Genomic DNA, 144179 nt, shown 5'->3' with positions numbered 1-144179 from the left:
TTTCAAAGGGCTCACAGTGAATTACACCTGCATTTACCCCACAGAAAGCATTGCTTATTCTCATTTTACAAGTATTCACTCTAATTCAGAGACTAATGCCAATTTTTTCTATGACTTGTCTGGATGAAGGGGACAATTTGTGCATGATTCAGAGTCACTGGGCTCTTTGGGAGTCTCTTATTGTGATTTCTCCTATTGTAAAAGCCACAGTCCTGGCTATGACAATATCCCAAACTATACATACTTCAGAGCAAAGAGGCCATCTGGATTTCCTGCTAGTCTGTGATACTGACACTGCTGTTGCATTTATGTCACCTGTGTGTTGATGCTGCAGTTGAGGACACTAATGAAAAGACATATACCTTGTGTTAGCTACATAACATCAATGCATGTATGTCTGAATAGGGACTGGGCTGCTTTGCTTTTCAAGCAAGTATTCTTCTCATCTGCTTTCCCGTATTTATTCTCTGTAAGTAACCAAGTTGCATCCAACAGCACTGCCTGAGCACATCACATGGGTATCATATGATGGGTAGCACATACTGTCCAGAGTTGCCCTAGCAGGTGATTTTCTGCAAATTAATGCTAGAGGTTTTATGGAACTACTGAAATGGAGACTTCCTGCAGCATGTTTTTTGTGTATCCTTGCAACACCTAACTAACCAGTGAAAGGAGGAGAGAGAAACAGATACTAAATGGAGAAGAAACTTTCCTACAATCACAAAGGATGTGGCAAAGCAGGACTGGTGTCCAAAAAGCTGACCTCCTGTTTCTAAACTATTCTTAAGGTTGTGAACTCTTCAATAGTGGGATGTGGTAATGCACTGAAATATAAAACACTGTCTGATACGGACATGTCTTTTCTCACCCCAACACTAGTGACATGCCTTCTACACTCTGGTGATTCTTCCAGGATAACTTGGAAAAGCCATTTGGGTGCAAATGCCACATAGGTTTGCACAGCAGTTTAGGAGCAGGGCTGGGATTTACCTGAAACCCAGTGACATGAGCATCTGTCTGTTCTCCCCTTTCAAATAGAAGTTTCACCCCCACATACTGGCCCCAACAGGTTTCTATATTTATCTATCCTTATTTTAGCAGGCCTGCAGAAGAAACGTATAGATTACAGATGTGGTGCTCCTTGTTTTAGCTAAGGTTTCCAATAGGGATAGTTGTTTTGGGACAGAATCCCAGCCGAGAGTCATTTGCTGTTAGCCTGCCAAAGGGGACTGCAAGTGTTGCCAATGCTCTGCTTGACTTAGATTGAACAGTTCACAGCCTCTGAGGAAGGGGAGGAAAATTCCATCATGAAATAGTTGATTTAAAGTGCTGTATCCCACAGTGACAGTAAAGAGTGTTTGCTAATAGTAATGCAGCTTTCAGAAAGAATTTTAAGTTCAACTTTCAAAACGTGTTTCTGCTTGGGAGAGGGCCCAAATTAAACCTCTCCCTCAGTTCAAAACTTCAGACAGTTTTGGACAGAAAACCAATTCTGATTTCATAGCTGATGCCAGTTTTGCAAATGTGACTGGTTACAGAGAGGAGGAGAAGGAGGAAGAGATTCTAGTGACATATCCACCTCCTCTGCTCTAAGCATGGAGCAAGACATAGCTACAGGCATACAGCCTTTTCCTCAGTCCACATACTTTTACTAGCACTGGACTAGCTGTTCCTTCTCCATTAAAAGCAATGGAAATTTTACTCCTGACTTCAGTTAGGGAAGAACTAAAGCTGTGTGACTTGGTATAATTACACAGATAGTGTTTCAAAAGGAAACAAGGATCAGATGGCTACATGAGTTACATCTGGCTTTGAAAGTGCAACCCTGCATGAAGTGGAGAAAGATTGAGTATTTCAGGGATTTTGATACAGAAATCTGAAGTATATGCCTAATTTAGCATTCTACCTTTCCTTTCATTAAGTTAGATTCCTATCAATGAAGATAAATCAATTTTTCCTAGTGATAAGCTAATAGATACAAGGAATATGATGTCCAACATAAATGGTGTGGAACGGCCACAAAAGATACATTAAATATTGATACTTTTTTTTTCCTAATGAGATGTGGCCCGTCAGCTATCACATTAGTCATATTACCTCTAGATTGCATCCCTCTACAGTATGACTTAAGTAAGTAGATTAAAATCTCCCAGTACCCCTGACATGCAGGAAAACCAGATGATAAATTAGACCCAAGTGGCCCATCAATATATACTGGAACACTTGGCTGCACCAAAACCAGACAATCACGGTAGCAAGAGTCATCAGCAACCTGTCACAGCTGAATTTTGTAGAAGAGGAGATCTGTGATCAAAGGCTGCAAAAAACATCCCCCTCAACCCTGCCTCCTTCCAGGGATCTGGCACCACTGGGTCAGACCTCAGCCCTCCAGGAAATTGGGGGATCAGGAACTGGGAAAAGGAGGAAAGTCTGTCCGTATTGAGTAGGAAATCCCAAAAAAGTGTGGCCTACACAATGCTGTATTTGATAAACAGGCTAATTCACAGTTTCCAGTCTCTCATTCATAACTAGCACAGATGGTTAATCTGGAAGGAAGGAAGAAAACGCTGTCTTCCATTGACTGCGAGTAACACAAATGGACACATCTAATTGGCATGTTATCGCTCTACAGTGCTTTCTAGGTCTGGCATAAGAGCTTTCACATCTTATGACAGTTTTGGGCTTACGCTTTGTGTTCTTGTAAAATGTCACGTTACATTAGATCAGTAATCTCATGTAATACAGTATAAGACACTGCCACTGAATTAACATGTTGTAGAAATATTTTTAGTTGTTCTTTTTCCTTGGAAACACCTCCTGGCTCTTATCTTTCTGAAAAATAATCTGTGTTGACATATTGTAGGGTAGAAAGCAGAGTAAGAACAACAATTATGCAAAAAGGTTAAGAAACTTGAAGGACTAATGAAAAAGTATCTTTAGGGATTTGCAGCCCACCCAGGATTTTTTTCATGTTGAATTACCACACTATGCAAAGTATGTATTTTAATCGCTGGGTGAAGTGCATACGTGTAAGCCAAACTGTTGAGAGAGCAGCTGCAGTAGTGTTACCACAATGATATGCAAGCCACAAATCCTGTTGCTGAAACAGGTTATTCATGAACTGCTTCTGTGACATCCTCTGTCTGTGAAGTTAGTTGGGCTTTGGGGAAAAGAAAGAACATCTGATGTTCTGTTTTACCTCTTCAGCATTAACTCATTGACATTAAACTGAGACATTTATTACGCTTGTGGTTTTAACATTTGAAATGTGCATATATTTCCTATACATTCATAGCCATTGTGTAGGGATGATGTTGTAAAAAGCCAGCACTTCACTGATATTGTCATGAGCCAAGTGTGCAATCACCTTTAAGGGGAGCCTCAGTGAATCACAGAGGATTTGACCCTGTTTCACAGAATAACTCAGGTTGGAAGGGGCCTCAGCCTAACCTCCTGCTCAATGCAGGAACAACTCTGAGGCCAGAACAGGCTGCTCAGAGCTTCACCCAGCTGGGTCTTGAAAGCTCCGAGCATGGAGGCTAGCTACACAGCCTCTCGTCCAGACTCTTTCATTGCTTGACTTGCCTCTTGGTGGGATTTTTATATCCAGCATGATCATCTCTTGCTCCAACTTGCATCCTTTGTCTCTCATCTTCCTAACAAACACCACTGTGAACAGCCTGGCTCCATCTTCTTGATAACTTCCTTGTGGGTTGCGGAAGGCCCTCACTTCCCCCTGAAGCCATCTATTCTCCAGACTGAACAAGTCCATTCCCCTCAGGCACTCCTCACCAGATAAGTGCTTTAGTCTCAGACTATCCTGGTGGCCCTTCATTGAACTAACTTCCTTTTATTTATGCCTTTCTTTTATTGGGAGGGACAGGTAAAACAGTATTATAAGTGCAGTCCAACAAATGCTGGGTAAAAGAGGATGGTAACTTCCCTCAACCTACTGACTGTGATCCTGTTATCACAGTCAAGGATGCCATTAGCCATCATCACTGCCAGGGCACAGGACTGGTTCATGCTCATTGCCAAGACCCCCTGAGCAGAGCTGCTCCCCCAACCTGTATCACTGCAGGGGGATTCTTCCCTCCAAAGTACAGGACTTTGCATTTATTGCTGTTGAATTTTGTAGGGTTCCTATTGGCCCATTTCTCCAGCCTGTCTAGATCCCTCTGAATGGCAGCCCTGCCCTCAGGTGCATCAGTTGCTCCCTCCAATTTGGCATAATCTACAAACTTCATAAAGAAGCACTTCATCACTTCCTCCAGGTCACTACTGAACAAGATAGGTCCCCATAGACACCCTTATGGTGCTCCCCTTGTCACTGACCTCCTATTGCAGTATGACCTATTAGTCACTACCATCTGAGCCTGATCATCCAACCATTTTTTTATGCATTTCTTTGTCAACCCATGCAGACCATAAAGTCCTAAACTTGGGTTAAGCAACGTTATGGAGGATAGTGTTAAGGCAGAATCAGGTATGATTTACATGCTTAGTACTGTATCTTCTCTGTTGCTCAAAATGAAAGGCAGTTCAGCATGCTTATTATCAAGAACTTCAGACCTGCTCACAAAGCCGTACTTTCACCACCACAGAATTTAAAATATGCAATGATTTATATGTAAAATACACCTCAGAGCTCCAGAGACGGCCACCAGCAGTGAAGCAATAACTAATACCTAAAAGACCGTGGCCTCAGCATGCTTAAGAACCAAGGAGCTGTGGAAATCAGTAGCTACATACAGACTAATAAGTTCAGTGCCTGAGTTGTTCATATGTCCTGAGGCAGGACTGACCGCACCATTAGCCCATTCACTGGCACTGTTTGGCCTGGGCCAACTCAAAGTCTTCCAAATAATTCCTGGCCACAGTTTGACAGCTGAAAACTCCCAAGGACTGCTCCCAGCAGGCAATTTGCATGCAAATAACTTGGTTTAGAGACCAGGAGTTTATGAACATAAGTGTGGGCTGTTCCAGACCAAGAGGCGCAAAAGACACCCAACTCCCATTAAGGATCTGTGACAATTAGCCATCCATTCTCATGCAGTGGCTTGCAAGATCTAGAAGTCTGCATCACTGCCAAGATAAAACTCCAAGTGGATGTATCTAATTCAGGGCTTAGCAGATGCCCACCTCTAGGTGCATTCATGTTTACATACTCACTCGTTCCTGCATCTGACCAGGACACAGCCATACACCGACAGCCCAAGTTATCTTCAGCAGATGAGTGCTCCTTCCCAGGAGGTAGAAGAGTGGGAAACAGCCTGGAGCTGAAACCTACCTTTAGAAATAACCGAAGGATAACATCCAAGCTGGTGAGAGAAAGCCCCAGTGAGATCAGTTTTTTGATTGCATTAGCTTTGTTGACAGCTAAACAGTCCCACAGATGTGCTGAACCATGAAACACATAAACACTCAAGTAAACGTAGCACAAATATAAAAACATCAGTAATGGGATATGGCTTAAATGAAAACATGATCAGTTTTCTGTGGACAGAACAAACAGTTTGCTGTAATACCAGACTTCTGTATTAAATAAGTAGCTTTTAATTACACCAATGAAACTTCTCTTTTTACAGGACTGGTGAAATGTCTTCTGTATCAAGAGATGAGGAAGAGGATTACTAGCTTTCAGTCATTCCTTGGTGTGCCACCAGGAGCTGTGCAGTGAAATTGTGGGGTGCAGAGATCCTCATGATGCCCCTGCCCAGGAAAGGACCTTCATGGGAAGAAGCAGAACCTAGCTGTGCCCAGAGAGACATTGCAACCTGCAGGAATGGGACAGTTTGTTGTGCTTGGTTTTCTTGTCATTATTCACTTTCTGTGCTGGCTCACCCTACCAAAGCAATCAGGATCACAATAAAAAAAGTCATAGCACTTCACTCCAGTGTAGATGTGCTGTAGGCTTACAAATTGGACTAGGCTGTTATCAGTCAAACACAGATCTCTTAAGTACGTAACACTTGTGTCTGCATTCAAGAACTTCTCCAAGACTATCTGCCTGTCTCATTAGCTTACAATGACGACCCACTGATTATGTTGAGGGCTCCATCAGTTCATGAACAACTAGGAAACAGAAACTGACTACAAAGGCATTTTCCATCATTTGTTTGTTGACTGAGCTGTGTAACGGATCAGTCAGGTTTGCATTATGGTGTCTGCTTCCACAACAGAAAGCTCAGACTGGGAAGTGTCTGCCTTCCAGGTTTTCAATCAGTCCCCTCCTGATCCCAGGTGTGCCAGGACAGCTGTTTTTGCGACGCTGTCTTGAGGAAGGACTGGGACTTGAGTTTAGCTTTGCCAGAAAAGCTTTTGAGGCTGGACAAGATACTGATTTTATACTAAGATAAATGGTTTGGTACAAAAATAGCAGCAATTGCATCTCTTCTCAGGAGCTGAGCACTCTCTGGGGTTCCGCAACTCCCAAGTTGCAGCTCTTCTTCAGAGGGAGACTGAAGGAGGAAGCACAAGGGGAAAGCTCATAAAACGGACACAGGACAAAAAAGAATCTCTCTGAGTTAATGATGGTATACCTTTCATTCCAGTAGTGCAAAAGCCCAAAAGAGAAGCAGGACGCTGAACACCTTATTAACGTGGCCAAAATGAAGCTTCAGCTCAGTTATCTGTAAATGTTCCCACAACCTTATATAACATCTATTTGTAAACAGAAGATCCAGTCATACATACCCAAGAAAGATGTCACCTACCCTGAGTTTCATTTTTATCTATATCTGTTGTACATATTTTTGCTGGAGTTCCAATAGATTTGTATTTTTGACTGCTCAAAGCACACTGAATTGACTTTGCATTGGCAAAACACAGGAAAAAATTACACCTAGGAAAGAGTATCTAATTCTATTCCTAAAATTTTGCCAGTATACCTTATATATTTTATATACCTTTATTTATTATATACCTTATACATTAAAATAACCTTTTTGAGTTTTTAGATTTGTATATATGTATATACATTTACTTATTTGCAAATGCATATAGTAAAATATGATGCAGAAGTGTCTTTGCCCTTCCATTAACTACAAAGGGATTTTAGATGGTGAGATCATCTGTCAACATCTATCCCATAAATGTTTAAATATGAACAGATGAGAGTGTTATTGATTATCTGGTTCCTTTATTCTGCAAATTGGAGGCTAGATGAATAGCAGTTTACCAGGAGAAGTATGAACTCAGACACTAAGCTGTCAGTTGCATCCAGTCAATGGAGAGGTAGAAAAATGTCTTTATGCTTAGTCAGCAAGTAGCAGGGGAGTTAGGGGTTGGTTCTGCTGGATGCACTACCCTTCTCTTTCTATCCTGAACTGTTGTATTGCACTGTCACCTTTGGATGGACTGTACAAATAGTTTGTGTGCTTTAAGTTCTCTGAATTTTTAAAACTCTTGTATAAATGACAATTAATAAAAAAAGAGTGTGCTTTAAAGCTCACAGAAGCCAGTATGCAGGTGTCATAGGCTTCAGATGGCTCTGAATCAGGCCTTGTGTTTTTAGTTCTTTTTGAATTGAGAACATAAATCTGAAATGTTTTACAAAAAGAACTTCCTATTCCAATGTAACAAAACTTGTAACGTTGGCCTGCTCAGTAAGTTCAGCTCTCTGTGGGACCAAATTAACAACTTCTGTGCCTGAATGAGAGCAGAATCTCCTTGTGGAAGGCTTTTCAACTACTTATTAGAAGCATGCAAAGGTGATATAAAATTATTCTGCTCCAATTCACTGTTTCTCTAGATTACCATGCTTTTTTGTTGTGCCAATGCATTTTCTAGGACTGGCGTTTTCCTTGATTTTTTCTAATGATGGCATCTTTTGGAGATCTGTTTCCTTCGTGCTACACAGCTGCCCTCAGGAACATCACATCTTCCAAATTGCCATTTTAAACTACATTGATAAATGACACCAGCCTTCAGGGAGTTTTGTCCTGGGTTCAGCAGTAGCAGTCATTTTTCTCCTTCGTAGTAGCTGGTGCAGCGCTGTGTTTTTGACTTTCGGCCTGGGAACAGTGCTGATAACACTGATGTTTTTAGTTACTGCTCAAATGTTTACCCTGACCAAGGACTTTGTGAGTCTCATGCTCTGCCAGGGAGGAGGGGAAGCCGGGAGGAAGCAGAGACAGGACACCTGACCCAAACTAGCCAAAGAGGTATTCCATACCACAGCACGTCATGCCCGGGGTGTAACAGGGAGTTACCCAGAAGGGCTGGATCCCTGCTCGGTCGGCCTGTTTTTCGACAGCTGGTATCATATTCTCTTCCCCTGTTATTTCCCTTATCATTATTATTATTGGTGGCAGCAGTAGTGGTTTGTGTTATACCTTAGTTACTGGACTGTTTTTATCTCAACCCGTGGGAGTTACATTCTTTCCATTCTCCTCCCCGTCCCTCCGGGAGCGGGGGGAGGGGGAGAAGAAAGGGGGCGGGGAGTGGACTGCGTGGCTAACTTGACGACAGGGTTTAAACCACAACAAGTTTAAAGTCTTTGAAGACATCAAGAGCAATGTGCTGGACAATTCTATGAAGCAAAATAAAGCTAGATGCCAGCTTCATATTATACTCATATCAAGTCAGTAATTGCTGGCTTCAGGTGATCTCTCAGTAATAGAGATATGAATTGACAGTATATCTGTGATGTCTCAGAGTTTTATGGTGCCATCATCCACATATAAGACCAAGACTTGCAAGTAAGAGTATTTTGACTGTGTCTATGAAGGCAACAACTTAAACCTTCTTACTCGTTCTCTGTTTGCCTATCTGAAATAAAATGTCTGAGGACAAAGAAATTGGAAATTTCATCTGTACAGACATTTTAAGGACAGAACCTCTAGCTATAAAACAGTCCAGTTTTCTCTTTATAAAAATATGCTTTCACATATCCTCCACTCTCTTGAACTCCACCTACATAATTTTTGCCATATCAGAAATGATTTTTTGACACTGGTTAAAAAAACCCTCTTTCAACTAATACAGTTTTTCTCGCCACCACAGAAAGAGCAATTTTTCTATTAGCACTTGCCCTGCATTCCCCCCCCCCCCAACCTCTACCCCCAAAACCCACAGTGGTATCACTGTATGTTTAAATGTGGTGTAGCCTATAGACACAGAACAAGTAAGGACAAAGAAAAAAGGGAGCAAGGAACAGTTTGAAGAGAAGGAGATCATAAAATCATTGGACCTGAAGCTTAAAGATGTAGCAACAGGTTTTGCTGTAGCAACCCAAAGATCCAGGAAGACCTGTAATACTTGAAGGTATGTGTGGACTAACAGTGATTACTAGTGATTTTTGTGTTCCTGAAAAAGATACAGCACAGGAGCTATGCATTACTACAAAGCTGATGTTGTTGAAGAAGCTGTCTTGGTATAAATATGCTAAATAAAATCTATAAGTATTTGGTTTATTATATTGATCATATTTTATTATTAAGCATTTCAGTATTTCCAGTCCTAAGCATTTACAAAAATCACGGGCTTTTCTAGAAGTAAAAATTAGATTGGTAACTTTGAGAATTGTGGCAGGGTTTTTTTAAACAGATTGTTTTGAAGTATTCTTTGCTGTCTTTTTTAAGAAGTTAGATTTCATATACCAAATTTTCCTCTATCGTCACGTATGGTTAAGTGGTGAAAGCTGCAATTCTGCTTTCAGAGTAAGGTTTCTTTCACAGCAGATGCAGAAAACCATTAAGTTTAAGACCATCAGGACCAAAACCACTATTTTTGTCTTCTTTTTTCAAGTGTTCATTGTAAGGATTTCATTCTTCCTTGTATTTTATTTTAGCCAGCCATGATGCTCCCCAAATGCATGTCATATATTCTATATTCTTAACCAGACAACTAATCTCATTTTTATTGGGTTTTACCAAGTAGAGGGAATTCCCTCTGACTACCAGTCCCTCTAGTCTAGAAGACTGCACTAGGTAGCTTCTAAATAAAGGGGATAGTTGACTTGTAGAGAGTTATGTGGGAATTGTATCATTACATACAAGTAACATGAGGGGAAGAAAGCACACAAACCTGCTTCTCTGCAGCCATAATTTTGTTGAAAGTCAACCAAGGGAACAGTTCTAAATTGCCATCTATCTTTGTCACTGCCTTTGCATCAGAAGTAGATCAAGTACTGCCTGCTGGGGAGAATACACAGCAAAAGGTTTAATCCTACTGCTACTACTACTAATAATAAGATAATTCATGCTACTGTAATGCAAAATAAAAGAGGCTAAAACCAGATCAGCACATGGCAATCACGCTACTTGAAGTTTGGCTTGTTCATGCAGTCACAAGGGCTGAAAACCAGAGGAGAAGGATGAGCTATCATATGCCAATGGATTGCCCCAGCCACCAAATCTACTGCAGAACTTCTACATTTGCTGCTGCTTTTAGCCATTAACACCTTCTCAGCAGGGTGCAATAGGTGAGACAGTTTTACCTGCTCAGAATAAACAATCTCTCAGTGTGCATGAAGTTACACATTCATTGGTAGAAGCTTGCAATAAATCTTGGGTACTGATCTAAATGATAATTGCTTTGTATAAAGGATTTTTAAAAATAAAATCCACATTTACAAAAGTAAATGTAATAGTGGGTGCTTAAAGTTAAGCACCCTTTAAGAAGGAAATAATCATGGCTTCAGTTTTCCTGCCCATAACATGGGGATAATGTTACATAGCCATTTTCTAAATTACTACAGGATGTTTAGATAGGAATTTCTACATCAGGGCATGACAGTGCTATTTTCAATCTCTCTCTACACAGTATTAAGTGCAATGCTTCCAAAAACATGCCCTGCTTACAGTGCCACATAGTCAAGTCTGATTGAAAAAAAAATAAAGGAGATTGAATGATCAAGCACACATTACAGCTGTGCCACTGGGTCAGTAAGTGAGAAGTTAAAATAAGAAGTTCATTCAGTAAAATATTGATTCTGGAAGCAGATTACAGGAAATCATACTGTACCACTAACTTAATTTATGAATGTTTATATTGCAGGAATTATACCAATATATCAAACACAATGCCTTCAACCTTAGTTCAAAAGAGAATTTTATCTCTAAGCTTTAACAAGAGGGTTGAAAATAATTCAGATTATATGGGCAGTATTTTAGCAGCCCATTTTCATCTTCTTTAAAAGCAACACTCTAATGCAGGATGGTTAAGGATCAAGTTGGGATTATGTGGAGAATGTTAAACATACACCAAATAATACATCTGTTTTGAATAAAAGATGCTGCATGGAGTTCCAGTTCATTTTTTTCAACTCTGTTGTACGTGTTGTAGCTGCTAAGTGAAACCACACATCAGATAAATACATCACTTCAGCAACAGATTGCTAATCAATTGTCTGACATGTTCTGAAATATGTGGGTTAAAAATACTTGGGGGCAAAGGCTTTTCTAGCTTGGAAAAGAAAAAAAAACAACCCTGGTTTATGTTCTGTTGTGGTTCATTCTTCCATCTCTGAACATCTAGGAGTGCTACCATTGCCTCTAAGCTGGTGCTAGATCATTTCTTCCACGGTAGGAAAGTAGCAGACCTTATACCATGTTCTCAACCCACTTACAAAAGCTATTGTGTCTGCAGTCATATTTGCTGACCTGCCAGTCTCTAGCCAACAAATAGATTACACTTAGTAAGGGAACCACTAATATACTCCGGTTTATCACTGTGTCTTATGACTTGAATACTGTTTTGAAGCAATCAGTTTTTTGTAAAATTAATTTGGAAATTCTGGTAGAATCATAGAATCACAGAATCAACTCGGTTGAAAAAGATCTTTAAGATCAAGTCCAGCCATCATCCCAACATTGCCAAGTCCACCACTAAACCATGTCACTGAGGGCCTCATGTACACAGTTTGTGAACACTTCCAGGAACAGTGACTCCACCACTGCCCTGGGCAGCCTGTTCCAACGCCTGAGCACCCTTTCAGTGAAGAAATGTTTCCTAATATTCAATCTAAACCTCTCCTGGTGCAGCTTGAGGCCATTACCCCTTGTCCTATTGCTTGTTACATGGGAGAAGAGGCCGACCCCCACCTCACTCAATCCTCCTTTCAGGCAGTTGTAGAGAGTGATAAGGTCCCCCCTGAGCCTTCTGTTCTCCAGACTAAACAACCAGAGTTCCTTCAGCTGTTCCTCATCAGATTTGTGCTCCAGACCCTTCACGAGCTTTGTTGCCATTCTCTGGACCCGCTCCAGCACCTGAATGTCTCTCTTGTAGTGAACCAGTGCAACCTCCCCAGTGCTCAGTACAGGGGAATGATCACTGCCCTAGCCCTGCTGGCCACACTACTGCTGATACAGGCCAGGATGCCATTGGCCTTCTTGGCTGCCTGGGCACAAGCTGGCTCGTGTTCAGCTCTGTCAGTCAGCACCCCCAGCTCCTTTTCTGCCCAGCAGCTTTCCAGCCACTCTTCCCCCAGTCTGTAATGTTGCATGGAGTTGTTGTGGCCTAAATGCAGGACTGGGCACTTTGCCTTGTTGAACGTCATACCATTGGCCACAGCTCGTTGATCCGGCCTGTCCAGACCCCTCTGGATAGCCTTCCTTATCCTTTTGCTAATCAACACTCCTACCCAACTTGGTGTTGTCTGCAAACTTACTGAGGGTAAATTTACTGGAATTAACTGATCCTGAGGTAAATTTACTGACACTTGGATTATTATTTTTATTTAAATCTTCAGTTATACTAGGAAACTGAAAACTTTCCATAGCATATAGTTTGTCAAAATTACTGTGGTTTCAATTTTTATTATTTTCATTATTTAAAAGGAAAATATTTTTATTTTAGTAATGTCAAAACATTACACGATAATATATTGATGTAAAATATCTACATTATCAAATATGTGCCATAACAATATCAATAACTAGCATGACTAGTTCCTAATATTAAAACAAACATACTTTTAAACTTCAATGCTTTCATTGAAACAACCACATAGCACTTTTCATGGTCCCGAACAGGGGCAACCAAAGAAGCCACCATGTAGCACCAAAGGGCTGCTTACCATGGGATATCACTTTCTTCACTGTTCCTTTTCCCCTGTCAGCTGACCTTTGTGTCCAGACCCACTACCCAGCTCCGTAGGCGCGTCCTATACAAGGAAGTACAGACCTTCATCTCAGGGCAGATGCGACAAATACAAATCACAGCCCAGCACAGACCCTGAAGAACTCCTTTGCCTTATGAGCACTACTGTAAACTCCCATGACGCCTGCCCAGTGAACCTCCACACTGCGCCCCAAAGACTGTTGCGCAAGCTCATACTCGTCTCACTCACGCCCTTTCTCAGCCACTAGACCACAAAGTGGCTGCTCATGAAGGTGCATTTCCCAGCACCCTCCTCTGGGCCACTCTACAATCTCAGGAATTCCCATTAGGCCTTGGACTCTGTGTAATGAATTGGCCAGTTAAGCATCCCTTGACCATATAAGGAACTCTTGCATGCCCTGAATGCCCTCCCAGCTTCCAACCGGCTCCCTTGGGGACTAGAGATATTTTCTATGTATTGAGTAATTTAAACTCTCTTTAATGCCTTCTACTTCTCATACTGGAGAAAATGGTGAACAATCACTTCTTCACTCCTATTGTATCATCATTTAGCAACCTGTTTTCCATGGTGAAGTGCTTTAAACAATTGATTTTGATCAAAGAGCATCACAACCATGTTCCTCTGTCTACCATTGCTGCAATCCATCCAAGCCTTCTCACATTCACCTTAGGAGGAAAGAGTAACTAAAAAAGTCTACCTACACCAAAGGGTTCTGGAGCTTCTGCCTCCCAGGAACTTGACCATTCCTCTATCTATCTATTCCTATATCAGAGACAGAAAGCTTAGTGAAAAAACATTAATCACCTGCCATCCAAACTGATCCTGGGCTGACCTTTTGTCGTGGTTTAAGCCCAGGCTGTAAATCAGAACCACGAAGTCCACTTCCCCCCCCCCACCTTTCTTCCCTCCGCTCCTGGAGGGACGGGGAGGAGAATCAAAAGAATGCAGCTCCCACAGGTTGAGATAAGAACAGTTTAATAACTAAGGTATAACACAAATCACTACTGCTACCACTAATAGTAATAATGATAAAGGAAATAACAAGGAAGAGAATACAACCGCTCACCAACCAGTACCTCACCCCCACCCTGCCATGATCCAGCCCTTCCGGGGACTCTCCATTCTACCTCCTGGCCATGACGTGCTATGGTATGGAATACCTCTTTGGTTAGTTTGGGTCAGGTGTCCTGTCCCCGCTTCCTCCCGGCTTCTCCTCCTCCCTGGCAGAGCATGAGACTCACAAAGTCCTTGGTCAGTCTAAACATTCTGACCCGCAACTGAAAACATCGGCTTTATCAGTATTATTCCCAGGCCAAAAGTCAAAACACAGCACTGCACCAGTAGAAAAAATGACTGCTACTGCTAAACCAGGACACCTTTGAATATTTCCTCACTGGTGTAATTCTTCGTGTTCTTCTGATAACCTAAGGCAGATGCATGCGATGACAGAAGAAATATATTGAACCTGATATGCTGCTAGGTTGTGGGTTTGTGCTTGTCTTTTGCTCTGACTGTGAAGCAGGCAGAGAGAATTCTTATTCACTATAGTATCTGCTAAGCACCAGAGCCATTTACATCCCACTGGGATATGGCTGAAGACCCAGCTCCTTTCTATTACACAGAGCAATCCCCCTAAAACACTCTTTAGCATAAAAAAGCTGCCAGTGCAAGGGCATAAATACTTGGTGTTCCTAAGGCAAAGAAAACCTAGTCACATCAGCAGATGTTCCTGCAGCCAGTGGAAACTGGCACACACAAGAAATGTAACTTCCAGGGAAGTAAAAAAAATTGATTTATGGAGTGGGAAGTTTTCAAATGGGCTCACGCAATCCAAACGAACACTTACTACCAGCTCTGCCAATGAGTCTTACTGTATTCACAGCATCCGTTCTCAGTATCTTTATCTCCTCTTTAGTCCCACACAAAGTACATCTAAACTACTGGCCTAAATAAGCTTCAGCCTAGGATGTCTCCAGTTACAGACACTGTGAGTGTTACATAAGCGCAGCCATAACAGTGGTACAAGGTTTGCCAACTGGAGGAGCTTTTGTGCCATTGTAGTTATGATAAGCTCCGAATCCAACATGTTTACCTGGCAGCAGCTTTCTCCTGGCAGCACAGCTGTGTCCACACCAGGAACTTTGCTGACTGAGCTTCACTGTGCAGGTGGGATTTATTCATTTTTATAAACTGTGTGAGCAAAACTTCCTAATGTAGGCCTGGTGCTAAAGGGAACATCTCCAACGTCTCTGATCTAAAAAGCTCCATTACCTCTGCATGTATCAATAAACTGTCTTGTCCCTCAACTCCAACTGTAAAACAAATCACCATCCTCCAAAAAAAGGAGGTGAGAAGACTGGTGATGCTGATGGATCACAGGAACGTCATAACTGCTTTACTAGTTTTTCTGTGGTAGCAACACTTGATTCCTGCATTAACAAGGCAATCAGTGAAGCTTCTTATTACTGCTTGTACGTGAGAGACATGGGATCGTGATGCACGTTACAGTCGAGTTGGCTTCAGCTTTGGAAAGCGGAGTGAAAACACCCATTTTTTTAGAACTTGCAGGACCACTGCCATGCAAAGGCTCTTTTAAAAAAGGGGCTTAGTTAGTTTGTTTAATTACTTGGCTTACAGATGTCCCACTTTCAATTCTAGTACAGTGATGGGAAAGATACATGAAATAAATATGCATTTAGAAATGGATCAACACATGAACATTAATGCCAGATTATCTGTTTACTTGTTGATATTTAGTATCTTTTTACTATAGGACCTCTTTAGCCTTGCCAGGAAAGAAAAAATACCCTCTTTGGAAAGTAAAAACCCTTCCTTGTATGAAGCTCCTTAGAAAAATAATAGAAACTGGAAATCTTACACAGTTTGATAAACAGCATTGAGTAGGAAGCAAAGTGATATGAAATGGCTTTTCTTCATGTGCCTTGTGTTGGAAATGACAGTTTGTTCTTCCTTATAGTTACGTGTGGGTCACTTCAGTATTTCATTTTGAAAAACCACAGTATATCCAGCATACCTCACTCCAGAGAGTCAAATAAAAAGATTACTCAACAAAATAGACAAAAAGAAAAAGCAAATAATGTGTCATCCCTATATACATATCCAGCTCCTACCACTTTATCCATCTCTTTTAAACTGCTGTCACCAAGTGAATCCTCCACTATCCATAAGCACCTTGTAGCCTTTTACAGATATTTTTTTCTGATTCACTTGATTTAAACATGAAGAAACCTTCACTGAGAGAAATCCTGTGACTTGTGTGGCAGCCACCTTGAACCAAGACCAGTCAGACATCTTCAGTCATGTGCAAAATAAATGAAGAATAATATTGCCGATGCAATATTAACACTGGTCATTTTATAAAGCAGAAAAATGGAAAATATCTGGAAATATAAAATGAGGCTCTTTCTATTCAGGCAGTATATTACATGGCTTTGATTACTAAATATGTGCATTAACCTGATGATTGTCATTTTAAGTGAAAAATCATTAAATGTACAGGATACGTAGAGCATAGCTAAAGTCCCACCCCTGTAAAAAGGCTATCTTCTGGATTCCCTGACTTTAAAAGCACATGAAAACTTGATACCTTCATAAAGTCTGCAATATGGTACTTTAATAATAACTCAGTGTTATGTAAAGTTAAAATCCACTGCCAAACATTAAAGTTGCCAAGTTAACACTGACTTGCAGATAACCATTACCACAGTGGAGAGTTTTTCCTGGGTAATAACTTATTTCCTGAAAATGCAGTTTTCACAAATCAAAGCAATCCTTAACTCATGTCAAACCTGGCAAATACATCTGAACATTTTTTTTTTTCTCTATTAATTCAGTAGATTAAGAGCATTCAAGAGCGTGACCCTACAGGGCACAGGTTTGCCTCTGAGCTGGGATATCTATTTTGCTTTTTTTTTTTTTTCCCCAAATTTACTGAAAAGGAGATCTGACCATTTTGTCTTATAGTTCTTCAGGCAACAACTCACTGGGCTGCTAGTGAAAGGAGAGAGGAAAGGAGCAATAATGAAAATTACCACTTACTCCTATTTATCCAGATAGATCACTCTCTCTACTTTCAGCAAAAAATGGCCAAGAATACTTTATATAAGACACTTATTTTAATATGTCATTTTTAAAATGTTCAAGTTTGGGTCTACCTGAACCAGTGTTTAAAACCTCAGCATGGCTGCTGAAAACAAAACATCATTTATTCGCCTGGGTTTTTAAAAATCAATACCTCTAGTAATGCATTTTCATTTGTTAGTAAAACTGTCTTGCAGAGCCCTGCCACATGCAGAGAAACAGAAAGGGATCAAACACAGCCAGGATGCAAAAATCTCATTGCTGGGCATACGCAGAGATGGGAAGCAGAAACAATATAAACAATTAGTAACTAAGAGAATTAATACAGACCCTAGCTTTTACCACAAAGCACAGGTTGCAGGCATTGTATCCAACATATTTATCACATAGAAAAGCAGATTTTTATCAGTTCAAATGCCTCACTTCCATATGTCATACTGAAAAAAAGAAATCCAGTCAGCACCTGAACTGCCTGGACCAGGTACATGGTGATTGATCAAACTCTGACCATACGCCTTCGCTGAGATCAGCCTCCCTGAGGCTGCATTTAGAATTAATCCCAGATGATCCAGATTAGAGAGAGTTGAAACCCAGATTAGTTACCACTCCCATTTAAAACACAAACCCAAGAAAATTATATTAGTATATTTTAGAGGTTTCTAAAACAGTCCAAGTCCATTTAACTGACCAAAGAAGGTTAAATAGATTGCAAAGAAGGGACCTGGCTGGGAACCTGGTTTTCCAGGGTTTGTGGACACCTTATTTTTCTTTCTTCTACAAGTTTCCTCTTTTAAACCTTTTAAAAGAAAAGCTGTCTTTAGGATGTAAAAAAAAAAAAAAAAAAAAGGACAAAAAAATATTCTCAAGAATCATCAAATATTCTCTAGGGGTTGTTTTAGGCAATTCTAATTTTACAGTTTCCTCTTCACATTGGATAAGGATCTTGGATAGTGTCAGAGATTTGGCATGTGCACAAGATCTTGGCCTTGGAACATTAAGTTGTCATAGCTACTTTGGATGGTTTCTAAACATGACCAAATCCTCCACGGAATCCTTCCCAAGTTTAAAGGGTTTTTCTGAAGAAGCTGGTTCCGAGTGTTTCAAAGCAAGTCTCACTGTTTCACCTATATGTATCGGCACACCTAAATCAAAGAAAAGCAGTCATAAATCAATAACAAAGTGAATTTAAAAACAAATAACTAAAAAACTTTTTATAATATAAAATATAATGTATAAATACAAGGAGTCCAGGTCTGCTTAAGAGTGGCATTCCTCACACTTAAACAGCACATTTTCATTGTCTGCAGGTGAGTTCTCTTTAAAAAAAAAGAAGTTTGCAAGACTCTGTGTGTAACAGAGTTTTTCAGGAAGAAAGCTCTTTTGAAAATAAACTTTTTTTCAATTATAAATTAGGAAAAGGATGAGAGAGACTACAGGCTAACTAGGAGAAGGCACATCTGAAAATAGAAGAAAATGGTCCAATTCTTTTATGCAGACTCTACAATAAGTTCTGGTTTGGTTGTAGCAATGTAAAGCTGGAATAAAGTCATCAGCACCAGAGAAGCTGAGCTGGAATTATACCAGAACAGCTGAGAGCAAAGCTAGGCCTTTAGCTGTCTAGAGAGGGCTCTAGAGAGGCCCATAATTAGTTAATTAATTAGCTTCAAAACTATAATCTTGATTTGAAGGTACAGTTATACTTTAGAATATGGTATTATAAACCCTTCGACACAGCAGAAAGAACATTTTCCAAACTGTATTTTACTCTAGATCTTCAGGTTAGTCTCTGTTCTTTTCTGTTGTCAATGCAAGAGGCAAGAGCAGAATAAATCCTGAACTTCAACTGTTAAAAAAAAGTACAGGGATTGTTGGTTCCAAAGGTAACTACAGGTAACTACAGACCAGTCTTCTCTTGTAGCAGAGAAGACAAACAAACAAAACCAACAAAAAGAAAGTGAGCTTAGTAGGTTAGGTCTGCTTTGAATAGGAAGTTGGACCAGATGACCTCCAAAGTCCCTTTCAACCTAAATCATTCCATGATTCTAAACAAACTGGACTTTTTCTTGTAAATATATTTGTTCAAGAGATTAAAAGAGATTTAAAAATTGATATTGATTGGATAGGTAGTTACCACTGTAGCAAAACTTACAAATAGTCACTTACAAATAGCAAATATATTACTTCCTCAGGAATACAAGAAATAATGACCTTATGGTTTCATCATTCAAGTACAGTCTGTTCTGTTATATAATGTATAACTCTTAGTATTTCCCCTAAGCTTTCCCACTGATGAAACACATCATTCTGGTCATGCATATCACTTCTCTCTCTGTTGCAGTTCTCTTGTGTTCCAAGGGAACAGTGCTGCTGAATAAAAAAGTTTATGAGTGTTATACGGTAAAGACCTGTTGGAAAATGTTTCAGTGTATAACTTATAGGAAATCTAGCCTTAATGTGGGATATGCATCACTCATGAACAGGGCACTTAATTTTTATTGCCTTGTTGGTTAATTATGTTATAACTGCTAGCAATTTTTCATCAAAACAGGAGGTGGTTTTACCATATTTTTTACCTTCTGCTCCACTGAAGTGTACTGGAAAGTATCACATATGTAGACAGAGGAGCATTGTTAAATGGTGGTATTTGCACTTGTAAGTTCAATCTAAAATAAAGCTGCCATAAACCAACAATAGAATTGAATATAAGGCTCACATTAAGGTAAGGGAGTGGAGTTTGCCACAATGAAGTAATGAAGAGTAGAATACTGGCAGCTTTAACTTCAGATGTATATTAAGTGTATAACAAGTAATATGTAAAGTTTCTTATCCTGATCCTCCTATTGCACTTATGTTACTTGACAGTGCTTAGGTTCCAGCTGTGGATATGAACTTGTTTAGGTGAGGCACTAAACAAAAGCCACAAGAGGGTCATGGAGACTGTGCTGATGCTAGTGCAGGTGTACAGGCACAGTCTTGCATTGCTTCCTTATTACTTCCATCCCACTCAAACTAATATGCACAGTGAGAATCCCTTTTTCTGTCAAGAAAAATATTACAGTCAAAATGGACTATTTTGACTGTCCCACAAATTTGAACAATAAATATATTTCTTTCTAGTGTAGTTAGAATATGCCCAAAGAGCTGTTGGCAAAAATCAGGCCATTTTTGTGCTTACAGTTATGTGCAGATCTATAATCCTATGAGCTATTTTGGTATTCATCATATCTATCTCAGTGTTTTGATGTGAAGCTCAGTTTTTATATCTTCATGCAAGTCTGAATCAGCAGTTCAGGTCCAGAAGGTATGGAAGGCACAACTGACTGTCATCACTAGCTGTTAAGGTTTAAGCTTACTCCTCTCCCAAAGACAGACTGAACCACTTTCAGTGATTACAGGTAGATAACAGTAAACACTTTCAGGGCACAACTATCAAGCAATTCCACTCCTCTGACTGGAGGAAGAAAGCTACTGTTAACTTAAAGGGGTTTGAGCTTCTGCTGATAGCTATCCTCTAACTCTTGAGACCATTTTTGACCAACAGCATATGGTCTATACGGTACCATTATGGTCCTAAAAGAGGCATGGTTCAGATGTTCTTCAAGAACAGGCACAAAGGAAAGGTTATTCAACTGCAATGAAATACACAGGTACCATTATAGAAGTATTTTCTGTTCTCTCTGCTTTCATCATGGCTTTGTTGGTAGTATTCCTTTTTTCTCTGAAGAGGCCAAGATTTAAACCCTCTCACAGAAAGATGTGTTTCCTTCATATGGTTTTATAGCTTGGCATTTTTTACTTTGATTTCCCTCGCAGTACAACCCTAAACATTTTTAGGCCATACACTTCTTACAAGGAGCAGCAGGTATTTCCGGAGACAATGAAAGTGCAGACAGCACAGAATCCTCCTTTCTCACCAAGATGTATACAGCCCCCTCTCATTTCTTTTCTGTTGCTTTGTTTTGATTTGTTTGTTTGTCTCCTTTCTTTTTCTCTTTGTTAATCATCATCTACTTGGAAATATGGATTTAAAAGATGAGTCTTTCTTCAGATGAGGGCAGCTTTTTGCCAACATTTGCAAACCTAAGCCACTACACAAGATGCTGTAAAGACACCAACTGTAAAGACAGCTCTCCTGAAGAGGTAACACTTAAGTGTCTGGCAAAAACCCACAGCTGAACACAATACACACACAAAAAAAAGAAAGGAAAGACATATTTGTAGTGGTATTTGGCAAAAGTTCAGGTAAATTGTCACTTGGATTGTATTCCCCTATTAGAAGATCACTGATAAGACCTGAATGACTACATGACCTCTGTTCAGCTGTGCTTACCCAGCCAAGCTAACTGCAGAGGAAAGCGAACAAAAATTAATTCATGGAAATCAGTTTTCCCTCAGTGTGTCCCTAGGTTAGAAAAAAGGGTGCTGAGCAGGACACCACAGCCACTCAGGAGCACAGAGAGAATCAGTCTTGAACCCTGGAGTCCCTGTACATCTGGAGAACGAAACCTCCCTGACCTTCCCAGTGAACAATTTTTTGAGGGCTTTTTCAGCTACTGTTCTCTCACTTAAACCTGTTTAAAGCCACCACCAAGGAGGGAAGAATATTCAAAGATGAGAACTGAGAGTTCTCTGAGATCTCACAGGAAGAAGACTTGGCACAGCTGGAGAAGAAAATGTTTCCTCATTCCCTGTCCATCCTCCCTCTTCCTACCCCTGCCTTACTATACAGTGACTCTGTACTCTTGGAATATTTTGATTTGAGCTTAACTGTAACCAAACTCTACACTACACTCCAGCAAGGCTAAGCTAAGAGGCCTGATGAGGAAATGCTGCTGGGAAACATCTGTGCTTTGTTTTATGCAAACGAAGAGTTAAAATTATTTGCATAAATACCATAATGTATAAAAGCTGTGAACACCCAACTATAATGTCAAACTTCCAAATTGTATAAATGTATTTGTCTCTCATATTAGTAAATGTTATTTGAACAGAAATAGCACATTGTAACAGCCTAACAAGAAGCAGTCTTTCTGATGACGTTTGAGACTTCTTTGCTCCACTGTATGGAAATATTTAAGACTTAAAAGGTTTATATTACAACATAGCCTTCAAAATGGCTCTGTCCTGTTTCCAGAAAAAGTCAAAGAGAGTTTTTACCATCAGCTTCAATGAAAATGGCATAAGGGCCAATATAATTTTAATTTTTTTTTTTTTTTTTCTTTCTTACTTTGTTCTAAGAGTCAAATGTTTCTCCAAAGGTCCCTCTACCCACCAAAAAAAAATAAAATCAAGCAAGTTCTCATCACCAGTCACTGTCATGGCCAGACATTAACCATTAAGACCTCTGTGCAGGTAACAGTAAGTGGTCTCTGTGTTCCACCACACATAGCACATTGGGCACAGAGGCACGCATTGTATTTCCAGGTTTCTTATTGGAAAGTTTCTATTGCCTTTCAGGATCCTTTCTCACAATATCCAACACACAGTCTAATTTGCTCTGAGACAAACATTCTCACTTTACACATACTCACTTCCAAGATAAAACTCAACATGAACTAGTAAGTGATAAAATCTAATCCTTGAATGGGATTTGAGTTTGAGTAAACTCAGTTGCCTTTGATCCATTTTCTTTTTTCATGATTGACAAAAGCCAAATTAAATAAGACAAATGAAGAAACAGTCACATAATTTTTTTAAATCCATGTTTTAAGTTAAATAATGTGAGGACAAACACCATTTCTATTCAATTGAGTTTTTCCACCAGCCTCCAGTATTAAAATGTTTTTCTTTGTTGTTTTGTTATCTTTTGTGCTTTTTTTTTTTTGTTAAGTAATTTTTTAGATCATGCACTTTGCATTTCGGTTGAGCCTTAAATGATATGTGAATAGCAAAAGCGTATTTGTTTCTTGATGAAAGTTTACAGGAAACATGGAGATTATATGTCCTAATATTTAGTTTATTCTTCCTTCTTCTGTTTTTCTTGGTTGGCCTTTTTTTTTTTTTTTTTCTTTTCCCTTTCCTGTATTTCAGATATTTGTCTGCTATGGTGCCCTAAATATTAATGTAATAGCAGAAGTTTTTCTCTAAAGTATCCTCCACTGCATTTCTTAGCACTCAAGTTTCCAAAATGTTTGTTTAACATCCGTTAAAATATCAGCTGCATCAGGACACCAGCCCTCAAAAAGTGAGCAATTATAACCCAGGCCAGCTGCATATTTGCCCATCTTTTTAACTGCATCCACAGGATTTATCTCACCCCAGACATTCATCTTGAACTGCTGGTTTTCAACTGGCACACCTAAAAGCCGAAGTGAAGGGAAAAAAAAAAAAAAAAAAGAGAGAGAGAGAAAAAAAAAGAAAAATAATGACATTTCTCAGTTAGCTCTGGGGAATCATACATTTAAAGAAAACTGAAGGAAAATGAAAGTTGCAATGAAGCCACTGAGCTGGGATAAAGGTGATTGTTTTTTTAGTTGCTGGTTTGGTCAAAAAACTTTGTTGAAACTTAAGTATTGGCTAGTATGAAATTCACTTTCCCCAAGATCTGAAATGGGAACAACAATAATGATAAAATTATTATTAATAATAATTATAATTTATTTCTCTTCCTTTTTGTTCTGACCATTTAGTTAGAATTATAAGCTCCATTGGAAGACACTTACTGTGCATATGTCGAGAGCCCACATCAGTAAGTTCTTGATCTAGTTTGGTGTTGCTAAATGTAGCAGAAATACATTGGTCAAGAAGAAAACATGTTTATGTGGCTCCTAAAAGTTATGCTAAAAAAAAATAGTCTGATCATTTTTTAATGTGGTAGTAGGCATCTTATTAGAACATGAGTCACCCAATATCAACATTCAGGCCTGCATCTTCTTTTTAATATGTAAGCAGCAAGTAGTTTCTGAAACACTTTCATTGTAGTTTTCAGCTGAGCACATCTGGGCAAGTAAGGGGAAGGTGTATAGTATAAGCTGCTAAATTGCTTCCTAAATAGTTAAGTGGGAATGAATATTTGAGGAGTCAAATGCTCATCTGAATATGGAGTAAAATGTTTGGAAAAAGACTGCTATAATAAGTAATAATAAAGATTTTCTCATCTGCTCTTTGTTATAATTTCTGTTCAGTACTTTTATAGATATAGGTATACATAAACGCAGACATACCATGCATGAATAAAACTAGTTACACTGAAAAAAACCCTTCCAGATTATCTTCCTCATTTTTTTTCAGTGAATAACCAGCCTACATTGCCATGCAAACTGTGCCTCACTGTGTGAGCAACAATATTTACATATGCAGATAAACACAAGAAGTGTTCTTGCTGAAGTTTAGCGTTTATAATCCCGTATTATTGGTAAAGTCTTCTATAATTTCCTGAAGCATTTGCTGTTTGGGCTGAGGTTCCTGATTCCTTTACTGCTCTTCAAACTGTGGCAAACGCCTCTAGCATGATACAAAACCACCAGTTTAAAAGCAGGCAGGTACTCAGTGCCAGGCACAATGCAACCTTGTATGCATGCAGTTGTGCATATGCCAGCCTGTCTGTCTGAAAAGTAAGGATGTAACAACAGCATCAGACGGTCATTAGGACACAGAAACCCATCAGGCACAAGTAGAATACTCTTGTAACATGTCCCTGCTACAGTTCCAGTGGGAAAGCTAATTTTGAATTTCCGTTGGTCTCAGTGTAAAAAAAACTTTGACCGCGTAGCATAAATACTTCAGGCACAAAGCTGAATACTACAGGTGTTAAAGTGAAATAATTTTGAGTGTTTTACTTGCTTCTTTTCCTCTGGTGTTTGGCTTCAGTGTTGTTCTGTTTGAAGAGCCCTAAGTGACCCTTTAAGCTTAAACACAGCCAGACAAACTTTTATCCCAGACAATTACGAGGGAAAACGCGATAATGTCACGCAAACGTGATCCAGTGACTTAATTAGAACCAAGTTAGCAGAGACAGAGAGAAGCTGTAAATCTCCTGAGACTCCTCAGGGGGCTGTTGCGGGAGGGTGAAGCCCTTTGCAGAGTTGGAAAGGGCAATACAAAGGAGGCAAAAACACCTTCCACAAACCCAAACCAAAAAAGAGCACCTCACGTTTTACAAAACAAAAGTGTTAAAATAAGGCTGTATATTTTTAAAGGAAAGGGTTTAGTAAGCCTTTAGGGAGAGGCCCCGAAGAGTTAATTTCCAGCAGCCGTGGAAAGCAGGCAGCGGCCTGGGAAGGCTCCCGGCGCCCTCTGGTGCGAGGCAGCAGCAGGAGTGGAAATTTCCTTTGGAAATCAGCTTTGTTTCAAAGTTCAGACAAATTAAAATGACACTGAAACGTGCCGACGGGACGAGGGATGATTTCTCCGACCGATGAGGCAGGACAAGGGGAATCTTGTTTGGGGGAGCAGCTTAGTTTTGGGGGTGATGGGGGGGAAGGGGGAAGGTTGCTTTATTTTATTATTATTACTATTATTTTGTTTTTTCTTTTTCCCCCTCTCTCCTCTCCCCCTCTCCCTTTATTTCACACACGCATCCCCCCCCCATTTCTGCGTCGGAGTGTCAAGTTGAGCCGGCTGCGATGTGTAGAAAGGAGCCTTGAAAATCGGGCTGTGAATGAAAACATCGCAGGCTCTTCGGAATAATGGTTGCAGCGTGACAAACATCTTTCAGAAAAAAAACCAAACACAACCAACAAAAACCCATGCACGCCTGTTTCCCTCCGGTCTGGAGTTTCCAAGGGAGGGCCAGCCTAAACGAGCACGGAGGAGAAAGGTCTTCTTCCTACATGACTTTAATACTAAAAGGGAAGAACGTCAAATAGAGAAAAAGCCATTCTTGATTTCAAGCACATCTCCCTTAAAACTGAAGGATGCTGCCTAACTCAAATAGACACCCTTCTTTGAATTGCAGGAGAGTGAGAACAGCTCTCTGCTCCCAGGCTGCGAATTAAGACTTTTTTTACATCTTTACAATAAATAACAGCAAGCCATTTACAGCTACTTTGGGGAAACAAAACGAACAAGTACACACAAAAGCCTACCTCTAAACGAAAAGGGGCCGGCACATCAAGACGGGAGACCAGGGTTATTCCTTTAGGTACCTGCTGGGGAAATACAATCTGGGCTTAACCCCTAAAAACAAGGGAGGAAAGTGATGAGGGAGTTGAGGTGGAGATGCCCCTCTGGGGTGGGCGATGATCCTCATCGGTACCTGGTTAAAGGGATGATATTAAGAGGGTTTTTTAGCTCGCCCCTGCTCGCCTATCTTCCTTTCGACATCCTTTCCACCGGGGCAACAAGCTCTGGGTTTCCCTTCAGCTTAAGATAAAATCACCTTAAAAAAAAAAAAAAAAAAAGAAAAAGAAAAAAGAAAAAAAAAGTATTTTTTGGTTTTTTGTCTGGGTTTTGTTTGTTTGGTTTTGTTCTTCTTCTCCTTAGGAGGCTCAAAAAAATAAAAATAGGATGGGGTTGGATTTTTTTTTTTTTTTGAGGTTTTTTTAAATAAATGCTTTTATTTTTTTTATTTTTTTTTTTTTATTAGGGGCTTTTTAAATAAGTGCTTTCATCTCCCGCTCTAACAACACTTGAGAAAATTTGGGGAAAAAAGCGGCAAGTTCCCGGCGGCCGCTCTGCTTTTTGGATGCCAACCAGAACACGTTTCATTGGGGAAAAAATAAAATAAAGTACAAAAATGAACAGAATCGGTTTAATAAAAGCCAGCAGAATTCTGTAGGCAAGGAGCGGATGAGGCTCCCCAGCTAACCTGGTTTGTAGACATATACACATGCGACTCTTACACCTCAAGCTCACCATACAACTGTTTTAAAAGGGGAAAAAAGATATATACATGTATATTAAATGACCTATTTTTTAGCCAGTAATAAGGCAAAGCAAACTGTCGACGAATATTTGTAGGAAGGGTCATGTGCAGGCGAATTTGTCTTATTTCTAGGACATAGGAAGTGCCGGGAGAGCAAACGCCTGCCTGACGACAACGTTGTGTGTTATTTGAGGTAACAGAGTGAGGACAGACCCTGGAAATCAGTGCTTGTGGACGCTCAAAAGCGTCGTTATTTCTCGCTAAATAACATTTTAGAAGAAGCTCCCCCATTTTTTCAGTAGGGCGGATGCGAGATTGTTTGGAAGCAGTAATAAAATGGGGGGGGGGGGGTAGAGAAATTAATACAGACGGCAGCTACCTGTTGGGAAGTTAATCTTTATAGATTATAAAGGTTCCACTACCAAGGGCTGCTTTGCCGCAATTAGTTTTAAAACATAGACATGTAGATACAGGAACTTATTAGGAAACCACATCGGAGTTTATCTGGAAATGATTGGAAAGCAAAAGACTATTCCCAAAAACTGCAGGTACTTTCCAGGGAAGTCTGTTGGTGCTGAAGAATTGATAGTAGGTGGCAAAAAAAGTAGGGCCGGGGGGACACAGCAACGTCCCCCTGCTTAGAAGGCAACAGACGATACGTTTCTAAAAATCCCGATCACTAACTGTTATTTCTGTACCGGCCAAAACCGAAGACGTTAAAGATCTGTTAGTGACAGGCTATTACGGACATTACGGAACATTTAAAATATGACCTTAACAATTTAAGAGGTAAGCATTTTAGGAAAAAAGAATACAATAGCTATCAATTTTCCCTAGTTAGAAAGCATTAATTTTAATTAAGTCTTTTTACAACTGAGGCTTCATAAAAAAAGAGTTTAGTAATTTTGCTCGTAGGTTGTTATCTTTTATTATTATTATTTTGGGCTTTTACTGTTATGGGTTTGGGTTTAGGTTTTGTTTGGTTTGGTTTGGTGTTTTGTTTTTTCATTCCATTTTGTGCCCGTGTTTATTACTATTAATAAGAATTTACAGAAGAAAAAGAAAGTACATGGAGGCGATGAGGAGGGCCTGCCTGTACTTCTTTAATGAAGTGAAAGACAAAACTTCTATTGCCTTTCGTGGGGACAGAACAAGGCCCTACGAGAATTACTGAGGGGGTTCCCATGTGCCGGCGCCTGATTTCTTTTCCTGTCTCCCTCCAGCCTTGCGAGCGGAGCTGGACACCCAGCACACGTTATCCGATTCTCCTGCGAGCGCGGCAGGGCTTGTAAGCCGTCTGTTCCTTCCCAGGGAAAGGCTCCTCATTCCTCTGGGAGCGCCAGAAAGTCACTGGGTCTCTCCCCAACTTCCCCGTCTATATCCCTGCGGGCCGCGGCCACAGGGGGGGAAGGGGACACGCGTGGCAGCTGTCAGCTTTGTCGCCTCGGTGTGCAGGGAGCCGTAGCAGGACCTGCGGACAGACAGCAAGACCGACTGACAGACGGGATAGCGGGTTCCCTGGTCTCTCAGGAAGCGAGCGTTCCCACGCAGCAGAAACGAGACAGGGGCTTTGCAAATACTCCTTCCACGGGGAAATGAAGAGGGCTTAAAGTGAATTAACAAAAACCCTGCAATATTCTGCTTTCATTCACCTTTCAAATGAATTATTTTATTAACGACCCATTAACTGTTTTAATGACCCGTTTCATTTAATCACCAGCCGTCACAAAACTTATTTATTTGAAACTTCACTGCAATTTCCACTCTTCACTTACAGTGGGTATAATATGCAATACTAGATGAAAGCGAGGAGGCTCTCAAACAGGAAAACGCAGAGTTAGTCCCACATGCTGCAAGACGAACACTACACTTAAGTCTCCCAGTTCCGTTTTTAATACAAATAAAAGTATTTTCCCACTTGCTAAGCACCCACTGCTCCTGTTGATCTCCCTGGAAGGTGTTTGAAACTGAAGCCTTTGGAGAAAACAGGCCACCTTTTCCATATGGGCCTAACTATGGATTTAAATAGCCTAACTTTAAGCACCGACATTAACAAACTGAAAGCCCTGCGGCTTCATTTCTATCCTCAATTCACTGTACCACGCTCCGAAGATGACAAACAGATGTGAGCACTGCAGAAATGCTGTGCGAAAGTGAAAGCCAAAGGAAAAAAAAAAAAAAAAGAAAAAAAAAAAAAAGCTATCATGAACGAAAAATTATTTTAAGGAATGTTAACACCGTGACAGCCGCACTGTCGCACTGTCGAGCAGAACCTGCAAACTCGTTCACTCCCTCTGGAAAGAGAGCCAGTCCATGCTAATAGGAATCATGGAATTATAGGATGGTTTGGGTTGCAAGGGACCGTAAAGCTCATCTAGTGCCAACCTTCCTGCCATGAGCAGGGGTACCTTCCATTAGACCAGGTTGCTCCAAGCCCCATCCAACCTCGCTTTGAACACTGCCAGGGATGGGGCAGCCACAGCTTCTCTGGGCAACCTATTCCAATATACATCGGAATATCGGCAGCGTGACACTGTAAATACCCGTTGCACCGGCCGGCCCCGGCCCGCCGCGGGATGTGTGTGGAGTAAGGGCCACTGACTAGAAACTCTGCAGCAAAACTGCCAGGGAAGGAGAACAGAGATGCTCCCCAACAGACACAACTTCTTTTTGTCCGGGTCTGCCCTTTGCAAATCCATGAGACTTTTGCTCCGAGGCGGGGGCATACCCTCCCCCCTAAAAAAAAACCCTCAGTCCCCTAAAATCTAACTGCTTCGGCGGTGTTGCCGAAACCTAACCCGTTGCAGGCTCCTGGTGAGCGGAACAGGTTAAGCTTACGCGGGAAGGGAGGAAACCACGGCACGATCCGGGGGATAAGGGCGGCAGCTGGGGCCAGGCAAGGCCCGTTCCCTTCCTTCCCTGATCCTGACACTGGCAACAGAAATAGTTAAAAGAATCGCCGCAGGCCTGAACTCTAAAGAATGAGAGATCTCACGAAAGCAAAGAAAAATAAATACACCCCACCCCCCTCCCCTCCAAAAAAAAGTCCCCAAATACGCAGGAGACGGGCGGTCAGCAACACAGCACTACGTGTTCCTAAGGACCGAGCTGTTGCTCGGATTTTCCTCCATGACACTTCCACCACGGAGGGAATGAACCTTCCTCCCCTTCCCCTGCAATGTCTCTTCTCTTTTCTGCACGAGGCAGCAGTTTAATCTCTGCACTAGGCCTTGTATAACGTCCTGAAATAGCGCAGCCCTAAATAAAGGGGATATCCCAAACCTGAGATATTCCGATAGACATTTATGTTACTAAAAAAAACCCCAAAACCTGCATCTTTAAATGTACTGGGAACAAATTAGACCCGAGGTACTGCAAAGTCTGTAACAGAGGCAGCTTTTCTAGTCAGGCATTGTCTTTATGTCTAGTTTATACAGTGCTTAGTAAAAGGGATTAAACAGAACGATCCCTCGGCGAATCTAAGCAGTGTGATAAACCACGGTGATAAAATATGGCCGTACCATTCTCTACCTAATACCTCCGGATTATTTTGTAATGGTACATTCCCCGGTTATTACCTCTGCTCATGACTAACGATCGCGGGGTTGGCTGCCAGAATTAAAACACACAGTCTACCCGGGGAAAGTTTTAAACCCCGGCACCGACCTTCCTCTTCACAAACAGTAAAAAATGCAGAGTTCAGGAGGTGTAACGATAAACTCTCGTTAAAAAATAAAATAAGACAAAGTGACACGGGAGCAATGCATAGACTTTAAAACAGTCGGTGTGATTATTTTTAAAGAACTAGTACTATTTCAGCAACCCTGTCTTTAAAGTACACTTCGGCGAACCTGAACGTTATGTGTTCGACTACTTGGGAAGCAAAGGGCAGACCGGGGCACTATGGTGCTCCCATTTTGGTAATATTTTCTTTCTTTATATTATTATTTATGTTTAGAAATAAGGCAGTACAAAGCGAAAGGAGACCACAAGCAGGAGGGTCGCTCCACACAAGCAGCACAAGCAGCAAGCAGGCATTTTCGCTCTTTTAAAAAGTCACCACGAAGGACCCGGTTCCTGCGCATTAAAAAGGCCAGTGGAGGATAGGAGTACATCAAATAGTAATAACAGTATTAGTCTGAGGACTGGGAGGGAGTAACCAATCGCTCGGGGTGTGTGTGTGATCTCCCCGAACATCCCAGCTGCGGGGTTACCGCAGACGCTTGGTCACGGGAGAGATGGGAGAGAAGAGAGGTCTCACCACCCTTCGGATGGCCACAGCGCCGCTGGGTTCTCACACGACAGACAGAAAGTCAAAGCCCCGCCGCGCCCGTTCAGCGAGAGCGCTGCAATTTCAGAGACCCGAAAAGTTAAAAGAATACTGAAGGAGAATCGCAACCCCTCTTCTGTATTTTCACGAAGGGCCCTCCATGAAAATAAACCTGTCACCCGGCAGTCGGAAGGGGAAGGACCAAAAATAAAGATGTCTGTGTGCTACGACAGGAGAGGGCAGCGGGGCGGGGATCCCCCTCCTCGCAAGCCCGCGGTCCCGCTGCCCGGCACCTGGCGGGGCCCCATCGCTCTCCCGCGACAGCCCTGGGCCGCGAGAGCCCGCCCGCCCGCCCGCTCCCCTCGCTGGCCCGGAGGAAAGAGGCGGGCTCAGGGCGGCTGGGTCCTGTCAGGACGTGCCTGCGGCCGGGAACAGGGGGGAACGGGGGACGCGGACATTTGCCTCCGGGCGGCTGCGCTCTCCTGCACGCACGGCGCGGGGGCGGGGGGGGGGTGCTGCGGAGAAAAACTGAGCGAAGAGAGAAAATGGAGGAGGGCGGGTTACGGCCCCGGCTGCAGAACCCAAGCGACTGCGCCAGCGCTCCGCAGCTGCATGGCGGCAGGCGGGGCGAGCAGCCGGGCGAGAGGAGGGGTGCTGCGTTTCTTAGCCGCCTCCAAAGGCGGACCAGGGGCCGGGCTGGCATCGGAGCGATCCGAGCTCCGTGCCAAGGGGATAGCGAGCGAGCTGCAACCCCGCCCGCGTTCGCCTAACCGGGGAACTGCAGCTCCGCGCTGCTTTGTACCGCACCGCCGGCCCGAGCCTCCCGGGGCCCGCGTCTGCCCCGCCGTGTTTGAGGGGCTGGGGCGGGTTGCAGTAACAGATGGACCTGCGTGGGTCACCCAGCGCTCAACCAGAACCTGCTTGGAACAGGGCGATATGCCCAGGCCTTGCAAGGCGACAGGGTGCCCCGGGGACACCGGGCTCGGACCCTCACGAAGGGTAAAGGGCCGCCGAGCGGAAGCCGTACACAGCCCCTTCTAGAACATTCTGCGCGCTGAGTGACAGGCCGGCGCAGCCTGCGGCGAGCGGAGGGCGCCCTCTGCTGTCCCGCCCGCGCCGCATCGCATCCCCGCCTCCTCCGGCGGTGGCGAGGAGGCGGTTAGTTAAAAACGAGAAAAAAATCCATTATTTTGTGGGAAAAAAAAAAATAATCCGACAATGCTTATTTGGCGCCCTACAATACATAGTCCTCCTCCCACACCTGCTGCTTGTGTAAGTTTTGTCAGGATTTTGTTAAAGTGTTATTTACAGACTGAGTGCTCTAAGGGAGAAGTGCTGAGTTGCGAAGTAGAAGTTGAGTTAAACTCAGCTGATGGGCGCAATATTGGGTTTTTTCAATTATTTTTTAAAAAGTACTGTTTTGTCACCACTTTATGGTGGTTTATAGTTCCATTAAACGGCTCCTGGTATCAGATGGCAAATGCCAAAAACTGTAAATCCAGCTTGTCTAATCCAGAGTTTAAAATATTCTTGTGATGTCACAAAATGATGGTTTATAAAATATTTTCATTTAATTAGGAAGCACTAAGAGGATTTCTGCAAGGAGGGAAAAAAAAAGGCGAGCAGCTCAGTTTGAATTACTTATGCACTGTGAACTATCATGATTGCTGCTGAAGCTCTTCAAGTACAAAAATGTGGGCTTTGCTGGCTTTTCACTTTTAGGCTTTAATTCTTTAATTATTCAGGCATGCAAATTCCTGTGAACTGGGATTAATTATGAAGGTAATCAAGGTTTTATTCAAAGTTTAGTTTTAAAAAGCAAAGATTAGCTGATAGTACAGTGAGTGCTGCCGTCGCTGTGCTCATGCACTGAAATACTATTTGCAGGTACTATAACGGCTTGGGATTTCATGGAAGCAAAAAGGGGGATGGATGGATGGATTCATGCATTGTGCAAACCAAGGAATGCCAGCCATGGCAGCCCGGTGGTGGTTGGCTGGCACAACTCACTGTCCAGCAAGAGTGAAGGATGTCCTCCACAGGGATTGAGTGCTCATTGTCCTTTTGCAGGTATGCATGCACGAACGTGTACCTCAGTGTGCATGGTGAAGAAGTGGGGAGGTCAAAGGCTGTTTCATGGAATCATAGAATGGTTTGGATTGGAAGGGACCTTAAAGATCATCCAGTTCCAACCCCCCTGCCATGGGCAGGGACACCTTCCACTAGACTGGGCTGCTCAAAGCCCTGGCCTTGAACACTGCTAGAGATGGGCAGCCACAGCTTCTCTGGACAGCCTGTGCCAGTGTCTCACCAGGCTCACGGTAAAGAATTTTTTTCATAATATCTAATCTAAATCTTCCCACTGTAAATTTAAAGCAGATTGGGAGAGTGAGCTTGGAGTGAGAGGCAGGAGGAAGACCCTTAATTCCACCATTTTGTAAAGCTGAGCTGGCCTCTGTTGGGGGTGCCACCCATACCTTCAGGGATCTGTCTCCAGGAAGGTGCTGCATTCACCACATGATGTTGGGGTGCTGTATTTAGCTGCCCTGCTCTCACTTACTTTGCTGGTGCTCCGACACTGAAATGGCATTGAGCCATGGCAGACTGTAACATAGAGAAGCTCAACTTCTGTACATAAACATTGCACTGTACCTACCATTTATTAAATGATGCTGTCAAAAGTACCACAAAGTAACACCAACAGTGAGCACCGTTTACATTTGCGTTAAAAGTTTTTTGCAGCTCTAATCACAGATATTTCAATTCACAATCTTTTACTTAAAGCTGATGGTTATACTTGTATAGTTTCCAGATACACAAGTGTCATTGTGTCTTCAGTATGACTTACTCCAGTAGAACTACGATTTGTTACGAAAGACCTTCTCCTGACCCCTCAAACTAACATATTTTAATGTGGAGCTGAGCTTAAGTCCCTGAAAACAGCGAAGCTCAGGGCAGCGAGTGCTGGAGCCTGGCCAGGATGCTGCCATCCACCTTGCTTACAGGTGTCGGTCACTTTGGCACTTCTGGCTTTAAGATGCGGAGAGTTAGAAAGTCCAGATTTGTTGGTTCTGGGTGTTCTGGGTGCTGCTTAATCACAGGTGCCTTTGATTAGTTAAAGACCTAAAGCCGTAACCTACAAAACATTTTTTTGGAGTTGGAGAAAGTGTGTTGTTGTATGCCTTTGTCAGGGGAGCTGGATCTGAAGAGTTAAGGAGTAATGTTACTTTATTCATAGTCCAAGGAAAAGAAAATTATGTTTATTTTAAATGCCAGAGTATTATTTTTAAATGCTAGGGTAAGAGTTAGAGGTCTGTAGAATGGGCAGCCTGAGTCCTTTGGAGGCCTCGTGACTCTCATCTTCCTCCCGCCACCAGGAATTCCCATTCCACTCCAACTGTTCAAGTCACCCTCTGGGCAGCAGGGAGGGGTCCACACCATTAAAAGAGCTATTTTATTTCAGACTGACAAAAATGCAGGGCAGCATCTGCCTCCTGCACACAGAGCAACTAATAAAAGCTTTTAGCTTCTCCCTACCAAGGTAGCTTCCTCAAGCCTCCCTCAACAGCCACTCCTTAAAGTAGAAGAAGGAAAACCCAAACCCTAAACCACTATTCCCCCACCAACTAATCTGCTGGCAGACATCCAGAAGGAGAAATGAAACTCTTACTTTCCTCAAAGTTTTATTTTCTTAACTCACTGACAAGAGTGGTGGTTAAGTAGCATTTACAATGTGGCAGTTCTGGCAGTGCTAGAAGGAAAAGACAGTGTGGGGGACACCAGTACAGCAGAGAAAAAGTCTACACATTTTATAACCAGTCACATTCAGTTAGGTGAAGATCATAATGCAATTTTTTATACAGAAAATTATATGAAAAATATAGTATATATAAATTGACTATTTAGAAACAGTAAGTAGCCTTCTCAAAGAATAGAAATAGGAATGCTCATACTAATCAATATTAGCATTAGTATTAGCATAGTGTTTTTCAGCTAGCTTGAGGGAAGACATCCTGTTATGAACAGAACATGCAAGTTCAAGCTCATTCTTTGTTCTGAAGATATCTTCTGCAATCTAAGAAAAAATGCTTAGAAAAGGAACATGATTAAAAGAAATAATGACTAGAGAATATGTATGCTTGCATCTTCTGGTAACGTTTACTTGAGATAGGAAAGGAAGAGACAAAATGAGAAATAAAGCTTACAAAAAAATCTGATTCACCCCCTTATTTTGTCAAAACGTGATGAAATGTGAAGAAGGGGGAAAAAAAAACATCATAAAAATACACACAAAGGAGAAAACCATCAGCACTTAGTCATGGAATTATGGCATTCTATTTACTTCACTGTAACAGTAAGGTATGATATATTGTCCTGATTTTGGGGCAGTTTACAGATGGACTTTCAAGTCAGAGTTGCATGTTGTGCTGTACAACATGGCCATCACGGTGCAAATCCCTTTGTAGATACTGTAGTATTGGTGTGACTTCTGAAGAAACTTCCTGCCTACGGACAAAAGGGGGTGGAGGGATCAGACATCTCCTCTTCTCCCTTATGTCGCATTCAGTTTCTCAAAGCATTGTTTCTCCTGCCCCGGGGATGGAAGCCACTTCCAGCTTTGGGTGGCTGGAAGAAGAAGGGCCAAGGAGCTGATCTTCAATTGTATGGAATGAACAGCAACAGATGGAGAAGTAGGAGACAAATTAATTGTTCTTTCCCTTTCTGTATCTCTCTCTGGATTTAATTATCCAGGGATTTTGTAGCTGTCAACTGATGGATGTGCAATCTACCAGTGCCTGCTGGCTAATCCACTTTGGGGCTGTATTAGATTGGTTGAAAAATGATTGAATTAGAATAATATTCTGCTGTAAATAAAACAATAGTGGGAGAATAAGGAAGTCTATGGAAAAAGTGTTACTGGTATCAACAGAAGAAACCGAGTTTCAATTTCTAAGGGGTAAATCTGTATATCAGTTGCATTAGTGCAGCACCACAGAAAGAGCTGGGCTTGTTCTTATGAAACTGAGAACTACGTAAAAGAAAAAATGAGAGACAGAAAAAATTAGCAAAAAAAAAAAAAAAAAAAAAAAAAAGATATATGGTCTTGCGGTTTGGTAGGAATCCAAATAGAGGATATTAAATTTGGTTTGTGTGGCCAGTAGCATCTTGTAAACCCATATGCAGAACATAGACAGTGGTAAAGCAAAAGCAATTGCAGGAAGAGAAATGGGAAGTTGTAGACCTATCAAAAGAAATAGAAGTGAGTGCCTTTAAAAAATGAGTACTTGAGGTTTTGCGTAACTGGAGATCTTTCTTATGCCATGAGAATATTTTCTCTGTGTGAAGTTTCTATTCAATGAATCGTACTCAAATGTGTATCCCTGTGTATCCATTCTCATGCTCTTATCTCTGAATAATGGTTTACTCTTAGAACAGTGATTTGGAATTGAGCCCAGAGTAAAACGAGGGTTTCTCCATTTATCTTAAGGTCCAAGAAATCTTGTTTAATGTTTGGGGTTCTTTTTAAGTATCTTGTGCTTTCTGCAACAAATACACTGGGTCTTTTAGCAGAAGTGTGAAAATTGTTTCTGCATCAACGGTATGCCTTTATCATCTTGAATTGTTTCCTCTTAGATATATCTACATACCAGTTTTCCAATTATCTTGGCTGAACTGAGTCTGACTCAATCTACTCTTCCATTTTCTCTAAGTAACTGGAAAAAGAAAGTATTTTTTCATACAAACTGCATACTGAGAAACAGAATGGAACAGAACAAAACATAATAGTATTATTTGAGTCAGAAGTGACCTCCAATGATCATCTAGTTGAACTACCTGACCACTTCAGAGCTGACAAAGAGTTAAAGCATGTCCAAATTGCCCAAATTTGGACAATTGGGGATTGTCCAAATGCCTCTTGAACACTGACAGGCTTGGGGCATTGACCATCTCTCTAGGAAGCCAGTTCCAGGTCTCTCAAAACTTCAGTGCTCTTAGGAAAGATAGGTAAATCATTATTTTAGTATCCAGTATTTATGAAGAGAGTAGAAATGGCCACTGAAAGCAGAAGCAGTGTACTTTCACAAAATTTCCTGAACACGCTGAGTGATTCAGGAAGTATCAGTACATCTCACAAGATACATATGGTATATTCAGTAAGATAAGCCTGATCTCCTTAGTTGTTTCTGACCTAGTTTTTCATCCATATCAGTAATCTAACAAAATAAAGAAAGGAAGGCCTCTTAGGTGAGAATACCAGCAGCAATATTGCCTACAAAAAGCAACAACTGATAGGCTCACTATCTATGGATTACTTCTGAAGGAGTGCCTTCATTACAAATTGTGCAAGATTGGCCAATACCCTGTCCTTTATGTAGTAAAGTGTTAACAGTCTTGTCAGTAATAACATCAAAACATCCCTGTTGCTCTTTGCAAGCCGTGAATACAAAGGTCTAGCTCAGAGTTTTGGCATTTCCCATTCAGCAAAACTGGCTCAAACATCCAAAGACAGTGGTATATTTATATCTTTTGGTTTTGTTACTGCCTCTTTTGTATCAGCCAAATCTACTGCTATCTACTATGAGTAGATAGCAAAGCACATAGCGAAGGAATTAGCATGAATATCCCCATCTTCTTGCTGAGGCAGGAAGCCCAGTGATGGAAATGACTCTCATGAAGTCACTCAGTAGGCAGGTGATTCAGTGAAGACTAGCACTAGGCGTGCCAAATTCAGTGTACTAAGATTTCCTTAATGTCATGACAAACTCCATGAACAATGAATTGCTGAAGTAACCTGTGACAAAGAATTAAAAGACAGAAGACGCCCACTTGCCAATTGATTGATTTCCATGGGTAAAGGTTGTATTTTGCTACATTCTCAGCAGGATGCCTTGACAGACAAACTATGTAATACACATAAAACAGTTACAACTGAGTTGGTCTGTCAGCATCTACAAGGAAGACCATCAGAAAAGCCACACCAGTCTGAAGGAGAGGTAACAGATTTTAATTTCAAAAAGGGAGCTATAGCCACGAAATTATTGGCAGATACAGGGTCTTGTGGATTCCAAAAATACTGCATTTGCTGCGGGATTACACTCTTGAACCCAGCTTTCATTTTTATTCTCACAATATAGTTGTTGAGTGACAAATTCTTAGAAATATCAAAGAAATACTGTATTTCCCATATATTTTTAATACAATGGTTCTTTTTACTGAACTCCTTCTCTTTTGTTTGTTTCCAAAATATTTTCTTTCCTTCACTCCTGTTCCAATGAATAAATCTCTCATCTTTTCATTATGTGCTGATGTTCTTATGCACACCATTTTTCTTTCATCACTGTTCTTTGTGAATTTCTCTGGGAATTACTACCTTACGTTTTCTGTCCTCTTACAGTCTTCTTTTGTCGATGTGTAAATGGGTACACTAGCCACCCTTAAAGCTCTTTGAATACTACTGTCCTATATTGAATTGTTCCACAGCTACAGAAAACAGATTGCTCTGTATTATGACACCCAAAAGTAAGATTTATTGGTAGGGCAATCTAACAAGAGCTTACACAATGCCATTCTAGCAAATGACAGACAATTAAGATTTGGTTTCCACATTACAGAAGAAAAGTATCCATGCAATGCAGGGAAGTTGAAAAGAAACTTTCTAGAAAATGGCACATCCTATTTTTGGTTGTTTTTTTTTTGTTTGTTTGTTTTTTAATTTCCAAAAGTAAATGGACACCTACAGCTGTCAGCCAAAAGAGGGTTTTCCCCTTTCTACCTTTATGCTCCATTGATTGTGAGAGACGTCTGTGGATAAAGTGGGACATTGCCTTTAGAATCAAACCAAGCTGTGACTTTCTAAAAGAAGAAAAAGTAGGCAGTGAAAAAAATATAATAAGGAGACATTTAGCCAAGAGACTGTATTTGGTAAAAGCAATAAATACGTTCTCAGTTTACAGCTCATGAAGGCTCAGTAGACAATAGCATAATAATCAACTGTAGTTTCAAAGATCCCTGTTGTACCAATCAAAGAGCAAATGGCAAAAGTCTGTATTAGCTGTGGCATGCACACAAACAAGCCCATAATGATTCTGTGAAAAAAGCTATTTATCAATTTAGAAGGAGTAATTTATTCAACATAAAACTCCCCTGCATCCAGAAGCCCTGAAGACACAATAGGAAGTGGTGAGGAATATCCCTCCCACAAGATTTCAGGGCTCTACTCTGGATTTGGGAAGATGTTGGGGACTAATCATTTAAGCTTGGTAACCAGCAATTCTGTGTTGTGATTCCAGCTTGGGAAGGACAAAGAGGATGTCTCTTGTCTAAACAAGAGATAATCTAGCAGTCAAGATTCCCAGATTGTTGACCATGTTTATTCTCTACCTAGACCAGACCATAGCCAGTAAAAAAGGAAGAATTATCATTGGCTTACGTGCATTGTCATGTGTATAGAGAACATGTCAAAATATTTCCTGCTGAGAACTATGTTACATTTATATTGAAGCATTTTCTTCATTCAGGATCCCATGAGTGAACATAGGTACTTCATAGCTACTCTTTACATAAAAAATCTCCATTGATAGATTATGTTGTCCCACTGTTTCCTACTAGCACAAGTAGCATTCATTATTAACTTTAGCCTCCAATTTGCTAACCCTTGTAGGAAAATGTAGAAAAAAGTCACTGTATGCACCCAAAGAGGACTGAAAGACTTTAATGTATAGCCTGGTGTGAAACCTGTCCATCCTACAGGAACTGTTTATACTTTCTCCAAAGATGCTCCAGTTCTTCACTTTTTTGGAGGCACAGGTGTGGGTGTGCACGTACAAGCACAATGGCACCTATCCTTGTTTCCCACCTTCTTTTAAAAAGGCAGAAAGATAAACTGATTCTAGAAGCTTCAGAGAACTGAAGATTTTGTACTAAGGCAGGGTCATGGAGACTTCATTTGCCAAAGTCATTAAATAACTGATCTCTGCTCTTTGATTTACACGTTTTGCCATCATGGATGGTAGGTATCACAGAAGCACAGTACCTGCCATCCCAGTGTCTTACAGGATTTGTTTTGTATGCTTTCTTGGGTAACCTGTCCTTATGCTTTTCAACTTCCAGGAAGCACACTGTACGGAGGGGAGAGACAAAGCCTATGGTGGCCATGTGATGATTTCAGCATAGTCACAGGATCTTAGAATGGTTTAGATTGGAAGGAACCTTTAAAGGTCATCACTCCAGTACAGGTGTCATGTCAGAAAGGCACACTGGGGAAGCTCCTGCCCTTTTGGGCCCTTGCTCAGTAAGCCTGTGTTTGGTTTGGGAAGAATTTTTTTAACATCTTTTATAATGCATGTAAGGTTTGGTAGGGCTGCACCTCGAAAAAATGCTGAGAACCTTCAGGTCCAATGAAGGTGATGAAAGAGCAGAGGTAGTCAATACCACTTAAGATTTAGACCCTGGTCTCTACAGAACTCTTGCACTGAGATTAATCAGATGCTGGGTTCAGGCAAAGAGTTAAATCTGAAAAGTAAAGTATTCACTTTTAAACATCTCATAAATTGCTTATAACTGCACAAAATACCGCAGGGTGCATGTGAGCACCCCCACATGAAGCTGAATTGCAGCCAGATAAAATATCCTGCAGCTTTCGCTGATAATCCTGATGAAAGAGAGGCTTATTGTAATAGAAAGAAAATGTAGGAAAGATTTGTAGATAAGTGCCCATTATAATTCAGTGACCTGGGGGAGGACATGACACAAACAACATAATTTGATGAATCGTTGAAAACTGTAAAGGAAAGAGGGGCAAACCTTTCTGGATTATTTCCAAAGTCTGGCCATTTCTGTGTAACTAAGCTAATATATCCAATGCAATTATATCATATAACTGCCGTGCAGCAACATAGCTAGGTTAGTCAAAACCTGATACACAGAGTCAAAGATTACAATATCACTGTAAAAGAGACAAATGTTTTGTACAACAGATGAAGTGTGAACGAAGGTTAAACTTAGCTGGACACAGCCTTATAAAACTAGTCACTAGGCATCATCTTCACCTGAGAACCTCTGTAATGGAGCAGGTTTTTTTAGATTTAGGACACTAGAAATAGATAAAACTCTTAAGAAGTAGGTTAATGAATGGACGTGTATCTCAGTACTGTTGTTACTGTACCTTTAAATGAAATGCTGTCCCTCCTAGGTAAGAGCAGTAGATGGTACTTGATGATGGCTGGGTGGAAGAGACAGGAAGCTAAACAAACCAATGTCCTCATGTTTGGCTTGGCAACATTAGTATCATCAATCCTATGCTTTCAAAACCAATGCCTAAGCTCTCCCTCCTCCCACTCCCATTATTAGATTTACTTAAAAAATCAGGATAATTTAAAAAATAGCAATTCTAGATGTGTTTTCTTTTCTTAGAAGGACATAGTTTCTGTGAGGAGGGGAAAAAAAATCACATTTAGGAGTTTTTCTTGGCATCTCACACATATGGAAAAAAAAATCCAGAGGTTCTCATCTCATTTGTTATTTAAAAACATCAGGCATTGGAAGGCATGCCATTAGTTTCTGAAATCTGGCAAAGATGTACGGTCAAGTGTATATAAATATGAATCATCAGAGTAATTTTTAAAAATGACATACAAAAAATTGACAGATTATACTTTGATTCCAAACAAGAGGGCACATATTCATGCAGATTTATGTCAAAATGGTAAGCAGTATACAATAAAACAAATTAATAACTTCAGTGCAAACAAGACCTATAAAGTCCTGTATTTTTATGCAGAGATGGTTGTCAAGTCTTTTAATGAGTTATTCTGAGGAAAAAAATGAATGTTTAAAAGCTCAATTACAATATACATAATATGACCCAAACATATTGCTGCTGTTACAGTTTCTTACTGGTTGCTGAAATCTGTTGAATATTTTCTTGATATGTAAGGGAAAAAAGACGCTATTATATGGTTTTCTGCACTTACTCTTCATCTTTCAGGATGTTTCCCTAACAGGAGACAGCACCAGATAGCTAGAGCTGTTATAGCACGAGATGGATGTGCACTTTGACTCAAAACCTGAGATTTCTGGGAAATGTAGTTCAGAAAGCAGAAAGGAAAAAAAAACCATGGTTGTGGTCTGTGGTTTTTCAATGTCTTCTAGAAAAAGAGAATAGAGGAGATTAAAGAGATTCCTTTTTAAATAGCACAAACCCAAAAGTAGAAGATGGTGCTGATTACAGATTAAATTTCTAGACTAAATTTATTTTATCTTAATTCCAGTATGAACCTTGCTGAACTCAATATTTAGTTTGCATTCATTTGGATTACCTTATGCAAGCAGCAGACTTGGGTTCAATGAGGTTGTCTCACTGTGTTACCCAAAGGATGGAATGAAAGCTGTTCACTGGGTTCAGTCTCTGAATTGCTGAACTTCAGAAATGTGCTAAGACTCCTTTTCTTAGACATTTGCTTTGTGAGGACCAGTGAGGGCACTTGTTACTGCAAGATGAAATGGGTCACTTCATGAAATCCTATCTAAAAGGAACCTTCATGCTTGTAGCCTGCAGTAGGATCCTGTACTACTAAATTTCTATAGATGTTTATTTAACCTGATCTTAAATCTGAGTAAGATTTTGCTAATTCTTAAACTAATTTTGTCTAAATGCTGCTCAAATTCATTTATCCTGTGTCTGTGTACATCAGTTCCTTACCTTGCTATCTTTGCGATGTGTTTTTGCACATTTGAAGACTGTTATCCTCTCTCTGCTCAGTCTATGTTTCTGTAAAAGGAACAACTGATTCAATTTTTCTTCATGGATCATGTTTCTACTCAGCTTCCTCTTGTTCATCTCTGGGTTGCCTCCAGTTGATCTGTATCCTTCTTGAAGCATACTGCCCAGAAGACACAGTTAATCCATCATTCTAGATTTCCTACTGCTGCAGAGTAAAAGGATTAGTTCGCATACAACATGTACATTCAACGTGCCAATTTATTTGGAGTATTTAACCTTTTTTGCCACTATATTTCTGAGTCATGTTCCATTTTAACTGCTGAACCTTCTTCTGCAGAAAATCTTTCAGACTAACATAGTCAGTTGAGTAAGAAGCCAGTTCATGAAGAATAAAACTATAATAAGTCCAGTGCAACAAAGCTAGTAAAGATCTATTTAGGAAAGGGGGTATTAGTGGGAAAGTCTGTTAATTCCATCTCATGCTGTTACTGCAGACTTGTATAATATATACAATTATACATTTCTGTGGCTGGAACAATGCCTCTCAGCTTTGATGAAACAACGAGTAAACAAAAATTTTCAAACCAGGATTAACCTGAAAAATGTGAAACATGTGAAGCAACTGAGCCTGGACACCTATGTTACTTATTAAACTAATTTGGTTTTAAACTGATGAAATCTTAGCAGGCTTAGGAATTGCAGGAAGACAGATACCCTGAGAAGTAGAAAATATTCCAGGGAATGAGATGTAAAAGAGAGGGGGAAAAAGAGGGAGAGAAACAGGGAGGGAATGAAAAATGGGAAAGGAACTGAAATGAAAGCCAGTAGTAATCAAAGGTGTAGACAAATGCTGTTGTGCGTAATACTGAGCAATGGAAAGTTCAGTTGCTAAATAAGACCAGTTTCAAACCTTGACATTGCGAAGTTTTTATTGCCACTGATTAGTGCTGTGCTGGACACCTTGCCAGATACGTATCTCAAGAACATAATCACCTATGAGATGAGTTTCATGCCCTTCTGCAGAATCACAGCTCAAAGACCAGATGGTTGAGAACAGGGTCTGGGATCAGCTCCCTGAAGGACATCATGAGTCTTAAAAAAAGCTCTAGAGGCAGAGGGTGGGTTTGATAGTCTCTCAGAAAGGATGGACATCTTAGGCCTAGGAAGCAGCTGGGTAAATGAGAGGAAGTAATTTAAGAAAAGACTTCATGTGCAAAGGCCTGGTGACATACATACAAAATATTAAAGACTAGTAATAGTAAGTGTATATACTTAACATAGACATTTGTTAAGAACACATGTAAATTGTGTATAAGATCCTGGTCAGCTATGAGATACCTCTCTTTGTATGCTTCTTATAGTAATTTTTCTTCCTTTAATTCTTTCCTTTCTTTCTCAGCCACTATGCTCTCCATATTTTCCCTGAAGAACATTTTCACGCTTCGTGTTAGATGAAGCCTTCATCTACAATTGCGTGGAGCAACAGTGCCAGACAGTGGCTGGCTGCAATAAATGCAGCTGGATTTTCCCTATAGTTAAGATTTCTGGGACCTGTAACAAGCCTACTAGTTACCTGTGATTGACCTGAGCATTACAAAAAGAAGAGAAAGGATTGTAAAGTAGCCTGTGGCAGAGGAATTATCCCTGTTGTCTGCAATCCTCAGAAATTTCACAGGATTTGTTCTGATTTTTAACACTACACTTTGAAATAAGCTCTAGGGAAGATGATGTGAGCTGTGACCAACAGTTTAAAACTCCTCTCTCCTTCAGCACTGCTCATACTTCCATTTACAGAGCTTTACAGTGGGCTGCAAAGCTCTTCTCATACTGTGGGGATTGCTTTTCCTGCTGGGACAGAGTCCCTGCTCTGTAAGGCCTTACAGGCTGTAGTAGCTCAGGTTGGACTAACAGCACTGTGTCCCTTGCAGCACAGTATGACATGCAGTCTGGAATAAAACAATACCCATGCCTTGGCCAGAGAATCTCGTTCCTGGCATCTGCTTTTTTCAAGGAACTGACACCAAAGTTACCCTTGAGTTACTGCACCCAGTTGACTAAGCTGTCAGAAAAATTCACAGTACACTGGTGACTTCTCAAGGTCTTCTCCTCCCTTGGGGCAAGTAAAACCTCTCCACTTGGAGTGGGAATAAATGCATTTGTGGTGGATTGGGGAAGATCAAGTCCAGCAGGCCTTTGAAATAATATCTTGCCACAGGAGCCATTTTACCAAAAGGCTGTGGGGACCAGGCAGCAGTGTGGTTTAGATGAGCTTTCCTTTGTCAGGTTTAGAGAAGCGAATGTTAAGCTTTGTCAGCAGAAGGTCAATGAGTGCAAAAATTAATTACTTGAATTTTCAATTGAGTATATAATCTGCCATGACAATTATTTTTGATGAGTAATAAATAATGGTTGTGTACTACAAGAGCATTCAGCAGATGGTTTCAACTCACAATGCTTTTGTATTTATGAATATTAATTACCTTACTTGCAGGAAGTTTGTAGCATTTCTAAGGTAGTATTTGTTTAGAGTAGTTCAACAAGCTTTACATATTTTGCCTATAAAGTGTCTATATGGATTCCTGAATGCTAATGTGAGAATTACCTACTTTAATATTCTACAGGGGTTTTTTTCTTAAACCACAGAATTATTAAGCTTCATGAAATCTTTTTGTCCTCAGCCTAAGCTTTCAGCAATAGTTAAACCAATATTTGAAGGAAAGAAATTCTCTCATTTTTCCCCAATCTAGCATGTCCAAATCAATTAGCTGCAGATAACAGTGGAGTAGGGGTCAAAACCACAAAAATATTATTTCCTGTAAACGATGCTATCTCCAAGCTAGTTTAGATGCAAAATAGCTTAGTTTCTGTTGTCAAAACTTCTTGGGTTTGCATGGTGGCAGGAGGAATAGTCACTAGTTAGAAGAGGCAAGTAGGACACACTAGCATGATGGTTAGCATGCAGTCACTGAGGAGGTGGAGGCAATCTGCAGTCCTACTTCCACGGGTTTTGTGAGAAAAAAAGCAAACAAACAAACACATATAAATGATCTTTGGAGAAGAATTCTCACAACTAATAGGTGTGTTGCCGAGCCCCTCACTCTTAATCCCCGTGGCCAGCCAGTGTCCAGTGCCTATGCAGAAACTGGCACAGCTTCACAGGGAGGGGAAGCGTGCCCCTCCACGCCGATTTCCACACCGGAAACCGGGTCCAGGCTGGGGCTCGGGAGCTGCGGCTCCATCACAGCCCGGCGGGAAGGAGGACTCCGTCATCGTTTCCCCCCAAACCTCCACCCGGCGCCGTTCCTCCCCACGAGTCCTCGCTGCTGCCCCTCGCCCCGGTCGCCGCCGCCGGCCGCCCCTGGGTGGCGGTGTTACCCCGCGGGACGCGGCCGCGCCCGGCGCCGGAGCAGCCCCGGCCCCGTTCTCCGCTGCCGTTTGCGGGGCCTGCGGCAGAGCCTCCTGCGACCGAGGCCGTCTCAGCCCTGCCGCCGCCCGCCCGCGCCGGAGGGAAGCCGTGACTGGCCCGAGTCCGCTATGGCCGCGGGCAGCGCCCGCTCCTGGGCTTCTGGGGCTCTCAGGATTTACAGGGATCTTCGCCTTCAAAAGGCTTAAAAAAAGCGGGGAAAAACAAAAGGAGTGAGCGCTGCATCTTGAGTGCACTTCTGGGTGTTGGTCAAAGAGTTTGGATGGCAGCTCGGGGTGAAGTTATGAGGCTCTTGAAAAAATGGTTTTGCAAAAGGGAAACACGGCCTCATCTCACATGAAAATCCTTCAAATATGGTGGGGTGGAGTGAGGAGGCATTGGAATTGGGTCAGTGGGAGCGAAAGGGAGGGAAAAGGCCGTTTGGATACAAGAGTGTGAAGGGAAGCCCCAGCATTTTGAAAGGACAGATTGTTCGTAGGTAAGTATTAGGGAAAATGTAGCAGAAGCGGTCTGGATGGGGGCTGGTTGCCTGCTGCAAGAGCCAGAGCGTTGAGTATTAAGAAATAAGCCGTGAGGAATGCAGGGAGAAGGCAGAGTGAACCCCATCAGCAGGGATGGGGTGTGAAGAGGGCGGTGGGAGGACGGCAGGCTCGGCCCTCTCCCTCCGGCCCGAGGGACTCGACATGTACACTGCAGCGGGGCCTTTCTCTGTCCTTCTGCTCCCCCTTTCCAGGGACAGGCTTGGTGCCCCGAGGAGCCCCTGTGTTCAGGAGCTGGGTGGGTAATGGCAAGGTGCGGGCAGCGTTGGCTGTGGGAGTCGTCTGAAAATGACCTGCGATTTCACACTGCGTCTCTTCAACCACGGCATCCTGGCCGGGCTTTCAAAAATCCTTTGTTTTCTCCGTCAGGATAGATACTTTACGATGAAGTTCTGTGCTCAGCTTCTTTTGCTTGCTTGTCACTGCCTGCTTTCCTTTCAGCCTTTACTGGTGTGTGTTTAGCCGATTCTCTTTGAGAGATGCCTAGAGCTATCTATGCTTACTGTTACTACATGCATATAAATATGTGTATGAGAGGGCATAGGTGCACGGGTCTATCCATTTCTATGTAACTTACCACAGCCCACAAACCTGTATTTGAGTGCTATTTAAGCGTGCATATGCATGCAGGCATATACCTCCAGACAGGCACACATTATGTAGTAGAATGAAATAGATAACTCCACAGAATACGGGAATAAACTGAGCAGCTCAGAAATCAGTGAGAAAGAAAGAAAAGACAGAGAGAAAGAAGCAAAAGGTAGAGAGTGAGAAAGGAAAAGCAGAAAGGAAGCCTTGCTTGACTTAGTGTCTGAACACAAAGTGAGGTTTTGTCTTGCCGATTAATCTCTCTAGAAGCAGCAAACTGAATATCTTAAACTCGTGTTAAAACCCGAGCATATCTGTATCTGAAAGGGGAAAGAATGTTTTCTTGCTGTGGAAAATGAAATTGAATTTAGTGACAGGCATTTGTGTACAGCAGCAGGGTCAGACGGCCAAAGAGCCTGGACACACACCCCTGCCTGTTAGGCTATGGCGCTGTAAGCAAACGGGTTAATGCTGCCTCTTTTTGATTAGAAAGGAAAAAAGAGAAAGAGAAAGAAAAGGAAAAAAAAAAAAAAAAAAGAAGAAGAAGAAAGGAAAATAGAAGGTTTTAACAATCTCTTTTTCGAAGTCCATACATTGCAAATCCAGCCGCGTTACCATGCTAGAGGAAATGAAAAAATGCTTCGGTTTGAGAGGACGAGTCCTTTATTTCCCTTACTGGGTACGTTTCATGTGTTTCCCCCAACACTCCGGCTTAAGGACATGCCTTCTGAAACCCAAACACACGCATAGCTCGCACCCGCACATGCACACGGACAGATAAGATATGTATTAGATCCTGACACATACGGGGTGGGGGGAAGAGCAGGGGAGAGAGAGAAAGAGGGAGGGAGAGAGATCCTCCTACCTGGAGCCATAGATTGCAAGATACGTAGTGTTACCTGGGGAAGTCAGAACAAGTAAAAACACATTGAACTTCAGGGCTCTATGAGGCAGTTGATCAAGATCAGTGCTTGCTCATTTTCTCTCTCAGACTGTCTTGGGTTTTTGTTTTACCGTTTTTAGCAGCTCTTTCTATTTTTGCCTCCCTCTGGAGCCTTCATATCGGAGCCGGTTTCACTCACCATGGCTCTGGGAAGAGCTGCTTATCTGCACGGTGTTGATTTTTTACAGCTCGGCCGGCTCTGCTCCCGGGTAGCTTCAGCAATGCTCCTGACTGGGATTTAATCGACAAGATCAGTTCGGCTTTTCTTGCAATTTTTATGGCTCAGCCCATTCTCTAGATCATGCACAGAAACTTTCGCAAGTGGATTTTCTACGTGTTTCTATGCTTTGGAGTCATCTATGTCAAATTAGGGTAAGTCCTTCGGCACGACAGATCTCCTTGGCTTTTGGGTCACGTTATTACAGAGTTGTGGACAAAATATTGCAAAGAAAAGGAAAAACAAAAGAAAGAAAGGAAAGAGAGAAGGTGACTGTTCCTCTCTGTCTGTCTGTCTGTCTCCCCCCTTTCTCGAGTGCCCAGGCGGTGGCAGCCCCCAGAGCTCGGCCGTGCCCCCCACCCCGGCCCCGGGGCAGCGCGATGCCCGGCGGCAGGGCTCTCCGGCAGCGCCGAGCCTGGAGAGAGCCGGTGGCGGGTGATGACGGATCCTTTTCTTTTGTACTGCTTAAGCGAACTTAAATATTATCTCTGGCGTACAGTACCCTCCGTTTAAAATAAATAAATAAATAAATAAAAAAGGCAGCCTGACAGAGTTAACTCAGCCGCTGCTGCTGGGACAATAGAGCAGAGCTTAAGTATTAAAAAGGCGAAAGGGGCGGGAGGAGGGGAATCCCTGCTCTGAACCTGCACTCGGGGATTTGGTTTATGCAGGCCTAGACACAATTTGCGTTTCTATCCATCACGCGGACGTGTTGAAATTAACTTGACAACTGGTCCGGCTGCCTCTGCGCTGGCGCGCCCGGGAGGCCGGGCGGGATCCGCCGAAGGCCCCCCCGCCCGCGGCCCGGGGCCAGCTGACAGCGGGGCTCCCCGGGAGCCCGCGGTTCTCTCCTCAGCCTTCGATCGCAGCAACCGAGCTCACTCTGTTATTTCTGTTGCCAAGTTTCTCCCTCTCTGCCTCTCCCCCCGTACCTGTATGCCCTTATTAATATTGCTCGTCGCAGTAGGCTGACTTGAGTTGAATTTCCACATTCCTGAGCCCTAGCCGAGTCCTTACCTGTCGAGCTACAAACTCTTTAAAGCTCTTGTCTTTGCATAGCTGCGGGATTTTTTTATTTATTTATTTTTTATGATCAAGAATGCATAAGGTGAGTTGCAACCCAAAGAAACGCTCCCTTCTCTTCTTGAAATCAATAAGTGGAGGAGGGGGGAGCGAGAAGGGCAGCCCCCAAAGGCGGGAGAGCGGGGGGGCAATTCCCAGAGCGACGGGCCAGCCGGCACCACGGCACAGCGTCCCATCCCGTCCCGTCCCGGAGCGAGAGGGCAGCGGCAAGCGAGGAGCTGCCCGCCCGGCCCTGCAAGCCCCGCCGCCGCCGCGGGCGCTGCTCCGGGCGCGATCGATGCGCGGCAGGGACGGCCCCGGAGCAGTCCCGTCCCCGCTGTCAGCAGCCCCAGCAGAGGCGGAGAGGAGGAGGAGGGGACTGCAGGGGGAGGGAAGCTGTGAGAGGGAGCACGCCAGAGCTCGGGATTAAGGTTACGCCGAGGGGGGATTAAATCAGGCTCCTCGGGGATGAGCAGAAAGGGGCTATGCGTTCCCCACCCCCGGAGCTCTCCCAGCTGTGGGCAGCAAGGGCAGGGCTACCGCGATTGCAGCCACCAGTGAAAGCCACGGGCTGCCTAGCGGAGGGTCCGCAGCAGGTTGCTCGGCGGGCATGAGCCGGATGCATCCCTGTGCGTGTTTGCCCATTCATTTATTTATCTATTTAATTTATGGCCCGGATCTCAGCCCGCCCCACAGTCGCAGGTGCCGCCGGCGAGAACCCGCTGAAGATGAGCGGAGGGAGGGCGGGGGACGCCCTCCGCGCTGCCCCCTGCGCTGCCCCGGTGCGGGGCCCGAGACCACCCTGCCCCTGCCGTCGAGCATGGCCAGGGGTAGCCCCAGATCCTGCCTGCTAGAGCCAGGAGGGTGCTCTCCGTTCTCTGATCCCCGCGGGGCCGAATACCTGCACCGCCCTTTGTCGAAGCTGTGGTCGGCAGCGATGGGCTCTGGCGTCCTCTAGGCTCAGATTGACAGGGGTTTAGATGAGAAGTGAATCTGGCGAGGCTGTGTATCCATAAACGAAGCGATGAGGGGGCACCCCATCTGCTTCAATAGCTGAAGGACTTCGTACAACTCATTCCTCGCAGTGAGGCAGGGGAGCTCAAAGAAAACGCTTTCCAAAATCGGAGTAATGATATTGCTATTGGCTTTCAGTGCGGTTTTATTTTCAAAGGGAACAGAAGATTGGGCACATGTTAGAGTCTGGAAGGCAGATCTCTTTTCGAAATAGCTTGTAGCTATTTTAGAAGGGGATTCAGAGCAAAAATCGCAAGAATGCCGTTGGTCTGAGACTGGAAGTAAAACTGAGTGGACAGCAGAAGCAATAAAAGCCCTTACAGAAACCCTATCAGATCCATCACCATGCCTGTAAGGCGATGAGGATACTTCACTTTCTCTGAACAATAGGAGAGAAATTTGCTCTGAGATCCAGGGCTACTTCTAGGCTAGGCATGTGGGATGCAATTATTTCCTCTTTCATCAGCCACTGGAACTACCATTTTGTTGAAACCATATCCTTTGAATGTAATGATACCTTTTCTAGTGAGCTCTCTGCATAGAAAAGAGAGGGGGGAGATGAAGTCAGATAAAACGTAGTTTGTCTTCCAGTGCATTAGGTTTATTTTACAGCGTGAAGGAGAGAGCCCCTGTGTCCGCGATAGCAAGGAGCTTACACTTGGAAGATCTTTTTTTTTTTTTTATTTAATTTTTTTTTTTTATTTTTTTTTTTTTTATTTTTCTTTGCTGCGGAGCACGTGTTCGTATCTTAATAAAACGTGCTAAAAGCTCCACTTCCAGTGGCAAACATGAGACCGAGGGGAGAGAAAATAACGCAGTGCATAAGAATTCACCCAGTCGTGGGACGGGGCGGGGGTGTCCCATAGGGTGACATGGCAGGTGACCATGTAGCGGCTTCTGCTATATCCAGTTAGGACGAGAGAGCAAGATCCCGCTCAGGTAGTCCTTCCTCTCAGGGAATTCCCGTTGTTCCCACTCCTATTTCCTATCCCAAGGTTGCTGGAGAGAGAGGCGTGAGGTGAAGTATCCCTTGATGTTTCTGTCGATGACGTTTCCGTCCAGGCACCGAAGCTTAAAGCGGCTGCAACACTGATGACTCCATGTATTCCCTCGCGAAAATAGATCGCATCAAATACTGACCTCGGCTAGCAGCAGGATCGAAACAGAAATGTTCCCTGCGAACTTCGCAGAGCCCTCGTCTCCTATTTGCTTAATAAATACGTCTGAAGTTAAAAACCACAGCTGTACCACAGATGCAAATCACAGCGGAAGCTCTGAGGATAAGTGATGTGACCTTCGGCAAGACGGAGCCGCGGGCAGTGCCCGGATCTGGGTTGCTGGGGCAAACCCCACCCTTTTCCTCTTCATCTTTTCTGGAGAGGAAGAAGGGAGACAGCCGGGCCGGGGAGCCGGATTGAATCCCATCCCCGTCTGGCGGGTGTTCAAGGTGCGGTTCGAGAGATGCAAGCGGTGGGAGCTGGCGCTGCCCAAAATGAGCAAAGGGTGCCGGCACCCCTTTGGGCATTCCGGCCCAGGTTCGCCGCAGCACACTGCTCCCTCCCAGGACTCCCAGGGATGCTGCAACGGGGAACGGCCCAGCCGACCCAGCTTCTCGCCCCTACGGCTAAGGTCGCCTTGGCTTTGAGGCGTTTGCAGCAAACGCCAACGAAATCCCGCGCCCCTCGCCCATCTCCAAGGCTGTCTGGTCGCAGGGAGCCCGTGAGCTCGTCCCCTTCGGTTACCCCGGCCCAGCGGCCGGCAGCGGCTGGGGCGCAGCCTCGACGGCTGACACCACGTGCAGCACCAGGAGCTCCGGCGAGGCCCCCGCGAGGAAACCCGCGGGATTTACTCTCGGAGCCCCGTACGGAGCAGCTGAGGTACCAGGGCTGCCTGGCACCGTTCCCATGGCGGAACGACATGCTCCCCGGCCCTTCCACGGGCACTCTTCTTTGTGCTGCTACCGCCGTCACTCCTCGCCCTCGCCGCCAAGCAGACCTCCGCTCATGTTAGGAAACTCATCATTCCCCTCCTTCTTTACCCTGGAACTAGACTTGCTGCTTGGTGAGGTACAAGAAAAATACCCGATTTAAAGCAGAACGGAGTCCGGTGGGTTGCCAGCCGGGCAGACCTTCAAAGCCCTTACCGGCTTCCGACGTGCTCTTGTGCCGAACACTCTCCAGGTTTGGGGTAAAAAGGGAAACCGCAGCTGGGAATGGATAGATAAAAGAGAGAGAGAGGAAAAAAAAAAATCTTTATTCATGCCTGCACTGCTTTATCTGCCCAACTATGGTGTCAGCAACCATTTTAGTGCCGTTCTGCCCCTATTTTGTCCCAAATACATGTGTTTGTGGAAGAAGGAACAACAGCTGCAGAAACGCCCATATTAGGTGTCACCGACAACACCCCGTCCTCCAGTGCCGCATCATTTTATTGATAGGAATATATTCGGCTTCAATCAACAAAACAAGTTCACTTCTCACTATCCCTGGCTGACATACATACAGAACCCATTTGGATGGAATTTATCAGGTTATTTCTATCATCATCATCATTAATAATTTTTCGACGTAGTAACTGGCCCGTGGTTTTAGGATGAAATTCAACTTCCCGAAAAGAAACAGCACAATTTGTTTTGTATTTACAAATTTCTTCTCTCTACACAGCTAAGCTGTGGAAAAAACCAGTTTCGATCCCAGAATTGTGGAGATGGGTAAATTGTCTTTGTTTCAACTGGACTGGGTCTAACTCTGGTAGCACCGGTTCGAAGATTTCCAGCTCCAGCATTTACTTTGCATTTTGACGATTAAATTTTTTTTGGTCTTCTTTTCCCCAGACACCTCTTTAAAAGCAGATGTATATTCAAATACATATCCGAAGCCAAACAAATGCTAGAAATAAAACATTAAAAGCGGCTACGCCGTTATCCTAGTTGCCGTTCAGAGCAGCTGTCCCAGCCCCAAGCCTGCTTGCCTGACAGAGAGAACGGGCATTACAGGACATTTCAGTTTACATATACATGCACACATACACTTACAGAAGTATAAATACGACGATTTTAGAATCTTGAAGAATTATAAGTAAGACGATTCTGTGATTACAATGGTTGTTGAAAGGCTTAATCTTCCGTCCCTTGTTAATCGAGATTAGCAGTTTTCTAAAGGACTTTGACTGCTCCAGGGTCTGTGCTGGATTCGTAGATGAGGGTGGTTAAATGACACCAAACCCCGAGAAGATTTTTATCGCATGCTGGGAGGCAGACAACGTTTTTACACCGGTTCTGCAATTTCCGTTTCATCTGAGGGAATATTTCGTTGTGTCACGGGGGCAGCTGCACCCCTGTGCTGGGACTGGCTAACCGAGGAGGTGTTCCCAGGATATTTGGAAGAGCACTTGGCCAGGAAAACTCCTTCAGTCATTAGGCAATTAACCTGAGATGAACATTTACAAACGCTACGGACCGAGGAGAACTCGAAGCCTGGTTCTCGCTGATGTCGGCTGCATTTGTGTTAAATTATCTGCGGCGCACGTTTCTCTTTCGGGGTTCGCTTTCAAGCCCTAACCCTGACCCCCGCAGCACACGTCTTTCCACCGTCTCCCCCACCTCTAAACCATCTATTTTTTTGTTCTTCCTTCGAAAAAAAAGAAAAAAGAAAAAAGGACAATCGCTCGATGAAGCAAAGAGGAAGAGCGACTGTTTCATGCACGGTTGGGCTACACGGGGCGAAGGGCTTCCGCCAGCCGAAGCGGGGAGGGTCGAGCATCCCTGGGCCTCGGGGAGCGGCGGGGCGAGGCAACTGACCTGCCGGGAAGCGGCTCTTCGGACTGGCATCTTCTCAGGAATCAGAGAGGGAGAGGGAAGAGAACAGACCAAAGCTCTTCTTGCGGTAGCAGCGAGAAGTGAGGGGAGCCGGGAGCCCCCCGCTCCGTTCCTACCCCTGCTGCTTCACACCAGTCTTTTCCCTCCCCTTCTCTCACGCGAAATCCAACCTCGCCAGGAAGCTACTAGTGTGCATGTTTTTATTTCTCACTCAGGCGGAATACGACAACATATGAGCCTTTTGGGTTTTTTTGCCTTTTCTTTTTTTTTTTGGAATGATTCCCCCTAAACCGGAGTTTAATTTTCACCAGCGGGGACAAGGAGAAGCAGATCCCTGCCGAGGCTGAAGGGACGGTGGAACTCTTCAGGGGACCTGGGGCAGCCGCCCATAATAAAATAATTCACCGAGAGCGGAGCTGGGAGGGAGCTGCCAAATCCTTCGGGATCTACCCCTCACGGCAGACGCAGGAGCGAGCTTAAAAATGCCCTGTGGTGCGGGAGAGGAAAGCTTGGAGAGCGAGGCGTGCAGCGAGGGCTCAGCCAGGGAGCGTGGACCCATGGCAGCCCGGGCAGGATCAGTGTCTCTCCATTGTCATCCTCCCCTTTAAAAAAAAAGAAGGAGAGAGAGAGAAAAAAGTAGGCGGATTGCAGTGTCTGACTGCCCAATGGCAGCCCCGAGTCTCAGGAGAGTTGCAGAGAGAGGGAGAGAGAGAGAGAGAGAGGCACTTTCTGCCATCCAAATCCCTTAAACCATCCTCATTCCAACACGAGAACCCACTGTAACAACTTCCAACCACTGAGACATGACAGGCAGGAGCCCAGAGGCAGCAGCAGCAGCGAGAGCCGCAGCAGCAGCACACACTCTGCACAGGGAGCAGCATTAGCACCAAGGGAATACTAGACACATCAATACAAACAAACAAACAAACAAACAGACAAAGCCCCCCAAGCCCAAGGGACTGGATTCCAACTCAGATTCAAGCCACAGCAGACACCAAAAAGGGTGGGGAATTACGACCAGGGGGGGCCCAGGAAGGAATAACCAAGGAAGCGAACTCCAAGAGTGTAAACGGGATTCAGCCATGATCTTTTTTTCATCTCGCAGTGTGTTACTCTCAGTGTATTACCCTCAGATTTTCCTCATCCTTACCAGTGGGAGTTACCTGTAAGTGATCCAGATTTTTTTTTTTTTTTTTTTTTTTTTTTTAACAAAATACTGTTTGCAATGACCCCGCTAGCAGCTACCTAAGGGTAATGCGCAAAGCGAGCAAGAGGGAGCTGGGAGAAGCCAGCACGGGCGGCAGCTGCGTGCAGAGCGCGGTGGTGAGGATGGTGGTGGCAGTGGCGGCGGAGGAGGAGGTGCTGCTGCTGCTGTGCTGGCGGCGGTGCTGGCGCTGCCGGTCGGAGGCTGCCGGGGGAAGGTGCACAGCGCCAGGTAACTCCCGGGGCTGCCCCGCCGGCGCGGCCGGGGCGGCGCACCTTGGAGGGCGGCGGGGCGGCGGGGCACGGAGCGGCCGGCGTCTCCCTTGGGGACTCCGACCCCGACTCCTCCTCCTGCCAAACCGGAGATGGGCATCGCTTCGCGCTCGTCGGGGGGGAAGTGTGTTTCTGCGCGGAGATCCCGAAGAGCGCGGGGCCGCTGCAGCCGGCGGCGGGCGAGCCCCCGACCGCGGAGGCGCTTTGCTAGCCGGCTGCTTTCGCTCCGGAGGGATCTCCAGTCCCGCCGTTAGAGCTGGCTCCAGGACCTTTTCCTTGTGAGGAAGGGGGTGGAGGTAGGGGTGGGGGAAATGAGAGTCGGTGGGTGGGACTGCAAGGAGTTTCACTCTCTTTTTTTTTTAATATCTATATCTGTATCTAACATTGCGGTGGATAAGGAGAGGCTGGGGTAGTCTGTGCGGGCTGCGGAGAGGGTGCCCGCCGCCCTGCTCCTGCCGGTCCCCCGGCATATCTCTGCCTCCGCCGGGCGCCGCGTTAGGGGGTGGAGGGGTAGCGGGCCGGGGTCCCCGCCGTCGGCCAGCCGCGGTGCCGGGGGAAGCCGGACCCTGCCGGGGATGCTCGCCGAAGCTCGGAGGGGGTGGCTGACGGCTCTCCCGGTTTTCTGCTCTTCCTCACCCTGAGAGAGACCTGTCCGCGCTTCGGGACAGGCGTGGGAAGAGGAGGGCTAGGGGGCTGACAGGTCCTGCGGCCGGTGGAGCAGGTTTAAAATGGAGAACCTTCTCCCTCCTTTGGGCATGCCCCCAGCGTCGAGGCAAGCCGTGCTCCTCCGGTCAGGGACTCGGGGATCGGGTCCGGGGAAACTCGGGGGGGGGTTGGCCAGCGGGAGGGTCGGGTCCGGGTCCGGCTGTCCGGGGGCCGTGACAGAGGGGCTCCCCTCGGCTCGGGAGAGCTTTGGTCGAGGACGAGGAAAACTCGCCTCTGTATCCCCTGCCTCTCATGTCGGGGCCAGGCGGATCTCCCTTCTCCTCCACCCTCGTGTCGAGTTCAGGCTTTATTGCACCCCGGAGGGTGTAATATTTGAGCTTCTGCCACTAAACTGTATGTGAATTTATGTATACGTATATATATTATATATAGAATACCTTTTCCACCCGTATGCATGCACGAAGCACATGCACATAAACAAGCACGTGTGCCTGTGTTCCTGTGTGTATATTTTCCGTGGGCTATGGAAAAATATAACCCACCTCTATGGAAGAAAAGTAGGAATAAGCACACTCATGAAAATAAACTAAAAGCCTATTTTTACATTCTTAATTCTTAATGAAATGCACATGCCTTGACTACCGATTTTTGAAAGCTCTTGGTTTATGGAAGCCCGTTAGGTTTAATTCAGCCAGAGCTGCCTCTTTCTATTCAGAGGCTGGATTATTTCTGCTGGCAGGTGACCAATGGCTTGTAAAAAAATTGCAGTGCTATCTTCTTCTTCTTCTTTTTATTTTCTTTTCTTTTTTTTTTTTTTTTTTTTTTTTTTTTTAACAGGAGGAAGGAGTCGTGATAAATAAATAAATACACCCTTTTAATATAAGCGTAGCCATATTTTTCTCAAACCCGTAGGAAATTACTATCCTACCAAGTTTTCCTTCTATAAATAGTGCAAATCTTAAAACAAAAGTTTTAAACCGCACACCAGATGCTGGGATGCTAGCGGTTTCCCTTGCTGTGTGACATAATTATAAGGTCCGAAAGCAAAAGCTATAGAAGTATAATAATAATACTAAGGCGACTGCTGAGGGGAAATACAAGGGAAGCAATGCCTGCTTTATTTAGAGCTAGCTGCTTGGGGATCTTTCGAGCGCTGCCCCTCCATAATAAGAAGTCGTTGCAGATAAATAACCCTCCCTCGCCTTTCCCTGTGCTATCCCCGGTTCATCATCCCCTCAGCGATGGGTCACTTGGAGCTGGACCCACGGAGCCGGAGCCGAGGCAGCTATTGCACTCCAGCAGAGCAGAAGGGAAAGGGATCAGGAGGTGAAACACAACAAAGCAGAGCCCCAAAGCAATGCGCACCTCCCTCTCTCCATCCCTCCCTCTCTCCATCCATCACCCCGGAGGGAGGGAACTGGCTGCCTCCCCAGGGAGAGTCTGCCCGGCCTCCCTCTCCCTGCTCCCCGCTCCCCCTCCGTGCCACCCCCGGCCCTGCTTGTTGCATCTCAGCTGTGACCCCTCTTTTCTCCCCTGCAAGTGGGGAGCAGCTGAGGGGAGAGCCGGGCGCGCCGCGATGCTTCGCCTTGCTCCCGGTTGAAAGTTAAAAGAGGAGTTATTTCAGTGCTTAATGGATAGTAGCCTAGCGAACTTGTGGTGTTTATCTTGTGGGTAAATATACTTCTCTGGCTTACTAATGGTAGCTTTTGAAGATTAAAGCCTGTTCGAGCATTATCTTCTGGTGTCTGTTTCTGCTACCCGCGCTCTCTCTGGAGGGGAGGATGCTTCCCAAGCTGCTATTTAGTGAGCTCTCGTGGACTGTCAATGGTTATGTTAATTTTTCCCGAGATCTCTACCGTCTTCTGGCTGTGGGAACAAATCTTCGGCTTCGGAGTTGTTGGTTCTTTAGGGATAAAGACGCAACTACCAGAGGCAGTAAGTAGAGCAGGAGCGAACTGAGAGCGGGGTGTCCGTCCGTGTTCTGTCTCTCCCGATGGGCGTGCGGTGGGGTGAGCACGATGCAGCTCGGCTACTCCACTAGAAAAGCTGGAAAGCATAAGTCCTCTCGTGATGAAAAGGGATTTTCAGGGCGAAAAAGACAATGATGAAGTGAAATTTCATTTTCAGAATGAAAAAGGCACTGGGGCCTCAGTGTTTTGTGCAGGGAAGAAAGTCAAGTTATTGTAGACAATATTCAAAATTAGCTTAAAGAACCAACTGCTTTATAAAGTTTATTTCTATATTGTAAGTTTGCTATCTGACGAAGTGATCTTCTTTGGCTTGCCTACTAACATCTGTAAAAATGTAAAAGCTTTTGCAACCAGGAACAATTGGTGTCTGACTTTCAGAAACAGAGAACTGATTGCAGCTAGAATAGCTGGTAGTGGGATGATTGATGCATTTTAATGCTCTGGACATATTTTGGTAATCCAATTACATATTTCAAGTATAAAACTGACATTCAATAGTATCAATGTAATTAGTACAAATGTCTAAACCCCAGGATTATATCTAACACTGTCTGGCACCGTTTCTTGCAGTGCATCTTTTGAGTACGCATGTGTCTGTACACATAGACAGATTTAGCGTCTTCTAAAGAAAATGGTGCTAGTCTAATTTTCGATTTGTGTACTCCTTTCACTGTTCATCTTCTTTAGGGTTAGATGTATTCAATAGCAACGTGAGAGTTGGTTCTTAAGAAGCTTATTTCAGGGATTATCTGTGGGTACATAGAGTTAATTCAGTTATTTGCTATAATGCAGTCAGGAATAACTCATAAGAGAGTGTGTGTACGTAGGAATAGCAGCATAAATCTTTAAAGCAGCTACATATTCTAACATCATAATACAGCAAATAGTTTGTATTAGTGAGAAGATATTACTGGCTGGTTAGGAAATGTAGAGGGAGAAAAATCCCCTGCACGTTTTGCATCTGTCCTGTTGATGCTTCCCCGTCCTTACAATTCCACATCTTTTACAACAGGTCTTCTTCACACTCGTGAGAAATGGCTTAGAAGGAATGTTTGTTTTTCATATATTTTAGGAAAGTACTCATGCCTAATCCCTAAAGATTAGGACTGCTGGAGATGGTCCCTGAAGTTTGTCTCTTAATCTGTGCAGTGCAGGAGGGAGCTGCACAGGCAGAAAGCAGCCAGACTGCTCTGTGGTGAAGATCCTTCAAAGGGATAGTGGGCACAGCTTCACCATTAACATCAATGCTTCCACGTTAGCTGATACAGTCAGGGCTACACAGTCTGGCCCACTTTTCCCATCCCAGTTAGATCAGCTGCTGTGATAAAACTGTCTGTTATGGGAACAGGATTATCTCTGGCTCAGTCACTGGACTACAGCATAAATCCATTGTTTCCCTGCTTTTGCATCTCATTCCTCTTATAAGTGAGACTGTGTACTCTTTAGGGCAAGCTTACCCTCTTGACCTCTATTTGTACAATGTCCCATGCCTGGGAAGAGCTCTGTTAAGGTCCTTAGATACTCCTTTTACACAGTACTGTAATACTAATCATCCATAAGAGGTTTTGGAATAGGACTTCAACTCTACTCTCTCCCAGAGATGTGCTGGCTTAAAGACAGAACAGGTGAACCTCCAAAGGCTTTTCAGGATCACCTAAAGCCAAATGCTTTTCATCAGCAGAAACAAGAAAGATAAAAAATATTTTCATGCTGGGCTACCATAATCACTGTGAACTTGGCTTACCTGCCTGATAGAGCCTATTTCCGTATATTGAGGCAACCACACAAAGATGGCAGAGGGATTGTGATATGACTTCTTGACAGCTCTAGAAGATAAAGTTCACAATTTCTCTGAGAGACCCAGGTTAAAATTTCCTGTCTAAACTCAAAGAGCTCTGGTAAATCTGTGACTGGCCACCACTATCCCTGCCATGGTCTATGTCAAGCACTCAAGTTCTGAATATCCTTGAATCTAAATGCATGTGAGTGTAGACAACTCTCCCGATCCTTTGGGGTGAGTAGACTCTAGGAATTGAATGTCAACTGTGCCTTAAAATTGAGAAAAAGTAACAGCTTCAGTAATTATAAGGAAAAGTGGCTGCATCCATATTTTGTAGGATGACCTCATGATGTTACTACATATGTTGCATTACTAACATAATATAACAAGTGACTATAAAGCAACATGAAATATTCAGATGAGTAGGTAAGATTAAATGCAGATATGCTTGCCTATTAAACAAAGAACAAGGCTAATCCCTCAGAAGACAATCTTTCAAAGGAGGTGTTAAAGAGCTAAACAAAGTGAGCTGCAATTATACATTTAGACTGACAAACACATTTTATGTAATGGAAAAGAATGCACCATATGTACCTGGCAACATCACATGGTAAAGGTAGAATGGTGCCAGGTGTTTTCTCAGTGTATGAGACTACGCAATTTGGGCTGAAATGCTGCCAGAGAGATTCCTAACCCCCTAAACAATGCAGTTTAACACACTAGTCTTCCCAAGCTACCACAAGCAACAGAAAGCTGGGACCAGCTATAGATCAAAGGAGTTCTGCAGACTTGCTGACACCATGCGTTATAGAACTGGTTAATGTTGCAAGCTCGATTTCTTCAGCCCGTAATCTTTGTATGGTGTTTACCCTCAGTGGACTTTCACTGGTTCCTTTCATGTATGCTGGCAAAATACCTCTACCTGTTAACTACTGGACAGGTGGCTTTTTGAAACTCTACATTCACCTGTCTGCTCGATTCCTCTCATTATTTTTGCTCCTTCCTCCTTGATGCTTCACTGCCCTCCTGTATGGCATTACCACAACCTGCTTCAGGTTGGTATAGTATTTATATAGTATTACAGCAGCACTGTGCATGGGAAAGTTGCATGAGAACCAGCCAGGCCTCTAGTCATGAGAACCATGACCAAAATACCAATGCACAAAAGCAAAATCTTCATGGGTTCTAGGATTATGCAACACACGTGTGAATAACCTGGCAATGAACTGAACAAACTTGCCACTGGAAGCTTCAGGTTTACAAGCCCAGAATTACTTGGAAGGCTAAGAAAGACGAGGGCCTTGGGCACAGGAGTGCTCTGGAAGAAAAGACAAGGAAGGCAGGTTCCTGGAGAATGTCTTCCAGTCCTTTAAGGGTTATTAGCACCCTCTCCTTCTCTCTTACTCTCCCTTCAGTCCTTCCCCAAAGATAAAAGGATTCATTTTCCCTCCATTGTGGAGAGCTGCATAGGACTTACTGGCTACTTCTTGCCAAGACAACACCTATATGTTTGCTAATGCATAAGGAGCATTGTGCATACTTCGATGTACAGCAGATGTGAAGTTCTAGATATGGAGATTTGAATTATTTTCTCAGTAAGTTTTTCTGTCTATATGCAATATATTTCTATGACTTCTCTCTTAATATTGTTAGGACAAACCTGTCATAAAGTACTGAGTTTTCTTTTTCACACTTTCAGGCTTTCTTTCTAAAAGCAGTTTTCTTGATAATGCAATGGAGCTGAAAGTTAGCTACTTCTTTCAGCTCTAATGGAGTATAGGCAGCTTTTCTAAAGTTAAGATAGTTAAGGCCAAATAGTTGTTCTTGTCATTAAAAAAATCTTTCTTCCATGAGGAACTGACAGCAAGATGATTATCACCTGTTATTTATTTTACAGTGAATCATGCCTTCTTCAGAAAATACAAAGACAGGCTAAATTAGGGAATTATTGTATCTTTTGTTGGAAATAATTTTAATAGCGCATACAGATTGTACCCATGTCAGAGTTACAGTTTTAAACATTTGTTTTCTTTTTGGCCTATGCATGTGGATCAGATTTCCCTCACGGCAGGAACCCACAAAGGATAAAATTCACGTTTATGCAAAAATCCTGCTTAATCATCATGGTGACATAGTCTTTGTTCCACGTCTTTGTCCAAGGTCAAATTTCACCCTGAGTTCCTAAGTAATAAGAAAAAAAAGGACATTCAGTGGTACAAGAAGTGTGCAAATTAAGACAAAAGCTAGCCTTGGATGTTAAACATGAGGCAGTAGAATTTTCCCCTGTGAAGTAGCACCAAGTCCACTTACCATAGTACTGCATGTCCTCAAATTTTTATCTGAAGTAGAGCCACCCTGTTGCTAATGAGTGGCACCACTTTCAAAACTGATTGAACTCCAGGGACTTCACTGACTGATTTGTGGTGCAAAGGTAATGCTGATGAGTTGCATCTTCCACCAGCTCGTACCTGGACTGCAGAGCAAAGGCATTTTAAAGCTATAGATCTGGGCAACATTTGAGGAAGCTCCTATATCTTGTCTTTTCAGCTCTGAGGGCCTAAGGCTTCTCTTCCTTGGAGTTATATCCACAGCTCAGTAGGTTAATAAAGCAGGAGAGACTCTGCTGCAGTCAACAAGAGTGATTCTGGTACAAGTGAGAGGAGAACCAAACAGAAAGCCAGGACAAGCCTTGTTCTTCCAGTATCCAGTTGAGTACAGACTTGGCAGTCTGCCATATTACGCAAGTTAAAGGGAATGTGGCCATAGTTCCCAAGAATATACAGCGAAAGCAATATTAATAGGAGGCCATGTCAGACAAAACCCAAAATCAGTTCTGTGTGCTATGGAAAGAATCATTACAGCCTCTGGTGCCAGTAAGAGCTGACATAAAAACAAATTTTTTTATTTTTTGAGGGGAAAAGTACTTCAAAAGCACTGCGGCGTTTGCTCGTTATATGCAAGGCATAGTGAGGCAGCCCAGCTTTCAAAGCTGGAAGTAAGCATAAGCCATAAAGATATAAACCACTCTCTCCCTGCAAGTAGGGCCTGGAAAACAATTTGAGGTGTATCTAATTTAAAATTGTGTAAGTAAGTGCTGCAGTACTGGGCCTGGATATCATATCTACCCTCCTAACCTGGCTGAAGTTAGACATAATTATGAAATGTGATTACTATTTAATAATAGTTTCTTTCATTCAAGGATTGTAAGTGAATTAATCCTCCCAGCATCCAAGTGAATTGGGCAAGGATCATTTCACTCACCTCTGGGGTGGAATGCAGCAGCTGCAGTGTAGCACCCAGTAGAGCTGTATGGACATGCAGGACTAGCACTTGTCCTGTCATCCCTGGCAGGAAGGCAAGAAAGCAGCTGAAAAAGTCCCTCTAAAGGTTATGCTTTTTCATGGCAGGTTTCACTCTATGGTGAAGACAGGCAAGGTCCGAGACTGGACCGATACTTGAGATGCTGAATAGCAGTATCCTGGCTAGTGCCTGCCTTCATTTCCCACAGCTTTAATAGGCAATAACAATGCTGGCTTGGCTTGGAGGTAGGGGAGGGGCAGGAGAGTGAAAGCTGCCACAGCACTTTGAAAACGCAATACGTGGTGTAAATGTCACGTCATTACTTTCAGTGACTCTTTTCAAGCCACAGGCAGCTGCGACAGCATGATTGTGTCTCACCTGAAACAGGGCATCCCTACCGTCTACTTCACCACCATGTCCAGCATGGCCTTGAGGAGAGGGCAGGGGGAAAGCACTACTTACCAGAGTCATGAGCATCACTTCTGACAATGCCTCGTCCTTCCACAGGAGCAAGCCAGACAGACACCATGGGCACAGCAGGGCCAAGGACTGCTGCTGCCTTTGGGGTGCAAGGTGGCCTGTGGCAGGCTGGGTAGCAGGCAGGACATGGTTAAGGGAGTGCTGAGGGGAATGGCAGCATCTTTCATGACTCCTTTGGCTGCTCGCCAGGGAGCCATGTGACTCCTTGGTTAAAAGAGTCCTCTCAACCATGAGACACTTCCCCCCCGCCTCTGGTTGTACCTTTTCTTCTCTAAAGTTAAAAGAACACAAAACATACCCACAAAACTTTCCACATTAAGGTTATATTGTAGTCTGATGACTCAGGGTGAGAAATTCAAGGGGAATTAAGAGGAAAGGGAACACTTCTGAATCAGACCTGTTGTGCTGAGCCTTAAAGGAGAGAAGGATTCTGCGGGATGGAGAGCAGCACTGCTGTACAGCACAGTGAGCAAGGAGCAAAGGATGGGGCTTAAATCTATTCCTTACTGCTGTGGACTACTGCTAACTCTGTCAGAGTCCAAATCGAGTGGACTTTGATGCTATCAAAATGGCTAAGGGTGGCAGTGCAAACAAGTATGGTTTCTTCTGATTCCTAGCAAATTCAATTTTCTCCACTACCATGGACTAGCTTTATAGTGGTTGTTTTTCTATTATTGGCACCTCTCATCACGGTATCTGAGCACTGCCCATAATAGACTTGCACATCCCTAGTAGACTTCCTGGAGTCTTTTGTTCTTCTCCTTTCTCTGTCTCTGGGGAAGCTCTGCCCACGGTAGGTGCTTCTGAGGGGAGGGATGGGGTCGGATTATTGTTGTTAGTGTCACTCTGGTTATGTTGTAAAAGATGTATCAAAGAGGAAGTTCTTGCACTACGACCTAAAGGTCATCAGAGCCTGGATTAGTCTAATCTCTGATAGTTTGTTCCCTAGACAGATCCTTTCGACCGAGAGTAACTTACCTCTGGGCTCAGAGCTTTGTCTTGTGTTTTATGGTCTTTGTTGTTCCAGAGGAGCCCAACAGCCCTGGCAGAGGTCTGTTTGGTCTGTCTTTTCTTGCTGGGCCGTGATCCACTTATTTCTGTGTGGAGGTTGAGCTTCGCACCTTGAACTGGTGATGAAAGATAATAGGAGAGGTGAGAAAGACTTGCATGCAGAGGCAATATCCATAGTGTAACCACTCCTGGACACATGCAATCTACTTTGAAGTTGGTGTGCTGTTTTCATGGTCAGAATGCTTTGGAAGTCATAAAGCCTATGTGTCTCACTTTGGCTTTGTCCTCTTTTGGGGAGCAAAAGGGCAAAACATTTTGAAATTGCCAGCCAAGTGGTTTTCCAGGCTCACCCATCTGTTTGGGTCTCTTGTGGGCTGCACTGAGGAGTTGCAAAAGCTGTGGCTGGTTCAAGGAGGTCCATTCACCAGTTACAATGCAAGCTGTGCTGACGGGGTGTGTGGAAGGGCAGTTCTGTACAGGGTTTAGAAACAACCTTTGTACCCTCCAAACACAGATATGCTTCTGAGCAGAACCAAGGCATCATCTTGGTGTAAATGCTCATTTTTAAGGAACGTGCTCAAGATAAAAATGTGTGCCTACCCCTGTGTGCTCTTCTCCCCACCCCAGCCAAGCAGTGTGCCAAAGCCAGTTCCTCAGCAACAAGACTTGGCAGGTGGCACCTGATGAGATAATCATGCCCCTGGGACATTAGGAGGCATGAGGTGCAGCCAGGTGCTCCTAATCTGTCCATGGGTGTGATTTTCTGTGGTAACCACACCTTCAAGTGTTGTCTTACTGCAATTAGGAAATTTGTTCAGTTTAGGTCAAGTACTTCTATTAGGGTGCTCTTCACATCTAACACGTGTTGGCATGGCAGGAGCATGTGGATGTCCAGGGTCATGCAGTGCATGGCACTGAGTGGTGTTCCTTCAGCTAGCAGGGAGGAAAAGATCCTACTTCTCACCACTTTGCTATCTGCTTATTTCTGAACTCAGACCTTCCCTTCATGAAGACCCACTAAACTAAGCACTGATTCAGGTGCATATAAATCCAAATGGAAGCTGTTCTAGTGGTTTAGTGGAAGGTGTGCCTGCTCATGGCAGGGCAGTTGGAACTAGATAATCTTAAGGTCCTTTCCAGCCCTAACCATTCCGTGATTCTATGATTTTATTTCCTATGTGTCACCAACAAGGAACCTTTTAAGAGTTTGTTACTTTCACTTCCTGGGATTTCCATTTTGGAAAAAGTTCTTTAAAAACATTAACACATGGGAGCCTTACTGTAGCAAAAAATCAAATGACAGTTCCTCCTTGTAGGTAGAAAATGCCTTGCTTTCAGGGGCTGGCTTGCATTTCAGTCTTACTACAGGTATGTGAGCTAGGTGTTAAATCAGTCTCGTAGTGAAAAATACCAGGCAGACACCCACGTTCCTACCTTCCTTATTAAAGACTTGATGTAATAAGGTCTAACAGACAATGAGGCACTCTGGCTATCAGAGAGGTGAATAGGAGGGGGAGGCCTCCAGCTGCTTGCAGAATTTGTTCCCCATGTCTCCACTTGGGCAGAGCTGTCATTACTTGGCATGTCTGCTGCAGTAGTGTAAGAGGTATGAAATGAAACATACAGAAGTGGCTTCAAGTACTGCCAAGGTCTTGGTGTGACTTTGGGGAAGCCTTTCCCACCTTTGTGCCATTGTTCCTCTTCCAGCATTGCCTGCTCAGGCTGCAAGCAGGGGAAGATCTTTCTGTGTCTTCACACAGGGAAGCACATGCAACATCTCAGGAATTGGCCCATCACTCAGGCAGCCTAGATGCTGGCTCATTCAAAGTTTTTTAAATTTTAGCTCCATCCAAACTTTGCCTGAGTAACTGCAGGATTTAGCTTGCAGTATTTTGGTGGGATAGTGCTGTTTATTGGAAAGAGGGACTGCTGTATTTTGCCTCTCTGAAAATGAAAAACACTTTCGGTGCTAACAAAAGTCCTGCTTTTCTTCCTATTGCAGAGATATGTCTTTTGAGGTGTATCAGATCTTTGCTTACATGATAGTTGTCATAGTATACCTAATTAGAAATCAGCTTTAGCTTTCTGACAATAGCTGGCACGAGTCATATTTCACTCTAAGACATCTTGTGAGATAATTAAAGCGATGACTGACAACATAGCACAGCAAAAGGAATGTTTCTCAAAAGTAGACCCACATTACAGGTTGTAACTGTACACATTTTGTTAAATGCAGCCCTGGTAGTAGTATAACTACTCTGACTTTAATGTATTCCCCAGAAGTTAATCTGGACCACTAGTTTTTGAAGAGCAAATCCTGAAATTCTTTCAGTTTCTGACTCCTTTTTAAATTCATGTTTAAATGCATGGGCATGGATATACTGCTTATGAAGGGTGCCTGAATCACAGCCCTGGAAAATGAATCCCTCTCCTTACCCACAAAACCAGTGCAGCACAAGCAGAGGGTGTGTGAGCTTCCCCACTCCACCCCATCCTTGTGTCTCATCCATGACCTAGAGGGGCAACCTCTAGCTAGGCATAAGCGGGTGGCTCAGTCTCTGTACTTATTTAATCCTTGGCCAACCTGCTAAAGGCTGCCAATAAGGGTGCCAATTGTGGTGGTGGTTTCTGTGATGTGGATAGTCATCCACTGGGAACTGGATTAAGACCATCAACTCATTTCAAATACTCTAGACCACAAAGCATCTGCCAAACAGTAACCATTTTTTTGGTCACTACTGACTTGGGTCATGTTTGGATCAGCGATGAAAGGCTCCATATCCCAGCACCAATCCCCTGAGCCGTAGAGTTTCCCGGAATATTTTTTTTAAAGAAGGAAAACATTATTTATTGTCCTGGATTCTACTTTGATCTGCTGTACATATTGACCCTTTAAGGTGCATAATTTTCATTATTTGATTGTAGAGGGTTCAGATGCTGGAAAAGATTTTGGAAGTTGACAGGTGGCAGATCCATGTGGTGTGATCCAAAACGAGCTCCCAGAGGCAGTGGTTACACACATTGGCACCTCAGCTGGTATTGTATTTGGATCTAAAACTGATCTTACACCTTCAAACTTACCACACAGTCCCCTAGCAGGGAAACTGCCATTAAATTGACGAAGATCACATTGCTTCCTTTGCTCTTGTTCCTTCAGAGATACCTAGACATCTGTGTCAGATCTGTAACATCAACCAGCTTTGCTGGTAGCTCTCCCAGCAACAATTATATTGTCAGTGGTCCCTGCTGAACCCACCATAAACTTTTGTGTATGCCCACAAGCAAGCCCATGTTGTTGTTGCGGGATGACTTATTTCACAGATGCTGCAGAACTGCGAGAGGCAGAGGCTAAATCATTTGGCTCAAATCACACAGCCCAGCAGGGCAGAGAAATGGAGTGGAATTTTCCTGATCTCAGCCTAGCCCCCGCATTATTAGCACACCTGAGAGTGGAGTTAGGGCCAGCTAAAATTCTTAGTTTAGTTGGCAATGAATAATACTACTTCTTGTGGCAGTGTCTCTTGCTCAGAAGAGACCCAGTGTCACAGAAAGCCTGCGATGAGAAGCACATTGTCAGCAGGCTGAGGAAATGTCTTTCTGGTTTTTCTTGGATAATACAAAGCCGTGCAATATTGCCATCAGCTCTCCCTTGAGCTGATGCAAATCCTAAGAGGTGGTTGGATTTTTCTTTCCTACGGGTAATTTGCATTTACGCCAGCACAAAGGCACTTCTTTGCTTGCAATAGTTCCTCAGAATAGTGAGTCACCTGCCTTGCTTTCTATTACACGTGAAAGTGAAGCATGCTGTGATATCAAATGAGTGACTGTTAAGATGATAGAAAATTCTGAGTAGATCCATTACAGCTATGGATGTTCAGAAGCAACAGATAGAGTTAAAAATGATATCATTGAGTTGATGGTATTGTGAGGCTGTGGTAGAATCAGCTTTCTATCACACAAGAAAAGTTCCAGGAGCAGCTTGCCAGTAGATACCTCCAGTGGTTTATTGGTATTACACTGGGAAAAAGATATTTTGGATTTCCTTTTATTTTGTTTAAAATAATAAACAAAAAATAGTTTTATTCAATGTATCTGAAGGGGGTCTATAAGGATGCTGGGGAGCGACTGTTCATTAGGGACTGTAGTGATAGGACAAGGGGTAACGGGTTCAAACTTAAACAGGGGAAGTTTAGATTGGATATAAGGAAGGAGTTCTTTACTGTAGGGGTGGTGAGGCACTGGAATGGGTTGCCCAAGGAAGCTGTGAATGCTCCATCCCTGACGGTGTTCAAGGCCAGTTTGGACAGAGCCTTGGGTGACATGGTTTAGTGTGAGGTGTCCCTGCCCATGGCAGGGGGATGGGAAGTAGATGATCTTAAAGTCCTTTCCAACCCAAACCATTCTATGATTCTATGATTCTGTATTTCTGCTGTGAAAAATTGTTTCTGTTAAAAGAAATAGAAGATGATGGCAAAAGTAGGGAAAAATTGTGTTTGAAAGATTGTGTGAGGTCATACAGATATGTATAGAAACCATAATTCTTTAATCCTTAAAAAAATGAATGCATCACTAGAAAGCTCTCTTTTGTAAATTTCTCTGCTTATTTGGAGCCCTTTTATGTATAGTTTATCTTTCCAGAATAGAAGCTTCCCTTTCAATAGCAGATGAGGCTTAAATTCAAGAAAACACATGGAGAAATGTAAGCGTAGTGGCTTAAAAGAGCTTCCAGTTGCATGCATGTATTTAAGAAGACCAAGTCCCAGACACAGAAAACACAGGACATATACATTACCTAGCACCCTTGTATGTTCCCCAGGTACATAGGGATTCCAACACATGCTTAACTCTTTCCTGAACTAAGTTCTAAATTTGGGTTATAGCTCTCAGTTTTACTTTTTCACTAGAGAATCCATGAAAACCAAGCTGGAAATGTACAGTGTCAGAGTGTCAGTGAGATCTCAGCTTGGGATGTATGACTGTATAAAGTAAGTCAGATTCTTCTTTTCAGCCTGTTTGCTGTGTGCAAGGACCAAGCTTACTGTCTCAGGAGGTTAGAGATGAAAGGTGATGGAGAATGATGGGTAGCAAAGGAGAGAGAGCCAGGACAGGGCCTGTGTGTTCCCCAGGGAGAAGGGGGTGGTAAACACAAAGGGAAGGAGAATGAGCAAACCAGGAAGAGAAAAAGTGAAGGAGCCCAGCAGCTGGAAGGAAGAAAGTGAAAAGAAAGGGAAACATGGAAAAAGAGAGATGGAACTGGAGAATGAAACAGGCTTTATGATGGTTGCCAGATAATGGAGGCAGTTCTTGGGAGGTACAGCATTTAGCTGAATCATCATTCAACCTGTCTTGTTGGTCCAAGTCATGGGTCCATGACTTGGACAGAAATTTAATCACCTGAGAGCAGCTTTTTTGCAACTTAGCAAACTCAGCATGAGGACCACAGTCTGGACAGGAGCATAGCCAGGAACCAGGAGACAAGCATGAAAAGAAAGCACGAACAAAGCAACTCAGGAGAGCTCAGCCCAGAGTCCCCTGCTGTGCTGCTGAGGCTTATTTGTCATCAGAAAGGATGTGACTGACCATTGCTGGTCAGGAAGAGAGACATCAAAGGGCAGAGCATAACACATAGCTGGCTAGTTTTAGCTAGCAGAGGACGATCCCCCTTTTGAGGAAGGGGGAGAAGTGCAGGAGAGGGAATGTAAAAGAGGTAAGAGACAAAGAGCAATTTACATCAATAAGAGAAATTGGCTCTGGAAGATTTTCTGCATGGCTGCTCCACATAAATTGTGCTTAGCTCTACAGCTGCAGGATTTTGGGGTGTCTGATGAGAGTCTTTAACCCCTAAAGACAATTTTACTATTTAACTACCATCCATGAAACCAAAAGCCTTATATGGGTGCAATTTTAAGTTTAGAGATTTGGAAATGCTGTAATACCAATGGTTAAAAAGCAAACGAATTAAAGTCTCTGTTTACATGATTTAATCTGTGAATATTGGGGCAAATGTACTCTTTCACCTGGGAGTCCCCAAATGGAAGGCCTAACTACAATGCATAATACTACAATTCTTTAGTCACAGCAGATGCTGTGTAGCACTGGTGCAAGGCTGAACTGGGAGAGTCATTACTGAGAGGATGCTCAGCTTTTCCTTCCTGTAGAGCATGAATTCATTTCAAAACCCAAGCTTTCAGGGGCTATAGCATTGTGTGTGTGCAGCCAAACCATGAAGGATTTTCTTCTCAAATTAAATTCAGCTCTTTTCTTCCAAACTCTAGAGCTAACTCTTTATATCGGTTGACTGGGAACCAGTTTTTAAAAAATATATAGGAGCTATTGCTTGGCACAGAATAGAGTCGTTGTTTTTTATAGCATCCATGCACTACCATGGTCTAGTTTATTACTTTGTAAACTATTTTTTGGAATATATCTTTGTTTATATAAAACCAGGTCCAGTACGATGCATATTTCACATCTTTTCTGTTGTTTTCTTCATGGACATAAGTGTGTATAAAGGGTTTACAAGATTCAGAAAGACTCTGGCTAAGGTCCTTCATGACTGACTATGAGTGGTTTGGGGATCTTCTTTTTAGCTTTGTTCAGAGTTCTTTTTCCAAAGTTGCACACAGTTTTACCTGAAATTGGTGCCTGATATACACATACATGATTACAATCTATGTCTCACAAGCCCAATTCTCAAAGTTTCTCTCAGCAATTTTCACTAAGGACATCAGGGACCTGCTGGAGAGAGTCCAGCGCAGGGCAACTAAGATGATGAAGGGAGTGGAGCATCTCCCTTATGAGGAAAGGCTGAGGGAGCTGGGTCTCTATAGTTTGGAGAAGAGGAGACTGTGGGGGGACCTTATTAGTGTATATAAATATATAAAGGAGGAGTGTCATGAGGATGGAGCCAGGCTCTTCTCAATGGCAAACAATGATAGGACAAGGGGTAATGGGTATAAACTGGAACACAAGAGGTTCCACTTAAACTTGAGAAGAAACTTCTTCTCAGTGAGGGTGACAGAACACTGGAACAGGCTGCCCAGGGAGGTTGTGGAGTCTCCTTCTCTGGAGACATTCAAAACCCGCCTGGACACACTCCTATGTAACCTTATCTAGGTGTTCCTGCTCTGGCAGGGGGATTGGACTAGATGATCTTTTGAGGTCCCTTCCAATCTCTAACATACTGTGATACTGTGATACTGTGATACTTAAGACCAGACAAATGTTAACTCAGGCTGACTATTGTATCTTATCCTTCTGAAGAGCTCAAATTAAACTCCCTGAGATTAACAGAGCAAGACTGTAATTTGAGGTAAACTATTTAATCAAATCTAATATCAGTGTAGTTGTTCTGGTTTCAGTCTTACAATCACAGAACCGTATTTTTCTTTTTCTCCCACACCTCTATTCCCTCTATTATTGTTTCTAAAATAAAATGATTAAGGAAGGAGATAACTGCTAGACAAACACATGAAACTGAAAGGAGTCTCAGGAGCCACTCATGGTCCCCGTTGGAGGATTCTGCCCTTTGGAATAAACCTCAAGTCAGCCACTTTTACCTGAGATGTGAACCCCAAAACATGCTTCCCAAGGACCAGGAAGTATCTGGCAAGTACCTGCTGAGAGATTTGCTCACATGTTCAGCAACACACCCTGGCACACACGTGTAGTCACCCAGGCAGAAAAGTAAATGCTAGCTCCAGTGCTTCCCAGTTGAGAACGCATATCTGGGCAAACATAGGTTATTATAGCTCTGGACAGCAAACCACAAAGGCATTCAAAGAATCACCACCACAACATTTTACAGAATATTATTACAACTGTCACCAGCAGTTCTGTCAGAAATCTGAAAATTGCAAAGGACAAAATTTAACTACTGAGGAGCAAGGAATTCTCAAAATTTGTCTGGCAGTATGCTGGCATGTTTCAGACCAGATGGAGAAATCCTGGACTTTCCTGCTAACCATCCTGCAGAGCACAGGGAAAAAACTAGTATCGGAACAATACTCACATCTACATCTCTTCCTTTAAGATCAGCATTGCAGTACCTCTGAGCTGTACTGTTCCCAAGGACTAACTCAAACACTGTTCTTTATTGAAATCTCACTAGAACTGTGACTTTGGAAGTCATAAGAGAGAAAGAAAATGGAGCTGTGCTCAACTGGCTTATACCTGCATTGCCTGCCCTAGCAAAATATGTCACAGTAACATTGCAGTTATACCTCTGAGTTCACATAAGACATCTGGTTGGGCATGACCTTTCTCCGTGCCTCCTTGATGCAAGAGGTTGTCAGAGAAGAAGTAGAGATTTGGATATAAGGATCAGGGAGCTGGCACTTACAGAGCTTGGGAGGCTTCCACAGGAAGGGTTTTGGTGGCTTCAACCCTTGGGAGATCTTCTAGACCTTCTTTCTTCTAGGAAAGGTGCAGAGCTTGAATTCCTTCATTAAGTCCCACAGCCAACAGTGGCTTCAAGTAACCTTTATCCATGCTGCAACCCTTTTAGCTGCTACTTGAGCAAAAAGTTATTTGTGAGCACATTGCCTTGACGGTTCTGGTTACACTACTAGGAATGAAATGGTTAAGCACACTAACTGCCATTTTTACCAGATTTTGGGAAAAGCAGTTTTGTAGCATGAACTGTGCAGCTCACAGTTCTCTCAGAGCTGTAGTTTCAGGCTCCTTGCAAACTGAGTGGAACAGCAATGTTACAGTAGGTTGTATGTTGAAGGGCTAATGAACTAGTGAAGAAATTACTCAGGATCAAAATGGTGCTGCAGCTTCCAAATAGCTAACAAAAACATGTTAATGTCATTGGCCCCAATTACTCTGTGTGAGAACCTGCTGATAATATGTGCAAAGTGTTGCTGTGTGTGTGTAAACATTTGCCAGCAAAGCACTGTTGCCTCTATCGTTGTATGTTCAAGGATGTTTTCCTGGACACCCACACATGGCACAAACAGATGCTATGGGTGCTCCCCAGTGCTGGGATGTGATTGCAGCCAGACTGTGCTCAGGGTGATGCCGGCAGTGCTTACCTTTTGTGTTCTTGTGTGATGCCCTGTATGGAAAAAATATTGACCCTAGAAATACCTGAGAGAGCTATGAAACATTTTTACTACTGGTCGTGCCCATTTCCCTCTAAATCCACGTGTTTTTAATACTAGGAGTTCAGAGACTTGTCTGTAATACAGTATACACATTGTGGAGCTGTGAAAGTGTCCAGCTGTGCAAAATTCCTTCAGCTGGCGCTGCCCTAATGATGTGTCAGTTGGTGTAGATCTGGAAACTGAAGTTCAGCATCATGTCCTCTCATTTTGGTTCCAATGCTGGATGGGATATTTGGCTGTCTAGCATAGTAATTTATAACCAAAAGAAAATGCAGTTGTATTTTTGTAAGTGTGAAAAGTCTCCTAACCTACAGTCCACAGGGCGAAGGAGATCGTGTCATTACAGGAGTGCTTTTTAGGAAACCTAATGCAACTACCTACAGAAAAGTGTGGATTGCTCCAGAGTCAATAAGTATGATTGTGTAAGGCCTAGAAATGGACAGAAGACAATTCCTAGCTCCTCAGTCGTACAGCACAATCCCTTCCAGTGGTAATGACTTATAAGATATTACACATGAAGCCTGTCAATCATCCAAAGCTGACTGCTGCACCTCTGACATAGGAAATACCAATTGTGGGGAAATATGTTTATTTATGTACTAGTGGTTTTATAACTGCTGCTTAGGTTTGGAGCTTCAGAAGTAGCTCCAGCAAGCCCCGTTAATGGACTGAGAGGAAGAGAGGTGCAGAATAAGTAATGTAGGAGGCATTTCCGCAGCTTACCAGCTGATATCACCACAATGTGAGTGATATCAATGTATGTGCTGAACAAAGCAATCTGTTGTATTTGGTTCCCGCCTAGCTCAGTTCAGCAAGAGGCTGACGTTTTGTGGCCTAATCTCACCAAAGTACTTAAGGCTGGGACTATCCCACTGGCTCTGGTTCGAACACAGTGGGAACATATGTGCGTTTAAAACTTTCCACATGCTCTTATAAGCATGTCTAAAGGCCATGCCTGGTGTGCTCAAATGGGACAAACACCAAAAGGCTGAGTGTCATCAGTAGGCACTGGTGACGTGTGTGCTTCGGTCACAGCATGCTCCCTCGGGTGGGCAGTTGCTTCACCAGACTGTTTTCAGTTACATATTTTTCCTGACCAAGGTTGTTTAGTTTGTCTCTTTGCCCTCAGAGAGACCTTTGCTTGGAGTTTGTCACTTTCTAAGAGCTGCCTTTAATGCAGGAGCTCAAGCTGATTTGGGAAATCAGCCTGCAATCATCAAAATCAACAAATCTGCATATTGAACACGCTGAATGTGTAACATCATGTAGATACCTAAAGGAGATATGAGCTCTTTAGGACATCAGACTGCTCCTGTGCTGGAAATCTGGCTTTCAATTCTTTGGGAAGTCTGGGTGCTGGACAGATTTCCTTTTAGTTATGTGTCTCTGCTGTCATCCCTAGCACTGTTAAAATCTTACTGAAAATACATCTTCTTCCCTGAAAGCCTGGAGAACATTCATTCATTCATTCATTCATTCATTCATTCATTCATTCATTCATTCATTCACTGACTCACTCACTCACATGTGTGTGCTATTGTCCATACATCCAGCTGAAGATGAACACATCCTCCAGCTATGCATATAGCACTGGGTCTCCTCCCAGTACCCCTTCTCACAGAGCTGCACCTCCAGCTGCCTCACCATCCTATACGCTGAGATATGTCATGGCCCTTTATTTTTGGTTTCTCCAGCTCTGCTCCAGGGACGGCTACTCCTGCTCCAGCATTGTCCTTTCCCATTGCCATTCTAACATTTGCTATTTATTTATTTTTAAGCTGGACCTCTGCTCTTCAGCTGCCCATACAAAGTAGCTTCTAGCAGGGCCAATCACCAGCACCAGTGGAATTCCTCATCTACCCCTATCTCCTGGTCTAGCAGGGAGGGAAAGGGAAAAAACGTGCACAGGCAAGGTCCTGTGCAGGACAGCAACACTAAGGCAACAATAATGAGCTCTGATACTGACCCTGGTTTCCTATACACATATTACCACACAAATTACTTCAATTCCCTCTCCGATTGAGGAACAGCTGATTGAAGTGGAGGGTGTGGAGGTTGCAGTAGGAGGAAGAAAGAGGTTATAGTCTTCTTTGAAAGTAAATAAATGCTACCACTTCTGCTAATCACATAAAAGTCAAAAGCTAAGACATAAATGGGAGTGCAAGTCTGAGATTACTTGACAGCCTTGTTATTCAAATGCAGAATGCTCTATGAAGCAGGTACAGAAGAGCTTAGTGTTAGAAAAAGCTCTTATTTTTACTTGTTAAACCACTCGTGTTCGACAAGTCATCCCCAATCTAACAAAGATTAGTGCACCACAAGCAGCATTAAAAACTATAGATACTAGAAACTATAACAGTGGATCCAAACATCCCCTGGTCTTTGGAGAACTGACACCTCAACCCAGTCATATTGCAGACCCCTTTCTCATGAAACATCTGAAACCTACCTGTCTGTATGTACCTGTGAATGTGCAAAGTACACTTTTTGATGTGAGAACTGACTTTCCAGTCCAATTAACCTAGTGAAAAGACTCCTGCTGTTTTCAATAGGCTTTGGATAAAGCTGAGATGTGGCTGATAATGCACATCGAGTATTAACATGTGGCCCAGAAGGATGGCAGATATTGCATCTTCTGCTTGTATTTTGTAGCTCCTATTAAAGCCAAGGCATACCAGAGTGCCTCCTCTGAGATTACTTGCTGTGGGATGGCAGAAAATTGGCCTCAGTGATAATATCCAGAGTTGTTTTCAAAGTCAACTGGAATACATTTTTGTGTGTAGGATTTTTCCTTTGAAAAATTCAATATGCGGAAACTGCAATTGCTCCATGATAAGAGGTAAACAAAGAGAAGAACAAAAGGAGCTGTGAAAGACAGCAGCATGTTGCAATCCATTTGAATGTTTATCTGCAGCAACATGCAGAGGTAGATTCATACAACCAAATTTAGGCAATGAGGAGGGACTCTCAATTTGGGAGTCTGATCTCCCTGGGTGCCTCCTATAGTTAATGGAGAAACAGGCAGGTCCATGGGATAATTCAATCCACCTCCTTTCTGAATCATCCTGGGAGGTGGCTGGCTCTTTCCTTGATGGTAGAGGGAACCTGGGGTGCCTGGTTGCCTAACGCAGGCACCTCTGCAGCACTGTGAATGGCACAGAAAATGGGCCCCAGTGAAGAAGGCTACCAAACGTCTTTGTTTAATTCCCATTAAAATGAATTAGACCTATTCTGGCTGCATGAATCATAGAATCACAGAATGGTTTGGGTTGGAAGAGACCTTAAAGCTCATCTAGTTCTAACCCCCTGCCATGGGCAGGGACACCTTCCACTAGACCAGATTGCTCCAAGTCCCGTCCAAGCTGGCCTTGAACACTGCCAAGGATGGGGCAGCCACAGCTTCTCTAGGCAACTTGGGCCAGTGCTTCACTACCCTTATAGTGAAGAATTTCTTCCTAATGTCTAATCTAAATCTCTGCTCTGTCATTTTAAAGCCATTCCTCCTTGTCTCGTCACTACATGCCCTTGTAAAAAGTCCCTCTCCAAATTTCTTGTAGGCCCTTTAGGTACTGGAACACTGTTATAAGGTCTCCCTGGAGCCTTCTCTCCTCCAGGATGAACAAGCCCAACTCTTTCAGCCTGTCTCCATAGGAGAGGTACTCCAGCCCCCTGATTGTCTTTGTAGCCCTCCTCTGGACTGGCTCAAGCAGATACACAACCCACTTGTGTTTGGGGCCCAAGAGATTGACACAAGACTGCAGGTGGGGACTCATGAGAGTGGAGCAGAGGGGGAGAATCACCTCCCTTGACCTGCTGGTTATGCTCCTTTTGATGCAGCCCAGCATACTGAGATGCAAGAGATTTAGAAGGGAGCAAATGGGATGCTAAAGAGGCAGAAGACCAAACTCTGCTCTGTGCCAGTGATAACATGATATGCATGGATCCCAAGTAGTGTAAAGGAAAATGAAGCACTGGCAGTCTTTGTACTCTATGGACTTTCAGACTGATGAATTGGAGCTGTAAAAGCCCCTCATAAATTAAAATGGTCCTGAGGTGCTGCAGCAGTAGCATCCTTAAGGCTGCTGGACCAAGCAGGGTGATAGCAACATTTCGTAGAAGGTGGGATAGTGAAGGCTTATACTAACTCACTGCTGTTCAAGAAACAAAATAATCTTCTTAGCCTTTGTTATGGGCTATCAGTGCCATGGTCAATGTACATGTAGGGAGGAGACAGATCAAACCTGTTTTAATTCAGGAAAGGGGCTCAGCAGCTGTTTGGGGAGAGGCAGCACAATCTCTAGAGCTGCTGAAGTGAGCTTGGGACTTCCAGGCAGTGAGGGTGAGTCACAGGGAGGGACAGAGAAAGAGAAGCGAGCTCAAATCTGGGAAGGTAGAGAGTGTGGGTGGAAGGTGAATGCCATGAAAGAGCAGAGGGCTGCTTTGTGAGTCAGTTGAATCCTATAGACACTAATATTTATCATAAATCTCAAAGAGGCTTTAGCAACCGCAAACTCTCAGAAAGTAGTAAATGAAAACTTTTTCCTGTGGTTAGAAGGACCAGAGAAGACGTGAGCAGAGGAAAAAGAGATAACAGTACTGCAAACACAAGGAAAGGGGTATTAGGGAACATGACATAATGGAATAAGGATTAGCAGCAATTATGTGGCATGGACAATGAGATCAGATGATTAGCTTCTCCAGAAAGATGGTGTGTTGTTTTTCCCAGTAATCTCTTACTAAAAGGGTGCTAGAATGCATGAACAATACAAGAAAACCCTGTCTTATTTTAGTGGCTTTTTTTTTTTCCGTAACTCCATGAGTTTTGGCCATAAAGCACTGCAAGATATGTTTTGTTTTTTTTTAAGTGCTACTTCATTTCAGTTTTATGTGTCTTGCTTGCTTTGATTTTCAGATGGCAATGAATGCAAGGCTTGAAACCTATGGAGAAGTATTTTTAACTCTGAAAGTTTCTTTTGGGGAGCACTGTCAATGTGGAGACCACCATTTGATCCTTTAAATTCGCAATATGATCTTAAACAAGGGCCTGACCTGTGGGGTCCTATAGCCTGTCAATGATTAATTTCTCTTCTTTCTTCAGAGAATGCACTGGAAAGTGAGGGAAATGATAAGCATTCTCAGAATTTTCTTACGTAGCTTTTTGATTTTAGTAACAAAAGAGACATTGTGAAAAAAAAGTAAGAAATGCATCTTTGAAGGTAAAGCAGCAGTATGATGCCTAGGACAACACAGATATTTTGCTCTGGCCCTTTTAGAATGTTATAAAATAAAGCCTAAACTTTGGGTATTCCCAATATACAATCATAGAAAATCACAGAATGGTTAGGGTTGGAAAGGACCTTGAGATAATCTAGTTCCAACCCCCTGCCATGGGAAGGGACGTCTCACATTAGATAATGTTGCCCAAGACTTTGTCCAGCCTAGCCTTGAACACTGTATGTAGAAGTGATATTCTCCACCTCACCCCCCATTTTTCGAAGGACAGATTACAGTGAATTTCAAATATAATTGTCAATGCTGGACTCTAAACCTTCTCACATGATTCCTGAGGTTAAGTAGAGCACTATTGAGAATGGATATATGGGTGACAAATGGCCACAGCTGATATAAGTTAGGACAATACATACAAGCCAAAGCAGGGAAGGGAGATTTTTTATCTGAAATTATAGGAGGGATCATTGTGCATTTAATTTGGTGTTGACATTTTTCTATGACTGCCTCACTAATTTCAGACCAGACAGTTCAGAAGACCTTTAGAGATGCTACAGAAAGGGGTACTGCCCTGACCTACGTGACTGTCTCGCTCATAATCTCTAGAGTGCTCTTGAACAGGACTTTGCAGCTCACGTCAGAGTTGTGTCTGAATTTGGCATTTGATAGGTCCAAGTTTGGGTCAAAATTTCAGTTTAGAAGTTATTTCTTTTTTTTCCTGGGAACGCCCAATGGATCCTGAATGTGGCTTCTGCCTAAGTGCACATTGGTGTGTGACCTTCATAGTCACATTTTGCTACAGGATCCCTGCCTCGGAAGTGCACGCTCTGGGGCATTTACTTCAAGTGACTTTGGGTTGGTCGGCTTTCCTCCGGGGCTGTGATAGTCTGCGGGGGAGTGGGAGGAGCCTTAGGTCAAGTGTTTGAGTGTTGCTGTTGGGACTGGCTTCTGTTCTTTCCCTGGCCCAACTGCCTGTGTGTTACTAGATGAGTAATTTAAACTTTCTCTCCCTCGCGACCATTTAAATTAATAGTAGCAGTTGCTTGTATCCGATTGCTTGATTCAGGTCCGAGGATGTGACTTGCTGTGTTTCAGACAAAAAAAAATGTTTTGAAGGCTGGTGTCCTAAGAACTGTCCAACTGAACTCATTGGGTCAGTGAATACTTTATAGCTAAATCCTGCTAAATTTCTAAGGTGGGAAGTACCATGTCTCTTCTCCTTAAAGGGATACTATGAAATGATTTTTCTGTCATTCTCTTGCACATTGTGTTGATCAGCACTACGTAAAAGCCAAAGTCAAGCTCAGAAAAATAGAGTTTGAAACACTAATAAATCCTGAGGTGGGCATAGCAAACAAGGAGAAAGCAAGACAGAGTAATTCCTCATCAAGGGAATGCATCCACCCTGTGCACTAAGTGGACGGACCTATGGGAAAAAAGGTTGTGTTGCCATTGAACTGCAGGCTGTATCACTGTGCACACACAGAAGACAGATGAATTAAAGTTTTACTGTCAGTTTTCATTCTACATTTCCTAACTTTCTTGTGCTTGACCTTATGACCTTAAAACGTTAATGTAGAGTCACTTTCTATCAGTTAATATTATGTATGCTTACAGTGGTTTAAACGGAGAGACTGATAGAATGAACTGGGATATGAAACCCTAATGCAAGTTGTCTTATTTATTTATTTATTTATCTATCTTATTTTAGGGAACAGTTCTTTCCGTATTTAATTTTCTGAGGCTTCTTTTATGACATATTATTATATATTGTCTCATGTTTATATTAGCAAGTTAATTGAAGCCTGTTAAATCCTAAAATTTAACAGTTTGGGATTTTAGAGGCATTGCCCAAATTCATCCCTCTTATTACTCTAATGACTAATGACTAAGTGGTATTTATCTTATTGCACACCTTCCATTTTGGAAGGTTAATCCTGCTTGCCTTACAATGAAGAGATACATTGACTTGGCTTATTACACTGGACTCCTTTGTGTCGACAACTCAGTAAACGAAGAGACATATTTGGATGCCTTTGCAGGGAAAAAAAAAAGAACTACTTTGTGCTTGCCAAAGAAACAGAAGCATTCACAGGGCAAATTAAAACTTTGCCGCAAAGCTTATGGAAAACTGCTAAGTGATAATTTCACATGGCAGTTTGCTGAGTGCTGCAGTCTGCTTATAAGCTCTTGGTTATATCCACCCTAACTCTTGAATTCTAGGTCTTATTAAAACAAGGTGTATTTTTAGATAAAGATGTTAGAACACACTGTGATTTCTACAGCTGATTACACTTTGCAAGAGAAGGAAAGCAAGGTGAATGGCTGGGTGTATGTGAGCATAGGTACGTGTGCATGTGTGTGCAGGTACCTGTAACACAGGTGGAGTTAACTATTATTTGAAAGAAAAAAAATCAATCCTGGCAATTTCTGGTTTGGCTTTGGTTTTGTCTTATGTTTTATTTTTAAGAAAAAAAAGACAACTCGTAAATGTGCAGCCTGCAAAGCAGTTGGCTGCATTAGGCCAGGGTAAATGAAGAAAGGTGGTAGTAAAAGCAGGATATCATGGAATACATCTGAACAAAAGAGTGGGGTGACCTGAGCTTGACCAAAGCTCATAGAACAGAGATATCCCAGCTTCAAGGTGATCAGCCCAAATTCTGTCTAGAGCAGTGTTAGTTGGAAGACATAATCATACAGTGGCTGCTGAGGGCTTGAGGGGAAAATGGATGTTGTGACTTGGCAGCAGCTCCCCCATGGGTCCCACCAGGCCACTTCTGTAACTTGTAGCAATTACACTGCTGTTTCTGTCATTAGCTCCAAGGCCAAGTGACAGGCCAGGAAAGGTGTCCTTCTGAGAGGCCCTTAGGTTGTGGCTGAATTTATAGTTTGGGATTTTAGAGGTGTTGCCCAAATTCATCCCCAGTTCATCACTCATAGTGAATGTACTACTCACTGTAGTACCCTCCAGCCTTTGAACACCCAAAGAGAGTAGGCAGCTGGGAAGAACATAAGCCACAAGAAACAATGAGTTAAATTTACTATCTCACCATTTAACCACCCTGAGGAAAAGAACTGAGAATTTTTAGTGAAGAAAGAAGAGACAACTATGTCTTAAGATGCTACTGTCAGTGTCAAAGGGCAGAACTAATTTAATACTGCAGAGGTTTTTTTCTTTTTGGCTGTCGTTTGCTCTCTTGTGACAAACGTTAGTGTCTGAATCAATGACTGGAAGCTCAAAACAGAATCACTCGGATTTGTGACAACAAATGTTACAGCAGGAGTCACTAGAGCAAACCACTAAGGGGAGTGATGGGCTGTTCACCTTGGGAAGTGTTCATGTAAAGTCTGGATCCTTTCCGGCATGTGCTTAATTCTAGGTTTCTCAGATGAGAAATCTGTGATTTCTTTAGGGAACAAATAGGATTTGCGTGACACTACAAAATTCTTGATGACAGCATGCAGCCACTCGGTTCTTCCAAGGGGAAGGAGTGAGAGGCACTGCAGATATGGGTGTCCCATGTCTGACTAGCTAAGGCACAGTGGTGTGGCTTCAGTTTATTGGTAGGAGCTCAGCTCCTTCACCTCAAAGAGAATGTGCAGCAAGCAAGGAAGGAAAGGACAGTGAAGCAGAGGTGTGTTATTGCCCAGTGAGGAGCCAACATAGTAAGCATTTATAAATTCACAGAACTTCTACTGTATTTATACTTGGGCTGCATCTATGATAAGAATTTGAGATATAATATATTCTGTATATCCTTGTCTTTAGCAGGAGATAATTGATGCATAAACTAACATTGACATCTTAAGCATGTAGCTAACATATTAGTTAAATGTTAGTCTGTTTAACATAGCTGAATTTGAAAATGATCTTTAAGATGGTACTACTGAGACACCTGAAGGGGACATTTAATATTTGCTGTACCTACACTTGTGTACCTTCTCTAGAGTTGTAAAACACTGACATATGTTTGGCAAAAGTGGAGTGGATGGCTTGTTTTAGAATTACTACTTTGGCAACAACATCAGCTCAGCTAGGAAAAAAACCTGCGTCAAAAAGCAAAACAAAATCCCTGCCCAAGGTCTTTCTTCCATGCAAATGAGTAACAGCAACTACTGAAAAACCAATCAGGATAATTTAAAAGAGTTTGAAAAGGATAATTTGGATGGCAGAGGGAAGCACTAAAAATGATGGTAGTCTTTAATATTTCAGTGCCTTCCTTCTTTGCTCTCAGCTTGTTTGCTACTGGTGGTACCTATGTGGGAGTCAGTTGGTATGTGCTTCTAATTATTTTTTTTAACTAAATTAATGCCTAGGACTGAGTCTGTACCATGGAAGAGATTACAAGAATGGGCAAGTCGCTGTCCTGGCCCACATACCATCTGGGAAGGCAAAACAGATGAATGCAAGGAAGCAGGAAAGAAACACAAGGCAATGAAGTGGCTTGCCTAAAGGAACAGAGCAAATCAGAGCCAAGATTAGGACCAGATTTTATTATTTTGATTGATTATCTGAGCCACTGGACAAGTGGATCTCCACCTCTTTTCTGTGGACCTCCTAGAAGAATACCTAAGCAAGGAGAGCAAGTGTAAGCTGCTTTTCAGGACCAGGAGACTTGATATCCTGCACTTATTTGATGCACCCTTCACACAACCTGACTCAGGTTGTAAACATGGAAGTGAGCTGATACCCTAAGTGGGAACAGAGCAGTGTGAGACCAGAGTCTGGTTGCTCAACTTTCTATGAGTCTGTGACTCCAGAGGACAATCTCTCAGATTTCCATTTCAAACCCTAAACGTATGGGATGATCTGGCTTATTATTTCCCTAGTTTGACATTATAGTGCTAAGGTCTCTCATACAGAAAGACAATATGAATGTGAAAGTGGTAAAATATTGCACTAAGTATATGCCAGGGAGGCTTCCCATGTCATTTAGAAGCTGTAGGCCTCTAAAACATGGAGGATACTGAGGCAGACAACTAAAACCATCTAAACTTAATCTAGTGTGCAGCAGCTGCTTGGTTTTGATCCTATCTAAAGATGTACATTTATTGGAAACTATAGCTAACAATTTTCTACAAACTCGTGTGTGGAGTTTTGGTCCCCTACTTTTACATTGTGTTATAATAGCTGGAATCACTCAACCCCAAAGGGAAACAGGTAATTCTGCAAGTTTCAATAAGTACTGATGAGTTGAGTAAGAGTTTGCTAGGTACTATCATGCTAGATACTACATGTGAAAAAGTTAAAATGGTATGGAGCCATTTAAGATATTCTCCAGCTTTTCCATTCAAGTTCATGAAAAGCTTTGTGAAGCAGATGATGTTTTGGTTTAATTGCTACATTCAAATTCAAAACAATCTTCTTTTTTTTTTTTTTTTTATAGTTGTATGCTTCAGTATTCACATTTCTCGTTTATTGCTATTCTAGGATTTTTCAGTCCCCGATTTTTTAAGACCACAGGTTTTTATTTGTTTCACAAGGTTTGAAAATTTCTTGGTTTGCCTGTGGAGTGTCTCACCATGCTCAGAGGAAGGCTCAGAAGGTGTTAGATCCCACCAACAGCTGATGCTAGTTAAGAAGTAATGGAAAATAGCATGTTGAAAAAGATAAGTATGGAGTAGCTGCAGCAACGATTAATTATTTGATAAAGTTGCTGTACAGAAATCACAGATCTTTGATTCCTGGCTCCAATAACTCACAAGATCTTCACAGGGACCTACTTCTTCATGTTTTCTTTTTAGTCATCTATACCAGCATCAGGTTACCCTTTGGCTGCTTTCTACACAACCTTCCTTATGATTTAGCACAGGTCAGGACAGCTGTAAGCTTGCAAGTCAACAACTTGCAATCAAACACAAGGATCTCAGCCACCAGGAAGATAGTCTGTCAATAAGACACAAATAGAGGTACTCAATAGTTTACCATGCTTTGGAGTAAGGAATATTTAAGTCCATGCCTTCTAGCTTGAAGTAACAACAGTTAGAAAATATTAGCTTACTTTTGTGTGAGTTCACAGAATAAAGTGTGGGTGATATTTGTGCAATTTGCTGTATTTTGTGCAGAATTTGAAACCTGTGATGACACAAGGACATTGAAAAGCATCAGTGACCAGGGAGACAAATTGCTGTAGACAAATATAATCAGCTTTTTATTTTTAAACCATTGGTTCAGATCATAATGGAACTAGTAGTTTTGAATGACATGAGTTGGACCAGCCTGGCATAATTTCCAGCAGCCCAGAACACCACAGCTGCCATTATTTGCCTCTGCCTCATTGACAATATTTACACAGAATTCAAAGAGTTAATGGTTATAGAAAAGGAACTACCTTTTCACCCTGAGAGAGGATTTTTCCATTTCAGCACTGAATACTGTGGTCATTGGGTGTGCATAAGGAAACATGGAAGAGAGAACATAAATTTCTAGAAACTTACCAACAGAAATGTGCCAGTGTTTTTTTTCCTCTCGTTCTCACATTGAAAAAATACACAAACTGTATCTTGGGAAAGCCAGATGAGAACCTTCTGTAACTGGAAAAAAACCATCAGGCAAACACCCACTATTGAATTATCACTTTATTTTTTTTTTTTCTGTGTCTAGGTACAGTTTTATTTTCCTTTGTGATCCCTGTATTTGCCATGCTGAGTCACCTAAGGTCAAGTAGCTTAATTGTCTCTGCCATACTGCACACCTTTTTTGGGGTCACTATTGCTATTGTAGCTGTCAGTGTCACCAGACGCTGCTTAGCTTGGGTACCAGTAGCAGTGCAGTGTGCTGCTTGGCATGAACTAGGAGCCACAGGAAGCACAGATTCTTCAGACCAGACTGCTTTCTCTTCTGGCCCTCTTTACATTGCTCAGTCTCTTGCATGGATCTTTTCATGCTGCTGTCACAGGTATGACCACATTATGGACATAGATGACACTCCAACAATAGCGGGCATTGGGTTTGGTCTATGAAGTCTCTTTCTCCCAAGACTTCCAATTTTATCTGCTTTTTCCTGTTTTATTCCTGGAAATTACTAGCATTTCAGCCAGGTCTTGCTGTAGATTTCAGTCAGTAAAAGTGGCTTTAGTAGGCTGCTGTGTGTTAGGACTTCATACCAAAAACTATTTTATTTCTCTTTTGGGCTTACATTTTTCCTTCTGAGTGGAAATATTTTTTTATTTTTAATGAGCTTTTCTTTGTGTTAAGAGTTTTAAGAAGTGATATTGTGTATGGATAGATGATAGAGGATACACTGTGCTGAACATTTGGCAGAACTGAGAATAATGCCTTCATCAAGAAACTGATGTCAATGTTTATGTCTTTCAGTGAAGCAGCACAATGGTAGTTTTAAGCTTCATAATGAAACTAGCCAGGGAACTGATAATATTTATGGTTAAAAAATGGTCTATGGTATAAAAATCATTATAATGTCAAACTTTCTGATGTGAGTCTCCAGTTCTGTGAATCACATTTTCCTCTATTAGCAAACCGAAGAAGATCACCCTCTTCCAGGAGTGTGGATTCATTCGTTACCATTACTAGAAAGCCCTAATTTAAGATCAAAAGTAGTAAGCCTGTTTCATGTCTGGCTCTTATGCCACCCACAATGCCTCTGTGATAGGTTATGGCCAAAATCCATCCTGGCTACATTTCAGTTCTCTGGTCAGACAGCATCCTAACAAAACCACAAAATCATACACCTTTTCTTTCTGAGCTAAAGACACATCCACCTACACTTTGTAGGTGTTGTATGTAACTGAGTCATGAATATATGATATTTCTGACCCTTCTGAAGGAGTTCTAAAACAGTTGCAGGCCTCTGAAATGTCTGCTCAATTTTACGTCCATGGGATTTTTCCACTTTGATATAGAGTTAAATACCAAACCATGTCTAAATTCCTAGGTAGAGTCATGCAATTCTGAATTGGAGAATACCAGCCATTTAGCAGGAAACTACCAAATTTACTCAAGTAATCAGCAGGTTTATTGTCCCCAGCTTTACCAGAAATAAGCTAGGATTATTGCTGTACAAACCAAATGCAGAAAAACTTTTTAAACAGAAAAAGGATAGTACAATATATAGTTAATACTTAGTGGAATTTTACAGACATGAGTATAGTTATCTCACTTTCCATCAGTTCTCTGATTCAAAAAAATGCCAGAGGATTTTAACACCACAAGAGATCAAGTCCTCTGTTTCATCTCTGGGAGGCAACATCAAACTGTAGGACATGCGTCATCATTTATCACCATCTATTTTCATTGTGAATGGCATTTGATATTTCCAGAGGAACTGGATTTTGGGTTAGCATGAGATCGCATTGTTTTGTTCTGCAACAAAGACTTGCTAGCTGTTGGAAGTTGATTTGTGGTGTTTGGATTGTATTATCAGGATCGTGCACCATATGGGTTAGTTATCAGATTCTTCATTAAGTTATAGTTTTCCAAACACCAAACAAAAAATGGGTGATTTTCATACTCTTGTATTTCTGTATGACAGAAAGAATGCTGTGGATTATTTTTTTTTTTTCTGGTGACAGGAATTTTTGAAGCATAACAAACAAGATGCTCAAAAGAGGCCTAAAGTATACTTTAAGGCATGGTATTAAGATATTATTTTATACCACTTTTTTTTGTGAAAGCATTCAAAACATTCTCCCTAGTAAAGTTACTGAACAAATATATATGGTGGTGGCTCATTGCAACTACTTTTTCCTTTAAAATAAAGATTTTTACAGCCTTCTGGAAGTATTTTTGAGAACACACCAGAAGTCAGAATAAAAACACTCCACTTAGAAAGCACTATACACCACAAGAAGAGCCTTGGGAGGATGGATTTTGAACAGCATGAACTGTGATTTTTTTCCTGGATGTCTGTGGGGTGGGCTTCCTCACAGAGAAAGGCAGTTTGTGTCTCATGGTCAAATTTACAAAATAAAAGAGATTTCTGTTGACCCTCCAAATGGGTGGCCAACTCATCACAAAGAATTGTCTGTCAACTGAGTAGATTTGTGATAGGGGTGAGTGGTCCTACTTACGGACTGAACCCATGACCCCCTAATCCTATCTCATGTGTAGTGCCTGCTAGACTGTTCAATGGTCATTACACCTGGGTGAACAATTTGGACAAAAAAAATAGAGTGATTCTGGGGATTAAAGATCCAAAGAAACCAAAATCCAGCTCTCCAAGTTTCTTTGGGCTTTCAGCTTCCATACAATTTTATATTAAAGTGATGTCTTTCCCATAGTGCGTTTGTTTTCCCGTGACAGCAGACTTTCATCCTGCATCCTATAGACTGAGCTAGGAAAGCTGGAAAATATGGTACAAATCCTTTGTGTTTGAGCTAGAGAAATTGGAGTTTAAGGATTCACTTTGGTGAAATAACATAATGGTAATCCAATAAAATCAGGCACTTTGATTTTTACTAGGGATTAAATGCTCAGAAATCGAATAAAAATGTAAACACTGGCTTAATTCTAGAACTGTTTATTTAAAGTTGTATTGCATAGGAAGCTTTATACCATATTCTATACAAACCCCATGAATTATAGCAAATTCAGAAGCATCTAATGGTTCGGACTCTCAATCTTAACTCCTAGAGCCCCTTGAGCATACAAAGCATTTCAGCCTGCAAATGAAAGACACTTTTTGACCAACACATGTCATTCTTTACAACTGAAACTTCTTTGGCTTTGTTTTGAGACATGAGGGAATGACCTAGTAAGGCTGGATGTGATGCCACCTCATTTCTCTTTGCCAATTCACAGATCTCCAATTAGAGCAATTCTTCTGTGCAGTTGTTCCAATTGTCAGAAGTGCAATGAAACCAAAACAGCTCAAGCCTGCTCTGGCTACAGCTTACTGGTAAACTCATTTTCTCTGCCATAATTCCACTCAATACTGCACCAAAACTTTGTTGAGATGTATTCAGACTGTGTATCAGTGGGAGACGTCATACGCAATATCTTTAAGACTCTTAAAATCAATGTTTTTATAACATAACCTTTTTGTATTTTAATTATGTAGTGAGGATACTTTTACTCGTCAGAGTTTACCCTATCTCCACAATAAAACCTTAAATATCAAGCATAATTTATGCAAATCATGTTTCTACACTTTTTACCTTACTTCCCTTCCATCTGCCCCATGTTTTCAAAGTCAGATGCTGCAACTCCCCTTATTTGCAAATCAAAGGAGTGCTGATAACTGGAGGCTAATTGCACAACTGCTATTCTTCCACTAATGAGGGGGTGAGACACAAGTTCAAGGAGTCAAAATATTTTTGCAGGGCCCATTTAACACAGCTGCAAGACAGCCTTAACACTGGGTCCATGCACGAACTGAATTAGTCAGAAGCAATGGAAACTCACTGTAATGTGAGGACTAAATAGTCACTTCAGGTCTGAAGTCTGTTTCTTTCCTCCCTCCACATGCACCTATTTTCAGATTTGGCAGTGTTTTGCTTCATTTTCCTCCTATGTCACTATGAAGGATACAGAGGAAGACCTCAGGGTTGAGCCAGTATTGATTTTGATAAACTTGATAAATTTACTCTTAATATGATACCAATAATTTCTCAAATCAGCTTATTCCCCCTCACCTACGGCTATCCCAGGGTGTGGTGGTTAATCTAACATGGGTAGTCAGGGAGCCTCAGCCTTGTAGATGGCCTGAGGTCTCTGGCCCTTGATTAAGTCAGTGGAGCTGTTCATCTCCCTTGTACAGTACACCTTTTCGCTGTACCAAACACAAGAGGATCAGCCCTCCTACCTTTTCTGCTATGTGTCTTTTCAGACTGTGAAGGAAGAAAGGACGCTTTGGGGTTTGGTTTGGGATGTAATTACATTGGGATGTAATGTTGGTGAGTAGCGAAGGGTAAGGGTATGATACAGAAGATACCCATTGATCACAGCTCTATTGAGGTATTGCCTAAATTAGAGCTAAGGGCAGCACATAATGAGTGGGTAGCAAGCAGCATCCAGAATGGCACTAAATGTGTGGGGTAGAAAACCAGTTATCTTATTATTGTATCCCTGTGAGGAGGAGAGTGCAGTGTATTTCCTTCAGTGCCAGTCATGATAATCAGTTTACCTTCTGGTGCAGAAAAACATAGACAAGTGAGAGGGAGCACTGAAAAGATAGAGCAATAGAAATGATCAGAGGTCTCATGCCTGAGAGGAAAAGTTGAATGAGGACTGTTGTGCTCTGCAGAAGATTTGTAAAACATGTAAAAGACTGTGCAAGACCTCTGGGGATGAACTACACTGTTTGTATTGGGAGTCAGAGAAGCAGCACTAAGCTTTAGTTTTAGAAATTTGGGGAAAATTAAGTTAGGGTGTTTTTATTACGTGTACTGAGTATCTGTCAGAAGTGAGAAAGGTGCAGGTGATCCTGCTTCAGGGAACGTGAAGGGACTACTGTTTTCTCAAGCTCGCTTTCTGTCCTATTTACTCCCTTCTGTCGTTAATACTGTGCCTTCCCATCACCATTCAGACAGAAGTGATTACCACAATGCTTTCTCACAAAACTCTCTCCAGGGAATGCAGCTCATTCAGTCTCCAGCATTTGTGGTCTTGTAATATCCTAATGGGAGCCTTTCACTGTAAACGTACAGTGGCCAGCTCTGCACACTGCTGTGCATACAGATGCCAGTCCAGCAGAGTGCTTTGGCATGTACTGATGGATCATTTGATGCGCACGTTCTGCTAGTACTTTTAGAAAGAGGCATTTGTTTTATTTAGCATGGGTTGGCTTAACACGATATACAAAGGCATGTCACATCATCTGGGTAACTGTTGGGAGAAACTAAGGATGCAGGTTGCAGGTTTCATACCTTAGAGCATGTCCACGACTATCATTGGCTATAATCACAACCCTTCAGTAGGCAAATACCATTAAGCCTTAAGGATATTTAAGTTGTAGGTTCTCAGGAAAATTTGATAGTTTCACAGCTTAATTGTAGTCTATGGTGCTGCTGTTAGCTTTTCTTCTTTAGAATGGTTAAGCGTAACTCAGACAGGTTATATTTTATCAATTTCTATTGCACTTAAGGAGAAAAGGTTAAAAAAGTCAGTGGAAAAAGAATGACAGCATTGGGATAAAAACAGAGTAAGTTATAAGCGGTGAAGGAAGATTTATCAGTGTGAGGCTGGCAGAAAATGAAGACTAGAGTGTGTCTCAGATATGGCTATTAAGCCATGCTTAACCTTCTCTCGGTGCTTGCTGACTGACACTCCGGGTGCCACACCATCTGCCTATATACCCTACAGATTTCATAAGATCCATTTTTCTGCAGCTGTTTTAGTACCACCTCTGCTGGCTCAGCTGTGAATCCCAAACATTTATTATCACTTACTTCTTTGAATATGTTCGCTCTTTGGATTACATGGCCATTAAAAGGGACTTCTTAAAATTATTAGATTTAGAAAGAGAACTGGAGGAAAAATTACATACAAGATGCCCATAGCCAACAGAATCTTCAGTTTGAAGGCAAGAAGCAGCTAGATTGAAGTCAATGTGCAACATAACAAAAATACAGGGAAATGCAGGGAATGTGTATGATTGTCAGTGTGTGTATGATGTTCTGAGAGAAGATTTTAGGAGGAGAAACATCTCATCCAGCTGCTTTCACAAGCTTGTAGTGATTTGCAAAAAAGCCAGAGACACACCCAACACGGGCCACTGGGATAATAACACGGATGCACGATTTTTATGGCTGCCTACCAAATTTAGAAACTCCCTCTGGAGAAACAACTCAAAATGGCTTTTGATAATCCTTCTGCACACCTGAAATAAGCTCAACAAGCCAGGGAACTTGAAAAGTTACTGTGTGGTTTACCATGGCTCTTACATCACTCAAAATTAAAATTTTGAAATAAGCAGCTGAAAGAAACCTTAGAAATTCATGGATAGCACTGCTGAGTGTTACATTGTTTTGCACCAGTGTTGACGGTTCAGATTACAAAACACAGTGTTTCTGTTCGCAGAAGGCTCACATGCTAAATAAAATAACATTCTGAATGTCTGGAAGTCTACAAGGGAGATGCATTTTTTATGTTCTACATTTTCTAAGGGGTTCCCCACCTTTTTCTTTTTACCCTCAAGGCTTTCTCTGACCACAGCCATTTTATAGTAACATCCAGCTTGGAACAGATTTGAAGGTCTGGTATGTCTCATGGTGTACTAAGAACCAAACCTTTTCCTTCTTTTACTAATGTGAATAACGTCACGTAGGCAAACTGTCTCACAGCTTCAATGGGATAATTCATGTAAGGAAGCTAAGCATAAATTATCTATCCGACAGATCAGAATTTCTCTTTGCATGATTATCAAGAGCCACTGGGTGTTTCTCTGGGTGCAAGGAATGAAGGCCTGCTCCACAAAAGCAGCAAGCAGTTTTGCTTGCGGTTGATTGTGATGGTGCAGAAAGGCTGCAAGTGTTTTTCACACTAGAAAATAAAGTTCACTAGACAGACTGTTAGGAGAAAAGGTGAGACTAGTTAACACAGGCTATTAAAGGAAGTATTTTGCAAGCGCAGTTCAGTTTGGTATTTGTTCAAAAATATGCTGTATTTTTTATTCTGCTTTTAGACAAATATTTATTAAAAGTATTCAAGACCTATCGAATGCAGCATTTCTGCACTCTGTTTCTTAGGTACCTGCCTTAGTTCAAAGCTTCTAGCTCGTTGATTAATTTTGGGATTTGTTGTTTACTATGAAGTCTTCATGCAGGGGTATATTCTGATACATTTACTTAGGCTGACTTACAGCTTAATAGCGAATTTCCCACTGAAGAAGATAAGACTGCATGACTAGGAAAGCAAGAAGGGTGGCAACTATGCATCTAGCATACTGAAATCTGTGAGAGATTTCTTGGATTTAATATGCTGGTCCTAACAGCATTCTTTCTTTAGATCAAGTCTTTGTAAGATCTTATCTGGGCTGTGCAGGCTGATGGGGGTTCTCAGGGCAACTTTGTCTGAGGAGTATGCTCATCTTGCAGCCAGCTTAGTGAGCTCATTTAAAGCTATCTGTCTTGCCATAGCACAACCTCCTGGTTGCTATACGTGTCCTGGGAGCAGTTCAAGTGTCAGGCAATCAGCCCATGCCCATCTCAGGCCTATGGTGGTTATGCTGCAACTTCTGACAAGTCACCTGAAGCTACTCTGGGTATGTCTACATGAGGCTGAGCTCATGGCTGGGTGATGGTGCAAAGTGCCTGGTCTGAGATGCAGGTTGGCCGTGTAACTGCTCTGCATCTTCAACACCAAGGACAGGAGGGAGGCTGTATCTGACATGTCACTTAAAACTGAACGGATGCAGCTCTGCTTCTTCCATTAGCTTGTGCCTGTGTAATTTTCTGTTTACTCTCTTTCTGGTTTTGCCAACCTGACACTTAGTAATGTGACATGGTGTTTTGCTTACTGGTAGCAACATGACAGTACTAACCACAGAATGGGTGCGGGGTTTCTAAATCAATAGACAAATATTAGAAGAGACAAAATATCTTGATTCCAAAAGCAGATCACCTGGAAGAAACAGCTATGTAATTAGCTGCTCTGAAAAAGGGTAAAGAATGCCTGCATTCCTGCCAGACCTGGAGAGGTCAGTGGTTTCTGCTTCTGAGACTGTGTTTCTTTTCCAGTTTTTCCCACATCTCAGGAAAAATGCTAGTTTGTTCACTGTAAATGAGTGTACACCAACTAGTGTAATTTGAGGGAAAGGTAAAAGCGGGCCACTGAGGAGAAAAGGTCAAGGAGCCAACAATTTGCCTGGTACACTTGGGTACTGGCAAGGATGTGCTCAGTCCTCACACTCACTTCCTTACCTCCTGCACACTTGCATGGGAGAAGCTGCCCTTCCTCTGATGGTGTGTATCCCCAAACTTGACCAATTGTAGAAAAAAATCAAGAGAAGACCTTATGCTCTTCATCCTCTCTGTTGGCAGAAAACAGCCTTGCATTAAGTGGGATAATTAGAGCAGATGGGAACAACAAATTCTGCCACTGGTTTGAGCAATACACCCATTCCAGATGTAGAAACAGGCTAGTGAGTAAACCTGACAGCATCAAGCCTGTGGGGTTTTGGGTTTAATTTTGTTCATGGATGTTATTTAATTTCATATTCTGATAGCTCATGGCCTTAGCAAAGATTTACCACTATGAAAACAGGGGTGAGGAAAGGAAAAGAAGAAATAAATCATGACTCAGAGGGTATGGGTTTGTTCAGTCTACAAAAATTTGGTATCACTGATGAAGTGAATTCAATTTTTCTCTTCTGCAGCTAATCCAAGACCAGTCAGTCAGCTTGATTTGTGGTCATATATCTATGCATAAATAGCAACCTCCAGTGGTCATTTAGTCCAAACTGCACATTTTGTGTGGGGTCAATATGGCCTCTTCACCTTCCTCATGTAAAAGGACCCCTTTGTATGGCTTTTCAGTGTAGCTCAGAGCTGCATATATGCTTTCATACTCATTATTAACAGCCACTGCAGGGTAGTCTTAAAATTAACACAAGACTGAATTTTCTAACATACTGGATCATTAACAGATTTTCAGAACTTCTTCTCATTGACTGCTCAAACCTTGGCTAACAAAAATGAGTTCCTACCTGAACCATCATAGGGGTAAACCCAGCTACTTTCATTTTGGGAAGCAAGTATCTTCCTTTCCTGTAGACCCCTTATTATATGTTTTCCTCTTTCAATTTTTGTATCATATCCAAGAAAGCCCCATGCATGCAAAGCTAGAAAATTAAGATATATTAAGATATAGTTAAATGCTAAATGGAAAACACAACAAAGCATGTATTTGAAAATATATTCTACCAACAGTCCATCTTCAAGATTTTAAATCCACAATGCATACCTGCTATAAACGAAATTAAATTATTTATATTATTAATATATTTAATAATATTTAATAATAAATATTAAATAAAACAGTAAATGAATGACATTTTAGAGAGAGCTAACAAGGGATGTATGCTTCTGTGCATGAGAACTGCTCTAGCATGATTTCAGGGCCACACCAGGACTGTAATCAGACCACAGATTTCATCAGATCTCAGAAATTAAGCAGGGTATTGTTTTGCCAAGTTTTGGACTTCGCCTGAAGGACTTTCTCTTCCTCTTTTAACCTTTTCACAGGAGAGATTGAACTGCTAAACTTTGGTCAAAGCCAGAATATGCACTCCAGTTATGCTTAATTAAGCCTGGGAATTGAAAATGTTTGGAAAACATCCATATATATGCATTAATGTGACTAATATTCATTCTTATTTGTTATATGAGAAACATAACAAAAGCATAGGTTTTACATCTTGAAGTGTGAAATGTTTATTTCTCCATGATATTCAACTGTTTTTGTGTAGAGACACAGAAAACCTGTGGCTTATCTCTATCAGCCGTTTTAGTATTTCATAGTTGTATTCCCCCCCAGGGGAGCTGCAATACCCCACTACAGTCATTCTACAAGGTAGTTTTGCTTTTCACTGTGGTGGATCTCTATTTAGCAAACAACTCTGTAACTTTCTGTTATATATCAGCATGACTTTTTCTAGGGCTAAAGGAAAACAGAAATGGGGTGGAAGGCAAATAATAGCACTAGACATGAATAACAACTGCAAGAGCTCAGCAGACATCATGGCAGCCAGGAATGGTCATTTTTGCTATTGATGGTGGAAGCTGCTTGGTATGTTGCAGGACATAACACAGGTGTACGGATGCTTGCAGAACTGGTAGGTCCTGTTAATTGGGTTTATATAGCCTTAGGGAGAAAAAGAAAAAAAAGAAACAGAAATGTTTCAGTTTGATTTCTAAACCAGTTAAAATCCTGGGTTTTAAAAAGTATCAAATAATTTTATATTAACACGACTTTTCATTAAACTGACTTGGATAAGTTCATCTATGCCATGTGTGTCACCATCCTCATCACTAATAAGACCAATGCAGGAAAATTCCAGCCTTTCACTAATTGCCCTGTGCATGCCAGAAGAGCTGTTGCCTTCCTTTTGCTTCCAACACAGGCCTATCAATTTACTCTGATTTAAAAAACTGAACACTTCTTGAAACCGAGATTGTTTTGGAATCAACGTTTCCCACACTTCAGCTTTTTTAACATCCTATTTTACTTTTATTGATTTTTATATGTACAAGATGTGAATGTTTTCTACCATATAATAAGATGTCCCTAGAATGTGATTGCAGACAAGAAAGAAAATACTTGTTATATAGTAGTTTGCTGCGTAAATTCAGAATGTCTGCTGTAAGACAGTAAATGGCCAATGTAAATGCCCAATGCAGTAGGGCATATGAGGCATGTGAGGCATTTCTGTTTTCCATGAGCCTTCCCTTGGTGTACAAAAAATCAATACAGGTGAACTACAGATGTAACAGGTCTTAAGAAATCTTGCTGTTCTATATCAAGTTGTCTCACTGACTGACTAATAAAAATTAGTGTGGTGGACCAGGCATACACTAGGTAAGATATGTGTCAGCTTAATATCAGATTGCATTGTCATTTTGGGAGACAATTCTCAGGAGGCATCATGACAGAAATAGAAATACTATCTATGACAAAGAGACACAGATACTCAGATACTTTTGCTTTCTCTTGCTCTGGCATGAACAGGAAGAATTAGTGAAAGGCTGGTACCAAGCACTGATGGATCTGTGACAGCTGGTGAGCAGGAGAGTCAGATTTTGTCTCTAACCACTCCCAGCGCTCTTCCTTTGGCATAATGCTATCTAGATAAGGAATAGCTCCTGGGCCTTTGGTTAGAGCTTCAGTTACCTTATGTTAGGAAGCCAAAGTGAGTACTGCTCCCCAGCTAGCCTTCATTTCAGGCTCAGGACTGCCAGTATTCCTATGGTTTTGTACAGCAACTAAAGACACAGTGCAAGTAGTAGAAGGTGCTCTGTTAAGTAATGGGGATTTTACCATATTCATTTCAGCTCATAAAGTTCACATCTGCACTATTTTTTCTGTTAGTTAGTGTAAGCTTTTCTGTGGTAAACAGTAGAAAACTAGTGGGGTAAATGCCACATCAGCAGGAATTGCATAAACACATCATCTGCAAGGAGCTGAAAACATGCAGGCCCCAAGGACAACCCTCTTCAGAGCCTGTGCATGCTGCTGCAGCGTAGCCTGTGAGCGTGGTCCTAGGGGCAGAATGCAGGCCACTGCCACGCCAGTGCTGTGACCTGGGGACATCTCTCTGATAGGCAACGTCCCCCTTCCTTCCTCCTGAAGCCAAATCAGGGGGGATCACTGTTGGCTTCATAGCAGTCATCCTGTGCCTCCCAGCGGGCAGGTAGGAAAGGGTGTGAATCCAAGGTTTTGCTGATGATCCCTGTATCAATATTGCATACAGGGATGGAGTCCTTGTTCCCACTCTGCTCTAAAGCAGGCATTTAGCCTCATGCATGCTCTGCCCTTATGTGAATCATCCCTCGACTTGCCTATCCCACCACTTACATTTTGAACATAATCTAACAGCCTCTCTTTTTGGTGACCTCCTCAGAGAAATATCTACCTTTCATTTGATGGGAGTAAACATGTTGCTGTGCACAGCCCCCACATCCAAAGGCTTGTCTTGGAGCCCCACAGATATGAGTGCACCACAGGACAGTACCAAGCAGCCTATTGGATTTCCGTTTCAATAACACATGCAACTGAACAACGATTTCCCAAAGCCGGCAGTGGAAAACAAAATTGAAAACCTAAATATATGCAGATGGCATTCAGAGCCCAGGATGCTCCTGCCAATTTCTGCAACTGATACACTCTCAAAATATTTACTTAGGAATTCTTAATTAAGTAAACCATTCGGTAGTGGTGTACTGTTTCAGATGTGTTGCAGTGTCACCACAAAATATCTCGGCGGTTTCTTCTAACAAAGAATCCATTATGGGGATTTTTTTATCAGAGACGGTGGGGTAAGTTTTCTGTACAGTGCACTGAGGTTTGAGCCATGAAGCTCCTTTGCTGTTAATGGAATTCATGTGGCTAAATCCCTTCACTCCTTGCTGAAAATGAACCCCCTGCCCAACAGCAGCTTCAGGTGAATATCGAGTAGCATGGTTAGGGGTGAGATCACGGTGACCCTACGGCGCCTATTCAAAGTGCTTGCAGTAAGGCTGGCTCAGTGACTCAAGGGGAAAATGTGCACTGTGCTGCTGTGCAGCCAGGAATACAAATGAGTGAGGGTGTCAAAAGAGAAGGTGTAGCTCCTGGGGCCACTCCTGTTCGGCAATAAATTTTATTTGCCCAGGGAGCAAGGATTGCCAAGAAGGATTTTTAGGGCTTGCTTTTTTTCTTAATCAAAAGGTTAAAATCAACTTGGTTAAGTGCTTTACCTATACGAAATGTGTTGCTGGTTTAATCTGTCTACTTTACATCTTCTATTTTACATCTTCTAGTTATGTATTTGTCAGAACTGAATTTTAAGATCCTTGGAGAAATCTCAGTACACAGCTGTGCCTGTGTTTGGGGAGAACTCTGAAGTTAGCTACTGCCATTTAGCTATACAACAGTCCTATTTCATAATTTTGTCAAAATTCATATTTTTCAAACAACAGTAAAAATTAGAATTTTCCTCATGTACTGCATGTAGTTGCACAACTGCCCATTATAAGGATTTACTTCATGTATTTGTCACTTGTGCAAAGACTCTAAGATCCTCTATAAACTACAGCTCAAGTGATGGCCTTTCCGTATGTGAAATTCATCTGAAGTTGCAAGAACATAATAACATTTGAAATCAATGAAATTACTAATATGCTCAAGTTAAGCCTACCTTTGCAAATGTAAACTAGACACTCAAGAAAGCAAATATGAAAGAAGAGTACATTTCTGTTCTGTCAAGCAATACTGTATTAAATTTTATATTCTTGAAGCTCACGTGTTTAATTTCTGAAGTGTTTTCAAAGACCTTTGTTTTTATGAATTGCTTGGAATCAATAATAATTTTCATGGTTATGATCTTTCAATTTTTCTATGTAACTGTGTGAAAAGGAAAGCTGTAGTTGTTTAGGTCCCAGACAGAAGATACAACCATAAAAAGAAAATGCATTTTGAGGGAAAATTTTAACTTTTTGCCACAGTAGTAATTTGTCTTTGGATAATTAAACAAGCATTACTTCAGAAAATAAGCTGGAAATTGTCTCCCACTGCCATGAACTTTTGCTTGCTATGACTGAAGCCATGGTTACTTTTTCAGAGAATGAAAAAACTTGATGTTTCAGGATTCTGATGCAGAAACCAGGCCTTCCAAAACATTGCTCACCAGAATTAGCTTGTTAGAAGTTTGAATTGCATGGTCCTATCCAAGCCTAGTCCAGTGTCTTTTTAATTTGGATGTAATTATCTTTATAACTATGGGTCAATTTCAGCACTGGTGTTTCCCTTGGATTAATGACTAAGTGGTGAAGGAAGGGGATGAGACACTGGAATGGGTTGCCCAGGGAAGTTGTGAGTGCTCCATCCCTGGCGGTGTTCAAGGCTAGGTTGGATGAAGCCTTGGGTGGCATGGTTTAGTGTGAGGTGTCCCTGCCCATGGCAGGGGGGTTGGAACTAGATGATCTTAAGGTCCTTTCCAACCCTAACTATTCCATGATTCTAAAGTGAAGACTTTCCCTTTGCCAGGGACTACTGTTAATCGCTTAGCAAATGTAACATTGCACTAACGCTCTTTAGTTGGATAAAACCATGTGGATGATGTTTAGTTGGGTAACTCATGTGGATGACCCAGCATAAAACTCTGAAGTGTGTGAGGGATGAGGGATGGTTGCAATTACCATAAACTGCACCAGAAATCTGAACAGACATTGCACTCAAGATTCCCTTGTGATAAGAATCAAGGAAGTTTGCACCGCAGAGAAAGATTAGATGGGAGAAGATGCCAAAATGCAGCATGGGGATCTGCCTTTTTACAGTTCTAAAGTGAAATAATCTCTATCTAGTAGCAAAAAATAATGTAGCCTTCAACCTGCCAAGGAGCAGAAGCACAGCACAACCCTCCTGAATGTGTGACAGATGCACAAACTGAGGGATGCCACAAGAAATTGTGGAGAGGAAGCTTGAAATGCTGTTGGGTGCATTTCTTTAATATAAATAAAGTTTTCCAAAACCTCAATTTCATGATTCAGCATTTCTTTTGGCACTGAAATTATAGTAACAATTTAAAAGTAGGCTAAACAAGTCCAAGGGAATATGCTGGTAAGTGCAGGCTGGCGAGGGGGAAGTCCCTGGAAGTAATAATAAAAAAATGAAGACCCCTCCTCCCCCAATAATTGCAGTTTAATTCTTTTAAATGAAGAATGTATTAAAGAACTTTACAAATGCATAATAACTATAACATCCTCACAATACCTTCTGAGGCAGATATGATCATGCTTCTTTTCTGAATTAATATAGAATCCTTTGACCAAGACCTGCTCCGAAAACAACGGCAGACCAAAGAATACACTCCTTAACCTAATTATGAGACAGTAGCAATGTATATAGAGGAAGCAACTAAACTGAGAATTATATGTGGGGTAGATACTCTAGCCAACTCTTTCTTGCTGTCTGGCGTTTAAAAAGTCATAAGTTTTTGCTGCTTAACTTGAAATAATAGTGGAAACTGTGGGAGCTTAGCACTTTCAAAAATATGATGACAGAATGTTATCTATCTCATACCTTTTATAATAGATTTTATTTTTATTTTTTATTAAAAATATTTATATAATATAAAAATATTTTATATATATATTTTTTATCTGTAAATTGGTCACATAGGCTTAGTAAGTCAATGACTATTGGACAGGCAGAAAACAGAACTATGAGTCTTGTGAATGTGTGCTGAACACCAGCTTCAATTTTGCATGACTGTGCATGTCTGTTTCATAGGATCCAACCTTGTATTCCTTCAGGGTTAGGTTTTCCTAGAAGGGTCAGTGTCTGATACAGCAAAGCCAGCTGGAGGGGATGGGATAAGGATGCGTCAAAGCCTAAAATGCACAGGAGAGCTGCTGCATATGCCATGCCAAGGAGGTGTTGCTGTCGGAGAGCCCTGGCTGTTGCTCTGCTCTGAAGAATGGCTGTAGAAATTCACCCTTTCCTCAGCCGACCTGCTGCCTGTGCATTGCAGCAGAGAGCTAGTGGCTGACCTGGCTTACCTTCAGCCTACCTCAGGGGGGAGAACCATGGACTAAGCTGTAATGGCAGAGTCACCTGTCCCTCTCGCATCTTCAAGTTACTTACTCCGTACAAGATATCTTTCCCCTGTCATGACTTTAAAATCATGGAAGGGTCAGACCTGGATCCTAACACTGCAAAGGTCAGAGAATCTTATTATTTCTACATCAACCTCTTAATGTTGCTTTTTCTTTTTTTTTAATGACTATCGTGCTTTGAAAAGTCTTGATTTAAAGACCTCATAAATTAAATATTTTATTCAGCTCTTTAAATAGACGTGGTCCAGAAAGAAAACCTTTGATCAAAACTTGCATTTTACGGACTCAATGGTTCCATCTGATGCTCCAGCTTTGTTGCTCAGTACCCAGAAGTAATGTGAACTAAAGCTACAGGTCTGAGTGCTCCTGCTCCAAATGCTGTGAGTGGTTGGAGCTGCATGCTCTATGTTTGCAATACCTTGTCTCCGTATCTATCAACACCCTCGCCAAGCCATAAATAAAAAACCACAATTGGTGAATTTCTTATGGTTTGTTAACTTTGGAAAAGATGCACAAATACCTATTAAAGGCAGAATGAATCACCATGGAATTTCCATTCCACAGTAAACGTGCTATTTCATTTTGGCCAGGGAAGAGTTCTCCATTTCACCCTTTTTGCTCTGGCTTTAGTGTAGTTTATTGGAATGGCAAAATGAAACACACTGATTTCATTGAAATGCAACAGTTATGTAATTTTGCATTTACCTTTGTGATGAAGTTGATACATTCCTATAAAACTCTTTGATTTTGTTGTTCAGTCAGCATTTTCCAAAAGGAGCATTTCTAGAGGGAAATTTTTAACCCTAAGAAGAAAGGCTTAAGTGAGTTTTCAAGATGGAGAGAAAGATAGTGGGGAAGACAGTCTGTATTCTGTTACTAACCGATTTATCTACGGTGACTTCTGTTACTGTGAAACTCCACTTAAAACCAAGGTGCTGCAGCATGATCTAGGCAAGTATCTTTACATTACAGAGGCAGTCAACAACAGGATTTGATGGGCAAATGAAATTACCCATATGATCTAATACTAGGCTGGAACAAGCTAAAGCGAGGAAAGGGTTTGTGGAGCTACTTTCTTGCAGGGGCTGAGAAGCAGTGACGTTCTCAGTGCCCCAGCCAAGGAGCAGGATTGACAGCTGGGCAGCGTGGCAGGGGCTTTTCCAGGCTTTGGTTGTGTAGCTGTCTCAGGATCCATTAGATCTTGCTGTGTAAGGCCTGAACACAGCTATACCACTCTGGTCCTGCTGACTTAATCAGAGCCAGTTGAAGCGTCACAGCATGGGCCTGGCTGGTACTCGGTAGATGTGACATGAGGCATCACTGAATATGTGAGCAAGTTATCTTATTTTTTTCAAAATATTACTACTTAAAATGTCACCTGTAAAGACGTAAAAAAATGAGCCTGTAAAGATGTTGAAAAGTGAGCTTGAAAATGAAAAGTAAATACACTAAAGTGAAAACATATGGCAGGTGCAGGTTATATGCAAACTTTATAATGTATTCTGAAAATATACTTGAAGAATGAAATTACAAATGTTTCTAGCCCGGATGGCACATATTAAGGATCACTCCTATATGCTTGATGATATTTGCCAGATCTAAAAGCACAGTTATGCTGGTGAACTTTCATGAATAACTCAATACCCCGAGTTAATAATGGGTTGGTATCATCAAGTCATTCTCTAAACTGTGCCTAACAGTTTCAAATGGGGGATGGATGAACTGGCTGTAGTAACTAAAATGCTGAACCTGAATCCATGCAAGCCATTCAAAGCAGACATGAGTTTCAGAGATCTGTGGATGATCAAACATCACAATTTTTTGCTTTTAAATATCTTGCTTTCCACATATCATCTGATGAGTCTGTGTAGGACTGGAAGCAAAAGTGCCCAAATTATATTTCTCTGTTGTTTCTGGCACAAATCAGATCAGGAATTATTGCAAGATTTCCAGTGTTTTTTGCTGGACTGAGAGGTTGGGATAAGTTGGCATAATTATAGGAACCCAACTTCCAGCCCTTGCCTTTTTGCCCAGAGCCTTGCCTGCCACATGGCAGCACATGGCAAAAGCATTTAACGGCCTCAATGTGGTTGTAACGTTTCTTTCTGCTCTTTTTCTTCAGAGCTTTGTCATCCGTGGTGGCTTTAGGAGCTAATATCATCTGCAACAAAATCCCAGGCCTGGCCCCTCGGCAGCGAGCAATCTGCCAGAGCCGCCCTGATGCCATCATCGTGATTGGGGAAGGGGCACAAATGGGAATCAATGAGTGCCAGTACCAGTTTCGGTACGGGAGGTGGAACTGCTCTGCACTTGGAGAGAAAACAGTCTTTGGACAAGAGCTTCGAGTAGGTAAGGTTGTCTCTAATATGGTGCTGAAGTGATGTGTTTGGACTGGTTTTCTTTTTAGCTTTCTCACTACAGTCCTGGAAAAGTTTATAACCTCCTGGTATTTGCCTACTGTAGTTCAATAGTGATGCTCCCAAAACAACTGTGGTCTGTATGTTTTCACTCATTGAAAAGTAACAGGGAAGAGGCACAAAATCTCTAGTGATCTGTAGATGAAATCATTCATATCTGTTCAACTTCATACCCAGCAATGACCCAGATGCCTGCACAGGCATACAAGGACACAGTCATCACACCTTGTGAAAAATATTTCCAATTGTCATCCTGTTAGAGGCTGCCATGATAACCGTGGTACATATTATGACCAATAAAAAGGGAACTAAAATTAACTCTAAAAATTCCCTCTGCAGACTTCCCAAAAGCTTAAGCAATGGGAGAGTCCAATTAACTGATGGTGTACACTAGCCTTCCAGTACACGGCGGTGATATATATCCATTTTAGAGCTGCTAACATACTGTAAAGAAAATACTGCAAGTGATTTGAGGTAGGAAACCCAATCAAAGAAAATAATATAGGACCCTGGCCTGACAAGCTGTTAGCTCGCAGAAGTTAAATTGATCCCTTTCCATTTATCCTGTATATGATATTATTTCATAGGGGAGATTATGCAAATTTTTCCAGTACTGAGATAATTATTTTCCTTGTCACCCAGCTGAGTATCCTTAGCTTATTCCTGACTTTTCCTCTCTTTTCCAAGGGCTGCCCATTTACCCTTCCCCATATTATCTGCTGCTCAGTGTCAGGATAGCATTTTGTAGAGTGTGGCTCTCACAAGGGTGCTCAGAGTGATCCCATCCAGCTTCACAGTGGGGTTGTAGCCTGTTCTTGTGTCTGATCCTTCTTAAGGTGACACCTTTTTCCTCAGTTCAATGGTTTGGGTGAGTCTTGTGCCTCCAACACAACTAAATGTGGTCAGACATAAGAATTCATTAAAATTGTGTGAAAAAAAGACATAACATTTCATCCCATCTGTGCAAAGAGGAAATGACTTACATGACACTTCGGTTGTTACTGGAGATCAAGGTTTTTTTCTTTCCAACACCCTTGTGAAATGGACATAAAAAGATGATGTACACTTAAGTCAACAATCAAATTAAGTGTTTTTCAAAGAATGTGCAAGTCTGAGAGTGTGACTGAGGTCTGGGGTTTTTAAGGGCACAGTGGCTCAGCTGTAAAGTGTTATAATGAAATAAACTCATTAGCATCAGGGAAACTGACCTACACCCATAGAGAATCTGTCATATTCTGTATTACTCCACATCAAATCACAGAAGTGGAGAGGGTTAAAACTAATAATAAAAAGACTGAGTAAACTAAATCAATTGCAAAAGAAAAGTCTAAACTTTCTGAACTTTGGAAGAATGTTGGGTAGAATTTGGTTTTGATGCTGTAAAGCTGGTTGAGAGGTATTTGCTCATCAGTGTCTTTTCCTGCATTTGTCCTAAGATATTTTGAATTCTGTTTAGATACTGCTTCTTGCTTAACTTTTGTTTCTTAAAGAGTGTGAGTGGAATGCATCAAACATTCTCAAGACACCATGTACAGAAAATAACCTAACATTTGACTTTTACCTTCAATCAATGAAACATTTAGCCGGTTGTCTTGACTACTAGAAGCACAGGTCTGGTCCTCCTTGGTTGGTCTTATGGTTTCTTGTCTTAAGCTGATGTCCAAAATGATGATGTTGTCAGAAAATATATAGCTGCTAAGCAGGCTAGCATTGTACTTTTTCATGTTATGTTGTCTTGATCTGCCAAAGCTTGCAACCGTGCTCTGACCCTTGGACAAATAAATCCTCTTAACTTCAGTCACGTCACTTATGTCCTTGAAGTGGGACACTCTGGAGGGTTGTACCAGAGTCAGTGTCATCACTAAGCTTCCTGGTGAAAAGGCTTTCACCACTTCTACTCTCCTCTTGAAGCTGAAAATCTTGTGGCACCTCATCAGCTCTGTCCTTGTACTCATGAGCAATAATCCTCTTCCCCAGAGACTCCTTTCATCCTCAGAAACCTTGAAAGTGAGTGCAGTCCAAATGCCTAAAGAGGACTAAAGTCATGCCTCTGCTATAATTCTTAGCATTTCTATACAAAATAAGAGCTACAGGGAACAAAAATTGTTTGGCATCAGGATGGACTGGTTATCAGGTTGGTCAGAGTATACATAGTTTGAAAAAATCCAGTGTTTTCTTGAGCCACTTTTCTGGCCATGTTTGCCAAAATGTTCACCATATTCTTGACCTCTTCACCGAACCTGGGTGGTTTCTTGCAAGTCTGAAATGACTGATGTGGAATTTGGTGGGTTCTTTTATGGCTTAACCCAAACACAGATGAAACTTGGCAGTTGCAGCTGAGTTCTGCTTTGACATTTGTTGGGTGTGAAACCACACATACTGTAGCGGATGGAGGAGGTTTACATGACCCCTGCCAGCTGAGCCAGATGAGTTCCATGCAGGTCTATAAAGGATCCCATAATCCACATGTCTTTATTTGTTTTATTAGTGGAGTAGCACCCAGAGATGATGTGGTCAGTATCTAGGAAAAGGACAGGGTTTAGGAAGTGGTGTTATTACACTGGGGGTGGGGAGGGAATAAAAAAAGGACAGAGCTAAAAAAAACCAAACCCAAAACCCACTTAAAGGTACCAGATACTTGTGAGCATATATATTCACTTATGTAACAAAACACATCTGCGTCTGACACATACAGAAACACTAAACCAGACATTTGGTTCTGCCTGAACAAACTGAAGAAAGGATTAAAACTAAAAAAGACAGGCGTGTTTTTCACTTCATGCCAAAGGAAAGCTCATTTAAATTATTCCCAGAACTGCTTAGGGATATGAATAATCATAGAGTCATATAATAGTTTGGGTTAGAAGGAACCATCTTTATCTGTATGGGAAAGAGGACCTACTCTTTGGCCACTAGGCCAGGGCTCTACCACTAGCACTGACAAGTGCAGATTTACAGCTAATCTTATTTGTAACCCCATGCAACACTTCTCCCTCAAAATTCAAAGCAAACCTCCAGACACACCCAACATGAGGCTTCTCCAACAGCTGTGCATTTACTGCCAGCACCATTTCCTGGGTGCCATTATGCTCCAACCATGCATGTCTTCCAGCCACAACAAGCAGCAGCCAGAAGGCATGACACAAGAGCAAATGTCAATCCTTGTGACTTCTGGGGATCCTACTGTGCCAGAGGAATCTCCAGTGAGTTACCTAAGCTGGATTAGTGATGAGCTATTTTTTCAAAGAGGTGCTTCAGTGAATGAGGGCTGTACCACCTATATAATACCCGGGAGTCTGTACTAAAAACAGTTGAAATAAATAGTTTGGAGGACAGAATAACAACTGTAGAAATTATGTTGGGCATGGGGTGTTCATTTTGGTATGAAAGATTTATAGCAGCCAAGATAAAAAGTGACAGAGAGATACAAATTAATTGCATGAACAAAGGATGTAGCTTGGGATGGATTAGCCAAGCATTGTGTATAGCTTTTTTTGGTATATTTATAGCTGGGAACTTTTCTGTAGTCTTGCCATCCCCAAAGAAAAGTCATTACTACACTCACTTGACCCATCCTGTTCCTGTACATACTTGTATTTGTCACCTTCCTGCACTCAATTTTCATGCCAGATTCCCACATAAAGTCATCTTTTGCACTCTCCACCCATTCCTCTTGCTGTAAGCCTCTTTAAAAAATTACTTCTGTAAAGATAACCTCTTAGGTTCAAAAATTAATTGGTTAATGATATATCAATTATTATTATAGATAGGTATAGTTGAAAGAAAATTGTCCTAACTTTTTGAAGGCAAGGACTCAGATCTAGAAAGCAAAGCCTTTGGTTGTATCAGGTTATTGATGCAAAAGAGCACTAGAGACTGGTCTCTATTCCCACAAATGATGGTTGAAGCAATCTATCATGTAACTAGCTCTAAAAGTTATAGATAATAACAGTTGGGAGCAAATAACTCCACACAAAAAAGTAAGCACTTCAGCTTCTGAAATATGGAGTCAGAATCACTTATGGAACTGAAATCTACTGTTGTTCCTTGACAGTGGATTATGCTGGCTAATTATTTGTGCATTGACAATTTCTGCTGGAAGTCCCCAAATTGATGTGCGTATAAACAGACTGCTCTTACCGATGCTAAATCCAGGGCAAAAATGAGTTGTTTTGAGAAATAAAGCTGTCACGATATAAAAAGTAATTTGTAGATATCTCATTTTCAGACGCATGATGTGGGAAATGATCATGATTTAGTAATATTCATTTGGCTGGGCCATTGATTTGGCAAATTGTTGAACTGGACACCTGACAGTGAAGAATCAACAGATAGACAAAAACCAAGAGTAGTGATTTTTTTTTTTTCTTTTTTAAATATCTGATGTTTTATATTGATCTGTATTTTTCTGGCACGTTGAAAGTCTGCATCTGAAGTGATGCTACCAGCCTGCTTGCTGTGCGAAGTTTAGAACAACATCTTAAGCAGCTTCCTGTCACCACACCTTTGCTCAACTTTTGATCCACTTTCCAGGCAGAAAAGATGAGGGGTGGGAGAGAAAAGTACAGTTTTAAAGGCTGACAAAATCTGTTCATGGATTTTATTAACTCACAGGTGAAGAAGACTGCAAGTAATTTTGAGAAACACAATCAGAAAATAAAGTTGAACTTCATGGTTATATACAAGTATGCACTCGTACACATGCACACATAAAGTGCTAAGAAAACAGCATAAATTTGAACAGAAGACCAAGAAAGGGAGGGGAATGTCTTCTCAAAGAAAGATACTTACAAAAAAAGTGATTCCATCTATATTTGCATGGGAAGCAGGTAACTAGTCCACATTGGCTCCCAGTGTTTTAGCTGCAGGCCTGAAAGAACAAGGGAATTGGCCATGAAAGATACGTAAATGATGGCGTTGTGGCAAAATGGTTGGCATCTTATCATACATGCAGAGGGGGTGTCAGCCAGTAAATTATTCTTGGTTCAGGCCATATATAGGCTTAATTAAATTTGGATTCAGACTCACATATGAATCCAGTCATTTTTATTCCGGGCTATAATGGTGGTTTAACCGGGATGCCAATGTTCATAAAAACTTCCTACCAAAAATGGGAGGAGTAGACAGGCTCGTTATTGTCCAAAAATGGAAATTTGCATCCAAGCAGATACATTAATCTAGCACAGTAGTGTCTAGCATGGTATGAGTGGGCCAACTTGGAAAGCTTCTCTTTCAGTAAGAGCAGAAAACTTCCAATACATGAAAACAGGCAGCATTCTTAGGAATGCTTTACAACCATACTTGTGCTTTAATGCTATCAGCAAATCAATAAAGGGAACTATAAATGAATCCAGATAGTTTGCCTAAAGTAAGTACATTTCTATCTCACTTTTTGCCTTTCTTTCCTCCTGCCATTTCTTTTCTATTACTTTATGTTCTCATTTTCTAATTTTTAAATTGATTTATGCTCTTAGTTATGTATTTATTAATACTTAGTAATATTCATGTATCAGGTTGACTGTATGTTTATTATTCTAACATCTGTGTGTTTATTATGGGAAAATCTATCTTTACGGACTCGCGTTATATCCAATAAAAACAATATGGGGGAAAGAAAGAAATCATACAGCTGGAAACAATTTGGAGGGGAAAAACTAGTTGGAATTAGATTATTTTAAATATGATACAGAGCAGGGTACACACTTCACTGACGGAAAGGCAGTAATTATCTTTGTCATAGCAGTAGGTGCTATGACTGCTTTAGGTATTTGTCAGTTATTGTGAACCTCAATTGCACAGTGGCTTTTGGATCAAACATGGAAAAATTTCTGGGGTTTTATTGTCATATAGTATGGTCCCAGACAAAAATGATGCCCTTTGAGCGTTCAAGCAACTGATCAGAAACAAACTTGTTTTCAGTAATTTGAACTGGATGACTGCATTGCTACTAGGATATAGTAAAAGCATTCCGGTGTGAGACGTGGCTTCTCAGGGGATGGCATTGGCTTTCAACTCCTAGTTCAGCAGGCTACCTGGGATGCCAGGAGAGAAGTGCACAGGATGCATTCAATCAGCTGAAATCTGTATGTGGACTAGGACTGTGTGCAAATTCCGTCAGATCACATAGGATCAATAAAACCTGGGACTTTATTACTCACATGGCTACCTCGGAGTGCCTGCTGATGTCCATTTCACAAAGTGTCATGTGAACCCATTGCATTTGCAAGTGTGATTTAGTTAAACTACTAGATGCTATAAGTACCATGGCTAATTTAATGAGCTGTGGCTTATGCAAGGGTAGTTTTTAATAGACGCGTACTACTACATCACAGGATGTATAATTCTTCATAATTTAGAGACAGTTTTCTCATTATTAGGCTGAATAAAAGTAAAAAAACCAAGACATGCATAGTGAACCACCATTGATACCGGCTGGGAAACTGAGAGGCAGGCAGAGGCAACTGGTAGAAGCAAACCGACACCAAATCTGACTATGTGCTAAGTATGCTTATTTTGCAGGAAAGATTTATCACACTGCAAACATTCATTGCAAAGCCATCTCTTAAAATGTCTCAGAGCATTTCTTTTCACAACTGATGTGTTGTTGCTGGAAGGAAACAAAAATATCCTTAACCTTAAGGATATCCTGTATATTTGTTCTAGTTTATTAGATATGTATTACTGCAGAAGGATTTCAGTTATGTCAGTGACTATCCCACATGTTGCCTTACTAAGGTAGAAAGGCCATTTCTGGAACAAAGCTGGCTATTCTGCATAAAGACCCATAGAATCACAGAATAATTTGGGTTGGAAGGGGCCTTCAAAGGTCATCTAGTGCAACCCCCTGCAATGAGCACATCCTTATATTAGGTATCCTAGAGACTGTAAGGTAAGTACTATGAGGCATCCAAACTGCCTTATGAGGACAGTTTTTTTCAATACAATTCATCTTAATAGAAAGTTAAACAGTGAAAAAAAAGCTGCGATAATATAGTAGTTACAAGGTAAAGTAAATAAGATGGCTATTTTAGTTTGCTTTATCACCTTTGGAGGAAATTAAGGAGTTGATTCAAACAGTTCACATTTTCTGACTGTTGAACGGTGGATAAGATTTTTACTGTCACAAGCAGCAAACCAAGACAGCAACCCAAATCCGAATAAGAAAATAAACTTCTCAGCTGGCGGTAGCTGAGTTTGGAAGGGATTGGTAAAAAAATTATGAAACAACTACTGTGCTGAGAATTTATATTATTTTGACTGAGGAGACAGCCTCCACAGTGAGAGTGGTAGGTTCAGACTCATCTTCATTTTAGTAGGTTTCTGTTACTTGGAGGTTTTTAGAAAAATAAAAATATATTTCTATTCTAAGGAAGCGCTGTTGTTAAAAGAAATAAATACCCCATTTTGAGATGATGGAGGATTCCCAGCTTAGTGAAACAATTTGAAATTTGTAGATGAAAATTTCTTTGTACTTGAAAAATTTCTTAGATGCCAGAGCCTGATAATTACCTGGTGAGGATTTCATACTGTTTTCAAAACACTCTGTAAATCATAGATGAAGAGATAAATGTGAATGGGCAGTACCAATTGTAATTTATGAGTTGGCAGATATAAATTTTGTTTGACTACTAGAAAAGATGTAATTTTGCTACATCAATATTATAATCTAGATCTCTTTTTCCTTGTCTCTCTATTTATGCCTAGCATATATAATATGAATCATATAATAATCTCCCACCATGAATAGACAAATTTTTATATTCCCCAATTTATGTTCTCTACTCTCTAACCTTTTTGTAAAGTACAACTGTCTAGTTCAAGTGTATCTCGGTTGTGTTTTCTTTTCACTCGAAGGTCATGAGTTGGAAGAAAAATATAAGTTCTCTCAAATTAAAGTGTTATTGCTGGCATTTGAATATTTACCTCTTTGGCAGCAGGCTTGCTTTAAAAGGCAGACATCCTTATTCTAAACATAGCACTAATATGTTAATACAATTATTTAATGAATTCTGCATGGCTTGCAACTGGATGAGAAATGGTAGATGTTGACCTGAACAAAATCTGGAATTTCTATCCTGAGGGAAATGCTACCTTCTAAAACTTCTGTTTCATTCCATTTTAATACAAAAATGAAGATTTTCTTGGAATGGATCCTTTTCTGTAGACATTTTTGAACTAAAAGGCACTGACATACCTGACTCTGAACAATATGATTTCTGTTTGTTAGAGCACTTAATTTTAAATCAGTTAAGTGCATTGATGTAAACTGATGCAGGGAACTGAAACTGGGGAAACTCAAGCCTCTCTATCTATCTGTCTCATGATCTCCAGTCTTGCATGCTTCCATACATATTCTAATCTATATGGTTTAATAACACACCACATGGCTTAATAAGAGATATCACATAGTATGACATGCTGTTTTCTTGTGACCTTAAACCCCAGATGTCTCAAAAAGCAATAGACTGGTGTGGGAATTCAGTTTAATACTGTATTTCAAGGGTTCCAATCTAAGCCTGTTTTTTACTAAATGAAATACCTCTGTTTATGTGTCAGTACGGAAAAGAAATATTTGTTGGAGAAGGGCAGGTACTTTGGGGTTTTGGCATTCTGAGATCATCCTAATAGATTTATAATTAGCTGTAGGGGAAAAGGGTACTGTTATGTATAATGGGGCTTTAAAGACCATCTGTAACGACCTGTATCTTTGATCATTTGCTCAGCGTTCACTAGAGGAAAAATCTTCCTTTTCTCTTGCTTTTAACTTTGTCTTTAGCTACACAGGATAAAATTTTCCATGTTGATTTTCTGGTTTGCCTTGGGATGAGTGAGTCAGAGGTCCTGTGGAAAAGATAGTATGCAAATTCTAGGCTATTAGTTAATTGAATACTCTACCAAAATTTGGATAGAACAGGGCTAACTTGCGTACCAACATTAATTTGGGCACTTCCTTACTTCCAATTTCCACACTTGGAACATTAAAGTTCTTTTAATGTAAATTTTTTCATGCCACTCTGTAATAAAATTGCTGGCTGTAAATGCTCCATAGCATACTTGACTCAGTTACCACCAGTGTTCCGGTCCTGTTAGTCAATGACTTACAACGTAATGCATGCTTAAAAGAGGAAGGCAAATAACATTTAAAGTTAAATAAAGTGGTGCTGGGCTTAATCCAAAATGATAGGGGTCAAATTCTGATCCTATTGCTGTCAGTAGATGTTTTGCTCTGCTTTCACCAGAGCCAGGATTTTACAGCCACTAAAAAGGCTTCTGGCTTTTGTGTACAAGCAAAGTTCAAAGTGGAGCTGCTTCTCATAGGAAGGACACAGCTAAAACCTAATTAACTAAATGGAAATCAACTATAAAATGTTTGACTTTTTTAAAGCACAGAGCAACTTTGCAAACAAGCAGGTGCTGCCAGGTCTTGCCACTGCAAGGAAAATTCTTTATGTAAGATGACAGGTAGTGTGGGACAGCAACTAAGCTGCTGGTATGTGATCCTGTGATAACTTGGGGTTCTAATGACTTTGAGATTCCTTAAGCTTTACTACTGCGGTTAGCTATGTTGTCAAAATCGCTTCCCTAGAATTACAGATGATAGGTTTGGTCATCTAGTTCAACCTCTAGATCAAGCAGGACAGGCTAAACATAACATTAGACTTCAGAGTTACATGTGTAGCAGCATCCCTCCCTTTCCTCCCTTGTTCTTTGGGATACATTCTGTTTGGTAAACCATCAGTTTCTAAATTGAAAAGCTTGAAATGCACAGAGAGGCATTTACAAACATTATGAAAAACACAGCATTTGTTGATCTGTACATTTTGGTTTGCAAACAAATGTTTTAGCATTCAGGCATAGATCGCCAATCCGTGCAGTTTGCTGTCTTGCCTCCAGTCACAAGCAATTTTGTTTTCTAATGAAGTAGCTGGAGTATCCCAAAATATTACATCTGACAAATACCTTATTTTCTAATTGACAAAATTTCCTTCTTGAGTATCGTGCATGACTTTTTAACATTGGATTAAATTACCCGTGACTGTAGTGTATCTCTTACTGCAATATTTTATGACCATAACTGTGAAGTATAATATCATTGTTACTGATATGAGTCAAATTAAGATGAAAGAAATAAAGCAAGCAAGCAAGAGGACTATATAATTTGTTATTTGGAGGTTTGAATAAAATGAATCTAACGTGGTAGTGGTAAAGCAGTTCTCTCAGGATTCAAACTGGCCAACAACTTTACTCATGCTCTCAGATGTGCTTGACTTTAAACCCTACATTTTAAGCCCTATTAAAGAGGCTTTGAAAGTGTTTGGTGTTAAATGCATGCCTGGATGTTTTGCAGAACACAGAAGTCATAGTGAAAGCCAGCATGCAGGATTGAGGTGATGATGGGTCCTTCAGCTAGTGAAAACTGTTGAACCTATCCAGTTTTGACCAGATTTAGCTTTAGGACTGAAGTGTATCTAGATGACTTTTAGCCACACGTGCAATCTGTTGCTATCTCTAATGCTCTCTCCACTGCGGAGGTTCAGTCTCTGTTTTCTGTGATTATGAAAGAAAGAAGATTCCTAATACTTAACCAGTGTTGTTGTAAAAAGTGGGTTTGGATTGCTGAGGAGTCTTTAAGTAGTCTTCTTTCACCCCAGAAAGCTCACTGGTACACTGAGAGAAGACACTTTCATCTCTAGATAGAAGTTCAACAGACATGGTCTGAATTGCTGTAGACTGGAAAACTCTATTCAAGCTGCTGAAATGAAAAAAGTTTACTCATGCATCATGATTTATTTTTACCTGTTCACTGATTTCTTCATGACTACATGGAAACTTGCTTTCTGTCTGATTCAGCTTCCACCCATGCTGTTCAGAAGAGGTCTCTATGCAAAGTCACATTTGACATGGTCAGTGCAACCTTTCAGTTTCTGAAGAGAATGGTACAAGAGGTAACAGTGGTTTCTGTCACTGTTGCTGAACTAAAGGGCTTCAGACAAAGGCAGAAAAATGAGGATCCCCTTCCTCACTTCTTTCCTTTGGCCCAGTTTCATACCACATAGCTCCAGGCATTTACACGAGATGTCTAAGATAGGAACCTAGTCAGCCTGTATTCCTTGTATGGTCAAAGAAGAGAGAGAAGCACTTCCAGAGGACAATTTGGATCTTAATTTGACTGCATGACTGTCCCTGTTGACTATCCTGGGAGCTTAGATTCCCTATTTATGTATCAAGTTTGTTAATATCTAATTTTTGCTTGTCTGTGAAATTTTTCCACCTCTCCATGTATGTTTCTTAGGGGAGGATGTGGTCCTCTCATAAAGTCATACCTGCTCTCCCCGCATAGCAGATGTGGAAACTTAATCTTCATTTAAAGTCCTAGTTATTCTTGGTACTCATTCACCAGTAGTACCTGCAAAATTTGCCTTAGCTGACGACTTTCAGACAGATACTGGCTAAAAAAAAGAAAAAAAAGCTGCAACCACAAGCATAGCTCCACCAGTGCTATTTGGAAATTTAAGAACAAGTGGGAGTCCAAAATTACCACCAGATGGTGCACCTATTTAGCAAGTGACAGCCACATGTTCCACAAGAAAGGGTAGCCACAGCCTCCAGCAACCCATCAAGTTGCTTCCCCTGCTGTTTATCCTCAGCTAAGATATAAATTGAATGTGTTTGAAACATGGACCTGCAGGTCATACTATTCTGTTACATTTAATATGGAGTATATTTTCAATCTCCGTGATGGAAGCCTTTCAGCTGCCTAGCTAGGGACCTGACGAAGGAGAAAAAGTCTAGCAGATCTACAACTACACATAAAGGGAGCAGGAAAGAAAACGAGGGACCAAGAGCAGGAAAAATTGGTGATGGTGAAGGGCAATGAGCAGGCTCCAAAAGTAGAAGTGCTCACCAGAGCATTTATGCATTGCTGTTTCATTAAGTTGGCTAGTTCTGGCTATTAATGGTAGGTAGCTGACAGAAGGTTGAGGTCAGTGCATTTCTGTAGGATAGTCTTGATGTCTAAGTATTTTGGAAAACTGCCAGTGCCAGTATCCCAGGAGAAAACACATGGGGTATGCTATTATCTGTATAGCAAAGGTGGTAAACTTTCCTAAACAGTGAAGTGTTTTTTATTCTCTAGCCACTTCTCATTCCTAAGCACTTGGTAGTCCATATTTGGGGAAAGATCAGCAAAAATGGATAAGCATATATTTTCTGCCATATTTCTCATAAGATCATGTGATTCAGCTGGATTTGCGGTAAATCAATCCATTGTCGTGTAGGACATGAGTAGGCCTTTCTTCCCATTCCACTGTACTTGTTTTGAAGAAGATTCTAAAGTAATATCTAGGTTCCTGGCAATCCTCTTTCATGAACATTATAAAACTGATGCAGAAGAAAATATTGTGAGTCTCTCATTCATTTGCATAGGTGTACCTTTTACTGCTTTTTATGGTTTTGGCATGTTTTAAAGGATGCTGCAAATAGAATTTACCACATTGCTAGAGAATGATTAATTAGAATGGTTGTTCTTTTAATTGCAACTTGATCAGTAAAGAAACATCTGAACTAAAAACTTCCTCCTAGCAAAAATGGAAACATTTTCATTTTCTTTAATCTGAGGAGTACTCATTCAGAATGGATAAAATAATTCTTCATTCTCTTTGTCCAAGCTGAGAAGAAGGCGTCACCTCAAGAAGCTCAATATAATTCCCTTCCTATCATTTTTCACATACCCTGTGGCTCCTAGTTCTATGTGAGAACTATCATTTTATGGTTAAATCATGGACCAGGAGATAATGGACTTGGACTCTGTTCTCAGCTGTGCTATATACTTTTCTTGTGACCCTAGGAAAGTCACTTCATACCTTGCTATCTGGAGACTAAAGACGACTAATTTTAGTGGGGAATTGAAAGGCATAATTAATGTAGACTAACCTTCACTTAAGAATTTGTGAAGTTCTTTGGGATCCTCAAACATAAATGGCTGCTGTTAAAGTCTTCTTATCCAAACAGGAAGCAAAGAACATAAATGTTGTGTAGGAATCTGGTCTTCTAGAAAGCAAGTCCACGCCTGCAAAAAGACCACACTGAAAAATCTCAGTAGAACATGCCTGGTAGGATTATTAGCTTAGTTTGCATATGAAGGAAGTTTGGAAACATTAGGCAGCTATCCACACAGAGCCTAAACTCAAATTTCAAAAAGAGAAAATACTTATGTGTTCAGTACTTACATGTAATGTAAAAAAAGACAATAAAGCCCATAGGGAGAGTAACTGCTGGTTACTTACTGTGTGCTGGCTGCATGTGTGCTGTGATTCTTTGAGTAAATCTTCCTGTCCAAGACCCTCTTTTTCTAGCTACTGGTGCACAGTGACATCCTGACACCAGCGATGGGGCTTGAATATTTTTTCCCTCCTTCCCTTTCTTTTTCTCCTTGTTGTCTCCCATTTTCTTTCATTTCAGTAGTTCAGTAATGCTGAAACCAAGTTCCCTTCCCTTTTGTTTGCTTTCCCTTGTCTATTGATCAACCATGTTGCTTTATTACAGACTGTAGTATTAACTACAGTATAAACAGAAGCTCTTAGCAGGAGAGCTAGTTGGGATTTCCCTGCCCTCTTACACAACTGAAGTTTCTGCAGCACCACTTTCTCATTTGTTTTCAGGGATTAGTGGCAATATTGCACATACTGCTGACATAATGAGGCATAAGCTTCGCTCAGAGAAGGCGAGGCATCACTGATTTTTAAAAGACACTAGACTGCTGCGCTACTAAGGATGGGCACGGAAAGTTTGAAAGGCAGCAGACTACCCTCAGATCTGAGTGGCAGTAAGATTGCTGATGGGTTTTTGCACAGCATGAACTGTTTCCATGAATACTGTGTCCTGCTCAAAGTTAAATTCAAAGTGTCTGTACAGAATATCTCATATGCATGTGTGTGCTGTCACTTTGTGTTAATCAGAGGAACATGACATCATGTGATAGACAAGAACACTACTTTGTACCATATAGCCTAATTCAAGACTTTTCACGTGAAACATTTGTTTTGTTTTGGTTTTAAGACATTTGCTTTTCTAACTGGTCTGTTTTAATTAGAGCTCAACCTGAACCACAAACGATAGATTTGAACTTTCCCAGAGTTCAGTGGTGTTCAGATCTGGCTTTTGGTTTGGCCCATCACAAAGACAGGGGTCAGCTTCAAAGTTCAGATCTGGAAATGGGCTGCTACAAAGCAGGGGGCTGAAAAGATTATTTAATGAGACCCATGTCTTACTTTAATGGTGAATTTGTAGTAGAGACCATTAATGAGTTTTTTTAACATACTTGTATGTAAGCAGCGTCTCAAAGACTGTTGTTAATACTCATTTATCTATTTAAATACTCTTGTATTTATACTGCAGAAAGGGACTTTTTCCTTCTTTCCTGGCCACAGTGCCTGGATCCTGGTCTGAAGCTGAAGTACCTTAAAAACCTACAGATTTTGCTTCTGATCTCTGTTTAAAACTCATTCTTCAGTTCTAGGTTATCATACTTAAAACCAGTGGAAGCTCTTTGTGGGCTAGAAATGTGATCTTTTTATCCTCATAACATTTAGTTTTTTCAGCTGAAAGGGCAGCTAACTCATAGAACTGGCATCTGCTCATTTGTCAAACTCTTGCAGGCATGGACCAGCATTTTAGGTGAGCTTGCTTAGTATATGGCAAAACACAAGCTTAACACAACACAAATAATAAATAACAACCACTGTTGTTATACTGGGTAAGATAACCGAACTGGTACAGTTAGCTGGACAGGTTCAGATTAAACACTGATTCAGTATTTAATATGAACATTGATTAAGTATCTTTCATGAATCCTAAGACTCATGCAATTCTTCCTTGTCAATGTGAGTCTTGTCACTTCCCAAGTCCTGTCAGGACCAGAAACTCCAGATCTGAAAAAAAAGACTTTGTTCTTGTCATGCTTCCAGACTCATTTTGCAAACCAGAGAGGTTTGGACCAGAATCTAAACTTTGTGTATTTATCCAAACCCCTATGAGCTCTCTACTCTTTTAAATCTCTTTCATATGTGTGATTTTTGCCGTGTCTTGTTTGCTGGGTTTACAAACTCAACTAGCAGACACTACACTAAGAAGCATAGGCATCATTACTTGAACCTAGCTCTCCTCCCTGAAAGATTATCAGGCAAGTTAAAAGTGTCAGAAATATGAATGCAGCCACACAAGCAGTGTTGGAGCATTTGGAAAATATTTAAGCAAATTTGAAAGCAACTTTCATTCCAGCCCTTCCACAGGAACTTTCTTATTTGCTTTTCACAAAGTCTGAGCTCTGATGAGAGTGACTTATGGGGTTACTGCCCAGTTGTTTGCCCTGTGCTTGGAAGATGTGATCTCTGCAGTGGAATTAGCAGAGCAGAACACAGGCTAATACTGAAGATCTACAAACTCAGACTCTCTGCTGCAGCCACCAAAGAAGGGCTAGTTAGGGCTGGATTTTATGCTAAAGCAGATGAGGCACAGTCCTTCTGCTGCCATAAGAGATATCAAGGGAGTGATAACATCCTAAACAGCCACATCAAGACTCACCGAGTCTCACCTGTCAAGCCCTACTTTGCCAAGAATGTGCCAGAGAAACACATTAAAGCCCACACACCTAAAGGATGAGTGGTGAGTCACCAGTGACAGTGCTCATATTATAGAATTGCTTGTGAAATTTGACATATTGAGTTGGCCCTCTAAGGTATCCTGCCGGGTATTAGAAAACCTGCCAGGAACTTCTGTAAGCAACAGATTTGTAGGAAAACCATAATGAGCAATATGCAGAATTATCTTCCAGGAGACAATCCAACAGCGAATACCAGCAAATGCAACGAGAACCTCTTTGCTACGTTCCTGTGAGGAATTTTACAGAAAAGACAACATCCTGGTATATTATTTGATACAAATTATTTTTCCTATTTTTTTTGTCAGGCTTAAGAAATAGTCTTCTGTCTATGTTTACACAGTTTTGAAGAATATCTTAAGGCCACCTTGAAATACAGTTACAGAACAAGATGAAAGCATAACAATTTCTGTGTCTGGAAAGCACCCTCTCAGGCACACAGGAACTGTTTATCCATGATCAGTAGTCTGAAATGCTTTTCAGAGGCCCTAGCCTGGCTGTCACAATTTCTGAGTGGGCAGTACTTCCTCCACATTCATTGCTATTACCACAAAAGGGTGTGTAGATCAAGGTAATTCCAAATGTCATGTAATTCATAGTTATTTGACATAAAGTCCTCTTGTATTGCTGTTGCAGTGAAAGCTACAATGTGAGGACAGTTATTTCTCTGGATTTAGATTGGAAATTTGACAAATATTTAAATAAATATTTATTTATTAGATCTTGTCTCGACCACATAGATGACTGGTATATGAAGTTCAGTTAAATGAAAGATACTGCTGCTCTGCATAAACCGTATTTTACAAATGTCATGACTAAGCAGAATTAGTACCTTATTTTATATAAAAGGATTCTAATTCTGTACTTGATAGAATCAAGTTAAATGATATTCTGAAAAAAACCCATAGAAAAATACACTAGAAGAATTATGTTTGGTAGAAAATCTTTATCCTAATCAGTGAAACCAAGAAAGTCATCTTCTGTCTTTTAATGTAATGAAATCTTTTTTCCCCAGTCAGAATATAAAACAGAATAATGGACTGATAGTGGAATGTTTTAAGGGTGGGATCTCCTTTTCTAAAACCACCATATACCCTCAGCAATTACACTTAAATGACTGCTGCCAGCACAGTTGGAAAGGCTCACTGTGCAGCAGAATCTGGCTTAACTCTCTGGTGGGATAAGTTTAGACTCTCTCCCTTTCTTTGCATTTTCTGCTCCTAGTTTTGGGGCTTCCCCATGCAGTTCGATGGCTTCTGGAAGTCTTGCTTTTTTGGTGTCTGATTCTCTTAGTGTTTGGTAAGTCTGGATTCCTATCCCGGCCACATGGAAAATACTAGGTGGAAATGTAAAAGACAGGCTTTAGAGCCAACATCCCTTTGCAGATTTAGCTTTATTTCTCTAGCTCTTGCCCTATAGATGTAATTAATTTTGTATATTATAAAGATTGGTATCTAATCTGAAAACAACACCTCATACCTGCAAAATGTCTTGGGCTAGACTTGCTAGCCACTGTAGTTGCTTTCTATGTTGCCGAAAGGGTATTTCTAGATTAATACACACATATATAAATATATATCAAACAATTGTGTTGGCTAACATACAAAGCAAGTACGAGTAAAAAGTCCATGCTGACAAATAGAAGAAGCCAGCTTTCAAGATCCTACTTAAAGTTGCACATGCCTTGCTAGTAGTCAAGAAACATCATCAACTCCAAACTGGGACATGAAAACATTTAGCATCTCTCTGAAACAGAAGCAAATGCAACCTCAGCAAAACTTATGGCAATTAATTATTTTTTCAAATTAAAAGTAAAGGAAAGATGTGGATCTAATGATATGCAGGTATGATGTGTGAGTGCAGAATGTTAGGAGTGGACTCTAAATGCTGTGTACTTCTCTGGTAGGCATGATGATCCTGAGTATTGCTGTGTCCAAATCCCTTTATGACTCTGGCAGTAGATAACCAGTTCAATACTATGTTATAAAAGAATGTGGAAGAGCAGAGCAGAGAGACCCCAGTCCCATGAGGTGTTGCTTTTTTCTTTGAGTTCTCCCATCCTACCATGAAGCTGCATGGACATCCTCCCTGAATTCAGTTGTTGATTGAGGAATGTAAAGCTAAATTCCTCTGTGGTCTTCCCACAAAGAGAATCCAACAAGAGGACAGTTTGTTCTCTTACAGGTCCTTTTGCCATATGCATTAACCTCCTTGTGCCTCAATGTAAGAAGGGAAATAGTATCTTTCTTCTGTTGCCCTGTCTAGTTGAGAGATGCAGCTTCTTAAGACAAGGACTACCTCTTCCATAGACAGATTTATGTCTAACAGCAATTTCAGCTATGTATGATTTAGTATATTTGATTTAATCATTATGGCAAATTGGTACTGCCCCACTAGTAGGGTTTGTGCAATATATTGAAGTAACATTCATGATTTAACTAAACTGCCTGAAGAAATTCTGAAACAAGAGCTGAAATTTCATCTGCAAGTTGCACAGATACACACAGACACCCACCCACAAACACTTTGGCATGCTCAGGTATAGGAGCTTAGTGCTTATAACCGCTCATAATTCAGTGAACCCTTTAAAAGGTGTTATTATTTAACATGTCTCTACAGCAAAGCACAGGTGTGCACAGTGATTTACAAAAGAACACAGACATGACCACTGCCCTTAGGGCTTTGTTATCTAGGTTAGAAGTGACATAAGATAATACAGGAAAAGATGACTTCATGCAAATGGCAGCACAGATTTACTTTGAAAGAGATATTCTTCAGCATAGTATGTTTATGTCAGACCACTGAAATGATTGCAGTGAGCTAATTAAAATACTGACCCAGAATAAAGTCCACTGAGAAGGTCTGATTCTGCAAGGCAATATCTTCTTAATATTCATAAGCATGGTAGTAGGGATAACAGAGTATTTGTGAAATTGGGCCATAGCAATGTCAAATATAATCACAGAATCACAGAATAACGTAGGTTGGAAAAATCCTCTATTGACAGTCAAGAAGAACATTCATTCTGAACTGATTCATTCACTACAGGCTCAATCTACATACATGAAATTCTGAGTGACTAAAATGGTTTGGTAGCAATGGTAGCAACCTATCATGATGTTGCAAGCATATTTTCTCTTTCTTAAATCAGAGTAGATGACATTTCTCTTGCTGAGCACCACACCGGTATCTTAGAATATCTTTAAAAGGCCGTGTATTAGTGCAAAAACACTGTCAAGAGCAAACCTAAAAAAAAAAAAAAATGTGCCCACAGAGCTGTAGATTCCCTTCCCTTTTTCTTAATTATTGCTTTTATTTCTCCATGTGAAAGGCCCTTGAACATAGAGATCATAATGCGCTGGCAAATCCTACATATAAGAACTGTTACAGTGAATAGTTTGAGGCATTCAAATTATTAGACTAGACTAGACTGGACTAGATCAGAATAGATAACAAAATCTGCTTCCTCATAATCCCATTTAGTTTAAGAACGTTAGCATGCTTTAGGACTTAGTTTCTCTGAGATGTGTTCAGCAGTCTGTGCTTTCCAACGAGGGGTGCAAAGAACCTTTAAAACCCTCAGTATGCTGCAAGATATCTCCAGCTGAGCTTTCACGCATTACGATGTATCAAACCACTAGTCAGCATTGAAAAGAAAAAGCACCAAACATTCAGCAGGGAATCATTAAGTCCCACAATGGGACATCAGTAGGTCCAGAAGAGAACACAGGCAGGAGACAATCTCTCTGCTTCAGCTATTGCTTCCCACACACTACTTTGATAGTATTAGCAGTAGCATTGTGAAAACACAGCCGGCTGTGACACTGCACAGGCTTTTTTCAATGGTACAGTGTATCTGGGAACTACCCCCTCATGTGTACTGTGTATTTCTCAAGCCATGCTCTTGTGCATTCTTTAAATGAGTGCTTAGCACCATGTTCTGATTAAACCCTGACAAAAAGAAGCAGTGGTGCTTTTAGATCAAGACTTAATTTTCCCATTTTCTGTGAGAATGAAATACAGATTGTTTGTTAGGGCTGAGTTAGTAAAAAATATTGGCTACAACTAATACAGTTTTTTAGGGGAGAGACCAAAAAATTCATATTTCTTTGGGCACTTCTAAACATCCTTTTGAAGATCACAGCTAACGCACTAACCTCACAGGAGCTGTCCCAGAAAACTTCACCAAGGGACATGCTGCCAAATGACAGTGAAAAACACAACAGAACTTTGGAACAGAAATGCTGACTATTGTTTACAGTTGCCAGGAGTTAACTGAATATGTTTAGGGGGTAATTAAGTAAAAAAACCCTGCAAATTGCTGGAAGCCTCGTTACAGACATCATAGTGGAAAGTACCACCAAGCCTTTAGAAAAGAACCATGAAATTGGAAAAATGCTTGAAAAAATGTGAAAAGCAGAGGCGTAGTAAGTAGCTCTTTTTAATAGACATGCTTCCAAAAATATATAAATAGTGACAGCAAGGAACTGCAAAAGGCGAGTGTGAAATATATCTGGCTCATGCACAGCCCATTCTAATACAAAATTTGACAAACCCACATGCGCAGCAGAAAACAATCCAGTTGATAGAGTGACTCTAGACTGATGGCCAAAATTCTGGCACCTCCAGCCATAAAAACTTAGTGGGATTCTAGAAATGAAAAATGCTGAAAAAGAGAAAAGTCTGTAAATAAACTATTATGCCATAGTACTACACATCCTTAGCTTTGAAATCAGCAGTGTTCTCTGTTCCAACCATGTCTGATCAAAATAGACACCATGAAGGCATCTAGGAAGAAGCAGCTGAAATCATGTGCAACTCCTGCTCTAGCTCTAGTCTGATTAAACAAGACTACTTTAGTTAGACCATAGTAGAAAATAGGGTTTTAGGAAGGAAATGGGGAATGAACAAATATTGTAAAGAGAACATTACTCAACATGACCACCAGAAGACTCCATCAGAAAGTCCTGCCACAGTAAGAGATGTTCAGTCTGCACCAGATTCATCACTCAGAAGTACATCTGAGCACCGCTGCTACAAGAGGGACTTTACAACCTCTGGTAGCTATATAGCTATGGGGTCATATATAGCTATATGACCACAGGCTACAGAGTAATCAATCAGTCAGTACTTTGTCAGAAGAAAAAAGCTGGTCCACTTCTCAGTGGACTCCTGAGGAAAACGTAAACCAAGAACAATGTCAAGAAATCCAAACATTTCTCACATGAGCATTCACTAGAAAGGTCAATGGTAAACTGATGGTTATAGAACTAATATCATAGACAGAGGAATACCACCTCAGCATTAGACAGAAGGAAGTATTTGTCCAGGCTGAATGCTTTCCAGTTAGCTGCCCTCTCTCTGAACATTTAATGAAGCCATTTTAGAGCTGTTTGTCCTCAGAGTCACTAGTGCTGAAAATGTATACAGAACTCTAATTAAGAAGAATGAAAAGACAAATGTATTGTCTCTGTCTAAAAGAAAAAAGAAAAGGAATTATAGGACCAATCAATTTAACTTCAGTAAATGAAAAAATATGGGAACAAAACCCCATTTGTAAGCTCATAACTGAGAACAAGGAGATGAGTAATAGTCAACAAGGATCTGTCAAGAGCAAATCATGTTAAACCAATCTAATTTCCTTCTTTTGCCACCGAGGGCCTCAGAGGCAGAAAAAGCAGCAGTTTATACCATATATCTTGGACTTAAGTGAAGCTTTTGACACTGCTTTATATGACATTCTCATAAGAAAACTAAGAAGATGCCAAATGGGTACATAACATCTGGAAATCATAATTGAAGGTTATTTATCAAAATAAAAGGATGTGCTAACCACGTTTACTTCTGATCTCTTCTGGAACCGGTACCAGTCAGTATTATACTTTTGACTTGACCAAGGAAATAATCAGTACCCATCAAATTTACAAATGATATGAGGCTGGGGATGACTGCAAGGAAATTGGAGGAAGTTTGGGTCAAATTTGAAAATTATCATGGAGAAATGATCTGGAAAAGAAGGAAAAAGAAAAAAAGACAAAAAGAAAGAGGAGGCAGATCAGAAAGACAAATACAAAGATCTGTACGTGGGAATAATCAGTTACGCAAATGCAAAATGGGAAACATCTGTGTGATAGCAGCTGCACAGAAGACTATTGCAAACTGAATAAGAGTCAAAAGTGTCCCGCTGTTGTGAAAACACCATGCTGGCATGAGTAAACAAGAGTGTAGCATGCAAGACATATGAAGTGCTCCTGCTCTAACCCCAAGCAGGGAAGACCTCAACTGAAGCACCCTGTCACATCTTCGGCACTGCACGGCAAGGCACAGGCCAGCCAGCTGGGAAAGTAGGGGGAATGATCAGAGCTCCTGAAAGTGCTCTGCAAGGACTGATGTTGGAACACATCTAGGAACTGGTGAAAGTCTTTAAATATTTAAAGCCTACTGCTAGAAGAGAAGAGTAATCAGTTCTTAGCATCTGTAGAGAAAGAAGCAATGGGTTTGCATTCAGAAAGAGAGTTTCAGCTTCATATTAGTAAAATATGTAATAGGGGTCCTGAAGCACTGGAATAGACTGTGGAACCTCCGCTACTGAAGACCTTTAAAAACAAGATAAAAGAAAAGCTGTTGTGAAGGACATCTGCATTATTAGCCTGCATTAGGTTTGAGGGTCGAACTATAAACCCTCATGAGGTTCCTGCCAGCCCCATATTTCTGTGTCTTTTTTCTGCTTGTACAAATTGATTTCAATGGTCTATAGTCATAATATGCAGTAGTGGGTATAATAAAATAGAGGCATAGAGAAATTAAACCAATCCTTGCTTTTAGATTATAAACCAGGAAGCCTAAAATTAATTATCCTGAAAATGCAAATAGAGAAAGGATCTGCTTCAGACAGTAAGAAAACTCTCACTGACTACTACTGCTCTTGGATCAAACCCAGAGAGAAGAGCTTGTAATATTTTCCTTGAGAATTGCTAATGAATGTGTTGAATAAAATACAAAAGTACAAAGGAACTAAACTTGTCTGTAAGTCTTCATCCAACCCTACTTAGGGTGCTGTTGTTTGCATTTTAGTTTACTCATCTAGATGCATCTATTGTCTTTTGCCCATAAAAAATGACTCAGTGTGTCCTCAACTTTCACTTATAAAAGAAGACTTGCTGAAAAGGATAGGTTTGGCAAAAAAATCAAACTTCTGCCTGTAATGCCTTCATTTCTTCTTACCACTGACCTACATCGTATTGTGTCATATCATAAATCTGGTGTCTTGTGTAATTTGTTTTGCTTAACAACAGTGTATTGTCTTTTTTTTTTCTATCATTGTTGATCCACGATTTAGCAAATTACTGTCTAAACATCATATATTCTACACTTCAATATTTCAAGTTCAGTTATAGTTCTGATACTTGACATTCACTGGCAGTCTTACTCATCTAGCTGCAGACATATAAGACATTTCAGAATGATGTGTGGAATAGCAATATTCTCATATAGTGACTCAGAAAAATAGACGCCTTGCTAATACCTATGAAAGAGTTAAATTTTAACTCTGCACTTACAGCTGAATGATCAAAATATATATTAACAAACATGATTCTCTGCTTGTTGTGGTTACATGTTGAAAATACACTGCTGAATATATGTATGTTCATGTGCAGTAAACTACAGCAATTATGGAACATGAAATAATTTCCACAGCAGACCATACTAAGTTTAGTGTTCAGTTAGCAGTCTAAAACTTAGTCTGAGACGACATCTAAATTAGAGGTAAAATATAGGCTGCTCCATGACTCCAATGGATAAATAGGCTCCTCTTGCCCTACCTGCCAGAAATCACTCGTTAAGGAAGCGATGACCCAGTATCTGTCTCTTTGAGCAGCAGCTGCCCGCATTGCTGGGTACTAGAGCACTTTTAATATACAGCCGTCAGTTAGAATGCAAATTAACTGGCAGACCACAGGCAAGACTTTTCTTATGGCCTATCAGATTGCAAGAAGTGACCTTCAGCACCTTCACCAAGGACAAAAGCTTTCATTTCAATTAGCACTGGTGGTCATCTCCTATTAGATGTATTAGATCAGGCAGTTATCAGATCAGAGTAATATTCATGTTACTCATGAAAACATTCATTATATGTTTTGTGAATTAAGTCAGAACTGTCTTTGACACCAAAACAGCCAAACCAGTCTTTTCCACTCAAAATAAAGCCTTGGCAGGATTATTCTGGTCTATGTGACAGAAAACTTTAAGAAGTCAAACAAGAATTTTTCATCTGAGACACAGATGATGGGCATATACAGTGCCAAATAACAAGATGCCCAGGATGTTCACTGGAAAAAGAAAATTCTAGCTTCAAAGTTGGGTCAAATCCCAAATTTGCTGTTATTTATAAGTATTTCTTCGTTTCATGAACATTTCTAGAAAGACTTGTCTCTGTCTTGTTGCAGAACAAGAATATTTTTGAAATCTCAGAAAATTCCATAAAATGAGATTATTGTTCTCCATTCAGGTATCACGGTAATCATTACTTAAATATTTTTAGCTGCCTAACAAAGACTTGCTTAGAACTGATTCCAAGTGATGACATGCTAATGGAAAGCTTTGTGTACAGCAAGCACATTATTTGAGCACAGAGGTTCCACTCACTCTCTCCCTCATCAGCATTTTCTGATAGGCTCTACTGATCCCACGACTTTAGAGAACTGCTGAGGTAATGGTTACACTGAAGTTCAAGGGAAGTTTTGGAACATCCTTTAGTTAAAAAAACTAAAGCAAAACCCCCCTTAATGCTTAGCAGGACAACTTAGCTTGCAAAAAGAGTCTGATTTTCAGCCAGATCCTATTTCTGAGCCCTACTTATTTTAGAGCTGCATTGAAACAGAAGAGTAATCTCTTGAGTCAATATGGTTTCCATTTGGTATTATCCCATGAGTTGAGATAATTTCATCACTACTATAGCTCTCTAGTGGGTGAAAGAAAGATATTTTCCTCTATTCCTGAAGGTAATCAGGGGTATAATGGGAACAAGGGGGGGTAAAAGAAAGATAAAGACAGGATATTCTTTAGTTTTACAAAACTCATCAAGGCAAGCACAGTGTGAAAACTCATTGACAGGTTACAGATACAGTGGGATGATAAAATGGCTTACCTTCTACTGTGGATACATGTGGAATATATTGAGCTTAAACATAAAACATAAGCAACCTCTCTCTGGCTAATCTCTGAGTAAATCTACAGAACTGTAGGTCACAGCTGCTACGTTTCCTGACAGGAATATATTTCTGCCTGTTTATAAGCCATTCTACATGTGTTTCAAAGGTGTTTGAACAAAAATTTTACTGGGTCTGATTTTGCATTCTCATTTACCCTCATCCTGAAGAAAAGGAAAACGTATCACTATGTATAGTTTCTATTACATCTCATATTTCTAATCTTTTGATTTATAGATGAAGAATAGATTAAAAATCAAACCAAAAAACAAGATGAAGAAAGAAATCCTTCAAGACAACAGGATACATGTTAAAGCATGGGTCCTAGATTTGACTTCAGCTGCTGTGTAAAGAGGAGTCAATATCGATATGCATTTTTAGAAAGCACACTAGGAACTAGAACAGTGGTTCCCAAACTTTTTTGGATTACTCTCAAGCCTCAGAATTTCTTGTGGACCACCAGACATCATTATCATCAAACTTTTAATTGAAAACACTATTAAAAACAGTGTTTAATATGGCTCTGTGGATTAGCTGTGAACCCTTCACCATGGCCTCCTGGACCACCAGTGTTCTGCGGACCATGGTTTGGGAACCACTGAACCAGACTACACACATCGTACACCCCAACAAAACACTTCTGTGTCTGAAAGCAAAGTCAGTCCTTCTATTGCGTGATGTACTTAAATAATACACAAGTCAGTTTAACTTTCTTGGTACCTGAAGAACACAGCACCCTTTTGTTTTTCTCTTACCTTAAGTTTCGTTTTTTATTGCTTTGGAGAAACAAGTATATGGTGCCAAAAAGCAGTTTATGATTGTTTCCTGTAGGATCTTTCTCATATCCGGCAGGGGCGTAACCTTTCAGGAAGCTATCTATGAAAATAAGAAATATAAACCATATATATATATATATATATATACACATATATATATATAAAAAAGAACATAACCCCCCCACACTGTGCACTGGTCATTCCAGAATAGTTATGATATCTATGAATCCTAAAATAAAAAATTAGAAATAGCTTCTGAGTTGTTTTGGTTTGTGCTTTTTCTCCGCTCCTCTGGAAAATTTGTTCTTTATTTTCCTTCCCAAATCCATTAATGATGTTAAAGCTCTGTGTGTGGCCATTAAGGCATTTCAGCAATTTTCTCAAATTCTTTACAGTTATTCTTTGGCTCCACTATTACAAGATTGTCTGTTTATCACCAGATAAACACACAGAGGAAAATGATGATAGCGCTGAGAAGGGAACTTGTAGTGAAATGGTATAAATAAGAACAGCAAAACACCAAAGGACATGATCCAGCCCTACATTAAGTCAGTGACAGAGTGTAGTCTCACATGAGAGCAGGAATGGACTACAGCATTCCTTTCAATTGTTCAGCCTCTATATCTCCTTGCTTTTGTGCACCCCGCAGGCAACTCAGCCAACCAGTGTCTAGTAAAGAAAGGGGGCTTGTTTACCTTCCCTCATATACTCAGTATCAACAACTATAAAATGGAATTGGGAATGAGGAAACTTGGCAAATAGTGGATTATAGCCAAAAAAAAAAAAATCCTAAAAAGACAATTTTATTTTTTCTAAGACTGTGCTTTCATGAGAGTACCTCACTTGCTTTGGACAGGAAATAATGCTGCCACAGGACTTCCATAATTCTTGCATGTTCAACAGCCAAGGTAATGCAGAGGTTTGAGTTAGAGTGAGAGTGGAAAAGGGTCATTACAGCAAAACTAATATGCAAGAGAAGTCACCAAGGGAAAACAGTAGCCTCTACTGTAGCTTGAAAGAAAACAAAAGCTTGAAAGAAAACAAAACCTATTCAGCTGTTTTCTTTATAGGCATCTCTTGCAATACTTTTCACACAGCATCATTAATGGATGTTACTGGAGCATTTATAAAGGTGAATTAATAATCATCCCCTCTGCCCTAGCCTTCTTGCACATCTGAAAGGGTCTGGTATTTTTTAATGTGTGGCTGCTTTTCTTTTTCCATGCAGTGCAAACAGTTAGAGGTACTTCCTGCTTTCCAGTGAGCATTGCCACCGGTGACTCACTTATTATGCATCTGAAATACTTAAGGTTCAGCTTGCAAACCTGACTAGACAGTGTAAAAACAAATCATGTTGCTTCACCTCACCACTGTCCAGACTCATTGCCAAATTCCCCTCTGGCAAAGGGGGCTAGGTGGGACCATCAGATGGCTTGTGCTTGCCTGTGGTAATATGCCCCAGTTGCACCAAGCATTTTAAATATGTATGTAATTCAGTAAGAATGAAAAATACACACTTAGTAGTAATGCCCTCTTCACATTGCTGCCTGACACCATTGCTGTAGATAACGTGTATATTGTTTTTAGTAAGTGCGTGCTGCTTTTCTGCCAACCCATCAGCTTTTGGCTTCTCTCCACAGGAAGCAGGGAAGCTGCGTTCACCTATGCCATTACTGCTGCTGGCGTTGCACATGCTGTCACGGCCGCCTGCAGCCAGGGCAACCTCAGCAATTGTGGCTGTGACCGAGAGAAACAGGGCTACTACAACCAAGAGGAGGGCTGGAAGTGGGGAGGCTGCTCTGCGGATATCAGATATGGCATTGAGTTCTCCCGGAGGTTTGTTGATGCCCGAGAAATCAAAAAGAATGCACGGAGGCTGATGAACTTGCACAACAATGAGGCTGGAAGAAAGGTATTCCAGAAAGGACAAGGGATGGGGAAATGTGCACTGGAGAAAGGGGGGAGGCTGGCTTGGTGGCAGGAGGCATTCCCTGAGAACTTACACCTCTCTCTGCTGTTATCCCATACCCATATCTAGTTACCTGATGGCATCTAATGTTAATGTTCTGTTGCTGGTTTTTTTATTCCAAGCTGACCATGTATTATAGATGCTGTCCTAAATGATCCTGCTTCCTAAGCCTTCTTTCCAGTCCCACCCATAACAGAGAGGGCTTTGCTGGAGCTGTTTGGCATAATGATAAACCTTTGCTTTTCATCTCCTTTGCAAAAACCTAGCAAGAGATTGTCAGGGCTCGTGATGTGACAGGACTGTGCCTGCATTGCTGAACTCCCACAGCACTTGAAGCTATTTATTCCACTCAAAACAAAACACTTCTTTGACCACACCTCTAAAGAAACACACACTTTATAGCAAATGCACAACTGTCAGTTTCTCACTGGCAAGCTACAAATGGCTGCATTAGTGTCCCTTTGGAAGAAAAACTAGTTCCGTATCTGCAACCATAACTGAGTTGCTTGCAATGGAAACAATAAACATTGTGGAGCTATGCTGATTTATGTCCATTGAATAACAATCCCCAAAGCTTCCCCTTTAAAAAGTATAACAAATATTTCTGCTTAATACATACCTACCTCAGATTTTAATATACCCTTCAAAGTGTTTTCTCTCAGGTAAATAAATGCTGCTTCTACCCTCCAGTGTTGTAGGAGACTCCAACGTACCACTCCTTCACACCTAGCCCCCAAAGTTGGACTGAAATTTTCTCCTCTAAAACAGTGTGTGCTTTCAGTCCTACACTGAGCACTAGCCACTGAGGTGGGCAGAGATGACTGAACTGGTACAATTCATGGTTGAACTGGTTGAAATAGTACAAGTATCTTATTGCATGTATTTTGTTTTTAACACTCAGTCCATGCAACAAAACCTTCTGGGGGTTTCAGTTGGCTCTGCACTGACACTGAAGGTGGTGTATGAACAGTTATTCATTGGGATGAAAGTACTACATAAACACAACATGGTGAAAGAAACCAGTTATGGGGCATAAACTCAAGCGTAGAGACAGGATCAATACTCGAATGATGGTTGATACCAAGGTCTTCAGACAGCTGACTGAAGAGCCAGACAGAAAAACATCCTTAAGAGAGGCACAATGTTTTTTTCCAAAACTTGCTACCACAGGTGGAAGACCAGAAGCTTGGAAGACCAGATCCAGGTCTGATCACTTCTCTTAGCCTAAGTGTTTCACCTCAGCATCACGAATTGTGTTTGGATGCAAAAGAAGATGGAAGCCACATATTAAACTTGCAAGGCAGCATTTATTACTGCCAGATGCATTATTATTCCTGCTTAAACTGGCAGCCTTCTGTAGTGGGCATTGTGCCACCCCCACAGAGATGCTGGTGCATATGTCCTAGCTGGAATAGGTTACAGTTAAGATGTGAAAGAGGGACAAAAGAGCAAAAGTGTATACATAGATGGAGAACAGTGAAGTCCTTGCCCAAGGACAGAAGGCAGCTCTCCATGAGCCAGGCACTGATCCTAGGTCCCTCAGTTCTAAATATAGCCCAGTAACCACTAGACCACATTGATGATTCTTATTAAGAAAATTATATTTTTACTTTTCATCAGAATTTCATAAGCAGGGGGACGCAAGCAAACCAAAGAAGTATCTGCTTTTACAGATATTTCTTGTAGCAGCATTAATGCAAATGCATTTCTTTCAGCATTTCCAAAAAAGTGTTTTTTTTACAAGTGCTCTTACAAAACCAAATGATAACACTCTCTTTCATGTTTTTGAGACAGGAATAAAAAGTCTTGTAAATACTGGCAATATAGGTGGGGTTTTTCCCAATACATTTTTTTTATAGGTACCATTTAGGAATTTACCCACTTTTTTGTTGTTGGCATTTTTCAGTAGTCATTTATACCCATATACATTGACTGTAATCATTAATGCATCCAGTCACTTTCAAAAGCTAAAGATGACTGAAAGGATTTTGTGTAGCTTTTTGTTTTTAAGCACAACCCATCAAATCCCAAGGAATGTGCTCACATAAAAGATGGTCATGTTTAGAAATAATGGTGTTATGACATACATTCCAATGAAATGAATATGCAAAGTTGTACTGTATATAATACTTAGTGATTTTGGTTCCTCTGAGATCATCTGCTATTTGTATAAATAAGACATTCTGAATTTGAAAATGACTGAAAATTAAGGTTAGAACAGAACTCTGGAAGTTAGGATATGTTTTCTCTGTTTCAGAGTTGGACCTTTGCAAAAGCAGCCACAGATTTTTATGCAATTTCAATGTGAAATCACATGTCCCTCCTGAGAATCCAGGCAAACTTGAAATCTGACCTATGCTCACCTAAACTTGACAGTTTCGAGGGTCCAGGACAAACGTGGTTTGGATTGTGAGCCTGACACAAAATCTGAAATGAGGAGATTTGCTTATGTGTGATTGTCATTCTGACACTCAAGTCAGAAATAAATGCAGTTATGTCTGGAGACTTTCTGAATCTCAATACTAAACCCCCATTTTTCTTCCCTTTCCCTTCCAAAAATCTTAAAACACAGCTGGGAAAAGCTTGTATCTCCCTGAGTAAGACTGTGAGTACCATCCTGCTGACCTGTATGCAACTACTTTTAAAATTCGGAAACAGTTTGGAACGAAGCTTCTGGTTCATAACTGTTATTATTAATGGTAAAAGTAAGGATATTTTTCTCTTGTTATGAACAGGAATAAAAAAAAGAAGGAAACCATAAGCAATTCAGATTTTTTATTTTTTTTTTTACATCTTTGTTGATTCAGAAGTTCTCAAATAATCTTTTCAACATTAAGGTAGGAATGCCAGGACAGTAAAGGAAATATATGCATTTTTAGCTTCCTAAAGAGATTTCACAGCACTTTAACTGTTAAAAAATTACATTTATATCTGTAATGTTAAGGCTCGTGGTTCCTATTCAGTCTTACCAAATCGGCTTTTTGAGTTAGGTTAAGAACAACAATAGTTAGCCAATAAATCTGCTATCTTTATAATAGTCTTGTCTTTAAATCTCAGAGCCTCCTAAAACAGAAACATGAGGAAAAAAGAACACAAAGAACTCCCAAACCCACCTACAGTTATTTTCAACTTGCTCTGAAGTCAGTGGAAAGCCCTTGATGACCTCACTAGACCTCTACCAGGTGGCCAGAAGATCATTGCGAGGATCATTATCTATGACTCTGACCACCAGTTTTGCCCTGAGAGCAAAACCTGGTGCATGTGCACGTCTTATGCCATCGCATGGACTTTTGCATGTGCCAGCACAGGAATCTTGCCCACCCTCAGTATCCCTCAGCACCTGTCTCAAACACGCGTGGGAGTCAGAGGCATTTGTAGCTATATCAGTGACTATAATGTTTTGCTCTCATAGGAATGGTTTAAAATGCTGGCCTGCTGGTATTTCACTGTTGTTAAAAATAGAATTCTGAGGAATTTGTCTTTGAGGAAAAAAAAAATCACGCTGAATAAATAATTGCACAAAACTTGCAAACAGATGAGGGGGCAAATAGTTCTGGGGGCCCTTTAACTTGAGTCTGGGGCTGAGATTCTCAGCACAACACCGATAAAGTACCTTCTTTGAAAAAAGACAATATTTAGGCTTTTCAGGGAATTTCTGATGACTGTGGAAAGAATGAATCCTTTAATTGCTTTGCATTGCATCCCCTAATGGTTCTGCATTGCATTTCTTTTTGTTTCAGCTAATGACAAGTTTCTGAAGTTTCTAATAAATTTGTAATGAATAGCACCAGTAACAAAATAATAAACTTGCCCTTGGTGCCATTTGGAAGAAATTAATGCTTAGTGATTCCTGGTGACATGAGATGCTACTGATGGAAGATTTATGGTTTGCGGCAAAACAGCGCCATGCTGTGTAAAAGACCAAAGTAGCTGATTTCACCACCAGTTTTTAAATGTCCACTATGATTCAGAATGGAAAGTACAAGTGTGGTAAATGAAAACAAGCCCCCAAAGGGAGACTAGCGTAAGTCTAATTCAAATGTGACTGAAAGAATGGCATGTTGCGTATCTGAATGTTTACAGAGAGATCTGTGGGCAAAACTTTGACGGAGTAATGAAAAATTAAATACCAACAAAACCAAGTAAGCTTTGATGCTGTTTTATGAGACAGCTTTCCACCATGTATTTTTAGAAACAAGTATCTTTATTCTGGGATAAATGAACTTAGAAAGAGTAACATCTGGGAACGCACACCATTAATTTTAACTTTTTGTTGAAAGCTTCAAAACAATGACTGGCTGTCATGGGGAATCTCAATTACAAATAAGGGGTTTTCTGTTTGTTTGTTTGTTTCTAAGGGGACAGCTAAAAGAACAAGCTGACAAATTGGTAGCAGATCACAGCATTTACCAAAAAGAAAAAAAAAGAAAGGTTTCTAACAGTTTATCAATCAATTATGCTCTTATGATAGGCAATGACTGCTGTTATGCGGAGAAAAAGCTGGCCTATTTCTTTCCCTTCCAGAAACACACCCATTACACTGACTGCCAGCAATTCAGCCTGGTACCATCCCAATATTTATTATCTTTGTAATGCTGATGGGTTTTTCTTGTTCTTTTTTTGGAATGCCTGGAAGATGACGACATTTTATTTTACATTTGAAACAATTAAAGTGTAGGGACAAAAAAAAAAAAAGCAATTCAAAGTCTCTTCGGAAGAGATTATTCAGTTACTTTTGACAACATTTCCATCTAAGCTATGGCTCTTTTTTGCAGTTCCTGTTGCCACAGAACTGCGGTACTGGGAAGGGTTTTTTGCTGACAAGTTTTGGCTGTAGAGCAGCTAATGAGGTGATCTGTTGGTCACCGTTCATTATACATATATATATATACACACACCCCCACATGCATATATGTAGAGTGTGTGTGTACATATTTATGCATATTTATACATATTTATATGCATTGTCTGTGCATACAAAATATAAGAAAGTGTTAGCTCATTTCACCTCCCATAAAACATTTAAATTAATAAAGTCACTTCTGCAAGACGCACAGCATGACCTAATACATTGCAGCCTGCCTTCACTGTCACCCAAGAGGTCACAAAGATTAAAAGCAATGTTCAGAAAAAGACTGGATAAAATGCTCAAAGTTACTGTGGAGGCTGAATCTCAGTTTCAAAAGTGAAAGCCAATGAAGTTTATGCTCCTGTAAGTCTAAAATATTCTCAAAAATGTGACTTTGTTTCCTAAGTAATTTCAGTGATTTAAAGAATGTGACTTTCCAGGTTTTACAGGCCTGAGTCCATCATTTGTTGAAATTCAGTGCACATCCCTTGTGAGAACTCATGAAAGAAAAGCTTTTGATAGTTTTACTTCATAGCATACTTTCCACTTTCCCACTTAAATTGATTTGCAGACAGATATAAATCCAATTTCAAAAAGTTTGGTGTTACAGCTTGGGTGGGTTAGATGGATAGCTAATGCTTATCCATATGTCCTGAACATGCAAGCTTTGGCTCAAAATCTCATGAGGATAGTTCTCTTGCTTCCAGTTGGGCTGCATTTACTAGCTTATTTTTTTCTTCCAGAAACACACCCTTAAGATTGACTGCCAGAAGCTACATCTGGTACTATCCTACTTTTTGAGCATTTTGCCTTAAAATTAGAGGAGGGGAATAGCCAAATATTTTAGGACTTGCTAAACAGTTTTATTCTAGAAATGCACATGGCCATGCATATGATGCAATGTGTGCAAGATACATATCATCTACCTAGTAAAAAATTACTCACCCCTTCAAACCTCACATCTCTATAAAGGCTGACAGAATAAAACCATCAATAAAATATTTTTAACCATTTAAGATGATATTTAAAATTTTACCTTCAAGTTTCACAGCAAATTCCACAGAAAACACAGTGAAATACTGCAGTCACACTTGTTTTGGGGGTGATGTGAAGAGTGCTTCTCAAGATGTTTTGGGTTCTTTGCAATTCACTGTAAAAATAGAATTCAGAAAATTTTAACCAATTGCAGCAGTTTATTGGTCAAATTTAGCAGCTATTTTGTCTTCTTCTGGAAGGCAGGAAAGAGGCACAGACACGTTAGGCTCTATAGCCCATCTTCATACTAATAAGGAATTTCATCTCAGAATTCCAGGATTATTTTCTTGCAAGCTGAGAGGAGAACTTGGGTAGAGAGCAGTGGGCATTCTTCCATTTGTTTTTTTAATGCATTTAATGGGGATATTATGGGAAAGAGTGCCTTACCTAGGGAGGCAGGTGAAGGGTAGGAGGAGATGAATTGATGCCTCTTGCAGCTCAGGGGATCCACAGCCCTGCTGAGCTCTGGTCAGTGTCAGGAAAAAAAAATTTCATGCTGTGGCTGGATACTGACCGGCTGCAAAGCAGAGGCTCTCTGCTCCCATAAAACTATTCAATGAGGAAAACAGGGATGTGAAAAGAGGCTCAGAAAACAGTAACTCAGTTCCTCATCTCCCATCCCACAAAGTATAAATACTGTTTTGATGCTTGACGGAACAACCTCACAGAGGAGCAGAAAGAAAAATACATCAGCTGAAGCACCCATTTTCTGCTGGCTCCATGTTTTCTCTTTACAGGGCTGGGCACAGCCCAAGGAGTCATGGCATGAACTGCTCAATTTTGGGCTCTGTGAGCTCCTATTAATGAAGAATATTTTCAGGACATTTGTATTGGAGTGGCATTACACTCCGCTAATGTTAGTTACACTCCTGGCTATCTGAGTTAAAAAAACAAACCCAGAAAAACCAACTTTGTTTCCCAGATTGGTCCATGAGATCAGCATTTTGTCAGCAGTTGTGGACCCTAGTCTGCACTGAGACTAAGGTTACCCAGTGCCTACACATCATCATCGATGAGCCATCAGCTCTCATGGCTGCAGCTGCATGAGTATCAAAGGGGTGGTGACATCTTGAGACCAGGATCCATCTCTTTTGTTATTGTTATTACCCAAAACAAAAATTGATCACTTGCATATTTGATGGGGGAAAACTGAAGTTTTCTATTTCTTTTTGATGCTGCATTCAAAAAGTAATATGGACTTTGTTACATTCAACATCTGGTCCAAAAATGTGCATTTCCACTAAGGAAAAGACAAACCAGAAAAGGCAAGCCAAAACACACACACACAAAATGTTACTATTGTTTCTACATATTTTATCCAGATAGGATTTTTAATATGTACAGAAACTGTATCTGATGTTATGCAGTTGGGTCTAGATACGGAACTTGAAAGGATGAATTTCTTTTCATGAGTATCATTTTGTTTTATTTCAGCCTTTGCTAGTCTTTTTCTACTTAACTGGCAGCGGACAACCCTCAAATTGCATTTTCAGTGTATGATTTATATAGGTATAAAAATATGTGGGATAAGAAAGCTTTAACATTATATTTCACAATTCATTTAACAAAGTAGCAGTAGTTAGAAAATTTTGCTTGGCAAGATCATACTGGGGTGGGAGTGGGCCTGTGTGTGGAAAAGGGACTTAAGGAATGTTCCTACCATTAGTCTGAAGCAGTACAGTCCAGCGATGGGAATTTGCTCTGGGAGGTAGATCTTGCTGTAAACCATTCAAGATTAGATATGAGGCACTGACATATGACAAATGAAACTGCTGAGAAAGTGGGTCATATGAGCTAATGATTTTCAATCTTTAATCAGGCACCTACCTTGGCATAAGATATTAGATTTGAGTAAATAAATACCTTTAAGGCTGAGGGTCAAAGCTTTGATGGGAATTTTGCTGAGGAGAATAAAGCAGGAGGGAAATTGAGGAAGAAAAATGTTATCTGCTCTTCATTCACAGCATTGAGCTAACAGAGACAAATCCTGGCACCTTTGCCAGGTCGAGTGGCACCTTGCTGCAAGTGGGAAGCTGCTCGAGATAACACGCAAACAGACATACCTCTGTGAAAGTCAGATCATGCTGTCTTGTCGGCAAATGGAATACTCCACTGCATCTGGGTGGAAAGAGAGACAAAAGTTGCTTAGAATCTGCTTAGTTTGGGCCTTGCATTCCCTGACCTCCAAGTTTTTGGGCACAATTTTATACCCACAGCTGACTGTGGGCACACAAATTATAGCATTCAGGAATTTAACTACCTGATGATTGGGCCTGTGCTCAGTGTTGTAACCCCAAGCATTCCACATTCATGAGAGAAGCCTCCAAAAACATAAAAAACCTGCGAGATCGGCTTCAAGATCATGAATTAATACTTCTTGAAACTTCTGCTTTTTTTGAGCTTGTGTGGCTTGCATTTGCAAGTTCTTCCACCATCATAAACAGTGGGAACCTTTGAAAAAATACAGCAGTGAAATCAGATTTCTGTACAGCAAAATGACTCATGAAACTGGACCTTCAGAAAGACAAAACCAAAAAGAGAAATCACGGCTTAGGATAAAGTTGCTGGACATTGTACCACAGAGGATGCCAGGCAGTGCTGTGTATAAATGGCAGCATCTCAACCAAATATACACACAGAGGCAAACATACGCACACAGAGGCAAACATACACACACACATCCATATATAAATGTACGTATACAAAGATATCCCTAGGACACCAGAGCGGTTGGTATCTTTGTCCGTCAGGAACAAAGACATTTTCTGTTGTATTAGGGAAGCACATCAATGACAGAGATGAAGGCTCCTTGGAACAGTGTCCAGTGTGTTGAACCCACACAAGAATAAGGAGTCTCACAAGCTTCACCTCCTCCCACTCTCTGAGCAAGTTACTGACTTGGCCTTTTCAACCAAATAACAGACATCAAAAATACTCACAGAACATGACAAAACATGTACTTTTCATCAAGATTTACTACTTGGGGAAAAGAGGAGCATGAATCAGATGTGGCAGACCTATCCCATTGGCAATGCTTTCCTGGAAGTCCTTAGATCTTAGTACTGTTTGGCGAAGGTGTAGAAAAGGTTGCCTCCATCCACCTTTTGTCATGGATTTTGCTGCAGTTCTTGTGGCTGCAACTGAATGCTGACTACTGGTTGAGAAAGCTGTAGAAACAGGCTAGTTTAAAAAAAACATATTTCAGCAATATCAAGCAAACCTTACAAACACTTTTATACCTCTCTACATGCACATCTAAATACCAATAGAATATATTAACCCAGTTTTGTGGAACAGCATTGGAATATTGTTTGTGGGTCTCCGGAAAATCACGTCCTTTTGCACAGGCAGAAAGTAGAGATAGAGGAGATCATGGAGACCCCAGAAAGATGCTGGAGTTTTTCACAAGGCATTCCTCTATTCACTGACACTGAAATGCTGCATTTTCTTTTCTAGAGTAGTTGCAGCTATAGGAACTTCTTCTCTAGCCTGGTAAACCTTCCTGGAAATCAAATTTTCTGCCTCTGATAGGTTAACTTGACCTTGACCTGGAAAAGCCTGTGGTTCCAGAAGGTCTAAGGTATTCTTGAATAGGATGCTCAGCTGTCTTGTACTTGTTCCTGTATGTTGGCAAGGGAAAATTAAAACCAAAAATTCTCTTTAATATTGAAACCCCAGAAATTTGGGAAAAAACAGAACATACAATTTAAGTGAAACTCAAACAACTCAGGAGGGTGCCCTCTATTTGCAGGGATAACCAGCTCTGTACAGTTTTTATTTTAAGGCCAGTTTCTTAAACAGTAAGCATTTTTTACTCCCTTCTACTTCATTATGCCATTGTACTCAGATTTCGGCCCTTTTATCCTTTGCCCATTTCAGTCATGTTCTGGGATCTGCAATGAAACCACTACAGGAGATGGTCTGCAGCATCAGTAATGCTTCAAGACAAGCTTGGTAGCTCATATTTCTTTGTTAGCATCCTATTGCAAAGGGGAAAGATCAGTTTGCTTTGTTCTTAGGCCTTGATTTTCATAAGCTAATGATGACTGTGGATGTAATTATGGTCAGGCTTAAGTGGTAGCGCAAGAGCAAAAAAACATAAAGGCGCTTCCACGAGGCCGGTTTCCCCTCTGTCATGCACAGGGAGTGGGAGGGCATCTGCCTGTCTTCCCCCAGGCGTACACCCGTGCCCAGGGAAGGAGGGAGGTGCCAGACATAGCGCAGCTTGGCTGCAGCAGAAGCAGGAGGTGGAGCATGATCCTGAGCACCCATCAGTTTGGGTCCCTTTTAGGGAACATCTGATGCTGGATTATCCTCCTTGAGATTAACCTGCTCCATCAATAGCAATAAATGCTCCCATTTCTTTTCAGCTTACAGCTGAGCAGGACCCTTTAGTGGATTTTTCCTCTAATGTTGCACAATCATTGCTTCAGTGCAAAAAAATATCCGAACACTTGCATGATAGTCAGGTAGATATCGCAAGGAGTGCTGTTTTAAAGGGATGGTATGCTCTGTGGGTTGAATCGTTAATAGGTATTGCCACTGCCAGTATAGGCAACATTCTTCATTAAGCAGTGAACACAAATGCTTATTCAGCTACACAGTATATGTTAAAGCTGTGATATTAAAACTGCTCAATTTTCTTTAAATGCCTTTTGAGCATTACTGAAAGCAATTAAGATTAAATGTTCTGAATCACTTAAGAAAACATTTTTTTCCTGTTTTCAAAATGAAAATGGTTTGAAGCGTGTTTTTTTTTTAAGTCACTGCAGTCCTGTGAGTTACTTTGGCTCTAAAGACACGTCTTCTGAAATTTAAGTAAATATTGTCCAATGTTTGGAAACAGAATGAAAACGTTTTCTAACAAAATGATAAAACACTGCATTTCCAGCCAGGCACCATGTAAAACAAAATGTGTTATGAGCATTCTGCTTGGTGCTGAGAAGATTTATAAGCATGCATTTGAAAAATTTCAATCAGCAGTCATGAATATTCATATGAACTAACAGACTGAGATTTAGGCAGGTTTGCAATATCATTTTCCTGCAGTAACAATATGCAAATGTCTGTACACACAGGTTCTTGAAGAGAGAATGAAATTGGAGTGCAAGTGTCATGGAGTTTCAGGTTCCTGTACAACTAAGACCTGCTGGACCACACTTCCTAAATTCAGGGAAATTGGATATATTTTGAAAGAGAAATACAATGCTGCAGTGCAAGTGGAGGTGGTACGAGCCAGTAGACTAAGACAGCCAACCTTCCTGAAGATCAAGCAGATTAAGAGTTACCAGAAACCCATGGAAACAGATTTAGTGTATATCGAAAAGTCACCCAACTACTGTGAGGAAGATGCTTCCACGGGGAGTGTCGGTACCCAGGGACGACTCTGCAACCGTACCTCACCCAATGCGGATGGGTGTGACATGATGTGCTGTGGAAGAGGGTACAACACACACCAGTACACCAAGGTGTGGCAATGTAATTGCAAATTCCACTGGTGCTGCTTTGTGAAGTGCAACACGTGTAGTGAGCGGACAGAGGTGTTCACCTGCAAATAATGGCATCATGTGCAAACAAACAGAACCAATCGCCATCAGTGAAGAAAGTGGAGTACAACCAACGACGACAGCATCATTTTGCACATCTAATCTTCTTCGGGAAAAAAACCCCAACCACCACCACAATGACCACTCCCTCCCCACTACTTACACTTCAAAGGATGGTGCATTTTTTCTGGCTGGCTGTTGTAACTGGAAAACAAGAAACTTGGAAACAAGAGCAACAGGATTAAGGTGATGTTGACAACCACATGAAACTTTGTTTTTTAAACTACAATCTGGGTGTTGCAGATTTTCTTGTGTTTTAAGTTATACATATCAGAGAAGCTGATCGCATTGCAGCTCCCAAGAAATTTAAAAGACTCTTTCTCCTATTTTACAACAACAAAACCACCGAGCCCTGTGCAAATAAAGACTTTTTTTTTAAAAAAGTAAATGAAATCTTCATTGACTAGAACACAGCAGACTTGCTGCAAAATCCTAAATGTCTATGAAAGCAGGTAAAGAGAAAACAACTGGTAGGGAGACAAAATCTATGACGGAAATACTCCACTATCAGTTTGGAAAAAAATAACATTCACAAAATTACATCAGCTGCCAGTGACACTGGAACTCTTTGAATGAACATTAAAAATAATTATTTATGTTTTTAATAGTATCAAAAAATTCTAAGCACTAACGGGTAGCTATGTCTTAATTCTGTACTAAATGTAAACTTATTGGAACTCTGACTTTATAACTTTTGTATTTGGTTCTCCCTAAGTTCTTCAATGCTACTGATCTGTTGTCACTCCACTATTAGAGTTCAATTACAGTAGGCCTTAAGCAATTACCAGAATTGAGCAGAAAGATCATGCGAAACTGCGGTTACAAATGCTTGATAAAGACTTTTCTCACTTGCCTCCT

The 144179-nt window shown here is 41.4% G+C and overlaps 1 protein-coding gene across 2 annotated transcripts; it reads left to right on the top strand.

Annotated features, from left to right (window-relative positions):
* Positions 1–48759: 48759 nt before the first annotated feature.
* On the top strand, positions 48760–143273 carry WNT7B (Wnt family member 7B; the record flags this gene model as incomplete). Of its 2 annotated transcripts, none has more annotated exons than XM_080627098.1 (4): positions 48760–48830; positions 103925–104151; positions 131503–131774; positions 142794–143273. In XM_080627098.1, the coding sequence occupies 4 exons, from the start codon at positions 48760–48762 to the stop codon at positions 143271–143273; spliced, it is 1050 nt and encodes a 349-aa protein (XP_080483224.1). The 2 variants fall into 2 exon arrangements, with proteins under 2 accessions (XP_080483224.1, XP_080483223.1); XM_080627097.1 differs by lacking the exon at positions 48760–48830 and adding an exon at positions 55545–55733.
* Positions 143274–144179: the final 906 nt, after the last annotated feature.

The sequence above is a fragment of the Psittacula echo genome (assembly GCF_963264785.1).
Source record: "Psittacula echo genome assembly, chromosome: 1".
NCBI lineage: Eukaryota > Metazoa > Chordata > Aves > Psittaciformes > Psittacidae > Psittacula > Psittacula echo.
The sequence above is the reverse complement of the archived record's forward strand: the minus strand, read 5'-3'. Positions and strand labels throughout refer to the sequence as shown.